Source organism: Lepidochelys olivacea (assembly GCF_965140295.1).
Source record: "Lepidochelys olivacea isolate rLepOli2 genome assembly, chromosome: 18".
Classification (NCBI taxonomy): Eukaryota; Metazoa; Chordata; order Testudines; family Cheloniidae; genus Lepidochelys; species Lepidochelys olivacea.
Window position 1 is genome coordinate 13,436,565 of NC_140428.1, and position 124,915 is coordinate 13,561,479.

A 124,915-nucleotide genomic window follows, 5' to 3' on the forward strand; every position below is an offset into this window, starting at 1 on the left:
ACGTAAAGACGATACCAATGTGAGATTTCTAAAAATAGCTACAGCCCTCGACCCAAGGTTTAACAATCAAAAGTGCCTTCCAAAATCTGAGAGGGATGAAGCATGGAGCACGCTTTCAGAAGTCTTAAAAGAGCAACACTCAGATGCGGAAACTACAGAACCCAAACTACCAAAAAAGAAAATCAACCTTCTTATGGTGGCATCTGACTCACATGATGAAAACGAACATGTGTCGGTCCACTCTGCTTTGGATCGTTATCAAGCAGAACCCATCATCAGCATGGACGCATGTCCTCTGGAATGGTGGTTGAAGATGAATTTTTAGTGCATCAGGCATGTAAATATCTCGCGATGCCAGCTACAACAGTCCCATGCAACCACCTGTTCTCACTTTCAGGTGATGTAAACAAGACGCGGGCAGCATTATCTCCTGCAAATTGTAACCAAATGTGGTTGTCTGAGCGATTGGCTGAAGTAGGACTGAGTGGACTTGTAGGCTCTTAAGTTTTACATTGTTTTATTTTTGAATGCAGTTTTTTTTTGTACATAATTCTACATTTGTAAGTTGATCTTTCGCAATAAAGAGATTGCACCACAGTACCTGTCTGAGGTGAATTGAAAAATACTATTTGTTTTTTACAGGGCAAATATTTGTAATAAAAAATAAATATAAAGTGAGCACTGTACACCTTGTATTCTGTGTTGTAACTGAAATCAATATATTTGAAAATGTAGAAAACATCCAAAACATTTAAATAGATGGTATTCCATGATTGTTTAACGGCGCGATTAATTGTCCGATTAATTTTTTTAATTGCTTGACAGCCCTAATAGGAAGTATGAAAACTTTGATTTTGGAAGGTTATGTTTTCTGGACATACATGTATTCACACATGCACCCCGAGAGAGCATCCATTAGACGGTAATAAGGATGAAGAACCCAAGATGAGGGAGGAGAGCTTTATTCTCACTGGAAAAAATAAAAACTTCAAAGCAACTGACACAAAAGTTTTAAAACTTTGCACAGTGAAAGGTAAGTTGGGTGAAGCAATATTTTTTACTGGACCAACTTCTGTTGGTGAGATAGACAAGTTTTCAAGCTCTGTGTAAGCTCGTAAGCTTGTCTATCTCACCAACAGAAGTTGGTCCAATAAAAGACATCACTTCACCCACCTTGTATCTCTAGTATCTTGGGACCAACACAGCTACAACCACACTGCATACTAAAATGAAAGATGTGAGTTGCCAGAGAAAATTATTCATACAGCTGAAAGGTACATGAAAAACAGGGGACATCAGAGACATAAGCAAGTAAAGGCACTTGTTTAAATTAAAATTTAATGTCAACAATTTAAAGTCTAGTTAACCTCACATTTGCTCAAGAAGCCCTATGGAATTTCATAGCGTTTAAGGCCAGAAGGGGACCATTAGGTCATCTCCTGTATATCACACCCAACTAAATTTCGCTTGGTTACCCCTGCGTTAACTTGGGTTAGACTAAACCATTTCAGCCCTCAGGAGACTGACTGTTGTGTGCTACAGGCTGAGACCAAGAGAGACCGAAGTGCCACCGGTGCTGGAAGCTGGAAATGATTAGGTTGATGATCCTAGCAGGTGACCCATGCTTCACGCTGCAGAAGAAGGTGAAATCCCCCCAAAGTCCCTGCCAATCTGAGCTGGGGGAGAATTCTTTCCCAACCCCAAATTTGGACATGAGGAACAACCCAAAACATATGAGCAAGACATCAGCCACGCATCTAAGAAAGAAGGCTCTCTGTATCATCTCAGAACAGTGGTCCACCCTGTTCTGTTTCCTATCCCAGTTTAGCCACAGCTGGCGATGCTTTAGAGGAAGGTGAAAGGAAATCCCAGAATGCATCCAGGGGAAAGAAATTAACAGAGCATGGTAACTTTTCCACCCTGTAGAGCTCTGTAACAGGGATGGGGCTCTCTATCCAGGACTGTAAGTCGCTTTAAAAACGCTAGTGAGACGATACCATTCTCTAGGTTTCTAAAGTTACTTCTATAGAACCCTGTGGGTTTCATCCCTATTAAGTTCTGTAGGAATGTTCCATAAGGGTATTCCTTTGAGAGACATTCAGATGCCTGGAACTGTGAACCCAAAGAAACTTTAAACTAGCCCACATGTGGTTCTGTTGCTATCTGCTTGGATTGTCAGTTCTTTGGGGCAGGGATGGTCTTTTGTTCTGTGTTTGTATAGCGTCTAGCACAATGAGGGCCTGGGCCACGACCATGGCTCCTTGGCAGTACTGCAACGACACTGATATTTCTCTTACAGACCTGCAGAAAGCAACGTCTGCACATGTACCTTGTTGCACCAGCATCCTCTGTATGTCACCAGTGATGCCTACTCTCCATCTGCTCCAAACCAGGCCTCCAAGCCACTACTCTGTCCTCTGATTCCCTCCTCAAGACTTTTGTGGAACAGCTATTTAAGGATGTGGCTGCACAGGTCAAAGGCAGGTTCCTGGACTACAGGGTGAGGGGATGAGCTTCTGCCCACTGCCATTTACAGGTGGCTCGTGGCAATGTCCTGCAATGTATGAATAATACAATCGTTGAATCGTTAAACACAAACGCTCTGTGCTGCAAGATCACCACCACAAAAACCATTTCTATCATGCCGCCTATGGAAAATTGCCAGCTGATCATGGCCAGGTAGGCGCAAGTAGGAGCTTCTGAAGTTTGTCATCTAATATTAACTGACTCAAAACCACCCAGCTTCCTCCACAACCTGGTTTTGATTCCTGTTTCCCTCCCAACCTCGTTATGATAGTTAACCCACTCATTGCGTTTTGTCTTGAGATTGCAAGCTTTTCAGGAAGAGGCCACCTTTCATTCTGTGTTTGCATGGCTCACGGTGTGATGGGGTCCCAGTCAAGATGACAGCTGGGTGGGAATTTTCTGACAAATTGGGGTGTTTTTTAATTTTCATTGAAAAAACCCCCAAGTTTTCAAAAACCAAAACCATTTGTGAAACAGGACGGGGTTCAATGAACTTCCTGACTTGAAATGATGTTGAGAAAACAAAAGTTTGACATTGTTGAAATGAAAAATTCCAGTTCTCCTGTCTGAAACTGCTTTTTGTTTGGAAATTTCAGCTAATTAGGATGTTAAAAAAAAAAAAAAAAGGTGAAGAAAAGGGTCACAATCAAAATGAGAATGTTTCAATTGACCTGTACATTTTTTGTTTGTTTTTTTTTTTTTTTAGGTTGTGAATATTTTCGAGGCTGGCTTTTCGTCTCCCAAAAGTTTTGAACTCTTGAAAATACGCATGGTGTGGGAAAAGCTCTAGGCGGGACGGGGGCCTCCAGATGGTACCTTAACACAAAGTAACCACCACCATCTCAACAGGAGGGGACAGGTGGTCTGTACAGGGGTAAAATACAAACCATTCTGATGAGGCCCAGGTTAGAGGTGTGAGTCACCTGTTTGCATACACATACTCCATGCGAATTGACCTAGCGCGAGTATAAATAGCAGGGCAGCCGTAGTAGTGCAGCAGAAAATACAGACCCACCGTCTTCAGGGTAGGTTTCCGTTTGGCCCGGATCAGCTGGGCCACCACTGATGCTGCTGCAGCTATGCTGCTGTTGGTCCTGGTGCTGCCTCGATGGGGCAGAGGAGTCATACCCCTAGCTCGTTGTGTAGACGTAGTGGGGGACAGCAGACACCCACAGCTGGCTGGCAGGAAGCATGCCAGGCCCCTCCTCCTTGGATGAGGGAAGAATGCAGGTCTATCGGGAGACAGGGTGGGAGGGGCCAGAGAGAGATTTGGACCTGGCGGATAACGCAAGCCTTCAGCCTTTCTGCCTGGGCTCTGGTTCTAAACAAAGCAGTCCCTTGCCTGAAGACCACCACCACTAAACTTTGCCCTTATGCAGCATCTTCTGCCCAAGCCACTCAAAGCGCTTTACAGCTATTAATGAACCTCACAACCCCACCCTTAGTAGGAAGCTAAGGACTAACCTCATCTGTAAAAAAAAAAAAAAACGGGGTAACCGACCGAGAAAGACTAAACAATTTGCCCAAGGTCACCAAGCAAGTCAATGGCAGAGCTGGGAGTAGAACATAGGAGTCCCGTCTTTTAGGTTTTAAACCACAGGACCCTCCCCTTCCCCTTCCCCGCACCTAGTATATCCAGATACTGAATCTCAGCTGAGCACTCAGACATGAATTACAAACAAAGAGCCCCACAGATCTCTGTGGGAGAGACAGACAAGCCCACCGGACTGGGAACATTCGCTGTTTATTTTGTCTGGCCTTGGTGTTGATGTTAGCAATGGTGGCTGCTGCCGCCTTTGTCTAGACGTTCCCTGTGTGATCGTCTGACAAAAGATGCGAGCAAGCACATTAAATTGCTGGGTGCACATCCAGAGTCGGAGCCTGGCTGGCTGGCTGCTGCCAGACCCACAAGCCCGACTTTGAACTCGGCAGCAGGATACGGCAAGCGGCCACTAACCCGCCAGACCTAAACCTCACGCGAGCTGCCCGCACCGAGGCTGGAGATGAGGGAAGCAGAAATGAGTGTCCCATCCCGATCTAACGTGGATCTGAACCATTGGGGTGGTTCCAACTCCAGAGCCAGACTTTATAAACGTGGGTCTTTTCAATTGGAACCCGAATGAGGCTTTGAACCCAGCGCTCCAAAGAGACAAGATGCTGGCTGAAACTCTAGCATGGAAGACTTTTGTTTGCCCTCTGCCCAGGATCTTGCACTGCCCAAAGGGTACCGGCAGCTTGCTCCAAACCTGACAGATCGAACGAGCAAAACAAGACATTTCCTCACAAAAGGAGCATAGATCGGCCGCTGAGTTTCAGGGTGAGTTGAGGGGTTAAGTCCCTTGGACCCTTTGAAAATCCTACCCATGGGCAATAAGTGAGCGAATGGGAAGACTCCCCTTCCTGGGCTTCCCCCGGCCACAGCCACAACCTGCCTCAAAACCATCACCCAAAGTAACACCCTCCTCCGCACCCACCACCCCAGCAACCCATACCCTCCTCCCCTATTCCCTCCTGCCTGTCAGCACTGGCTTCACCCACAGGTCACTTCGCCCCCCCCCTACCCCCCCAAAGTCCCATCATGTTCCTGGCTCTGCCCTGCTGGCCTCCAGGTGGTGGTGGTCTTGTGCTGGAAAGGGCCACCTCCCCCACCCCAAGGGATGGCAGCAAGGCAAGCCACAGCGGAGACACACTCTCGACTCCTGCCCATCAACAGTTGTGCAGTGGCTGCCATTATTCTTGCCAGGAAGTTAAAGTAGTATGGGCTGGATGAATGGACGATAAGGTGGATAGAAAGCTGGCTAGACTGTCGGGCTCAACGGGTAGTGATCAATGGCTCCATGTCTCGTTGGCAGCCAGTATCAGGTGGAGTACCCCAAGGGTTGGTTCTCAGACCCGTTTTGTTCAATATCTTCATTAATGATCTGGAGGATGGTGTGGATTGCACCCTCAGCAAGTTTGCAGATGACGCTAAACTGGGAGGAGAGGTAGATACGCTGGAGGTTAGGGATAGGATACAGAGGGACCTAGACAAATTCGAGGATTGGGCCAAAAGAAATCTGATGAGGTTCAACAAGGACAAGTGCAGAATCCTGCACTTAGGACAGAAGAATCCCATGCACTGCTACAGACCAAGGACTAAATGGCTAGGCAGCAGTTCTGCAGAAAAGGACCTAGGGTTACAGTGAACGAGAAGCTGGATATGAGTCAGTGTGCCCTTATTGCCAAGAAGGCTAACGGCATTTGGGGCTGTATAAGTAGGAGCATTGCCAGCAGATCGAGGTACGTGATTGTTCCCCTCTATTCGACATGGGTAAGGCCTCATTTGGAGTACTGTGTCCAGTTTTGGGCCCCACACTACAAGAAGGATGTGAAAAAATTGGAAAACATCCAGCAGAGGGCAACAAAAAATCATTAGGGGATTGGAACACATGACTTATGAGGAGAGGGTGAGGGAACTGGGATTGTTTAGTCTGTGGAGGAGAAGAATGAGGGGGGATTTGATAGCTGCTTTCAACTATCTGAAAGGGGGTTCCAAAGAAGATGGATGTAGACTGTTCTCAGTGGTAGTTGATGACAGAACGAGGAGTAATGGTCTCAAATTGCAGTGGGGGAGGTTTAGGTTGGATATTAGGAAAAACTTTCTCACTAGGAGGGTGGTGAAGCACTGGAATGGGTTACCTAGGGAGGTGGTGGAATCTCCTTCCTTTGAGGTTTTTAAGGTCAGGCTTGACAAAGGCCTGGTTGGGATGATTTAGTTGGGGATTGGTCCTGCTTTGAGCAGGGGTTTGGACTAGATGACCTCCTGAGGTCCCTTCCAACCCTGATATTCTATGAAATCTCTAGGAAAGCTCACCCCCTTTCGTGATCATTGAATTTATCCACCTTCCTGAGGGACTTAAGCAGGAGCCATGCTTCCAACCAGCCCCCTAGAAACAAGGCTATGCTCCTGAGCCGACCAGCCCCGGAGCTGCCCTGCTTGCAAGCTGCCCTGTCCCTCTCTTACTGCTGCCCTCTTCAGAGAGGCACACTCTGCTCCATGGGAGCTAATGAGACTCACCTGGGCTGGCTGAGGGGCAAATCGGCGCAGGAGCACTGCACCTCCCTACGGCTGTTAACACTTCTTAGGTCAGTGGAAGCTGGGAACATTACTGGCTTGAAAGTTTTCCACCTTGCAGGAGCCTGGCTGTTCTGCTACGAAGATAATTTGGTTGTGGGGAAGAAGAAGGAAGAGAAAAATCAGAAGAGGAAACACCCTAGGTCAGGAGGCCTTTGTGACAAGAGTACTTATGTCTGTATATATGTAAAGAGTTTATGGATAACAGGCCAGTAGATGGCACTCAAGGATGGGGATCATAATTCCTGGGCGGAGCCGGGTTGAAAAGTTTTAGATGGACCAGTTGTCCATTGAAAAATGCAACTGTCGAAATCAAAACGTTTCCCAGGAAAGTGTCGATTTTGACAAAATTTGGTGGAGACAAAGTCCGAATGATTCTCTCATTTCAGTGATGTTGAATGAATAATTCATTCCAATAACCAAAGCACAACATTGCTTCGATTCACTTTGGCTGTTGTGTGTGCTTATATTTAATATTTGTATTAGAACGACATAGAAGTATTTAGATCGAATGTGTTTAACAACACTGATTGCCATTGAGTGGATCAGGCTCTTAACACAGCCTCTTAACGCCGCTGTAATGGTTTGCGTTTGGACGCAGGCCGAGTTGGGTTGTCACAGTGTTTGGAGATGGTTTCCAAACAAGTTTTACAAGCCCTAGTGTGGACGAGGTCATATGGCCAATAAAAAGTGCAAACAAACTCTGGACCTGAAAAGGAGCTGTGTTTGGAGACAGGCTCCAGAAATCACTGAAGCTTCTTTACAGCTAAAAACCAGTTTCCTGCCCCAAAAGAATTTACAAACAGTACAGGCCTCAAAGCTTTGTCTTCTCTCTTCTAATCTTGCTCAGATCTGCAGAAGAGGCATCTTGTGTTACTGAAAGTAGATCCATAAGGAAATTGACTCAGAGGCTACGGCTTCTCCTCCATAGCCTCAAGCTCAAGTCTCACGTCGCCCTCTAGGGGATATTTGCAGTACCTTTCCCAGGCCTGAAGATGAGCTCTGTGTAAACTCAAAAGCTTGTCTCGGTCTCCAACTGAAGCTGGTCCAATAAAAGATATCACTTCGCCCACCCTGTCTCTCTAATTTGCAGATGGGTGGAAATACTGAATCAGTGCATGCAAATGCAGATCAAAGCCGATCCAAAAGACCAGTTAAGTCAATTGACAGACTCTCACTGACTACAGTAGGCTTTAGATGAAGCTCTTATAATCTGAGAAGGCCTCTGAATATTACAGTTGGATGGGTCTTTGTATACTCCTCCTTGGTGACGTCTGTGTCAGATATTCAGTTCTGAAGTCACAAGTTATTAAGCAGGTGAGCAGAATCCAAAGTTGGAAAGAAAAAGAGAAGCAATAGATTTCTATCCAGGTTGTGCTCTCTGGGCTTCTTGCTGGGGCTGATGAAAGTCTCAGCAGTCCAAATGCAACTGAATGATTTCCTTGCTATGCACAATGCCAAAGGAAAATCGACTCTCCCTCCAATACCTCTGCTGGCTCAGCTCAGGAGCAAGCTTCATAGACTAGTCTGGGAAGCTCAGCCAGTGACTTCTGCATCAAGCCCATAACATCTGTTGGAGCTAGAGCACATCTTTTAGAAAGTCTTGATTTGAAGGCTTCACGTGATGGAGAATCAACCATGCCCATTGCTAAGTTGTTCTCACAGTGAATTACCCTCAGTTAAGAAATGGATTCCTCATTTCTTGTGTGAATTTGTCTAGCCTCAGTTGCCTGCCTTTGGACCTCTGCCGGTTTCAAGAACGGGTCTATTATCAGAAATCTCTTCCCCAAGTAGGCACATGTAGACCATGCTCAAGTCACCTTCTCTGGGATAAACTAAACAGACTGATCTTGGTTAGTCTCTTCCCAGCTTTCCAGACCTGAAATTGTGCTTGCAGCAGGTTTCTGAACTTTTTCCAATTTGTCAACATGCTTTCTGAAGAGTGGATGCTAGAACTGGACGGTTGTCCAGTGATAGGTTAACTGATGCTCCATACAGAAGTAATGCCACCTCCCTACTCCTGCTCAGTTACTCCCCTGCTTCTACATCCAAGGGTCGTATTTGCCCTCTTAGCTACAGCATTGCACTGGGCGCTCATGTAACATTGGTTATCCACCGAGACCCCAAAATCCTTCTCAGAGACATTTCTCTCCAGGATGCAGTCATTTGGAGAAAAGCATAAACAAGAACCAATGGCCAGAAGCCAAAGCCAGATAAAATTCAAATTAGACATTAATGTTTTAACAATGAGGGTGATTAACCATTGGGGGAGTGGTTGAGTCTCCATCAGTTGATGTCTTCAGATCAAGACTTTATGGAAGAGATGCTTTACTCAAACACAAGTCATTGGGCTCAATACAGGGATAACTGGGTGAAATACTGACTGTGAAATACAGGTCAGATGAGATGATCTAACTCTATGAATTCTGGCCTTAATCATAAGGGTGACTATGACAGTCTGTACCCCATCATAGTCCTGTAAAAGGGGTGAACATAAATTTTGTACAAAGTATGACTTGTGCGATATCATTTGCAAGCTCATAATTTGGTGATCATTATTATCCTGGTTACATGCAATGTTGCCACACAGATTTCAAGTTATAGGATTCCTCTATATGATATTACTAGACATGTTCCAAGTCTGGAGGGGAGAAGCCACAAACCAGCTCACCAGAGACAAAAATGTAGCCAACGCCTCAGCCAGATGTCAACAAAATCAAATGGACCATCGCCCAGTTAAGTGGCCTCTCTTTGGCAGGAAAGAGGATGTGGGTGAAGATTTACATCTTGACAAAAACAACTGGGGGTTCCCATCCACATAGACTTTCTGCCTCCTGAACCTCAGCTGGAGATGATTCTCCAAGAACAGAAAGAGCTAAAAACGGAGAGAGGAGATGCTCCTAATGGTTCCTCCTTTCTCTCTTCCCACAGCATCCACGACACCTGAAGAACAAAGGGAACAGCTTTGGACTGGGGGAGGGACCCTGATGGAAACATTCAGCCAGTAAGACTGATGAAACGTGTGGTGAGAGACACCTTGGCTTTGAATTCACTCTAACTTGTTCAGTTAGGCCTTAGTTGCGATTTACTTTTATTTTCTGGTAACCAGTTCTGACTTTTATGCCTCACTACTTGTAACCACTTAAAATCCATCTTTCTGTAGTTGTTAAACTAGTTTTATTGCTTTATCTAGACCAGTGTGCTTGGACTGAAGTGTTTGGGAAGCTCCATTTGAGATAACAGGATTTGTGCACATCATTTTCCAGTAATAAAATGACGGACTTTATATGAGCTTGTGTTGTCCAGGAGAGGGCTGGGCAGTACAAGACACATTTCTGGGGGAAAGTCTGGGACTGGAAATTTGCAGGTGTTACTCTGCAGTGTAATTCAAGGGTGGCTGGCTGTAGCACCCCTGCAGTATAACTGGGAGTGATTTACATGCTGGAGGCTGTGCGAGAGCACATCCAGAGTGGTAGCTCTCATGGTGAAGCAGTGTAAAAGGAACCCTAGCTTGGAGAACTGAGGGAACACAGCTGTTCATCAGTCCAGATTGTACCCTGGGTATGTCACAGTGACCTATTATTCTTTGTTCATAGATGTGTGACCTTACATTTGGCAGCTTTAAAATGGGTTTGTATCAGTAAAGCCATCAGACTAGGCAAGTGACAGAAGCAGCAGATATAAAAACAAAAATACCACAACCAACAACACTCAGTCAAAAAACATGAACAATACTGAATATTACTGTTAACTTGTTATTTGAAGAAAGGAATTTTTCCATGCAATCACAAATACATTTTCCTATTTCTTGGTAGACACGTGTTAGTCTCCGGGTAGCCCTGTTCGATCTCCGTACCTGTTCTCCATTACCTAGTTGTGATGCACTGGGGAATGTAGCCCCTCAGAATTAAATGGCACAAGCTAGTTTTCAAGAAAATAATGTTGATTTATTAGATACACTCAAAAAAGCAACACAGCAAAGTTGGAGATTGTACATGATTTACACACCACCTCCTCCCCACTCTATACTCTTTGACGAATAAAAATAAAGCTTACATCTTACACATCTTCCGTTTCAATTCCATCGCTTTGCCGAAGCGTCACCAGTAACGTTCTAGCAGAGGACCCATCAGCAGTGGAAGTGCACAAACCTGGCTTTCAAACTGGAATCTGGCACGCAGCTTCTCGGCTACAGTGGTGGCAAACGACCCGGCTTTTTGGAACAGTGGCAGCAATCCATGCGCTCCCCAAGAGCGGAGGCAAGGATCGGTTTGGATGGACACTACGGCCGACTGCTACAATTCTACCTGCTCTGATGAACAGGCGAGGGGGGGGGGGGCAGAATAAATACAGCTCTTAATTAAATATCTCTAATCCCATCCTTGGTCACGTTCCAGCAGCTAGTCATGCCTGGTCTCTCAATGAGCGCTGAGCATCACACGTGCCAGGTAACACTCTCCTTTGCTACAGCAGCTGGGTTGCAAACAGGTCCGGCAAGCTAACAGAGTCTGCGCCGAGTGGCCATTCGGAGGTCACTGCCTCGACTGCAGAGGGATGCTGGCGGCTTGTTCACAGCGAGAAGAGCCGCAAGACGAGGGCAGCACTGTGGCAACAGCGGCCATCTTTTATTAGTGGCTTTTAACACCAAGGACAACGGAGTGGGGTGGGAGGGGTTCCCCCTTTTCAAACATTGCCCCCCGCAGCCCTTCCTGACAAGGTGTAACGTATCTGTGAGGACTGCTCCCTGCCCAGTCCAGGGCAAATCACCCGGCTGTGGATCTGAGCCAGCCACCCACGGCGAGTGGAAGAGTGGGGTCCCAAGGGGGATGAAGGAATCAGCTGGGGCCCCATACGGGGAAGCTAACCATTCGACGGGGCACTGTGACTAAGACATAGCAGCAGTCCCTGACGGCTCCTCTTCCCGAGTCACAGGCGCAACTGGACCAGTCACTTGCCCGCGTCTAATCCTGACTGGCGCTTGACCCACGCACGCCAGAGATCTGGAAGTTTCCCGCGCGGAGGGCAGCTGCTAGTACTGCTGAGGGCTTCCCTGAGGTAACCGCACCTGTCCTGCTTTCCAGAGCGAGGGAGTACTTGCACCCCAGGGGCGATGGGCTCCCTGGCCTTCTTCTGCCTCCCACATCCTTCCCCTGAGACGAGCACCTTGGGGCGATCAGCGGGAGGTTTCTCATTGGGGCGGGGCGCTGAGAACCCTGCCGTAGCCAGAGCCCATGGGGAAGGCAGCGACGGACAGACGAACGTAAATAAACGGAGCTGTATCGGGGAAGGCCGGAAAGGTCTTCCAGGCTGTTGCTGGACTCACGGACGCTGTCCCTGGAGCGAGGGCTCTCCAGGAGCTGGGGCTAGCTCCCGGAGATGGACATTTTGGGGGTGGCAAAGAGCGGCTCGTTCAATGGTGGCCAGGATGGCTGCTGCTGACTGAGCTCCTGCTCCAGCCTCTTGAACAGCTTCTTGGAGGCCCTCTTCTGGCGCAGCTGCCGCAGGCAGGTGAGCATGCCGTGATCCAGGGCGGTCTGGAGGGGGGAGGACGAGAGGGACGTGGGTCAAGGCAGCCTCAGCAGGGAATGAGGGGAGCTCGTACCAGCGTCGAGCTCCCTTCCCATCACACCCACAGCACTGCAGTGGAAGGGAATGGCTCATTGGCCACCTGTCCCTGGCAGAAGGGGTGAATCTGGGCTGGGAGGATAGGCCTGGATCAGGATTGTGCTGGGACACACGTCAGAAGGGCCCAGGCAGGGAGCCCATACTCATGCCAATCCAGAGTGGTACCCTCTGGCTGATGCGCTCTGTAGCACTGATTGGCTCTAGAACAGTGGTCCCCAAACCTTTGAGGGTCACACCACCCTTACCCCTGACCGCGCCGCCCCCCAAAGCCAGGGCTGGGAGCGGGGCCGTGGCTGGTGGGGACGGGAAGGGAGAGATGCGGATAGGAGTAAGGAGAGTGAGGCTGGGAGTGGGTTTGGGGGCAGGAGCAGAGCTGCAGCCAGGCTGTGGTGGGGGCCGGCAGTCAGGCCCCTGGCCAGGTGTAGCTCCACTCCTGGCCTTGGGCTCTGGCTGAGGCTGGGACCTGGGCTGTGTGTGGCTGTGGCCGCGGTCGGGAGCCTAACCGGAGCAGAGCTAGGGCTGGGAAGAGGCTGGGTGGTGCTCCCCCCGACCTCCGTGGGGGCTAGCCTGGACCCCGCCGTGCCCCCCCAGACGGTCCTCCAAGCCCCTGCAGGGGGGTGTGCCCCACACTTTGGGGACCTCTGCTCTAGAAGGAGCAGTGCCCAGCACTCCCCAGCCCATCGGGCACATCAGCCCATGGGGGGCTTAGTGAGGGGTACTAATAAGAGGGGGATCCCGCAGGAACCCTGCCCCCGTAGCTGGGTGCTCCCTCTGAATTCAGCTCTCCCCGACCCTCCTACCTCCAGCATGAAGGCTGTGAAGAAGTTGAGCGTGGCCATGCCTAGCAGCAGCAGCTTGAAGTTCATGTCGCCTACGTCTTTCAGCTTCAGCATGGCTTTCACGAAACCCAGCGGGTAAAGAGTTATCCCGATTGTCAGGCCGAAGAGAGCGACGAGGACGAGCAGGAACGGCACTGGGGGGGCAAGAGGAGACATCACGGACCCAGGACACGCAGCTCCCGCCCCCAAAGGGCTGGTTACAGGAGCCAAGTGACCACGGGAACCACCCCCTGCAGAGAGGAGGCCGGCTTGGCTCTTACCGTTAGTGTACAGCGGCTGCCGGAAGGGGTACCCCTTGGACATGGTGACGGCGAGGATCAGGTACTGGAAGGCCGAGATGCAGAACACCACGGTGTTCTCGTAGTTGGGCAGGTTCTGGGGGGCACTCACCGTGCTGTTCAGCGGGACGTACCTGGGTGAGGAGGGGAGGGGCAGGGATCAGGCACGAGCCTCTGAACGCAGGGAGCGGCGCGATCCGGCGGGACCTGCCTGCAACGTGCAGCTGGCTTGGCCTGGAGTGAGTCACTGCCGAAAGCCGCATTTGGTTCCCAGTTGAGGATTAGTGGACAAGAAAGGACATGAGCCATCTGACGGGGGTTAGGAAGGAACTTCCTCTGGGGGCAGGTTGCTGTTCTGGTGCCTGATGCAGATGGTGCTGGCCAGGGAGGAGACAGGATGCTCCCAGCTCTGATTCAGTCTGGGGGATTCCCAACACGGTGCCTTTCACGAGGCCAAAATGAGCTTTTGGGCCTCCCCTTTTAGCTGCTGTAGCCAGTTGCAGACAAGGAACTAGCTGTGCCCCAGGCAGACACTTACCAGCTCTGCGAGACTGTGATGAAGTAACTCATGACTTGAACCGTGATCAGCAGAGCCGCTTGGAGGAAGAGGCTGCCAAGGACAACAATGCTGATCAGTGCCCCTTGGGGGCGCTTTGCGCCCAGCTCCTTGGCAGGTCCGGTCTTGCCCATCAGCACAGCCACGGTCATAGTGATGAGCAGGTCAAAGAAGAGGAACTGGAAGTCACTCAGGTTGGTGTTAATCTGGGTGTGGGCAGGAAAGAAGGAAAAATGGAATATTCCCTCAGGAGCAGACTGGGATGGCTCAGGGGACTGGGCAGTGGGGTACAGAGCCTCATCTCAAGGTCACTGGTTCAAATCCAACAGTGACAGAAAGTCACTAAAGCAGAATCTTGTGAGGAAAGACCCGAATTCAAAATACTGCAACAAATCAGTGGCCGACTAGGACGTTACGGTGGCTGCTATGCTGCAGAGCCCAGCTGCTCAGACTGGCCTGTGTGCTGGAGAGAGAGCTCAGTTATGAAAAGCATAGGCCCTGACTAGATGAGCTAAAGGAGAATCCCAGTTTGCTCTTGGCAGTAAAGGGGGCTATGACACATGGTTGGGCGGTTCCAATTCCAGCGGGCAGTGGTGCATTATGGTCTCTATCATTCTGTCCTTCAAAGTTACAAAGACCAGTTTACAAAGAGGACCCCCCCAGAGCCACAAACTATCCCACGTCACAGGATGCTCCCCAGCCTCTGAGCCCTGCCCCCCCCAGATGCACATGCTTCCCTCTGCCCATTCATCTCAACCACCCCCTACTTTTGCTGAGCCCTGATGCTGCAGCCGAGGCCTGGAGGAGATCGCCTCTGAAGCCCACCCCCTCTCACTGGAGGGGGGGCTCTTGGAGACACTGGCGAGCACGGGAGCTCTGTGTTTTGCCTCCCTTGGGACTCCCAGCTCTGGCAGTATGCTGGCGAAAGGAGCTTGACTAACAGCCTCAGTGATCCGGGGGTCTGGTTATACCCGGAACAGCAATGCTACCTCCCCTCCAGTCAACCAGCGCGCCTCACTCTGGCCCTGTCTGGACACGCCACATCTCTCAGGGCACCAGGAGAGTTCAGTCTCCAGGGCCCGTTTGACTCTTGGCCTCTCTGCCCACACTCCCAAAGCAGCCAGCTCCATCACCTCACTTGCCCTGGCCAGCCAGCTGAGAGACAGCAGCAAGCAAGAGGCCCTTGCAGGATTCAAACCAGGGGGTTTAGAGGTGGGAGGCTCCAGGGTCTCCTTACAGCTTCCCAGAACCATCCAGTCCCCCTTTCTCCTCCAACCCACAAATGATGGTCCCCGAAACACTCACTGTGTAGAGTAGAAGCACGGAGACGAATTGCACCAGGCTGTACAGGGCCATGTACTTAAAAACCCCAAAGGAGGTGACCAGAGAACATCGGCCTTCCCTGAAAGAGAGATCAGAAAGACTTGACGGACCCGCCATTCGTAGACAAGGGGGCCAGGCAGTTCTGTGCAGGAGGAGAGGTATGAATCGACAGGACTTCATTTTGGAGCAGGGAGGAAGACCAGGTTTGTGGGCCAAGCAGCTGCCTCCATGGCTAGTTCAAAAGCCCTATAAGTGACATTGCCCCTAGCTCAGGGGCTAGGAGGAGAGGACAGAGTGAGGGGTAGGGGAGACTCCCTTTGCTCATGAACACAGCTCGGCAGCCAGCCTCGTGGCTAGGACCTCGCGCAGGTCACGGACACTCCCGGCAGGGTGAAGAGGAGAGAGGGCAAGGGTGAAGATATCAGGAAACACTGTTTCGCTAGGAGGGTGGTGAAGCACTGGAGTGGGTTCCCTAGGGAGGTGGTGGAATCTCCATCCTTAGAGGCTTTTAAGGCCTGGCTTGACAAAGCCCCGGCTGGGATGATTTAGTTGGGGCTGATCCTACCTTGAGCAGGGGGTTGGACTAGATACCTCCTGAGGTCTCTTCCAACCCTGGTATTCTAGGATTCTATGATCTGGGAATGGGGAGTCAGAGGCCATGGTCAGGTCACTAAAATACAAGCACTGAGATTCTCAGAATATTGTTAATTAACATTAATTAATCTCCGCGTTCCAGGCCGCACACTGGCAGCCACTACACGCCCTTCCAGCCAATTTGCCAGCCCCTTGCCGTGTTCACATCTCCACCCCACCCCCATATTCCATTCCCCCCCCGCTCCCCGCCATGCGGTTCCAGGCGGACGCAGCCCACCTTATGACCATGGGCACACACTCGATGTTGGCGATTCTGGAGGTGAACGGCGAAGCCACGGAGGCCTCTGCCTCTGAGAGAGAGATCCCCACGTCGGCCGCCTTCAGCGCTCCGCAGTCATTGGCGCCGTCCCCGCACATCCCCACGCAATAGCTGCGGCAAGACACGCACACACGAACAGGATAAGCCGAAGGATTCCCACCTCTTCCCTGCCAGGAAACGGAGCGTCCTGGATCCAGGTCGGAAAGCATGGGGTACGTAGCGTTAAAAGCACTGACGGTACATTGATAAAGGCGCCAAGCCCATGCAAAGCTCTTCATAGCACCGAGCTTCACAAACCCACTGGGAGATGGGCTAGAATGATCATTGGTCCCATTTTAGAGACAGGAAAATGGAGTCACAGAGCTGGGGGGGACCAAGTTGCCCCAGAATCAGTGGCAGAGTCAGGAGTAGAACCCAGGAGTCCGACTCTCTGCCCTGCCCCCATTTAATTACGAAACATTGCTCCCCATAACAATCATTCCATAAAGATTAACTCAAATCCCCTTACAGGAGGGGAGACATTTGCAACCTGGTATAACGTTTAGATTGTAACCTCCTCGGGGCAGGGACCTAGTGCCTCTATTAATAAGGGCAACACACGCTTCCACCTGTCACATGCAGCAACTTCAGCCTGCACTGACTCTGGAAAAAGAGGAGGGCACTCAGCATTTCACAGAATCCACAGATTAAGGCCAGAAAAGACTTTAAGAATCATATAGGATATAGGCTGACCTCCTACATAACCCAGGCCAGAGAATTTCTTGCTATGCACTGTTTTTTGCTAGATGAAAAAGCATCAGAAATGCCGACCACCACATACATACTAGCGGACTGTGATCAAGTCACTTCTTAAATTTCTTTGGACCTATGTAGGTACTAAAAACAAACCTGAAAGAGAAGTTGAAATGCTTATTTTATTTTAAAAAAATCTTCCATCCCCCCACAATAACTCTACTTAAAACTCTTTAGACTCAAGTCAATAAGAGAAGTCAATTCAGCTTTAAGGACAAATGCGCTAATTTCTCAATTACTTAGATTAACTAAATGTATGTCCCTCTGGCTAAAAAAAACCCAAGATCTCCACTTCCAAAACGGCCAAAGCACCATAGCATTTTGGTTCCGAGTCCTCTACGACTTTCCTAAGGGTTTCTTGAATCATGAACTTCTTATCTCTCCCCCGCAATCTGTAGTTAGAAAAATCATTGTTTCCACCTGCCTAGAGAAACCAGAGATGGGTATGGATCAAAAGCCAGGCCCTCAACAAGCTCAGATCTTGGGGAAAACTCCGATTTGAACATCACAGCTCAGACCCCCTCCTCTATAAAAGGGCCAAACCCCTGTGAATTTGGGGAAAAAGATGGATCCAGGTTTTGCAGCATGAAAGTAGGGTAACCCCCAGTTTTTGGGTGGGGGAGGGAAAAGATGGAAATGGATCCGATGGTGTGGTCGGTCAGAAGGTGATTTCACAGTTGCCAATAGCCCATGAGAAAGGAAGTGTACCACTTTGCATTGACAAGACGTCGCTTTGGAAGGAAGTGTTGGGTCTTAAACCGTCCTGTCACCCTCCTCTTCCCCCCAACTTACTTGAGGTCTTGTAAACTGTAAACCAGCTGTGTTTTCTGGTCAGGCAACATGCGAGCGAAAATCGTGGCCTGAATCAGGATCTGAAAGGGAAAGGGCTTCATGGTCAGGTAAGTCATGACATCAGAAGCATGTAAGCAGAGCTACAACCAGTGTGGCTACTCAGTAGAGACTAATGGACCACTGCTTTAAGGCAATGGGACGATGGGAGTGGCTGTGGGACGATGGGCGTGGCTGCTGAGGGCCATTCTCCTCGCTGTTGTGACTCTGGTCCCTGGATTGTTTCCACAGTGGTTAGGTCGGGGCAAGCAATGTGGCCATGCAGTATCCACTGCTGGTTCCCATGGGGACTCGGGAGTGTTTGGTCCAGGAGACGCCTCATAAATGACCAGTTATGACAGGAACCCAAGGAGCTACCCGTGGGAGAGGTTCCTAGCCATGGGTGGTGGTATCCTAGGCTGGGGAAGGCTGTGCCTTCCAAAACAGCTAGGTGTGGCCCCACCCATGCTCCTGACTTGGGCTGCGGCTGTGCCCCCTGCCCTCCTGGTGCTTGGGGGCGCTAGCTGGGTGCAAGGGCTGGTGGCTGCGGTTGGGGGGGCTCTGGCGGGTGCAGGGTCTTGGGCGGAAGGGGTGGGGCCACGGGCTAGCCTCCCTCAGCCGGCAGCTCATGCATCACCCATGCTCCTAGCTGCAATGAAACAGGGCCCTGAAATCCCACAGGGCAGGGGCTGCCTCCTTACACGATCTGTAGGGAGACACACTTATGGCAGTGCGGGAACGCTGCAGCTTGTGCACCTCTGTTCCGCTACTGCCAGGCACGGGCAGAAAACAAGGAGGAGAAGCGTCAAGCACAGACTGGTGGTGGGCAGGAGACCTTCGCCATCCCCACTGCCCTGCAGCTGCAATGCAGGCTTCACCACCAGCAGGCTGTTTCCATGAGACGGCGGGAGAGGGAAGGACTCACCCTGGGTAGCAGGTGGGGGAAGTGTTCACAAACCACAGCGAAGGATTTCCCATTCAGTGCTAAGTGGCAGGGCTGCTGCTCGAGGAAACAGCCATCCTGCTGGTACAGGCCCTGCAGAGCAAACCACACCACCAGCCGCTTAGCTCTTTGTGGACTTCACTTCTTTCCACAGTCTAACCCAGCGTCTGTGATCAGCAGCCAGGGGAGAGATGGCCGAGGGAGATCACCCCTCTCCACACCCAAGCAAGAGCTGGATTTTGATTGAGCTGAGCCACCCCCGTCGGCCCCAAATCAGGGTCACACCCTGATCCACGACCCAGTCCCCAGCTCGCTGAGCCCGCGCAGTGGCTCCTTTGACGTGCCCTGCCCTGGCTGAGGAAGTGCAGGGTAGATCGGATCCCACTGCCTAAAGCAGCCGGAAGTTTGGAGCAGCTGCGCCTGCCGTGCTCCGGCCTGGGCCTGCCTGTTCCGGCGTAAGGGGGTCAGCTACAACTAGGGGATGAGTATGTTCTTGGGGGTGGGGAACCAGCCTGCCTGCAGGAGCAAGATATAGGACACGTGTACAGCTCCCAGCACAATGGGGCCCAGCTCCAGACAGGGGCCTCGGGGCAACACGACACTGCAGATAATAAAGAAGAGGAACGGACGAGGGCAAGTTACTGAGCCCCACTGCAGGGTCCTGGAGTCCTGGTGCTATGGGGCATGTGGCATCCAGCTCTCTGCTCACCACTGAACCAGCTGGATGCCTCACAAGGGGGACGGAAGAGGGCTCTTGCATGGCCCTGTTTGTTCCATAACCCATAGTATTGCATGGGGGGAAGGGATTCACACACAAGGCTGTTGGGTTTTCCCACAGTCCCAGCCGAGACTCACCTGTGGCTGCTCCTGCCCCTGGGGGTCGTCGGAGAGGATGAATTTGAGGGTGGCGGGTTTGTCGTGGCTGGGTGGCGAGGCATTCACGAAAACCACCCGCTCCTTCAGCTCCACCATCCGGCAGCTCTTGGCCACGTTCACCGCAGTCAGCATGTTGTCCCCTGGCAAGGAGAGAGGAATGGGGGAGTTCACACCTCTCAGAACCGTGCTGCATTAGCTGATGGTTTCACAACCAGAACCAGACTTAACACTGCTGATCTTGCCAAGGTTGTTAATAAATAAGGGACTGTGGACACATGAGCCTCCAAGTCCCCCTCCCACTGTGAAGGGGTCTGTTTTGCTAGCTCCATTTTACAGACGACTAAACTAAGGAACAGAGCAACTTGCCCAAGGACAGAGAGTCAGTGGCAGAGCCAAAAATAGAACCAAGGACTCCTGGCTCCCAGTCCTCTGCTCTAACCATTAGACCCCACACTTATAAGAAAGGCTGTTTACTCCTTTGCAGTTGCAATAAGCTTTAAACCCGTGATCTCTTCCTCAGATCTGGCCTCTCCTGTCCCAACCCCAGAAGCAGCTCTGCTGGTTACCTGTCACCATGATGGTGCGGATGTTTGCATTTCTCAGCAGGTGGATCACGGGGGCCGTCTCCGCCTTGAGAACGTTTCTCATCACGAGGAAGCCAAGGAGAGTCATTCCACTCTCTACGGCATCCCTGTCAGGACACAAGATGGCACTTGGCATAAGTGTCGGATGCCAAAACAAGATTAGGGGAGTGAATTAGACTGGCCGTTACTTTAGTATCTGATCCTTTAAAAGCCGTTTAGATCTCCCAATATTCATAGATTCAGATCAGAAGGGACCATTGCGATCATCTAGCCTGACCTCCTATTACACAGGACAGAGACCTTCCAGGAACTGAGTTTTGTTTCAATGCTGACCCTGGAGTGATCCCAAGAAGTGATTTTTATGTTTGCTGACAATTCCAAACAGACAAAAAAATCATTTTGGGTTGAATGAAACATTTGACCATTTTTCAACAGTTTTGATCAGTTTAATAAAATTAAAGAACATTTCTAAATGAAGCCTTGGATAAAAAAAAAACAAAACAAAAAAAACCCCCAAACACATCCATTGTTTGATTATTATTTATGGGTTTTCCTCCCCACCCCAGCTGAAACAACTCAGTGAAACAGACACAAATTTGTGGAACGGTGCAGTGTCACTAAGCAACTTTTTTCTTCGCAGAAAAGAATTATGGTCAAAAACTTTTGCCCAGCTCTAGCTGACTCAGGGAACTTGAAGTGCCCCAAGGCTCGTACAAGGAACGAAAGGAGGAGAGGAAAGTGAGAAGGAAGGAAAACTTCATGCAGGCTCACACACCTAGTCAGCTGCTGAGCTTCTTCAAAGGTTTTGATGGTAGTTAGCGTTTTGTAGGCTAGCCCCAGGACCCGGAAACCATCTGTAGTGTAGTGTCGTAACAACTGGGAGAAATCCAGAGGGACTGCAAAAAAGGGCTGTATCAGTTCAGAAATGCAGACTACGTCCAAGGTCCCAGGGACCACATGCAGAGTGAGTCTGGGAACAATGGCTGATCTAGTGTATATCAGCACTTTCAGGGCTACTGGAAATTCAAGAGGCAACTCATTTCACCTACTGCCCACAGGGTGGCTTGATCTCCTCCCTTTTCCTCCCAAGATAAGGGGCCAGGAAGTTGAAATAGCTGGCAATCAAGGTACATGATCTAGAGAGATTTGGATGGCAGAGATTCTTAGCCTTGCTCAGTGAGTACCTGCTCCTCCCGCCCTCCAAGTCCTAACAGCTGATCTCCTTGCTTGGTCTGCTATAGACAATGGCCTCCAACATCAGGCTGCCATAAACAGAGGTGTCACTATTGTTGCTGCTCATGAAATTTGAACCATTTGCCTCCTCTCTAGGTTGTCTTTGGAGAGCAAAGGGAAATGCTAACGGGTGGTTTCCACTGCCGACTGCCAAGCCCAGCAGGCAGGTCAGACATCCCTAGCTGTGAGATGTGGGTCCCTGCCCTTTACCTGTTTCTTCCTTACAGAGACTGGCCACCATCTCTGGAGCCCCCTTCATGTATGCCTCCGAAGGGGCGTCGCCAGGCAGCTTCACCAGGACGCTCATCCTCTGCAGGGAAGAGGAGAACGGGAACCGACGGAGAATCCCAGCGGATACCTTGTGTTTCTGGGGAGGGAATGGAATCCAGTGACATGCCCTGACAGTGCCGAGCGACACTAAGATTACATGGCACATCAGCCGTGGGTGGCAGGGTTCCAGTCACAAGGTGGCACATACCCACCCGCCAAAAGCACTGCTTGCTCCCGGGGTGGTAGGAATGGCACATCTGAATGGGAGCCGTGGGAGATTTTGTTTTTTGGGGGTGTCAAAAATGCATGTTGGTGAGCTCTGAAACTATTCACGAATTCAGGTTGAATTTGGCTAAACAATTTGGACTGAAAAATGATTATTTTTTAGTGTTAAAATGTTTCATTTCAACTTTTCATTTGGGACCAGTGTTTCAAACTCATATTTGGCCAATTTAAAAAAGCAAAAAAAAAAAAAACCCCCCTCCTGAAAATGACCAAATCAAAATGGAAAACCTGAAAAAAAAATTTTATTTTCACAGAATATCAGGGTTGGAAGGGACCTCAGGAGGTCATCTAGTCCAACCCCCTGTTCAAAGCAGGACCAATCCCCAATTTTTACCCTAGATCTCTAAATGACCCCCTCAAGGATTGAATCACAACCCTGGGTTTAGCAGGCCAATGCTCAAACCACTGAGCTATCCGTCCCTGTCCCGTAACCTTTTGGTCCACTTGAAACAAAAAGGGAAAAATTTCATTCTGAATCGACCCGAGAGGTTTTGGTTGATCTGAAACAAAAGGGTTTTGGAGTTTTCAATTTGATGAAACGTTGAAAGAATTCAGTATGGTTCGAAGTGAGCTGATCCCCCCGGGATTTTTTGCTGAGGTCCCCGAACCAAAACAATACGCTCGGCTCTGGTGCCTCTTCTACGTGAGCTCTTTGGTGTGGCAGAGAAAGGCCTGGACATGAGCCTAGACAATTTCAGACTGCAAGTGGGGCATCGATTTTTAGCAGCGAGGGGGTTAACCCTTGAAACAATTTACCCAGGGTCATGATGGATTCTCCATCACTGGCTATTTTGGAATCAGAAGTGGACGTGTTTTCTAGGAGGTACGTGCTGGGAATTGCTTTGGGGCAGTTCTCCGGCCTGTGTTAGCCAGGGCTCAGACCAGATGATCACAATGGTCCCCTGTGGCCATGAAATCTATGTCACCCCAGCAGCAGGTGCCAGCCTAGTAGTTAAGAGAAACTAAGCTGCTCCCCTCTGAAGTACAGTACAAAACATCCCCTCCCTCCCACTCCAGCCATGGCACTTCCATCCCTGTGCAATCAGGACACCAGGTAAGCAGGGGCTTACCATGCCGTGGGGCTGTTCTTCCAGAGGGGGCGGCCTCATCACTGCTAGGACCTTTGTCCCGAAGAGCTGGACTGCGCGCAGTTTGGCCTCCTCCCACGTGGACTCCTCCAGGGTCTGAAACCAACAAAGTCAGGCACTTTAGAAGATGCCCCTTCTCTGCAAGCCCAGCATCTATTCCCCACCCAACAGCTGAGCTCACAGCACCGAGCCACACAAAACCAATGGGCTCGCTAAACAAAGGCAGCGATTTGCATTTCAGATGCGGCCTCTTAGGATATGTCTACACAGCATTTTGGAGTGAGCCTCCCAGCCAGGGTCAAGGGGCTCGTGCTAGCACTTGAAGCCTTGGTTAGGGGGTGGGCTTCAGAGTCCAAGTTGCGACTTCAAAGCAGTGTCTCTACGGCTGTTTTTCAAACACTAGCACAAGCCCCTTTAATCCGTCGACCCTGTCTGGGAGGCTTGCTCCAGAATGCTGTGTAGACATACCCTTAGCTTTGCTGATGGAGCTGGTGCTTCCCTGGCTTTAACGCACAGACACAGGAGCCAGGACAGTGCTGGATGGAAGAGAGTAACTCCAAAACATGTTGACCTTTTAGATCTACTGATATGATGTTTAAAAAAGAAAAAAAATCCAGCTCTCCCCAGCTGCAGGAGTCGCCTCTCCACAGCTCCTGCCTGCAGCGGAATGCCTGTTTCATTCATTCAGTCACACCTGATCCATGAGGCAGGCAAGTGGGGACAGACTGTGTCTCATCTAACCTCTCTTTGAACATTTCCAGGAATTGTGCTCTGACCACCTCTCCAGGGGTTGGACTTGGGGCCCCGACTTTTTTCACGAATGGGGCCCTGTGAATCTTTGGAATCTTTCCCTAAACTGTAGCCTAAATAACTACATTTTTTAACCTACCAGTCTGTGTGTTGATACTGGACCCAGTGCAGACAAACAATCCTCTTCAGGGCTTTGCTATGGCCTCCCTGAAGTACTTACACAGCACTGTTATTTATACACTGCTGGAGAGGCTTTGAGTAGACTAAATGTGTTGTTGGAAAAACAAAGTGCTGCAATTTAAGTGGCTTTTTCTCGACTTTCCCAACTGAGGGCACCACCTTGCTCAACAATGACAGAGCCTGGCAACATTGTTGGGTGAGACACGAGACTTTCATCGGTGTTATCGGTTCTGTAGCTATTCTAGAGACTACAACTCCCACGATCAATGGTCATAGAATCATAGAATATCAGGGTCGGAAGGGACCTCAGGAGGTCGTCTAGTCCAACCCCCTGCTCAAAGCAAGACCGATCCCCGACTAAATCATCCCAGCCAGGGCTTTGTCAAGCTTTGAGGTTTTAAAAACCTCAAAAGAAGGAGATTCCACCACCTCCCTAGGTAACGCATTCCAGTGTTTCACCACCCTCCTAGAGAAAAAGTTTTTCCTAATATCCAATCTAAACCTCCCCCACTGCAACTTGAGACCATTACTCCTTGTTCTGCCATCTGCTACCACTGAGAACAGTCTAGAGTCATCCTCTTTGGAACCCCCTTTCAGGTACTTGAAAGCAGCTATCAAATCCCCCCTCATTCTTCTCTTCTGAAGACTAAACATCCCCAGTTCCCTCAGCCTCTCCTCATAACTCATGTGTTCCAGTCCCTTAATCATTTTTGTTGCCCTCCGCTGGACTCTTTCCAATTTTTCCACATCCTTCTTGTAGTGTGGGGCCCAAACTGGACACAGTACGCCAGATGAGGCCTCACCAATGTCGAATAGAGGGGAACGATCACGTCCCTCTGAACTAAGTCACATGGTCTGGACACACTCCAGACCTTTCAATGCACAGACAATTCATGTGAGGCAAAGTGCTTTCAGCTACAAACCAAGCTGGTGGCAAACACTTCTTTGCCCCAATGTCTCCATCTCTCCCTTCAGGCCAGTGGATGCCCTGAACAGTTCCCAGGTGAGGTGGGCAGCAAACAAACATGGAGAGCGAGGCCATCCAAGGACCTCTCGCTTTGCTACACAGGAGGCCTGAGATTCAGTGCCAGAGTCCTGCACTTTGAGAGCAAAAGTGGGGGTGAGGGAAAATGCCCTGGAGCCAGTGCATACAGATTACACACAAACACACATCACATTAATAGGTATTATGCTCATGGTATTAATAGTGTGTCTGTGTTGGGTATGAATTATAAGAACATAAGAATGGCCCAACTGGGTCAAACCATCTAGACAAGTGTCCTGTCCTCTGACAGTGACCAATGCCAGGTGCCCCAGAGGGAATGAACAGAACAGGTCATCATCAAGGGATCCATCCCCGCAACCCATTCCCAGCTTCTGGCAAACAGAGACGAGGGACCCCATCCCTGCCCATCCTGCCTAATAGCCATTGATGGACCTATCCTCCATGAATTTATCTAGTTCTTTTTTTAACCCTGTTATGGTCTTGGCCTTCACAACATCCTCTGGCAAGGAGTTCCACAGGTTGACTGCGTTGTGTGAAGAAATACTTCCTTTTGTTTGTTTTAAACCTGCTGCCTATTAATTTCATTTGGTGACCCCTACTTCTTGTGCTATGAGAAGTAGCAAACACACTTCCTTATGAATTATGCTTATTCCTGCTCACTTGTGCTAAGGCGTATACCCCACAATGCCCTGGGACAAGTACAGCTTAGCACTTGGCATAGGCAAATACAGAAACCGTTAAGAGTTAGATGGACGAGCATCATGTACTAACATGCAATATCTGGAACAAAAGTACAATGCGGTGCAAGGAAATAGTGTAAGATGTAGGAACACTTTAGGGCAGAGGTGGGCAAACTACGGCCCGTGGGACTGTCCTGTCCGGCCCCTGAGCTCCTGGCCCAGGTTGCTCGCCCCCAGCCCCTCCCCTGCTGTTCCCCCTCCCACTGCAGCCTCAGCTCACTGCACTGCCGTCGCAACCCTCCGGGCGGGGGGGCTGCGAGCTCCCGGAGCAGCGTAGCTGCAGAGCCCGGCCTGACCCGGCGCTCCGCGCTGTACGGCTGGCTCCAGCCGGGCGGTTCAGCTGTAGCGCCGCCAGCCACTGGTGCTCCAGGCAGCGCAGTAAGGAGGCAAGGAGCGGGGGGGTTGGAGAGAGGGCAGGGGAGTTCGGGGGTGGTGGTCCAGGGGCGGGGATGTGGATAGGGGTTGGGGCGGTCAGAGGGCGGGGAGCAGGGTGGTTGAATGGGGGCAGGGATCCCGGGGGGACAATCAGGAAGGGGGGGGGGTTGGATGGGGTGGTGGGGTCAGTCGAGGAGAAGGGGCGGTTGGATGGGGCAGGGGTCCTGGGGGGGCAGTCAGGAAGGAGAGGGGAGTTGGCTGGGGCGGCGGGGGGCAGTTGGGGCGGGCGGTCCGGGGGCGGTTGGATGGGGCGGCGGGGTTAGTCAAGGAGAAGGGGCGGTTGGATGGGGCAGGGGTCCTGGGGGGGCAGTCAGGAAGGAGAGGGGAGTTGGCTGGGGCGGCGGGGGGCAGTTGGGGCGGGCGGTCCGGGGGTGGTCAGGGGGTGAGAAGCGGGGGGGGGGGGGGGGGGGAAGGCGTTGGATAAGGGGCAGGGACCGAGCCATGCCTGGCTGTTTGGAAAGGCACAGCCTCCCCTAACTGGCCCTCCATACAATTTCAGAAACCAGATGCGGCCCTCAGGCCAAAAAGTTTGCCTGCCCCTGCTTTAGGGAGTATCTTTAAACCCTGTAATGCCTGGCATTTATTATTCAAAATGAGAGATGGGAAGATACAGGGAGGCATCAAACAAAGCTGGTACCAGCTGGCTAGTTCAACATGAAGTTTAAGTGATATGAACAGTGCTGTGTAACTTGTAAACACCCATGCTATAAACGATGGCTAGTTTAAGTGGGCATTTGGGAAGCACCTCTTCTGCATAAGGTGAACTGAACATGAAGCCAGAATTCACTTCCTGGGAAGAACTGGTGATGTATTAACTCTTTCTTTCCTGTACCATATTACTTTGTCTTTGGACAATAACCAAGCTCAGCCAGATTTATTGGGTCTCTTGAACATTATTAATATTGAACCACAAGTGTAGCCAATTAGTTGGTTACACCTTTCAGTGAATAGTTGGCGAGCCAGGCAGGAGCCGTTTGCTAAACCAATTTGGCATGGGGCAATGGGCCATTTGGATTCAGGATAGCAATCTCATAGTGGTTGGATTTTGGGGGCTAGCGGTCCTAACTACACGTGCAGCAGGCTAGCCCGTTTGGGGGGGGGTAAGGAGGGTTTATAATAAGTGTTAAATTGGCACAACACCTTAAATAACCAGTTAAACTAATAAAAGCAAACTATTTTTCTGGGCATAAAGTCATACTTTAAGAATACAGAAAGACTAATTACAAGGCAATCTTTTTCTGGGCTGAATGCCCAGATACAACAAACGTTAAAACAGCAAAATGCCAAAATCCAAGAATTAGCAGTAATGATGGCCAAAAACCATCATAAAAGAGCTCTAGAATCTTTTGTATGAAAACATGTAACTAATTATGGGGCTGGTTCACCCACGCGGGTCACAACCCTGGGATTCTTTCTGTGAAATGAAAAGGAGTACTTGTGGCACCTTAGAGACTAACCAATTTATTTGAGCATAAGCTTTCGTGAGCTACAGCTCACTTCATCGGATGCATACTGTGGAAAGTGTAGAAGATCTTTTTATATACACACAAAGCATGAAAAAATACCTCCTCCCACCCCACTCTCCTGCTGCTAATAGCTTATCTAAAGTGATCGCTCTCCTTACAATGTGTATGATAATCAAGTTGGGCCATTTCCAGCACAAATCCAGGTTTTCTCTCCCCCCCCCCCCCCCACAAACTGGTTTGGGAATACAGACTAACACGGCTGTTACTCTGAAACCTTTTTGTGAAATGAAAGTTAAACAAAGAAGGAAACAAGTCAAAGGACTAAAAGGAGGTTAAAGCTAGAATGAGATCAAAGGAAGAAATTAAAATAGCAAACGGACAATATCAGCAACTGTAATGCAGTTGTACCTTCTTACAGTTTACAAGAAGTGAAGGGAAGACCAGGAGATTGTCAGGTAAGGTACAGCCAACAAGGGGGATAGAAGTTAGGCTGGCAAAGACAGGTTAAAAAGCCTTAAAACTTGTACTAAGTGGCCCAGAAACAGTTAACTGCAGCAAGAAAGAGCATTAGGAGTGCAGGCACAAGCAACAGAGACTTGGGGAACAAATTCAGGTTATGTAGGGATAGTAGCAGTGCTCACTCTCCTCCCAGAGTGGGGATAAAATGCAGGTGTCCTGGCTCCCAGCCCCCTCTCCCCCCGCTCTAACCCACCAGACCCCACTCCCTTCTCAGAGCTGTAACTTTTTATTTGATTTAAAGTGAATGTAGTAAAGTGGTAAGACACCACTGCAGGTTCGGCTCTGGTCACTACAGTTTCAAGCTCAAAAGAACGAAGTCACCTCTGCGACTTGCTTCAGATTATAGTCTCTAGGATCACAAAGATCAAGGATAGTGACCACCACACAGACATTCACAAGTACAAGGTCTAGTCTGTTTTATCAACGTTATTAACGTTACAATTATGCTTATAATTATCCAAGCGTATAGAAATCCTATAAAGACCAATGCACGAGCTACAAATATAATTATACAGGACTCACATCCTTAATGATACTCTTAAACTCTGATGGCTGCCTTGCCCATTGAGCCTCAGTAGAGGGATGGTTCCTGCTGGAGTTTTCCCGTAGGGAACTCATTTTACCCAATCTGGGCACCCTCTTTTTATAACGTGATTCTAACTACACCTCATTAGCATTTACACACACAGTGCACCCTGCGGTGAGAGCAGGGGTTCTCAGACTTTTGTCCTGGTGACCCCTTTCACACAGAAAGCCTCTGAGTGCAACCCCCCTTATTAATGAAAAACACATTTTTATATATTTAACACCAATAAATGCGGGAGGCAAGGCGGGGTTTGGGGTGGAGGCTGCCGGCTCGCGACTCCCCAGGTAATAACCTCGCGACCCCCAGTCCGGGAACCCAATCCAGGGCGTGTGTTAGAAAAATATAACTACTGGGTATCTTGTAAGCAAAAAAAATTACTGATAATTTTTTGCAGTTCCACCCATTGGCACCTCGTTTCCTGTAATCTTGTGGCATCAGGGTCATTCTTTGGTCACTTACTTATGTCAAGCATTTCTTAAACCTATGACTTAGCACGGCGAAGCTGGCATTTTACAGGGCTCAGCCTGTAGGCCTTAAATTTCAGCCCTCCTTACTTAGATACCTAATGCAGACTTCTCCCTTCTAACTACTAATCAATCCTATAGTGCTCTAATCCAACAATTTAAATCTGTTTCACATACAGTGATTATATAGGACACGACGTGTTAGTTAATCCTAACATCGCACAATAAATGAATGATAAAGTGAAGTCACTGGCTACAGAGCTAACCTTCTTTCACTATCATTTTTACATTTGGGTCAGGTTTTTCCTTTATGTCCTTTCTCTGTCCCGCCCCCCCGCACCATTTCTTTTCTTCTCTTGTACTATTCACTCAGCTCAGTTTGCTACGCTTGCTGGTGCTGCACTTTCAAATGCCCTCACAAAGTTAATCAATCTCCACTGGCTTATGCTTCCCTCCCTTCCTATGCTGCTTCTTCCATCTCGGTCCTCCCCCTTTGTTTTAAGGGTTATAGTTATTACAGAAACACCCACTGCACAAAGAGATGGGGGAAACGGAAAAAAAATATCAACAAAGAAATAATCAAAGTACTTCAAATAAAAACTTTACTTTAAATAAGTCCAGCAAGACTAATAGGTTTAACCCTTCAGGAATGCAACAACTAAAGGAACTCCAAACTTTCCTGAAGATATGGTTGCCAAGAAACAAAAATGCTAATTTTAAAAACTAGCCACTAATATATGAAACATGGTGGTTTTTTTTATTTCTATACAGTAGTATTCTTAAGGTAAAAGTAACGTAAAATGCCTTAAGTTAATTAAACTAATACAAAAACGTAAGCAAATAACTTCATAGGGATTTTTATCAATTCTTATAAGTAGTTTTAAATAAAAAGGTAACAAAACAAAGAACCTGCCATATTACGTATTTAATTCTTTTAATGTTTGTTTTCTAAAATACATTGCCTTAACGTTAAGTTCTTAACGACTTAGCTTGCAGAAGTATAAATATAATTTTGACACCACTCGTCTTTAATCGTAAGCTTGTCCTATCTTTTATGCACAGTGCGTGTGCCATACAACTTTTTGATTTTACTTTGTTACAACAAAAATCAAATTTGCACTCGTTATCAAATATATATTAGTGGTCCCACAGTATTTTAACCCAGTGGTTGGGTTATAACCATTTCCTCACAATACCAATTCAATTTTTTGCAAAGCTCTAAAAGGCGACAGTGATTAACATATGTACATATATTTCTGCCCCACTAAACAATTCAATTGCAGACAAAGGTTTCTTTTTTATTATTAATCAAAACTTTTTTGCTCAAAGAAAAAAAATAAAGAAAACTGAAGGGGAGAACCTCAATATTGAGGCAAAAATATTAATAAAACCATAACTTTTTAAAGGCTTTATAAACCTGTTTGTGCCTTTATCACTATTAAAATATAGTTATAGCTAGGTCATAGCTAATTTTTTTTTAAAAAATATACACAGTATGTCTGGTTATACTGCAAAACATGATAGCTAATCAAATAAACCGCAACAGGGTTCCGTCGGTCTCTCTCAAGCATCAGCAAATGTCATAAAAGTTCATTACTCTCAATGTGTTCGAATAAATCTGCATTTAAACTTCACTTTGCTTTAGTTTTTACACTATTTTCTTTTGTGCTCTGTTAACAAAAGTGTTGATTATTAAAGTTTGTGCTTTCAAATATTGGCCGAAAGTTTAAATTGCTACAACAAGCAAATTAACTCTCCAAAGCTTGGGTAAAAAGTCTATTGCTAACTCTCTTCTTAAAACAGAGTGCTTGGGGCAGGAGGAAGAGCAATACATCTTCTCACAGAAGATAGCGAGCATCAGACTGAGCTGTCAAGTACTATATTTATTACGGAAAACTAGTAATGCCCATGTTAAGGAAGTACAAATAAATTATATATAACAAAGGAATAAAAAAAAAGAACCAGGTCATGCTTCTGTCATATGCTGTAGCAAAGCATAACTTGTGTTATAAATGACTTGGTCCCTATTACATGGTAAATAAACTGAGCTCATCTGTGTATAAATTTGGGTTACTGGAAACAAAAGAAATGTGGAGAAATTTATCAAGTTAGCCAACTTAAGCAGTTGAAAGGTGAACCCCACAAACCAGAGACAAGAATATATCAGTGAACAGGGAAGAAACTCCCAGGCGTCCGAAGAAACAGAAAAGATAAAGTGCTTTATAAATTACAGATTGGCCAACTACACTTATAGATTCATAGATATTAAGGTCAGAAGGGACCATTATGATCATCTAGTCCGACCTCCTGCACGACGCAGGCCACAGAATCTCACCCACCCACTCCTGTGAAAAACCTCTCACCTATGTCTGAGCTATTGAAGTCCTCAAATCGTGGTTTAAAGACTTCAAGGAGCAGAGAATCCTCCAGCAAGTGACCCATGCCCCATGCTACAGAGGAAGGCGAAAAACCTCCAGGGCCTCTTCCAATCTGCCCTGGAGGAAAATTCCTTCCCGACCCCAAATATGGCGATCAGCTAAACCCTGAGCATATGGGCAAGATTCACCAGCCAGATACCCAGGAAAGAATTTTCTGTAGTAACTCAGATCCCACCCCATCTAACATCCTATGACAGGCCATTGGGCCTATTTACCATGAATATTTAAAAATCAATTAATTGCCCAAGTCATGTTATCCCATCATACCATCTCCTCCATAAACTTATCGAGGATAACCTTAAAGCCAGATAGGTCTTTTGCCCTCACTGCTTCCCTTGGAAGGCTATTCCAAAACTTCACTCCTCTGATGGTTAGAATTGCCTTAATAATGTTAAGTTCTTAAACCACTTCAACCTACCATCTATGGACGACTGTGTAAGCAACGAACTATAGAACCATTAAAGAGACCACTAGTCCGGGCAGGGCTAACTGTTATTTAAACTGTATATTGTTAAATACAGTGGGTTTATGCATACACCTGTGGTTTTGACTCTCTCTCATTAGAATATAGCTAAATTTGTTTTTTGTTTAAAAGCAAACGTATCATTGTGGGCGGTCTTTGTTAATTAGCATAATAGCGTCTTATCAAGATTGTGCATAAAACTCAATAGCTGGGCAAAAGACTGTTCTACAGTCTGGCATCTTTCAAATAGGAGACTCCAAAAACGAGATGGAATTATTGATTGTATTTCAGGACTATTTGGATCTAAAATGTCTGTTTGGAACAGGGCTGCTATAGAAAATAAAAAAAAGTCATGAACTATTTTGAACATCGGGCAGCTGAAACGGTCTCTAAACCAATCGTTTGCGACACGGAGGACCGAGCTATTATAAACATGGGATGTGCTATATAAGAGGCATAACACTGCTAAACCGGTTAACCAAACAAGAAAAAAAATCTATGAATTAGTCACAAAGGATAGTAAGATAATCAGGAAAAATTGTGTAGGTAAAAAAAACCCAAAAACTAAATGAGTTGCTTGTGGGAGTTATGCATTAACTACCATAAGATTCAAAAGGAAAACCTGCTTAATCTGCCTAAAATTCAGTCCATTTTGATCAATTTCGTGGCCATAGGATTTTAAAAAAATAAATCATAAATGTCATGATTTCAACTCTTTAAAGCTGAAAAGTCACGGTGTTGTGATTGTAGGGGTCCTGGCGCAAAAAGGAGTTGTGGGGGGAGGAGGGGGAGTTGTGGTACTTCTCCTCTTACTCCTGCGCTGCTGCTGGCGACGGCGCTGCCTTCAGAGCCGGGCGGGCCGAGGCGCCGTCAGGCCGAGCCACCGTCAGCAGCAGAGCTGGGCCCTCAGTCAGCAGCCGCCGCCGTCCGGCCACCCAGCTCTGAAGGCAGCAGCGCAGAAGTAAGGGTGGCACGGTCTGGTATTGCCACCCTTACTTCGGCGCTGCTGGCAGGGTGCTACCTTCAGAGCTGGGCACCTGGCCAACAGTGGCCACTCTTCAGCCGCCCAGCTCTGAAGGCGGCAGTGCAGAAGTCAGGGTGGCAATGCTGCGACCCCCTGCAACTCCCTTTTGGGTCAGGACCCCCAGTTTAAGAAAAGCTGGTCTCCCCTCCTGAAATCGATATACTATAGGGTAAAAGCACACAAAAGGACAGATTTCATGGTCTGTGATGCGTTTTTCATGGCCGTGAATTTGGTAGGGCCCTACTTATTAATGATAAGCAATTAGCAAGGTGGTATTGCTCTGTGTAGAACAAAAAACAATTATAAATTGGCAATGCACTAAATTGTGCAGACAAATTCTCTTTTGCACAATTTGTACTTTGGGGTCAGTGACACTGCATCCTAAAACCATATTGCTCAGTGTCTGGTTCTGTGTATATTTCTTTTACGGTATTGTTACAAATACTAGATACTGACACTGAAACATTCGATAACTTGGCTACTGTGCACTCAGTAGGTTACCCAAAAAAAAAAAAAAAAAAAGAGGAATCTACAAGGAACAAATGGATCTACCTCAGCTACCCGTTTCAATGCAAATCTGGAGGGGGGAAAAATCACTGTTTTTCTGTTAAGGAATATCAATACATATGTGATTCTTTTTCACTTTGCATCTTCAGTGTGTGCCCATGCAGGCCTGGACCAGTATAATGAGAAAGCAAAGCTAGCAAGCTTCCCATGGCATGAGACAAGTAGTGGCTAAGAGGCAATCACCCGCAATAAGAGTAACCTAGAACAGGGGTGGGCAAACTTTTTGGCTCAAGGGCCACACTGGGGTTGCGCAACTGTATGGAGGGCCGGGTAGGGAAGGCTGTGCCTCCCCAAACAGCCTGGTCCCCGCCCCCTATCCGCCCCCTCCCACTTCCCGCCCCCTGACTGCCCCCCTCAGAACCCCTGACCCATCTAACCCCGCCGCTCCTTGTCCCCTGACCACTCCCTCCCAGGATTCCCCGCCCCTAACTGCCCCCCAGGACCCCACCCTCTATCCAACCCCCCCTACTCCCTGTCCTGAGTGCCCCAACCCCTATCCACACCCCTCCCCCTAACCGCCCCCCGGACCTCACCCTCATCCAACTCCCCCTGCTCCCTGTTCCCTGACTGCCCCCCCCCCACCTCAGAACCTCTGCCCCATCCAACTGCTCCCTGTCCCCTGACTGCACCTCGGGACCCCCTGTCCCTTGTCCAACCGCCCTGCTCCCTTACCATGCCGGAGCCAGCCACGCCGCCATGCTGCCCGACAGGAGCGGCGGGCCAGAGCGCTGCCGGCGTGGCTGCAGGGGAGGGGCTGGGAGCTCAGGGGCCGGGCAGGATGATCCCGCCCGCCGGATGTGGCCCACAGGCCGTAGTTTGCCCACCTCCGACCTAGAATATGAATAGGCAGCACTGCGTAGTTACTAATTATAATTGTACTCAAAACTTCTGTTTTACTCCTCACATAGGTCGGTACGGTGTCATACAATACTAATGCCCATCCCAAGTTTACAAAATAAATACACAGTTCAAAGTAAGTCCCAGCACCAGGATGAAGTAAAAAATATGTGTGCGCCAGTTTTTAAGTGTATATAGGGATCCCCTAACTTTGCATTTTAAAACCTTATCGGAACACAAAGATACTCCACTTGGTTCAGATGAGCACTGGCATTCTTAAAGCAGCCCAAACCTTGGATAACCTTATCCATACAGGTGACCCGGCGGGACTACTTTCCCGCACTTGGGCAGAAGTTGTGTTGAAGGTTCTGCGTCTACGACAAGGTGTATTCGTTTTAATTGTACTAATACTGCTGCTTATGCAGTTTGCTAAACAGTGTCAATCTGCCATGAAACCTCTTACCGTTGCCTCATATATTAATTTGGCTACGGTATAACCCTGATATAATTATTATGCTGTCAAGTGGGGGACGGTTAGCCAACGCATATGGGTTATACACACATCACATTACGAGGTATTATTTGCAAGGTATTAACATGAGATATATAAGTGTCGGACAATCATGTTAAGTTGGATTATGCTTATTCTTGCTCACTTATGCTAAGACATACATCCCAAGATGGCCTGGGACACGTATACCTAAGCACTTGGTATAGGCAAATACAGAAACGGTCAAGAGTTACACGTCATGTACCAAAAAGTAATAGCTGGAACAAAGGAACAACGCGGCACAAGGAATCATGTAAGATGTAGGAACGCTGTAAGGAGTATCTTCAAGCCCCCTAATGCTTGGAATTCAATATTCAAAGCAAGAGATGAGAAGGCACAGGGAGGCATCAAAGACAAAGCTGGCACCAGCTGGTTAGTTAAACTTTAAGTAACTTGACCAGCACTGTGTAACTTGTAAACAGCCATGCTATGGTGGCAAGTTTAAGGGGAGCACACCTTCTGTGTAAGCTGAACTGACCACACTGTGAGAATTCTCTTTCTTTCCTGTACCACATTGCTTTGTCTTTAGACAATAGATCTGGCTGAGCTTGGTTATTTGGTCTCTTGAACATTCCCCAGTAGAGTCAACTAGTGGCTATCTCTTTCAGTCAATACCTCAACAGCAGCCTCTCTGCAGCAGAAATGGGCTTCCCAAGGTGTGTCTTCTGGTCTCTCTTGGCTAGAGGGATGAAGGCTGCGATGCAGAGCCTGTGAAGTTGGGTGAGGTGGAAAGAGGAAGCAAATTGGGGGAGGAGGGGGGGAGGGCCCTAAGGCTCGGCGGGATACAGAAGGCCAGCCGCTATCTCACCACTTCTGCAAACCACCCAAAGACGCAAGCCAATACACACTCCCCTGAAAGCTTCCAAACTTCCCCCTGCACTCCCAAAATCAGTCCAAAGCCTTTTGGCTCACACCCTGATTCCTCTCCCTCTTACCCAGCCGGTGGATTCCACCATCTTGAGGTCCATGGGGTCTCCTATGGGCTGCTCCATCAGCAGAGACACACCGTGGCAGGTGGCCAGCGAGTACAGCAAGGGGCCATCGGCCAAGCAGCGGGGCTCGTGGGTGATGGGCAGGAAGCAGTTATTCTCCACGGGAACGACGCCCCAGACATCCAGGCCTTCCTCTGTGAGGGTCCCTGTCTGCAGCAAGGGGGAGAAGACAATTTGATCAGCCCACAAGCTGGCAGGCTGTCAAGCCAGCTGCAGCCCCGGTGCACGAGCCCAGGGACTCACCTTATCAAAGCAGAGCAGGCGGATTTTCCCGCAGAGGTTGATCCGGGGAGGGCTGATGCAGAAGATGCCATGTTTCTTCAGCCTGTTCTGGGCGTAGATTGTGCCCACGGTCATCGCAGCAGGGAGAGCCGGGGGCACGATGACTGTGATGAGATCCAGCGCACGGATAATTATTTGCCGGAGAGGAACCTGTCCAGGAGCGACAGCCAGGAACGGGGGGTGGGAGAGGAGAGAGAACACGAGAGCTCAGCTTAAATTGGGTGTAGGATCTTCGGGAGTGGGGGTTCTGCAGGACACACTAGCCCACAGTGCAGCACCCAGATCCGTGGGTCACCTGAGCAGCATCGGGAGCAGATGCACCATGGAGCACAAATGCCCACAATACCCTGCACGGGTGTATTTAATAAAGCTAAACCAGCTTTTCACCAGCAGCCTTCACCTGGGTTTGAGAGCTCCTGGGATTTCCCAGATCTTTCCTTATCAGAGACACACACAAGCTTGCCATGCCCCTGACAACTCCAGACAGAGCAGAAAGGAAAAACAACTTAGAATGTGATCCAGGTTTTCAGACGCCACAGCTCCCTTTTTGGAGAGCATGATTTGCCCCAGCACTTTCGCAAGCATATGGATTGAGATCATAGAATGCAATGAGATCATAGAATAATCAGGGTTGGAAGGGATCTCAGGAGGTCATCTAGTCCAACCCCCTGCTCAAAGCAGGACCAACACCAGCTAAAACATTCCAGCCAGGGCTTTGTCAAGCCCCCTAATGATGATCAAATACCTGATGATTTGCACCTAGGCATTTCTGCAGGTCCCCCACCTGCAGTCTGTAAATTTAACATCTTGCCTCTGCTTCCTTCCTCAACAAAGACAAGCTGTGTCTGCCATTAGCCCTGCAGGGCCCAGGAAAGTTGAACTGGGGGGTTTATTCTGTGTCAGCCAACTCATCTGCAGGCTGTTTGTTACTAGGAAGGATGAGAGAGCCAGAAGGAACCCAGAGCAGATCCCGGGTGGAGTCTGCAGTGCTGGCTGTTAGAGAAAACTGGAGGCAGAGCAATGCCTAGGGTTTCTCCCATGCCAGCATCTGTAACAGAGCCAAACTTGTCTGGACCATTCCTGATCTAAGCCCTGGATCCAAATCAAAGGAGGGGCACAAAAGGGAGAGGGCTGGGAGGAGAGAAGTTTCCCCATCACTGGCAACTTACCTGGTTTTTAATCAAAATCACAGTGCTGTATGTGGTGCCGATAAGAGCTGCAAGAGAGAGAAGGGACGGCTGTAAAGTGGATTCATCAGTTAATAAGACACTCAGCACCAGACGACTGCTGCTTGCAAGGCCGCCTGCTTTCAGACGTACCCAGAACTGCAAGGAAGAGGACAAACTTCACCGCATCCCTGTAGAACCTGAAGCTCACAGGCTTGGGGTAGAGGATAGAGCTGATCAGGTCCCCTTTGGCTGTACAGAACCCTGCGGGAGAGAGGAGGCAAGGAAAAGAGATGCTTATGGGACTTGGAAACTCACATTGTGAATTGTGGCCATTAAAAGCCATAGATCTTTGGGAGAACTGAAGAAGCCGCCCTGTGATTCCCTTTGACATAACAGCTCATCTCAGAGCAGAGAGGCTCTTCCAACACAGCTGAAACACTGAATTCAAAAGCAGGGTTTCTGTCCACACCCAACACGATCAGCTCAGAGCTCCTGACTGTGGGGATGTAGCATCTCTCAACCCTTGCTCACGAGCCTGGCTGCAACAACACTGACAGGCCGTAACCACGATTCTTCTGCTGTGCGAAGGGGATCCCCTAAGCGCTTGTGCGCATGGGGTGCATGCATGCCCGTCCGTCTGTCCAGGTTAGTTGGTTTTTCACTTGCCCTGAAAGAAAGGAGAGAAGACTTTCCTTCCCCTTTCTGCAGAGCTCAGTGTTCTCCAGCTGTACTCGCCCTGGGGGCAGGGAATCCCCAAAAGCACAGGTGGGAATCCGAGTCTCCAAGGCTGTAGGCGCGGGCCAGTGAAACATGTTGTGAAAATGCTGCCCGGTTGGTGCTCTGAGTCACGAGAGAGCAGGGTCAGTGTCCACGTTACACTCCACATGCTCTCCCTGCAGAGCGGGAGGGTCCCAAGGAGGGCACGGCAGAGAACGCTAGGGGGTAACAGGCTAACTACAGAGAACGAGAAGTAGCCAGCAGCCTAGGAATGTTACAGGTTTCAGCAGGAGAACGGCTCTGCCATGGTGCCAGGCTAGCCAAGGAGACAATACACTTTAATTTGGCTTCTAAGAACATTCTGTTCAATGGACCAGAGCTAAACCAACAGCGAAGTCGCTAGTACAAGTGTATCTGGACAGAAGGAGAATTGTTATCTGGCCAGAATAAAACAGAACCAGCCCCATGTGTCAAATCCAGGGAGCAATGATACTTGAACATAAGAACGGTCAAATTGGGTTAGACCAATGGTCCATCTACCCCTATACCCTGTCTTCCAACAGTGGCCAGTGCCAGGTGCCCCAGAGGGAATGAACAGAACAGAGAATCATCAAGGGATCCATCCCCCGTCATCCACTCCTAACTTCTGGCAAACAGAGGCTAGAGACACCATCCCTGCCTATCTTGGCTAATTGCCATTAATGGACCTAACCTCCAAGAACTTATCTAGTTCTTTTTTGAACCCTGTTGTAGTCTTGGCCTTGGGCACGGTACAGATGGGAACTAAGGACCGGGGGGATCTGGGTTTGCTCCCCAATGCAGCTACCTGTGCGTGTCACCACAGCCAGGACCTCCTTGCCCACATAGGATTTGGCTTGGAGAACCTGAGTCCCGCAGAATAGCGTGTGCCGTTTGTGCTCCTCGGGAGAATAGATCATGTTGGCAGCTTGGGGTCCGCTGGGTAAAGGTGTCTTCATCACTGGGACACTCTCCCCTACAGGAGAAAATCAGCTGGAGAGTGAGGTTATGGATAGACAGATTCGTACAAACATGCCTTCATATTCAGCCAGTGTTTGAGTTCTCGCTGCGCAGGAGTGGGGCTGGGGGAGAACAAGGGCAGGTTGGGAATCCTTCAGGATCCACCATCCATGCTCTTAGTTTCCCCAACACACTCTTCAAAAGCCCCCTTGCTGGACAGATCCACCCTTCAGCCACAGAGGGCTGCGTGTTCTGATCTGGGCTCCATTCCTGTAATATCTGAGCAGCTCACAATCTTTTACAAGTAGATTTATCCTCCCAGTGCCCCTGTGCGGCAGGGCAGGGCTGTCATCCTCATTGCACAGACCAGGAACTGAGACACTGATTTTTAGGTGCCGAAAGATGCCGACAGGTGCATAGTGGGATCTTCAAGAACACCTGGGTGTCAAACGCCCATTGAAATCAAGCACTGAAATCAATGGGAGCTGGGCACAAACGAGGCGCCTATCTGCATCTTTGTGTGCCTAAATACCTGTAAAATTCTGGCCTTAAGTGACTTGCTCAAGGTCATGCAGGAAGTCAGTAGCAGAGCAAGGAATTGACCACAGATCTCCCCAGTCCCAGACTATTGCCCTAACCCCGGGACCAAGTCGCCTTGTGTTCCAATAGATGGCCAGAAGGGGTCACTGAAGAGCTTCCCCCTCTCATTCCAAAAGAGGCTTAGGGTACGTCTACACGGCACTCAGAGGTGTGAGCGTAGCCCGTGTAGACTTGCCTGAACTAGCTTTGCTCTAGCTGGCTCCAATAAGAATAGCAGCGAAGCCATGGCAGCATGGGCTGGACAAACCTGCCCAGGCCCCGGGTATACACTCGAGTCACTAGCCTGCCCTTCTGCTGCTTCACTGCTATTAGTTGAGTGGTGACGCTCACAGCCCATCCTGCTGGCGTCAGGGAACACAGGCTCGGGCAGACAGCTGAGCTCCGATTCCTTGTGTGCACTGCTAATGGCAGGAGGGGGACAGTCAGGTCTGGGTAAGCAGAGATCTCTGCATCCCACAACATACCTCTCTCGCGCTCCCGCCCCTGCTCACCTGTCAGCATGCTCTCGTTGACCATGCACTCGCCGGTTAGCAGCGCAGCGTCGCAAGGGATGACGAACCCGTCGGAGGGGAGACTGATGCAGTCGCCTGGCACCAGGTCCAGAGAGCTCACCACCGCCTCCTCTGCAAAGGCAGGCAAGCCACAGCGTACTCAGACTCCTCCCACTGTAACAAGCAGGCACGTGGTGCTTGGTACCGGCAGATCTCGCAGCGGCTTCCAAAAGGTGTTAAATAGCACTGCCCCCGGTTTACAGAGCGGGGACCCAGAAGCCCAGGGAAGGGGCTCCCCCAAGATCACGCAGCAGGTCAGCAGCAGAGCAGGGAACAGAACCCAGGGCCTTAGACTGGGACCAAGGAAACGCAACACAGGCCACGTATCATGAGCAAATATCGCCGCAGCAACAGTACACTTTGGGTGTATGTGGGTGGGTGTGTCTTGTACCTTCCTCCTCTGCTCATTGCGGGACAGCCTGGCAATACCACTCCCGGCACACACCACGGGGATAAGCCCTCCTAGATTCGGTCCTCCAACTCTTCCCTGCGGTGCTTTAAAGCAGTGACTCTCAACCTTTCCAGCGTACTGTACCCCTTGCAGGAGGCTGATTTGTCTTGCGTACCCCCAAGTTTCACCTCACTTAAAAAGAACTTGCTGACAAAATCAGACCTAATACTGAACAATTGCGGACTCTCTCATTTTTACCATATAATTATAAATTAAATCAGCTGGAATATAAATACTGTATACATACAGCAGTATAAACAAGTCACTGTCTGTAGGAAATTTTAGTCTATACTGACTTTGCTAATGCTTTTCATGCAGCCTATTGTAAAACTAGGCAAATATCTAGATGAGTTCACGTACCCCTGGAATACCTCTGCGTACCCCCAGGTTGAAAGCCACTGCCTTAAAGCAATGGATCAGCCTCCATTTAATCATTAAGGCATTAAAGTCCATATCCCCACTAAAGAACTTATGCAAATCGCTCTGCCTCGGATCAAGGCTGAAATTGGAGCTAACTGGTTCATAATCACCACTTTAAAGGCTTAAAAGGATGTGCCGTGGTGCATTTAATATCTGTGCTCTGAGTGGCTGCTCAATTATTTTATATCATGGTAGCCTTGCACTGATAGGCACACACAGCAGGAGATGCCATCCCGCGGCGGGTAGGTAGCGAAACTAAATCCCCGCCAGCCACCGTAAGAGAGAGAACCTTCCAAAGATTAGATACAAAAAGACAAGTCAGCAGGGGCTGGCGGGAATCAGTTCTTTAAGTCTCATGTAATTTTTAACCTTTTAACTTTAATCTTGTGATCACAGGGCGTGAGACCCCAGGCAAACAGCTGCTTAGCAAAAGTTAAAAAAAGAAGCCAGCCTTTTATCTGCCGAGAAAATTTAATTTGAACTAATAAGGCGGCTTACTGGAGTTCAGTGGAGAGGCAGTTGTAAGAAATTCTGCCTAATGGAGCATGATTAAGCTGCTCAGCTGGGCTGGTTTACAAGAAAACTCGTACGCAACATTTCTTAAACAGCAGGTACGTTTTTCACGTTAGAAAGGGACAGAGCAACGACCTGCCTAGGTTCCAAGTTTAGATGTTGTGTTAGAGGTTTTACAAAGCCGAGTGCAGCCTGCCTTAGTGGCTAGAGTACTGTACTGGGACTCAGGGGACCTGGCTTCCATTCCTGGCTTTGTCTCTAGCTTGCTGGGTGACCTTGGGCAACTCACTGCACTGCCCCATCCTCAGTTTCCCCATCTGTAAAACAGGAATCATGATCCTGGCCTCCTTTGTAGAGCATTTGAGATCTACTGATGGAAAAGCACTCGATACTACATAATAATAACCATCCCGAGTGCCTCACAACAGCACCTAGCTTGCTAGAATGAAAAGCATTTCAAAAGCTGGATTTTCCTTTCACTCGTTATATGGTGTTACTTTCTGCCATTCGCTTCCTTTTGGACAATGAAGATAAACGCGTATGTTCCCCTTCTCCTTGCCAAGGGCATTTCCATGCGCACTACAGACATACAAGCCCTTATCTTGCAGACCTGTGCATGGCTTTCCTCACATGAATGGAGCTGCTCGGGTGGGTGGAGCCTCCTTACACGTTCACAATCTTGGGGCCATTGGAAGGAAAAGTTAAAATCCCAAATGCTGTTTTCATTGGAATGCTGAAGCTCTCTAATCAAAGTGCTTTACAAAATACCACCATCCCCATTTTACACATGGGGAAACTGAGGCACAAAACCAGCAGGTGAGTGGCAGAGCAGGGAATAGAGCCCAGGTCTCCTGAGTCCCAGTCCTGTACTCTAGCCACCAGACCACACTGCCTTCATAATCACAGGGGAGCAAATTGTGTGTTCTATCTGATTTAAATCTAACAGCGTCCTTACACACGGCACTCTTTCACAATGCCTTAACCCTCACCAAGCCTGGCAGTTTACACGCGAGATTTCATTACGTCAGCAGCTCAGGGGGAGTGCAAGGCCTGACGGGGGGGAGGGGGAGAGAGTTCACAGCCATGCAGCCAGCACAAGGCTGGTGCACCACTTGAATCCTATTTCAAAGGCTTCAGTGAGACTGGAGTGGCACATGGACCTTGTGCATGGGTGAATTTCATCTTATGAGCAAGGATCTTAATACTTCAACCATCCCCACTGAAGTTACTGGAAGTGCTCATAGGAGCAAGCATACATGCCCGATAGCATTTGCAGGATCAGGGCCTAAGAGCGTAGCCTTTTCGTTTTGCAACAAGCGACGCATCCAGTCCAGGCTACCCTCACCATCTCAACCGACCCAGCTGCTCAGAGCGAGGAGGATGGCACCACAGACACGGTGTGATCTTCCCCCTTGTAGCTCTGCCAACAAAGGCCCATTTACCTCAGCGCTGATGGTGCAGAAGCTCATGGCATCTGCCTGCCTTTCATGCGGCAGTGGAGAATTACAACCTACTGCTGCTGCTCACCTCCAGCGGCTCGGTGGACTCTCACGCTGATGGCCATCTTCACCATGTTCCGCAGCGTTATGCTTTGCTGCAAGAAATCAAAGAGAACTATCCGCTAGCAGGGCAGGGAGGGCTTTACACCCGCACTTCGCAGGGGCTAGTCCAGAACGGAAATGGCACCACGTGACGGCGGCAGAAAACCCCCCCCCCCCCGGATTCATAGACGTTAAGGCCAGGAGGGACAATCTAGTCCTCCACCGGCCCCGTGATGCCTGCACCAAGCCCATAACTTCTGGTTGTACTAGAGCGAATCTTTCAGTGCTGATTTCCAGACTTCACTGCTGGAGAATCCACCAGATCTGGCTCTGTCCTGTACCATCTTCGTCTCGTTCCTTCATCTCTCCTCTTCCTTCTTCATCCCCCTGCCCCATCCCCTTTCCCTTTTATGCAATAAAGGCATTTCCAGTATAGAGCAGCGATGCACTGCGCCCAGGAGGATACAAACCCCAGAAGTGCCCTTGGGTTGCTAGAGCTGGTTGTTTCCAGGCAGTGCCGCAGGGACAAGAGCCAGGGGATGCAATAGGCTGTCACACGCTTTAAATGCACTTGTGCTATGACTGAAAAAGTGAGAGCTTGATTTGGCTGTGTGCTGATAATTGCTGCTCCATCCCACCCTTCGCCAGTCTTCCTGGCTAGGAAAAGACTATTGGAAAAAGGCTTGCAACTGTACAAGGAATGCAAACAAACCACCCCCTTGCAAGCAGCGCACATGCGGCAGAATGCCGGCCTGCAGGAAGAATGGGGACAAAATGGAAGGAATACTTCTCAAGAGCTCTTAGCCCCACATAAAATAAAATTGGCCCCAAGCCAGTAATTTTTGCAGCCACGGTGGTCAGGGATACAACCCTATGCTCTGGGTGTCCCTGGCCTCTAATTGCCAGAAGCTGGGAGTGGATGACATGGGATGGATCACTCGATTGTCTGTCCTGTTCATTCCCTCTGAAGCACCTGGTATTGTTTCACGGTTAGAAGACAGGATACTGGGCTAGATGGACCACTGGTCTGACCCAGTCTGGCTGCTCTTCTGTTCCATGGGTGCAGAGCGGGAGTTGCTCAGCATCCCCGGAGTAACCCTGCAATGCAGAGGGGACAGGAGAACGCAGCCATTTGTCCCTCCCCTCCCAAGAGGCCGGACACCCACCTTTCTAGTCTCGTAGAGAGACAGCCCTATGGATACTGCAGAGATGATGAATATGCAGGCAGCGTAGTAGTAGTAATTGTCACAGAGCCACAAAATGATGCTGAAAACCTGGAAGACGTAGAAGGGATTCAACACCTGGAAAAAGAGAAAAAGCAGGGGGCCTTTAGGGCAATCAGCATACAAAGAAACTCTCAGACTCAGTACGTGGCAGCTGGTTGAAAGACAGGGAGATTAGGGTGCTATTGGCCGTGCTGGGAAAGCTGGTGGACAGAGCACATCACGGCCCTGGGTTCTTCACCCGCTGGTGCAGAGCACAGGGCTCCACATCCTGAGGAGCGCAAGTAAACTCCCGCAAGCTACTGATGGGCGTGCCCCGTCTGAGCTAGGAGATGCTACAGCGCTTGTCCGCGGCAGGTACTACAGCCTGCCCGCCATTAACCGTAACCTGCTGTGGCCTGGCTGCCCCGCCTCTCACGTCTCACCCACACCCATCAAGTCTGGCTGACTGGCATCTGCTAAAACGGTTGTCATCCTGCTGTTGGTGAGTCAATATCCCCACCCCTTCAGAGTTAGGAAAGGGACTTCCCCAGTCCTCCAAGAAAACAGCAAAGACCTGACCTGGCAATGCATTACAAACCAAGAGGGGGATGCGAGGAGAGAGAAACCACCACGCAGTTCACCCCATCCACACCAGCCCAGCCACTGAGTGGAGATATGGGAAGAGCAGTGGGTGTTTTTCAAAGGTCTCTTCTGAAAATCCACATTATGGGTCACTGTATTAGAGATGGGGCAGGTGCTGAGCTGGGTTCGCAGACAGTGAAACGCAAACCACGGAACATCTGTTAGTCGGCCTGCTCCTGGAGGAACCATGGACCAAGGGAGATCTTGCCAGGGCTCCCGACTGGGTCATGTCCATGTGCCCAACACGGAAGGACATAGGAAGAAGAATGCATTACAGTAGCACCTAGAGGCCCCAACTGAGATCCGGACTCCATCGTGTAGGTGCTGGACAAACGCACAGCAAGGAAGTTTGTAAGCGCTTTGGGGCAGGGACTAACTAGACAAGACAGACACAGGAAGCAACTAGCCCAACGTCAACCCATAGATCAGTGGCACAGCTGGGAATAGAACCCAGGACTTGCAACCTCTGGTCCAGAGCCCTAGCCACTAGGCCCCTGCACTAGTACCTATTTAGCAGGGTTTTTCCCTAACAAGGGGCTTCACAGAGGGCCCCATCTTGTCCCGCCAGGCCTGGCTAACAAGGAGTCTATTTCTGCCAGGTCTGAGGAGGGGAAAGCTGCTCTTTCCCTTCTGCGAAAGGCAACAGCCACATTACACGTTGTAGCTTTGTACCTCATGCACCAGCAGCTGGAGGTAGGATTTGACCGGCACATCGATCAGGTTTGGCCCATAGACCTTTCTCCTGTGCAGAACAGAACAGAAGCCAGAGGTTTTAGGTGAAGACTCGGAATTTCAAACTTTCCTGTTAAGCGAGCTACACATTGCCCAGATCTCACCCCCGGCTCGCAGTGCCAATTTAAAGTGGAGCACAGGGTAGCCAGCCTACCGCCGTTAGGGAAGTCTCTAAGCCAGCTAGCAGTGCACACAGATCCCGCCTGAGGTTTACTATAACCCCGGCCCCCCACCCCTTCCTACGGTTGTTAAACGCATGAGCGCATCTAGTTGGTTAAGTAGTCATAAGTTCTTTGGGCATGAGAAGAGAATCTGACCTCTCTGGGGAGCACCCAGCACAATGGGGCCCTGAACCATCATAATACATAGCGCCAGGAAATAAGTCAGGCAGCTGTAAAGATGGATGCCAAGTGGTGGCTGGGCAAAGGGGCACTCAGAGAGGTCATTAGCCCTTTGACCTCTAGGGGGAGGGCGCCACTCTCAAGGTAGGTTAGGATACAAATGAAATTAACACTGATCTCCACATAATAGCTAGGGAATCCTTATTTACATCACCCAAGTTATTGCATAATTAAAAAAAAACCCAACCCTGATGTTAAAGCTGACTGAACATTTTAGACGTCTACCCGCTCTGCTCCGGACACACGTCTGTATCTACAGTCGGTCATCAGGGCCTGTACTCTGCAGTCAAACAGCCACATCCCCTAATTCGTTATAACCGCCATGCTCCCCACCCAAGCTTTGTTGCTGCTCGTTAACAACAGGTACCGAGGTGGCAGGTAGCAAGCTCTTTGGGGCAAGAAGCGAGGCTTTTCTATTGACAGCGGAAGTGCCTGGGCACATTCTGGGGGGGCCGTACAGGGAACAATAAAGCTGCTAATCAGAGCTGGATCCTGCGCTCATTTAAGTCAACGAGAAAGCCCCCGTTACCGTTAACGGTGCAGGATCAGGGTCTACCTGGGACCGTGTCCACAAAGCTGGGATAGCAGGAGCCGCAGCTCAGAACGGCGCCGCCTCGCCAGAAAACCACTGCCCAGAGCCCACCTGCTAGTTCTCGCAGGTGCCATCAGTCACCCGAAAGCCGATCTGCGGGGCAAGTAGCTGCGCCAGGCAGTGATCTCTTCAGTCACACAAGCTCATGGGGTCGTGCCTGGTTTGCTACTGGAGGGGAAGCCTCTGAAGCTAGCGCTGGTGATTCAGAAGGTGGTGGACAGAGGATAGAGTCAGGCCCCAGCAGGGCATTTGGGGACATTGTCCTGCTGGAGGTGAAATCTTTCGGAGAAGACCTGAGAGGGGCCGTGAACACTTGTCCACGGGACTTTGCATAAACCTGGGCCCTTGTGTGATCATATTCCGATTTCCCTTGCACTACACTGACACCTGAGTGGGCTTTCTGAGCTGATCAGCCAGGTTCCAAATTCACGTGCTTTGCATTTGACTATAGGAAGGCCAAAGCAAGCCAGAACGCACAAGGCACAGACTGTTGGCATGGAGGGATTAAAATCCTGCACTGATCTGAGACAGCTCTGCTCCCCCTCCCATAGGTTAACTACACACCAAGCTTTTTATGCTTCCTTGCCCAAACCAGCTTTGCCACTCCCTGAAACAGTCCGATCTGCAGCCACACCCATCCCCAATCATTAACAAAGCCATAGTCTACTTACCTGGTGCTGTGGTCTTGATGGTTGAGGCCTGACCGGGAGAGATGGATGTCTGCACAGGTCCAGCCGTCATCTAAGACGCTGAAAAATACATGCACCAAAAAGAAGAAACCTGGATTTACACACGTCCAATAATAGCCAAATCCAGGTGAGGGTACGTGGATAGAAGTGAAGGCGACCAGAACTCAGGGACACATGGATATTATCTCAAATATCCTGCATTATGAGGGGAAGTAAACCACGTAAACCTGACTCTTAGTTTTATTAACCATTCAAACAATACTATGCTGATGCCATCACATACCAATCAGTTATGCAGAGATGGCTGTCACGGTTAGCCTCCTACAATGAAATCTACAGTATTACACAAACTGGGGAGAGTCCAGAGGAGAGCAACAAAACTGATTGGAAGGTTCAGAAAACCCATCCTCTGAGAGAAGTCTAAAAACCTGGGCAGGTTTAGCTTTGGGAAAAGTTGACTGAGGGGGGACCTGAGAACAGTCTTCAAATACGTCCAGGGCTGTTACAAAGAAGATGGCGACCAATTGTTCTCCGTGTCCACTGAAGGTAGGACAAGAAGCAAAGGGCTTCATCGGCAGCCAAAGAGACTTAGGTTAGAAAGTGGGGAAAACTTGTCAACTCTAAGGGTAGTTAAGCTCTTGAAGAGGCTTTCAAGGGAGGCTGCAGAATCCCCATCAAGGGAGGTTTCCCATCAAGGGAGGTTTTAAAGAACAGGTTAGACAAACACTTGTCAGGGATGGTCTAAATATACTTGGTCCTGGCTTGGGGGGTGGGGCAGGACTAGACAGCCGCTCGGGGTCCCTTTCAACCCTACATTTCTACGTTATAGACCTATGCAGCACACGCACGTGCCAGGATTCCGACTGAGTTTCAACATTCGTCAGTACCTGCAGATCTCAACAGTACAATAACTGAAATAAAACATTTTCAGATCAATTGGTCTGACAGAGCAGACGGACAGGTAAATAAAGCTGAATTAAAGCTATAAATGCTAAACGCTAACACAAGTGCATCAGGGGCTTGGTCCTGCTTTGAGCAGGGGGTGGGACTAGATGACCTCCTGAGGTCCCTTCCAACCCTGAGATTCTATGATTAAGGTTACAAGGTCAAGCCATAGGAAACCAGGACATTGTTCACCGGTGGGAGTAGACAGCTCACACTCTGGCCTAAGGCAGCTCTGGCAACATTAATGCTGGCACTGGGCACTTGCTGCATATTTTATTGTACATATTTGCAGAGCGGAAAACATTCATTCAACACAGGAAAAAGGAGTTTTAAAAGAGGCCACCCAAACCAACACTACAGATGTGCCGTGTAACCAGATGAAAAGCTCTTCTGAAGAATCATTACCCTGAAGAAGTTGTGAACCCCCAACTCAATCTTTGTGTTGCATTAACGGAAGCTTTATGCATTTAATCTGCAAAGTGGTGGGTGTGTGGCTTTTTGTTTTTTAAACAGATATCGGAGGACTGCTACCAGAATTTCCAAGCTGTTGAATCAAGAGGCATATGCTCAGCTAGATGCACAAGAATGCATCTTTCTTAGTGCGCACCTACTAATTAAAAGGACTGGTCTACCTTGCATGCTCCACGGACATTTTCAAATGGCTGCAACTGTGCTAAATTGCAGACAGTCCGCTGTCCCTGCCCCCAAACCAAGCAAGGACACTAACCCAAAAAGAACTATGGCTATGCGATGTTCCAAATATTTTTGAAGTTCTGATCACTAAAGTTTGACTTTTGATCAAATTTAAGAATTTTTTTCTGAAACATTCACCTTTGGGGCTGATACTTTTCATGCTCAGATTCTGCTTGAAGATATTTATATGCTTTGCACAAAGGAGGTCAGAATCACTACCCCATTTTACATATGGGGCAACTGAGGCACAAATAAGTGATTTGCCCAAGGTCGCCCAGCAGGCCAGTGGCAGAGGAAGGAATAGAATCCAGGACTCCTTGGTCTCAGTCTAGTGATCTCTTTGCTGGGCTACGCTACCTTTCTCTGGACTATTTTCCATTCTTAACTACAGAAGGTGCAATCAAGAACCTATAACAATAAAACCTAAGTACAATCACAATCAATGACACCGAGATTCTATTATGGTAAGAAAATAAACCAGAACCCAGCATTCACACAGAAACACTGCTAACAGACCTGCTTGGCTGTTCACAAAAATCTGTCTAGCAAAACTAAATGGTTTAATTTTTCTCTGATCATTTTAGCCAGATTAAGAAATTTATTTTTTTAAAAACACCCCTTGGCTCCGGATTTTCATCTCATCGTCAGGAGGTATCACGAGAAACCTCAAATCACAAGGCCGAAGGGGTGATCGGTGTGTCGTCACAACCGATTTGTGGGCACAACAGCCTCTATAGAAGCCCTACCTATGTGAGCTTGGGAAAAATGTATTCTGAAAGTTCACACCATGAAAAGTTCCGATAGGGGATCAGTCAGAAAGCCTCCCAGGAGAGGTGGAGCAATGTGCTTTTCTGTGCCCAGATCCAGAGCTCTCACCCCCTGGCCTCAGGAGTAACACCAGAGACTTATTTCACAGTCCGATGGCTTCAAACTGTCATGGTTTGGACTTCAAACAAACCAAAGTACAGCTTAAAGATTTTTAAGGCCATAAGGAACTATTCGATCAGCTAGTCTGACCTCCTGCACAACACAGGCCCGCCGAGTTTTTGGTGTCACTGTCCGGATCAGAACTCCACTTTGAGTTCAATATACATGACACAAAGGGGGAAAAAAAAGCTTTGAGTCAACAAGAATTATCCTTTCACGTGTATTTCCTCTCCACACTCCAGCTCGGAGCCTCAACATTTCAGATGGCAGCCTGAACGCTCTACAGATTTGCAGGCTAGTTCTGGGGGCTGGCCCAGGATGAATCCCCATCCTCCAGATCAGGGTTTCCTGTTTCATAAGCACACAGCATTGCAGAGCTGCATGCAAGAAGCCACTTCATTGTGCTGGCCTATTAAATCACTTTCTTTCTGCCTAGGCGTGGTTCTGGTAGGGTTGGCTTCTTCTTAGGCTTGGCTTCATCTATGCAGTAGCATAACCACTTTAGACCTCAATCCAGGATCAGGACCCCATGGAAACAGATAGGAGGGAAAATACCATCCTTTCTTCTCCAGGGAGATTACAATCTAGAGTCAAGGTGATTTCATGCAATCACCATTAGACAAAACCAAATCATCCCTCTCCTCTGAACCCTCTGCCACTAAACAGATGGACCTAGGTAAGGGCAGCGGCACCCACAAGCCATTTGCTAAGGGGGAATCTACACTAGGAAAAGTGTCTTCTGTTATTAAGAGTCACCAGCCTCCGTCGTCTTACAACTGGACTTGGTACCATCTGGCTGCCAGGGCAGACACGCGGGGTGGGGTGCACTAGCCATTTCTAGGTCTCTGGGACACTTTCTGCAATGGACAGTGAAGAAAACTTGATCCTAATGGTACTTGCTGCTAAACCATTTTCCACCTTGGTCCATGAGACCTGCTCTTAACGCCCACTGTCAACACCAGGTTATTTGCCCAGTGCAGGCCACACTTAAGGCATCACCAAACCAGGTGAGGAGATGGAGCAGATGCTCAATATGGGGATATGAACACAAGTCATTTTAGCCCCATCCAAAAGCACACAAACTGATGTGATCTCACCTCACACATGGCACTGAATCTGCTCCCATTAGCTGGCTTAGCCGGATGGAGACACAACAACATCTGAACCAGGTTTCCTCAAGCTGGGTCAAAACAGAGTTTGAATCCAGTCTGGCCAACCGGGTTCTCAGCCCAGGGTAGATGGGGGAAAGAGAGGCACCTCCAACTGGCTCATCTTTGTAAATTGTGAATATGTGGCTGCGACAAGGAGGGTCCAGGCACCCCCAAGAGAGAACAGGAGAACAGGACCCCCCAGCCCCGCCAAATAAGCAATTAAATCAACAGGGTTATTGTACCCTACATATGTGTTGAATAAGAGAACTGTGCTCAGAAACTTCAACTCCATCTCACAGCAGAGGTGAGTGGATCAGACAGCAAGAGGCACCACCCAAGTCAGGTGTTTACATGAAACCAGCTTCAAATAACCATCTGTCGCTCAGCCCAGATAAAGACAACGGTGGACCATTAAAGTTAATGGAAAACCATTGAGACAACAGAGACAAGGTGGGTGGGTTAATACCTTGGTTGGATCAACTTTCGCTGGTAAGAGACACAAGCTTTCCTCTCTTTCACCAACAGAAGCTGGTCCAATCAAAGATATTAACTCACCCACCTTATCTCTCTAACATCCCGGAACCACAACAACACTGCATACATTGAGACACCTGAGAAATTTCCCCCACAACTGAAAAACCATGAGTCACCATGGGCGGGGGGAGGGAGGGGGGGAGAAGAACCCTTTTAAAGCAGGTTTGTGTCTGAGCTTTGGTATCCTGAAGCTGTCTATGAAACACTGGAAACCCCCTAAAGCTAGGGGGTACACTGGGAAACCATTCAAAAGCAACAGGTAACTTGTATTAGGCCTGGTCTACACTAAAATAAGGTCAGTTTAACTACGGCCGTCAGAGGTGTGAAAAATCCACCCCCCGAGCAGTGTTGTTAAACTGACCTAAAGTCGCCGTGTGGACACTACTTGGTCGAAGGAAGAATTCTTCCATTGACCTAGCAACTGCTTCTCAGGGAGGTGGATTAACCACAGCGATGGGATGGATTAGTGTCCACACTGACACACTACAGCAGTGCAGCTGGGCCACTACAGAGTTTTAAGCGTAGACAAGCCCTGAGAAAAGGGATTTTATCTCACGCAAAAGTGTAAAGCCTGAGGGTGTCTCTGTGTTTATTTACTGTGTCACTTGAATGGGTTGGGTCTCTCGCACAATTTCATCTCTGAATCGGTGGCTTTTCTATTCAATAAACCTTTTGTTTATTTTCACCCCACGCAGGTCTCTAGTGGGCAAACCACACGGATGTGGGGCCCAAAGTCAACTGGTGTCTGGGGGCCTGGTTTCACACCTTTGAGGGTGACGCACCGGAGGGGAAAGTCAGCGTCTGTTGGTTAAGACCTCGGGGAGGACAGATTTGGGGAGACTCTGGACGGGAAGGACTGCTGGTGTCACCCTGCAAAGACTGGTGGATGCCAGGGTGAGACCTTGTGCTTATAGGCCAGCTACTGGCATCAGGGCTTTGAACCAAAGTTGCACAGCATAAAAGCCCCTGAAGTTACAGGGCAGGCGGTGACAGAACCCCTGACTGGTCCGGGCGATCACCAAAACGTCACAATGGAGGACAGTTTCTAGAGCAGGCAGCTCTCTGATTCGCCCAGCCAAGAGACAAGGAGGACAGGCTTGTGGTGAAGACATGTGCCTATCAGAAGATCCAGGTTCAGTTCCTGGCTCTGGCCTCAGGCAAGTCACTTAGTCACTGTGCTCAGCTCCCCAGCTCCCGTTTGTGCATCCCACTCTACCCTCCTGTATCTGCCTGTCTATTTGGGCTCCGATTCAGGACAACATTTGAGGCATGTGTTGAACTTTAGGCATGCGCTTAGATCAGTGGAGGGCAACTTGCGGCCCGCATGCGGCCCATCAGGGTAATCTGACTGCGGGCTGCGAGACATTTTGCTGATGTTGACCATCGGAGGCTCAGCCCCTCGCAGCTCCCAGTGGCCGCGGTTCTCTGTTCCTGGCCAATGGAGCTGCGGCCTGTACGTCTCTGCAGCCAGCCGCTTCCTGCAGCTCCCATTAGCTGGGAACGACGAACCGTGGCCAAGCCTCCAATGGTCAACATCAGCAAAATGTCTCGTGGCCTGCAATCAGATTAATCTGATGGGCCGCACGCGGCCCGCAGCTTGCCCACCACTAGCTAAGATGCTGTCCTGACTGGGGATGTTTTCCAGAATCAGGGCTTCAGCCTGTAAGTTCCTTGCGGGTGGGGCAGGTCGGTCTTCACTGCAGAGCTAACTTGGGCTTTTTTCAGTTGTTGCCCCCAACCTCTCTCCCGTGCACACACAAAACCCTCTCACCTGAGTTTGGTGGTGCTTTCGTTCCAGGCTAGCTGGCCTGGCTTGGGGTGTGAGTTAGAAATCAAAAGCCATTTCCATGTGGGCAGGTAGCCTGCTCGCTTTGCAGTGACAATGTCGGCTGCATCCCTCGATCGCTGACAGTCCTCCAGTACCTTCCCACCATTCCCCGGGTGCCCACAAGGACAGACAAGTTCTCTCACAATTCATTGGGAAAGGATTGTAGAGAGGCTCAGCTCACTACAGCTAAAAGCACCATGGCCACAATGTGCCCCCAGTAAAACATGCATGAACGTAACACCTGTGAGGACGGGCAGGGCTTTGCCATCTGGCTGCTCACACCCAAGCGAGGCCAACCCGGGGTGCTCACCCGAGTTAACTCCGCAGTGAAGACAGACCTGGGGTGTCTCTACAGCACCAGCACAATGGGCCCCGATCTCTGCTGGGGTCTCTGGATACTACTATTGTGCAAATAAAGTTACTGAGGGTCACAGGCAAGAAGAGTGCAGAAGAACATTCAGTAGAGCACGGAGGGGGAAAGTTCTTCCAGCTGAGAGGATGGCTGCCATACCTGACCTTGCAGTACGCCTGCCGTCTTTCAATCCAGATGTAGCGCGACCCTTCAAAGAGATAGTAGCGCACGACGTTTTTCTAAACACAGAGAGAAACACGTGACGGAGAGTCCCCAGCTCCCAGCACGGCTCAGCCCCCTCTAGGACAAGACCCAACAGGAAGCAGAAGGAAGGACGTTACCTCCTCCTTCCTTTGAAGCCGGACGGTGTCTCTGCTGTCGTCTTCGTCCAACACTCCAATGGCAACACTGGTTCTCCCATCGTCTGCTCTGGCCCCAGGATGATGCTCGAGGCTTCTCGGGAAGAAGAGTGCAATGTCAAAAAGCCCTGCTCCTGAATAAAGGCCCCATCTCTAGGTGCTACTCTGAGCACAGAGCTTCAATATGCAAGGGCTTTGGGAACCCTGGGGAACTCCAGGAGCCTGAATTGCAACTACACGCAAGCCCATCTTGCAGTGCCTCTTATACCAGCGATGCATGCAGGCAATCCATGAGATGGGGAGTTAATCTGGTTCTGACTCCACTAAGAAATAAACAGTTGAACAACAGTTGTAATCTAAAATAAAACCAAGGTCTTTTCCGGTTATCCATGATCTGTAGCCAGGGTAGGCAACCTATGGCCCGCGTGCCGAAGGCGGCATGCGAGCTGATTTTCAGTGGCACTCACGCTGCCCGGGTCCCGGTCACCGGTCCGGTGGGCTCTGCATTTTCATCTAATTTTAAATGAAGCTTCTTAAACATTTTAAAAACCATATTTACTTTACATACAACAATAGTTTAGTTATATATTATAGACTTCTAGAAAGAGACCTTCTAAAAACGTTAAAATGTGTCACTGGTACGCAAAACCTTAAATTAGAGTGAATAAATGAAGACTGGCACACCACTGCTGAAAGGGTGCCGACCCCTGGTCTATAGGGTTTTCCCAGAGCAATTCCTGCACAGGTGAGACCTTGCTAGCTGTTATAAAGTGCTCTGGGGATGCAGAACCCTCTGCAGGTGTAAAGCGTGGTTCTTCTCTGAAAAATGACTATGAAGAAATGGCAGCGTCTCATGCAGCCAATCTGCGCCCTGTGCATATTCAGGATCACATCTGCCTGCTTTAGTAACTAGAAACATATTCTGGTGCTTTTCACTCCTGTTAGCCCCGCAGGATCCAACATTATGTCACCCAGGTAATCTAGTGATTAAAGTGGAACCATCAACTTAATCACACTTCTGTCTGAAAGGGTTTTGTTTTGATTTTTAAAACCTACCATTGTTATTTATTACACCCAAGATCACTAGAACTGAAAGATCAGAGGGGAGAAAACACTATTTTACGAGTTTGTTTGCACAGTGTTACCCATTTCTTTTGTTTGTTTGGGTCTTTCACACAGCAACAAGGGAGAGAGAAGAAAAAAAGCAGGAAAATGTGATTGTAAAACACCACTTGTCAGATGGATTCAGGGGCTGCTATAATATCTGAAGCTATTTTTGTACAGCACCTTGCACAATGGAGTTCTGGTCCGTGACTGGGTGCTTGCTATGACAATAAAATAAAACAATCCAATTTTTCAGAGCTGGTTGGCTTTCAAAGAGATGGTGACTTTTGGACTCCACAGGTATTGGAGTAATAATCAATCGTATATTCAGTGGATTTAACTGCGTTTCAGTGGCATGGTGGGTTTGTTCATACCCCAAATGCAAATCAGCGCTCTGGGTGCATGAAATGGAACAAAAGCTGCATAGCTGCAAGGGGTTCAGTTTTGCACACCTCCATTCACGTCCATTTCATTGTGTTTCAGACCACAGTGGAACACACAGCAAGCCCCTCAGGGATCATTCACTCTCTTGGCAAAATCACAATGGGATCATTTGAGCACTGACCCAAACACTCAGGAAGGAGTGAATCCACAAGTCCCACTTACCTGCCCTCGCCGAGCTGTTCAGTTTGCACCTGGGTAACGAAGCACTGCCCAAACTGGTCCTGGAACATACAATTTCAAAACAAGTGCTTGAGGAAGGCTGGCCCCGGGTTTAGGGTGCTTGCAGGGGAACAATAAGTCCAGGGCTCAAGTCATTGCTCTGCCACGTAATCTCTGTGACACCTTGGGCAAGTCACTCAGTCGCTCTGTGCCTCAGTTTTCCCCCTACCTTTTCATGCTGTGGGAGCTCTGCTTCCACGCTTTGCACAGTCTCTGGTTACTGGCTGATAACATGTCTCACAGTGGCACCTGCAGCTCCCACGGAGATCAGGACCCTACCACACTAGGCCCTGGATGAGAGCTTCTGCCCTGAAGAATTTAGAAACTGAATTAGGCAAGGCAGAGGGTGGGAGGAAAGGCGCCAAATTACAGATGGTCACACAGGGAAACTGTGGCAGAGCCAGGAATTGAACCCAGGTGTCTCGACTCCCAATCCAGTGTCTTCACCACCAGATCCTCCCTCCCTCTCCACAGTTACTCACGGTGACTATGAGCCAATCGGCTTGCCGCAGACGACACGGCCTGCACTTTGCTCGGACCTCCAGGCTTGGTTTCCAGCGGAAGACGATCAACAGGATTCCTGCCGTCAGCACGGAGAACACGTAGCAAAGGATTATCCGCCATGTTCTGCTTTGGTAGCCGCTAGCCTCCTGGGAAGAGAGCACAGGCAGGAGAGGTCAGAGCTCAGTCCAGACCAAGTCACTGCTCTCCAGGGTAGAGAGCAAGAGGCGGTGGCAGCAGCAACGGGCAGCGGCCGACCTTAGAACCTGCCAGTCCAGGCGCGTCTGACTTGAAGATCTCACTGGGTTCCAAGAGCCACCTAAAGGAGTTGCTAATGGGCCCCGCCACCCAGGCCAAGTCCACACAACGGCCTCATTTGACATGGGTAACGTTGATCATAGAATCATAGAATATCAGGGTTGGAAGGGACCCCAGAAGGTCATCTAGTCCAACCCCCTGCTCGAAGCAGGACCAATTCCCAGTTAAATCATCCCAGTCAGGGCTTTGTCAAGCCTGACCTTAAAAACCTCTAAGGAAGGAGATTCTACCACCTCCCTAGGTAACGCATTCCAGTGTTTCACCACCCTCTTAGTGAAAAAGTTTTTCCTAATATCCAATCTAAACCTCCCCCACTGCAACTTGAGACCATTACTCCTCGTTCTGTCATCTGCTACCATTGAGAACAGTCTAGAGCCACCCCCTTTCAGGTAGTTGAAAGTAGCTATCAAATCCCCCCTCATTCTTCTCTTCTGCAGGCTAAACAATCCCAGCTCCCTCAGACTCTCCTCATAACTCATGTGTTCCAGTCCCCTAATCATTTTTGTTGCCCTTCGCTGGACTCTCTCCAATTTATCCACATCCTTCTTGAAGTGTGGGGCCCAAAACTGGACACAGTACTCCAGATGAGGCCTCACCAATGTCGAATAGAGGGGGACGATCACGTCCCTCGATCTGCTCGCTATGCCCCTACTTATACATCCCAAAATGCCATTGGCCTTCTTGGCAACAAGGGCACACTGCTGACTCATATCCAGCTTCTCGTCCACTGTCACCCCTAGGTCCTTTTCCGCAGAACTGCTGCCTAGCCATTCGGTCCCTAGTCTGTAGCTGTGCATTGGGTTCTTCCGTCCTAAGTGCAGGACCCTTATAAGATCCCCGGGTCTTGCTGCTTAGAGTTTATGGTAAAAAACCCACATCCAATGTACTCTCAATTCTACCCATTTACCCTGTGATGGGGGATTTGCACAGGTTCCAAGGCCAGGAGGACCATTCTGATCCTCTAACCCAGTGGCTCTCAACCCGTGGCCCAATCAGCACATGGCTGTGGCCCAAGTGACGTCCTCAGGGCCATACAGGTCGTCTTGGATGTGGCCCACAATGGTAAATAGGTTGCGAACCACTGCTCTAGCCTGACCTCCAGTGCAACCTGGGCCAGAGAACTTCAGCCGGTGATTCCTGCATCAGCCCCATAACCAGCTGATCTAGAGCAGATCTTTTAGCAAGAGTCCACTTTTCATTTAAAGATTCGAAGTGATGGAGATCCACCATCAAATCTTCCTTCCTACCTTTTGCTCCAGTTATATATCTATAGGAGAGAGGTCAATTGCTCTAGCAATGGCAGGGTAGAGACGAGACACACTAGGCCAGTGGACTTTGAAATAGAAATATATTAATTATTATCTGATTGTCTTCCCTCATAGCACGTAGAAACCCCAGTCATGGACCAGAACCCCACTGTGCTCGGCACTGCACCAACACAGAGCAAACAGACTGCCCCTACTCCAAAGGGCTGACAGTTTAAGTAGAAGACAAGAGACAATAGCTAGATACAGCTCAACCAACAGGGGAGTAAAAGGAAAGAACGCGACAATATTGGTCAGCATGACAGACCGTGGGCTCTGCCCACCAGCCGCCTAACTGATGGCTTTTGCACAGGCATCACAGCAAAGGAGAGATTTACCGGTGGCCTGGGAGGAGGAGGTCACTTCGCCCATGTTTATGGGGAGCAGCTTCTGAGCCTGAGGGGCAGCCTAGGACAAACCACGTAGGTAACGGTCTGAAAAGTCAACCAGTGGGCGATGGAGGCTGGCACCGTGTGCGGCTCAGAGGTGTGCTCACGCCATCATTGGTGGGATATTGTTTCTCTTAAAAAACCGTCATCATCATCATCAAAAAAAAAGGAATGCAAAGCATACAGCCCCTCCTGATAAAAGCCTTAAGTCACTAAACTTCCTGGCACTGGTGGATTGAAAACAGGGTTAACCAGAGCAAAGCTGCTTTGGTGGGAAACAAAGATATCCCAGAACCAAGTTTTGGAAACCATTGGCCAGATCCAGTATCTACTGAAGAGAAGCGGAGGCTTGCCATGGACGTCAATGAGCATGAGATCAGGCCTCACGTCCGCTCAGCTAATAGGCTGTTCAAGTGTTGCTGGTGAGGACCCAAGACAACAGTGGAGCGTGGCTGACCACGTGCCCCGACGGCACGGTTCCACAGGGCACGGCGGGAAGAGGTTGGATACATCAAGTCGATCGCGTTGATGATGCAGCGCCGGCAGAGTGGCCCGAGATAGAGGCACCAGCAGAACCGCCCACCAGCAATCAGGTGTCTCCTTTCACAACGTCACACGCAGTCCTTTACTGAACACCCTGCGTGGCATAACGCAGCGGAAAATATTAATGCCTCCATGCCTGAAACCAGCTCCCTCGAAGAGCTGTACCCCTAGCCCTACAGAGAACCCATGGCTGGCCATCCGCTTGCAAATACCCCCTCTCATTTTTGACCTTGCAAATAACCATTGACAGATATTTTCATGATCCGTTCTGAAAATTTCCTTGCATTTCCCCACCCAAAATCCTCCTACGTACCATGCAGGATTTACCAGGGCCCTGCAGGAGCGTCCCGTAGACAGGGGGCTGGTTTCCCAGCAACTTGCTGCTATCTGTGAATGCAAACAGAGGAACACCATGTTACTTGATGGGTTGGTGGTACTTCCCCATTTTCCCAGAATCGGAAAAAGCTCCAGCACACGGAGATGCACGGTGGGTCCCGACAGCTGCATTTGGGATCCTGCTAATGGCTCAGAGCAGCGATTCTCAGCCTGCGCCTCCAGAGCCAGCCACGTGAGTGGGCTTGGGAAGCACACGGGTCTGACGGAGGGGAATGGTGACCAAAGGGGGCTCCCAATGGAGGCTGGTAACATGCGAGGCAGACAGCAGTCACGGCAACCAGGGAACAGCTGTGCCAAATAGTTTACAGCCCACAAATGGGTAGAACTGCTCGCTTTGAAGACTGTTTTCACTATCCAATTGGTCGTCTTAGGGTATGTCTACACCACAACTGGAAAGGGGATTGTAGCACATGTCGATCTAGCTAGCATGAGTACCAACAGCAGCGAAGCCATGACAGCACGGGCTGAACAAGCTCAGCTGGGACCCTGGGTACGTATGCTGAAGTCAGTGCTAATGCTCTTGTTAATAGAGCCAGGAAGATTAAAGCTAGCTGGGTATGACCCTACATGCTGCAATCCCGACTGACTTACTGTAGACACACCCGGTACCGTTTCTGCAATTTGATTGGAGCACCCCAGCTCCAGCACCAGTGCATATATTAACAAACGTGGAACAAGCAAGAAACTTCAGATAAATCACTGGACTTCTTAAAAAAAAAAAAAAAAAGGAAATGAATAAAATCTTGTTTTAAAACCAACCCGAAACCCACCAAAAACCAAAAAAAACCAAAACCACCACCCTACTCCAAGCAGTTTTCACCCTGAAAAGGGAGAAGTGCCAGAGATTACCCAGTCCACTATTACTGTTGAATTTACATAAGAGGTGCTCAGATACTGCGGTGCTGGGCAGCACTACAAACTCCCAAGACAGAGACATGAAAATCGAACCCCCCGACGAATCATAAAGAATCAGCCCTGGGATGTAAGAGAACATCCAGGAATCCTTCGTCGTGCCTTTGGGTCAGCTCTCCTCATGAGCGATACCAACACCCGACCCTGACTAGCAACCCAGCATCGGGGCACCGGGGCTTTATTCACCAAGGCTGCAAGGCCATGTACCCCTGCGTCGGGCAGGAAGGTGATCTAATGTCTATGTGGAAAAGGTAGCAAGAGATGCTGGCCAGGCTCCTGGCCTTGCCGAGACCTGCCCAAAGGGGTGTTTCACTTCAAAGCCAGCTCTCTTCCACTCCCACGGCTGCCTCAGCTTTGCCATCAGCAAGTTTCCTTCATTGCAAAGCGTCCCATTCCCAGCCCTTCCCTTGTTTCGGTTGTTCACAGCAGCAGGTGGTATTAAACAAGGACTTTTCACAGAGACAAATACACGCAACGGCACTGAAAGCAAACACAATGACGACAAAGCTTTTAAAACATTTTAAATCAAGGATGGATGTTTTCCTAGTACAAACAGAAATTAAGCTCTCTGGCCCGAGTTCAACAGGAGGTAAGGCTATGATCACAGAGATCTCGTCTGGCTTTAGAAACGACATATAAAACCAGCCATTAGCACGAGGCGGACAACGGCATTAAAACCTAGTGCAACAGCCAAGTAATCATTAATGTTTCCCTGGCACCTGCCAGGCAAGGATCTTCAAAGAGCTTCTCAGCTACCAGGGAATTAAACTCGGCCCTTGTGGGGCAGGGATGGTGATGATTATGGGGGCCGGCAGTGGGATTCATTCAGCAGAAGCGAGACTCCAGTCTCCGGCCACAAACCCAGCTACCAGAAAAAGTTTTTCATCCAAAACATTTTTTGACCAAAAAGGGGTGGAAATACCCCTTTCAAATTTTGGTTGAAGTTTTCAGTTTGCTTTTCAAACAAAAAAGAAAACTTTGTTCCCTGCTCCCTCCTGATTTTCTGAAATGCCTCAGTTTCTCCATCTGTAGAAACTTTCCTGCCTCAGGGTGCATCTGGGGAATGACTGTGTATGGGCACTAGAGGTTAATAGTGTTGTGTGAGAGAGAGACGGAACATTCATACACAATATGCAGCTGCATTTTATATAGTATCTTCCATGCAAACTGTATCACTAAACACTTTATACAGTTACACAGTCACAAAGAGGAGAGAGAGGGTGTCAAAAGATGTGGAGCGTAGCAGGGGAATGAAACGATTTGGAGCCTCGCTGGAGGCAGAGATGGCAGGAGATGCAGTGGAGAAAGCTCTTGCGATGAAAGCGCTGAGAACGTGAGGGTAAAGAGGTGGAGGATGGTTCATAGAGGCCTTTTTTTTTTTTTTTTTTAAAAGGCCATCTTGACTTGAACCCAGAAATGAATGGGAAGCCAGTGCTGTTTGCATGGAGTTGATGAGCCAACCCCAGCGCAGAAGAGCAGAGGTGTGGACATAACGAGCGAGCGACGGCAGGTCTGCACTACAAATTCACAGAGGTAGGGCATCCGGTGAAGACGCTCTAAGCCGACGGGAGAGAGCTCTCCTGTCTGCTTAATAACTCCACCTCGGCGAGAGGCGGTGAGTGTGTCCCCGAGAAACGCTCTCCTGTTGACGTAGCGCTGTCTGCACCAGAGGTGAGGTCGGTCTAATGACATTGCTCAGGTGTGTGGATTTTTCACACCCCGCAGTGACGTAGTGGAGACCAGCAGTTCTCAACCAGGGCTTTGCAGGCTGGTTTCAGGGGGCAGCAGGGCCCTGTGCCTGAAGTGTGGAGCCCCGAGCCCTGGTGCCTCCAGGAGCTAAAGCCAGGAGCAGAGCCATGGGGAGCCCCGACACCTCCCAAGGGGCTGAAGTCCCGAGCCCTGGCACTCCCCCCTAGTCTAAAGCCCTGAGCCCCAGTGGCCCCTGTGGGGCTGAAGCCAGGAGCGGAACTGCAGGGAGCTATGGGGCTCCCCCTGCGTCTAAAGTCCTGAGCCCTGATGCCTCTGTGGGGCTGAAGCTCCGAGCTCTCCAACTGCCCTGAGCCCCCGTCACCTCATGGCTGAAGCCCCAGCCTCTTGCCTGGTGGCTGAAGCCCTGAGCCCTGCAGGGCTAAAGCCCCGTGGGCCCCCCCACCCCACACACTCGGTGGCTGAAACCAGGAGCCCCAACCCCCCCACTGAGCCCTGGAGTTTTTAATAGTATGTTGGGGGGGTTCTTGGAAAGAAAAAGAGTTGAGATCCCCTGGTGTAGACCAAGCTTGAGTGAGAATATTGCCTCCCCCTGTAGTTAGAGACAGCCCTGGGCAAGCAGAATAGCTGCAAAGCATACAGAGAAAGGGTGCAGCAGAAGAGAAACCCTGGCTTAGAAGTTGGTGGTTTCAGCTAACTAGAGCTGTTTGGAAAATGCTCTGTATTCATGCACGAATCTCCTTGGAAATTTTTCATGGAAGTTTTTCAGTTTCTCAACAAAACCAGACTTGCGTGAGCACGTGTGTATCTATGTGTGTTTCCCCTTTTCCTTTTCCTCTCCCCTTTCCTCCCATCACGGAAGGCCTAAGAGACTTGCCCAAGGTCCCCCAGGAAGTCAGTGGCACAGCAGGATTGGGAACTCAGGAGCTGGATCCCAGCTCTGATGAGAACAAGATGCCTCGCTAAGAGCATTTCCGCCTAACTACGTAACACTGTAAAGCAGTGTCTACAACGCTGTCGTGCTTTCCGGCTCCTGTGACTCAGTGACAGACGAGCATGGCATACAAGCCAACACTGTCAGACCACAAGGATTCAACAGCCGTATCCGGCCTCAAGACGGCACAGTAATGGATTCCGTGTCCTCAGAATGGCATGAAATCTTTGCACTTGTTCTCTCCTTGTTTACAGCTGCACCAGATCTTCACAGCTCAGCCCAGACTTTCTGAACGAGGCCGACATGCATTCCGGACCCAAAGGCATGAAGACACAGCAGCCGTTAATAGACTGGTGTCCTCCTGATGCAATCATCCTATTCCTCCCACTCCTTCCCACTGCCTCTTTCACTTAAAAACGAGGAAATCCAGCATGCTATCTTTACAGCTCCTAGAGCAGGGGTGGGCAAACTTTTTGGCCCAAGGGCCACATCGGGGTTGCAAAACTGTATGGAGGGCCGGGTAGGGAAGGCTGTGCCTCCCCAAACAGCCTGGCCCCTGCCCCCGACTGCCCCCCTCAGAATCCCTGACCCATCCAACCCCCCAGCTCCTTGTCCCCCGATTGCCCCCTCCTGAGACCCCCACTCCTAACTGCCTCCGGGACCCCACCCTGCTCCCTGTCCCAACCCCATCCACACTCCTTTGCCCCCCCCCCCAAACCCCCGACTCATCCAAACCCCCTGCTCCTTGTTCTCTGACCGCACCCTCCCAGGACCCCCTGCTCTTAACCACCCCCTGCCCCGGAACCTAAACCCCATTCAACCTCCCCCATTCCCTGTCCCCTGACTGCCCCCTGGGACCGCCTGTCCAACACTCCCACCCCCTTACCATGCCGGAGCCAGCCACGCCGCTGCGCTGCCTGGCAGGAGCAGCAGGCCAGAGAGCTGGCAGTGCAGCGAGCGGAGACAGCAGGGGAGGGGCCGGGGGCAAGCCTCCCTGGCCAGGAGCTCAGGGGCTGGGCACGACGGTCCCGCAGGCCGGATGTGGCCTGTGGGCCATAGTTTGCCCACCTCTGTCCTAGAGCAACAGCTTTCAGTGGGTAACTAGCATGAGAAAGAACGTAGAACCGTCCAGCTACCCTTTTCCAGCACGGCTGTGGGGCTTTTACAAGGCCCTTTGGGCCTGGAAAGCTGTGGATAGAGTTACCACCCAAGATCATGAATTTCAACACACGGAGCTAGCGCGAGGACAGTGCTGCGTAACGGCCAGTATGCAGGGACGCCAGGCTAAAGCCACGTCTACACTACAGAGCCCGTGCTGGCAGAGCCCCTAGTTTAGACGCAGCGTGTGCCAACAGGAGGAGTTTTTCTGTCAGTGTAGGCACATTACCTTCCCAGATGACATTAGCTAAACCGACCGAAGCACTCTTCTGTCAGCAGAGCTGTGTCTACACTGGGGTTTTGATGGCAGAGCTGTATTAGCTAGAAGAGTGTGAGTGTGTGGTTTTTTTGCTGCTTAGACCAGGCTTTAGGCAGCAGCTGTGTCAGAGCTGGTGCAGGCAAGCAAAGCTGCTACATATTCCAGCGCAGATTTCCCCTGCTTGAAATGGGACTAAACTAGGGCTCTACTCTGACTAGAGCAGGGGTTTGCATTGGTGCAGCTATAGTGGAGGCTGGCCGCTGCTGGCCATAACCTAGGCAAATCCCCAGGGTAACTAGGGCATGCTGGTTTGTCCCTTTAAGTGTGGGAATGTAGGACAGCTCCCAGGGAGGAGGCTAAGTAAAACAAGACGGGGTTTGATCGAGAGGGCTATGTACAAAGGGACAAGGAGCCCAGGTGATGGACAGACAGCACCAGATAGCTGGAATGGCAGCAGCCACTGATCGATCTCAGACAGAGGTTGGATTTGGTGTCCTCAGACTCCTGAAGTGTCAAGTGCAGTAACCCAATCCAGCTGCGAGCCACAGAGCGATGCTGGTCCAGTGGCTCCGTCAGGGAAGGGGCAGCCGTGACCTGTTCTCCACTGAACACGCTGATGGCTTTCAAACCCATCCCACCCATACCAGTGGACATTTGCAAAAAGCGAGCCATCAGTGTGCTCCCTGAAGATACACCTGCTGCTGGCTGTTTGCTCATTGTGTTCACACAAACCCAGACAGCATCGGCAGCTGCGAGGGGAAAAGGGTGTTTCAAGGGAGAGGATGTCCCGTTGTATTTTTGAAGTGGAAACCATCTCCCAAATAGGTCCCATATTTATACTGTGTGCATGTCCGTGTGCCCCTCTCCCTTCTCTTTGCATGAACAGCGCAATGCAGCTCTTACTCTGTTCATTTGGTGTTTAGCAAGCTGAGCAGTTTGGGGGGGAGATTTCCCACCTCGCCTGGCTTTAAGACCCATCTTTTAATGAAGCAGGTGGGGGAGGCCGCGAGGCAGCAGCCTTGAACTCTAGCTTCCTTGTTTAGCTACACAGCATGGCCCTCAGAGTGGCACTTTCCCCTTTTGTATCCAGGACAGACGAATACACCTTGAAGATAGAATGAAAGTTGGGTGATGGCGACCTGGTCAATTTCACTCTTCAATATGAGGTTGCGGATTCTCAGCAGGCTCAGAAAGACAGAAGGGAAAGACAAAAGCATCCTTGAGCGTACACAGGTGCAAAATCTCATTTGTTGTATTGCACTTGGGTCTTTGGCGCATTAAAAGATTGAGACCCAGTTTGAGGGGAAGGCTGATAAAACTGAAAGGGAACTAAAGGGCCAGACTCTGATAGATAGAATCGTACCTTGCTCCGAAAGCAGCCCCCTTGATTTCAGGTGAACTATTCGGGGAGGATAGGGCTATTCAGCATGAGAAAGGAGATCAGAAAATGGCCCTAAGGGCATGTCTACCCTGCAGCTGGGCGCCAGCCTCCCAGCCCAGGTAGACAGACTCACACTGGCTCAGGTTTAGGGCTTAACATGGCAGCACCAAGATAAGGACAGTTCAGCATCTCAAAGATGACAAGGGGATCTGAGTCATGCAGCCCACATCCTTGTCAGTGGCGGCCATGCAGCTAAATCCACTGGTCAGCTTTGGTAACAGACACAGATCTTCCCAGGGAGAGGGTGTTCTGTTGAATAGTTGAAGTGGAACCATCTCACCAATAGGTCCCACATTTATACTGTGTGTGCGTCCCTGGGCCCTTCTCTCTGCATGAACAGCAAAGGGGTGTCACAGCCAATTGCCACCAGGCCTCACAGATCCCATTGCGAGAAAGTCTGTTCTAAGGGAGCTTACAACTGAAGGCTTGTCTACACTTACATTTTACAGCGCTCCAACTTGCTGGCTATGGGGTGTGACAAAAATCACCCCCCTGAGCCCAGCAAGTCTGAGCGCTTTAAAGTGCTATTGAGGACAGGCTCTGAGCACTTGGCGCTATTCCCCTCGTGAAGGTGGATTACCAGGATTGCCCTCTCCCAGCGCTTGTGCGCGACGACACTCGCACTTCAAAGCGCTGCCGTGGGAGCGCTTTGAAGATTTGAGTGTAGACGTAGTCTGGTTAAAATTCAGAGGGGCAGTTGCTATGAATCTGACAACAGAACTCAGCTCCCATTTACGCACCACAACAGGTGGCTAGATTTTCTGAAGAGCCCAGGGCGCTGGGTGCACATTAGGTGCTGGGCATGCTTGAAGATCCAGCCCCTCAGTTGTGGGTGCTGAGCACTTGGAAATCCGGCCCTGAGCTCTTTGATAAGATCTGGCCTCCCAAGGGGAAGCTAGCTGGTCGCTTTCTCCACTCACCCAACCTGGTTCGGTTTGTTCCGCATTCCTGTTTGACTACAAACATTTCCTACTGGCTATGTCACCAATTCACAGGGAACAAGTCTGAGCAACCATTTCATCAAAAAGTCAAACCTCACAGGCAGGACTCCAGAAAGTTTGTGAAAAGCACGGGAGAGAGCTGGGTTAACTGCATGCTCCAGATCTATTAGTTATCAACCAAACGCCATGGAACGAGTGGGTCTGCGATACGTACATTTTGGGCAGGTCAGCTATGCATATAAGTTGCGTGAACACAAGGTTGAAACCATCTGTCTTGGATGGTTTAGACAACAAATCCTGCATCTTGTCAGGGGCTTAGACTGGATGACCCTTGAGGTCCCTTCTAACCCTTTGGTCCTATGATTGTATTCTGAATCTATTTAAAATTTAAAAAGGAGGGGGGAGAAAAGAGAAAGGGATTGTTTTAAACACAAGCCTTCCCTAGCTGCCTTTGCAACCCAAATATTGCAGCTAAAGCATGTGAAATTGCAAATGAAATTAACTAGAAACTGACCACCCAAAGGAATGTGGAAGTGATAAATTTGCTTCTGTACCTCTCCACATAAACAGGAAGGAGAACATTAGCATTTTAAAACGTCTTTTCCTTTTAAAAAGACGGTGTTGGCAAGATAAGGAGCTTTGTTTCAGTATCCGACCGGGTCCCTTTCGGCCTTCCGTTTCAACAGACCTGAGAAATCCAGGCCTCAAAAGCCCACAGCGAGATGCTTTTTATGTGGCTGCATCTCTAGAGTAACAGTGCTTCAAGCCACGGCTATCTGCTAACCCTGCACACCTGCATTTTTATCTCCCCCTCACACCAGCTGCCTTCCAATAAGCGCATTCTAGAGAGGACTTCCTGGCTGCTTACCTGTTTCAAAGCAGGTGGTGATTCCCCCTTTCCCAAGGTATTTCCTGTTCTCTTGCAGAGAAATCACAGCCTTGCCTTACATGGACACTGCTGTAGGGCAGGTAACATTCGGGGCGGGGTGGGGAGGAGGAATGGGGGCAGGCAGTAACAATTCTCCGCCTCAGAGGCCTGCACTACCAGTATGAAACAAAGCAACCACACCTACTGCCCAAACACAGCCCAAGGGGGGGAGGGAATTCTCACCCCCTTCCACGTCATCAATTTTTTCCCGCATCCTTGCAAGTCCTTTGTGTGTTCACAGAGCCACGTAACAGCGGCTGTGGATAATAATCTAATAACAAGGACTTCTTTGTTAGCCACAGCCAGGGGAGCACAGAACAATGGCGAGTGATTGATAGCCTGCCTAATGACAGCCTTGGCAAGGAGAAGGGGCAGGGAGGCCCAGGGCTCTTTGATTTCAAAGGTGTGAAGCCCGCAGGGAAGCTGCGAAGTGCCCCCTCCATTGCGCTGTCAGCTGTGGATGAGCAGCACCAATACCCTACCTAGGCACGGATTTCAGGATAGAAATCCAGGAGAGACGCTTGTTGGGTTTTCACTCTCGGAATCAGAGACTGAGCGCATCTCGCTGCCAAAGTGGGATCGTTCACTACAATGTGACTGCCTAGAAAGGAGCGCGGCAGAAAGTCAGAGTGGATTGCAAGCTACATATGAGTAAACAGCGAAACACTGTTGCAAAAAAGGAAACATTTGGGATGTATTAGCAGGAGCATAGACACTGATTTCCCCATTACCCAGGGGGGTGCTCGACCCCACCCCCGTCCCAGGCCCCACCCCCACTTCACCCCTTTCAAGCCCCCACCTCTTCCCATCCCTGCTCCACCCCCTCCCCGCCTCTTTCCACCCCCTCCCGCTCCTCCCTCGCAGGCTGTGAAACAGCTGTTTGCGGCAGACTGGAGGCGCTGGGAGGGAGGGGGAGGAGTGATCAGTAGGGCCACAGGGGGAGGAGAGGCACTGGTGGGGGTACAGAAGCGGGGAGCTTGGCTGCTGGTGGGTGCTAAGCACCCCCTAATTTTTCTTCCATGGGTGCTCTACCACCCACAGAGTCGGCACCTATGAGCAGGAGCGTTGTAAGCAAGGCTAGGACAAGATGCAACAGGCTTAAATTGCAGCAAGGGCGGTTTAGGTCGGACATTAGGAAAAACTTCCTACCTGTCAGGGTGGTGAAGCACTGGAATAAATTGCCTAGGGAGGTTGTGGAATCTCCATCATTGGAGATTTTTAAGAGCAGGTCAGACAAACACCTGCCAGGGATGGTAGAATACTTAGTCCTGTCATGAGTGCAGGGGACTGGACAAGAAGACCTCTCAAAGACCCTTCCAGTCCTACGATTCTATGAATACAGGGAAAATGCATTAAAAACCCTGTCTTTATTAAGTGACTAACTGCCCTAAGCATCAGATTCCCTCTTGAACTAGTTCTTCCTGATAGCGTGCAGGAGTGACCACGCCTTGTGACCTCTGTGTGGGCTTGCTTTTCTGCAGTTATAAGGATATTCTTTCTGCAAAACAGGTTTCCTGAGTAGAGCTGGTTTTGTCACCTGTAGAACCAATGCACAGACCTGAGCTGGTAGCAGAAGTAGGCTGTTATCCGCTATGTGGGCCCACTGCTAGGGAGAGATGGATCACACGCCATGCAAATTGTTACATGTGCAAGGTCGCCAGTGTCCAATCTGTGGGCCCTGCTTTGTGCACACTTCTAGGGATGAGTCAGTAGGGCAAATTCCCAGTGGCTGGCACCAAACCCAGGAAGCATTTGCAGGGGCTGGCCCCACGGTTTGTATCCACTGACACTTGATTTTGCACTTCCCTAGGAGAGGCGGCTGCTGCTGTAGCTGGGAACAAATCTGGGTGCACTCTGGTCACTTAGTACAGTGAAATGCAAGTATCCCAAGCGGTCAAATGACAGCATCGCTTTTACAAAGACTCCGCTGGAGAGAATAAATCCATTCAAGATCATGAGATGCTCAGATTCTATGGCAATGGAGGCTGCATGGGACCTAAAATAGATTTTACAGACAGGGACATTAAGACACAGAGAGGGAAGGGACGGTCACAGCTGGGAACAGAATCCAGATCTCCCCAGTCCCAGTACCAGGCTCTAAACACAAGATTAGCCTTTGGCTCTGGCATCCCCTTCCTCCATATGTGGGTGTTCCAGATAAATGGGTTTTAAAGCACCCTAATTTAAAATAAGAGTCACCCCCCCCCCTTTTTTTTAAGACATTAACTCTCAAGCTCCCTCTCCTCTCCCAATCCATGCCAGATGATCTTCGCTCAGCGGGAAGTCCTTCGGGCAGCACCAGTACCTGAGATTGCACCTGCTGCCATGTGACCACCTAGAGTTTTAAGTATCCCAAGGGGAACGACTCTGTTTCCATTTGTTGCTGGAGAAGATGGCGAGAGCCAGGGGTAGGCAGGAGATGCGAGATGCACCCAGCGCTTGCTTTTTGAGAGAGAATGTAAAGGGCTGGGCTTGCTATCAGCAGCCCTCGTTTGTGGGAGGCCACACAAAACGCAGCATTGTCGGGATGACTGAAGGACCAGCGGCACCCCAGCACAAAGGGAACACAGGGTACAAGAGCGACCGGGATGAATCAAGCGCAAATTTCAGCTGGAGGGTGTGCAGCCACCCCCGGAGGTTAGAAACGCTCGTTGTTCTAGAAGTTAGGCCTGGTCAGGTTGTTTATGAAGCAAGCATTCTCGGGTGTCCCCAGTTCGGTAGCCCCATGTCCTGTGTGCAGAGAGAGAGGTGGAAAATCAGGGTGCAGTGGGAATGGGGGGAGAAGGGGAGAGATCCATGAATGCATGAGAGAGATCAGGCTCTCCTCCAGGGGCACATTCACACGCAGAGGCCTTAGCATAGCTGGAAGGCCTCTGTTTCTGAGTCAAAGGAACAAGGAGGAAAGGGGGCTGTGGGATTACAGCACCAGACCTGGAGTGGGGAGGGATGCAAGATCCGGTTTCAGGTCCTGTCTCTGCCACTGAGTTCCCGTGTGACCTCCGGCAAGACACTGAGGGCCAAATTTTTGAAGATACGGAGGCACCTAATGCCCATGGAAATCAATGGGAATTAGGCACCTAAATACCTTTAAAAATCTGGCCCCTACGCTCCCCGTGAGTTGGCTTCACCTCTAAAATGGGATAATAAAACTCCCATCTCACACAGGGGGCGGTGAAAGAATAAACTTCATAGCTGGCGAGGCGCTCAGACACTCATGTGGGGCCTGTAATTTCCAGCAGTACTTCGGGGGGTGGTGGGGGGGGTTGGGGGAAGAGTTATTCCTCTACCAACAGGAGTGTCAATTTCAGCTTTGTTCCTAGCTCTTCCTAGCTACATTTGTACGCCTTGTCTGGAATCATAGTATGGGAACATCTGACAGACACGGCTGTTTACTTCCCAGGTGGGGCTAGTGAACAGATCTTTGCGCTAGCAGGAAGTTCATAAAACCCAAACACTCACTCGTTTTAAAGCCTAACCAAGGCAGGAGCAGAGATAAAAAGCAATTCAGTTATTTCAGCACATTCCCTTCTCCTTATCAGGTAAGCAACAGTCCAAAGAGGACAACTGGGGCTGATACAGGCCACCCAGCAAATGTTTAACTCTCCCTTTCTCTGTTTGTCTGACTTAACATGGAATTTAGTGTTCCTGTCCTCCGTGGGTGGAGGGATAAACTGACCGCCACTGACAATCGTTTGGGGATAGTAATGGTGCAATCTGCCCAGCGCAAGGGGCAGCATGCAGCTGGACGGACCCAGGAGCAAGGCCCAAATTGTGACTCTTGGTCACAGGACTGTCAGCTCTTTGGGGCAGGCAGCGTTTTGTTCTGTGCTCGTACAGTGCCTAGCACAACGGGGGCCTGCCCTATGGCTAGTGCTCCTAGGCCCCACTGCAATACAAATAATCATTTGGTGTCTGCTTTCCACTTGCTCTGGAGTGGGGGATACTAAGCCATGTCCCTCCTTTCCCCCCGCACTGCTCACGTCCCACTCCACAACAGCTCTGCTGCAGGGACTGCAATGTGGAGTAGGCGGAGCGAAGGCTTTACCCACTCATTGCTCCACTTTCCCTATCCACTTCGTAACCCCCAGCGTGGGCATCCTGCATGGAGAGCAAAGAGATTCTTTCGCCCCCCTCCCATTCCTTTTTGTGGGTCACATAGCACAAGCCCTCTGATTACAAACAAGTCCTTCCAACCTAGTTGTTGAGGTTCAGCAGAGACTTTAAACCAAGGTCTCTCCCTTCCCACAAGTGGAAGTTAAAGGGCCAGAGAAGCCAAAATTCCCCGTCTGTTTCAGCAGAAGGGTGCCCTCTACTGGGTAGCTTGGTCTATGAAGAAAGCCCACACCGTGTATTACTCAATGAGCTCCCTATGTTGCGGCCGCTCCTGAGATAATGACGGTGGGGAATTTCTGTAAGAATCCCCTAGTGCAGACAAGGCTTAAAACACCACCTTAGCCACGCTGGTTAGTTCCGCCTTACTGCGCAGACACGACTTTAAACCCTGTCCCTGAACGGCGCCAAAGCCTTGGGCAGAATAAGAAAGCAAAGGGACTTGGGTGCCTAATTCCCCTACATCCCTTTGGAAATCCCAGCTGTCCTGGCCCTGGTTCAGCCCCCAACTCTACCAATAAAATGACCACACTGTCTCACCCAATCGTCGTGCAGATCCTTACAATAAAGGACAGCATGTCGGTCTTGAGACTAGGCCCCGTGATGCCTCCAGACTTGGTGTAGTTGCACTGCCAGCCTCGTGCCACTGGATTAGAAAGGATCAGAGCATCACCCGCTACGCTGCTACTCGTTATAGCTGCAGGAGCTTAACTCTACTGAGCCAGGCTCATCCAGACTCACACCGGCTGGAGCACTTTTGGCTTTATTACTGCTTGCACTTGGATGGCTCTTTAGATAACCTCGTCACCAACCAGGGTTAGGCCTGGCGTGAGAGAAAAACTCCCCTCAAGTTAATTAGTGCATGAGACACGTGTGAAAGGTTTAACTCTGCAAGTTCTGGACTCCGGATTCCTGGGCAGGGGGCACTTCAAAGCAGACGGCCCAATGCTAGGCAAAGGGAAGTGTTGAATTAACACCACCAGAACCTAGAGCCCTCCACCTAGATCAACACGCCCAAACCTCTGGCTGTGGGCCTCAGTTAGGTACAGGCTAGACAAGGAGACTCGTGTCAGTTGATCACAGCAAAGGCTCATAGGCAACGATGGGAAGCAGCGGCGTGGCCAGGGTCCGATTCCACTTCGCCAAGGATTCCGAAGGCTCCAGAGGCACTTTGCGGGAAGCTCCCCGACAGATGTTTCACAAGCAAATGAGCCTCAGACAAGGATCACCGAGGATAATTAGATCCTTTGGAAGGAATAACCGGTTAGGCGTCACTTGGACCCGGACCCAAGGAAACGCACATCTACCAGCCCCAAGAATAACTGCGGACGGAGCTGGCAGTTTAACAGAAGCAGCTGCTGTTACTTAGGGATGTTTCACAAACATCCCACAGTATTGCGGGAAACCCTAGGCAGCTATGTACGCATGTGACCCTCTGCCTGTAACTTACTTCCCTTTTGCTCTCGCATTAAGGACTGAGCAGGAGAACGTATGGAGCGCGGCCGAGAAACCGTTCTGCCTTGGTCAATGCTGGAAACTCGGGACACTGCAAAGCTGGGCTTTTTTTTTTTTTTAAAAAAAAAGCCTTCCTTAAAAATAAATCGGGGTCATTTTGTTTGCTGATCTCCCGGTTTCCACGTAGCACAGCCTGCAAAACAGCTGCCACAGAGGGGAGCGTGACTGCAGGGCCGCACAGGGTGCTGGGTCCGGAGAATCCACTTCCGGGCAGCTTAGTTCTCGGGCTTCTTTCTTGTTCTTCCACGACATGCCCAAAGGCGGGCTGGGGCTAAGACAGGCCGGGGCTAAGGCAGGCCGAGTCCCGCCTGAGGGCAGGGGCTCCGGTCGTGCGCAGCCCACGTAGCGCACCTGGGCGCAGGGCAGCCGGATGGGTCAAGTGGCAGCTGGATGGGTCAGGCACAGGGGAGGTGTTTAGCGGGAAGGGGGGGGGGCGCGCGATTGCCCATTAGAGGAGGGGCAATAAGCAGGGCTGGCACGCAAGAGTGAGTTCGGGCCATGTTTAAGGTGGGACCTGCAGTGTCACTGGGGAAGGGAAGTCCCAACAGAGCATGCCCACGGCCCCGCTTCTCACACTCCTAGGGCTGGGCTCGGCCCTGGGGCTCTCCAAGGGCAATGGAGCACCGGCCTCGAGAAAGGGCTGCCTCTTCTCATAGGCAGAGCGGGGACAGAGAACGCCTGCGTGGTTAAAGCCCCAGGGCTGCAAATCAAGAGATCTGGGCTCTGTTCCCAGCTCTAAACACAAGCTTGCTGCCTGATCTTTCATGACACCGAGGCACAGAGAGATATCCCTATTTCACAGAAGTGGGGAGGGTAATAATTGCCTTGGGGGTGGGAGGCTTTAATTCTTGCATGTTTGCAAAGTGCTTGGAGATCCTCAGATGCAGGAAGGGCCGTTCAAAACAGAAGTACTGGGTTAGGTGGCACAGCAAGACAGGGGGCTGGTGGCACGGCCTTAAAGACCATTTCTCTCCTGCTGGGCAAGTCAGATAATGTCGTCTATTTGCAAGATCCAAACCCCGAGATGCTGCTCTGTCATGTCAGCTCACAGCTGGAACATGGCCTGGTTTTAACCAGCTACATACACTGTGGGAGAAAGGGAGGAATATCTTAACCAGCTAAAAGTAAAGGGGAAGTTTAGGTACCACCCAGAATGCAGTAACCAGAGATGCAATTCAGCCAGTTCTTGAGAGGAGAGGGCTATGGGATCTCAGACAAACACAAGTGGTTGGGACCTTGTCTGTGCATTATCCCACAGATGGGTCCTACAGCAGAGCGCACCAGCCCTGCACTGAGCCACTGGCTCTGTACTGATTCAGAGGTAAGAGCGCCCCCTTCTGAATCAACACCACCGTTACCTGCAGGGCAGGCCTGAACGTTACCCTCCCACTCCGCAACAGATCTGGGGGCTACTGCACAGGCTCAAGGCCAGGACCCATGTGTATTTCATTCCTTTGTGCTCCAGAATCTCACCTCTCACCCTTATGGCGAGAAGAAAACCTGGAAAACACGAACCAAGCAGATCTGATGCAAGAATTTGCAGAGAGCCTGAAACAACAGCGGCAAGAGGCACGTCCTGCCCCGTGCGTCTCCACAATCGGCTTCATTGTTCCAGTGGAACGTGGCCGTCTTGGTTCCAGAGTGAGAGCATTGGCCAAACCCAAGCGAGGGCTTTGGCTATTAGGACAAAGACCCTGACTTGGGGTGGGGGAAAATGAATTCACAGCACCGTTAACCAGATGATCTGCTGAGCTTTGTAGCAGTTCAAGCTTTTCCCAGGCCATTAGGCTTCACTCTTAGATACAGAAAGCTACAGCACTTGAGCCGGAGGTCAAAATTAACCACACTGTTTATTTTGGAAAGAACACAAGGACAACGACGATACGTGAGCAGTTTCCTTTCATCCCCGTGGCCCAGCTACACCCATGCATCTGCTGCTGAAAGAAGACACCTGCCGGTCTTGTCGTACGTCACACAGCCATCTGCTCAAACAGAAGGACGTCAAGACCAGGACTGTGATCCTGCATCTGAGCCATGCAGGAACCAGTCACTTCCTCCCTCTAAAACAGACGACTCAATGGCCTTGTCTACACTAGGGAAAGTGAGGGGGTTTGCACCATGATTGGTCTCATGCTGTAGAATCTTAGTGTAAACAGGGCAAGTTGGAGTTATTCCTCAGTTTGGCTGGTTGAGCTGAAACCTAGGCTCCCCCTCGGTTTCACCAGCTAAAACAAGATCTTTCCCATTTCCATTAGAATGGTACAGTATGTTCTAGCTATGTAAGGGAGAAGGCACCCATCACCATAGGATATGGGTGCCTTGGTCTTTAATACATTTGTTCTCACACCAACCCAGTGAGGCAAGGCACAGTTATCCCCACTGCACAGATGGGGAACTGAGCCACAAAGAGACTAAGTGACTTGCCCAAGGTCACCGAGAGAGTTTGTGGCAGATCAGGGACTCAAATTGAGGTCTCCCAAATTCTACCCTAACCGCTGGACCAGGGGCTAGAGATTGTGCTGTAGAAACACATGATCCCTACTGCAGATGTTCTGAGTAACAAGCAGGCACACAAGAAGAGGACCAAGCTCTACTCCAGGCTACAGCCAAGATTTCCAAGACTAAGAATTCTGGATCGCAAGTTTAGACACTGTGAAGGAGGCCTGGATTTTCAGAACATGCTGATCCCTGCTTGCACCCCAAAGCACCCTGTATCCACACCCTACACACCATTGTGATAGTCTTCATACAAAACATACCTTGTGAGGTCTCATTTGAAAACTACCACCACCCTGGTCAATGAGATCACGGTGAAATACATAGGTAGCAACATTATATGTGAAGTTATAAATTCCCCCAGTAGGATGTTACTTGTCTAAAACCAGGCAGCCCTGTCTAGGCAAAGTTGTTAAACATGCCCAGCCTGAACAAAGGAATGAGTGTTTACGTCAGTTTATACCTATGTAGAGAACAGGGCCATTACCATCACGGCAGCAGGAGGGCGGGGGGGGGGGGCCGGGGGAGATGGCAGGAAACCAAAGAATTTGCATTTCAGCAAACACAGGTGGGGGAAGAGAGCAGGGAGCCTTCTTTCCTACCAGACTCCGTGTCGCCCCTCTCACGGCTTGAATGAATTTGACCATGGGGGCATCTTTCAGAAAAACCCATTTCAAAGAATCAACGGCCTATAAAAGAAAGAGGCAGAGAACGCCAAGTTCTCTCTTTTACCTAAGAAGCCAAAGGAACCAGCATCTTTGGGCCTTTGGAAGAGATCCCGACCAAGGAGGGATTCACACCATCTTGCAGGAAGACCGTGGGTGAGACAAGCCATCTTGGACAAAGCACTGAACCAAAGCTTGTTAGACTGAAGTTTTAGATGTGTGATTTCACTTTTATTTGCCGGTAACCATTTCTAACGTGCTCTCTTATCCGTGAACTCAAAGTCCGATCTTCTTTTGTTAATAATGTCATGTTAACAAGTGAATGTCAGCTCCAGCTGGTGTGACAATCTCCTTAAAGTTTTGTCTCCTTAAAGGAATAAATGGATGTTCTTAGCCCGCTGAACTAAAGCGGGGGGCTGGGGGTGTTGGGGTCACCGGCTAAGGCTGGTAAAGATAATATGTCTGTGATAAGTGCTGTCAGGCAGTTGGATTCAGCACAGAGGAGTCAGAGCTGTACCGCTTACAGAACATGAAGTGAACGCTGGCTGTTAGCTATTGGCCCCTCTTGAGTTAGAAATGGCACAAATTTAGATTTATCTAATGTGTCGTGGATTTTACCCACGTCATAAAAGCCATCACACCGTTTGGCATCACTAGCGCCCACAGGATGGGCCCGGCAGCTGAGCACTGAGATGCACTGGTCAAGCACCACCTGGGAAGTTTATACAGGACCTGTCATTAGTAACACCCTGTGAAATTAAGGGTGGCCCCTTTAAATCTGAATTTTCTTATGCTGATCACGGAGGCATTGATAATATATGGTAAATGACCTCTGGATCAGCGAGCCCTTTCGCTTCTGTTGCACTGGAAACATTCACTCCGTTTTACATAAAAGTACATAAAACAGGGTTCCTGCCCAAAGCGGAGCTGCTCCCCAGGGTCAGACTGAATGCACCATTCTGCAAAAACTCCTACCTGGCGGTCATGAACCTCAGTCAGAATTTCCTCTTTGCAAGAAGAATCAAAACCAATAATGAATGTAAAGTTCCCTTTAGAGAAGTTCCATGTGCGGCATAGTAAACAGCTGGTCCCTACCAGTGCTATCAGCTCCTCTCATTCCCAGGAGCAGCAAATTCATCCCAATCACTTGCAAGGCACATTCATTTACTCACCAGAGTCTCGACTGGATTAATGTAATTGTGGGGAACTTTCAGGATCTCGCCAGTACGTAGCAGTTTATTCACTCAAAGTGCATTTGACTGGCTCATTTAGAACAACAGAAAGACAAATCCACGCTTACCGTGTCCCTTTCTTATAACAATATTAATGCACATAGTCTATTACCATACAGGCATCTATGCAAATCATTTACCTTCTCACATCACTGTTCTGATGTGCCCTGCGGAAACTAAGAACTGAAACCCATTATGAAGTCGAGAAGTAGTACGTTACAAGATTTCAGTTCTGCCAAAGTCAGTTGGTATAGGGAGTGGGGCGGCGGGCGGAACCCAAGAATAACCCTGACCAGCTGTTTACTATGCCGCACATGGAACTTCTCTAAAGGGAACTTTACATTCATTATTGGTTTTGATTCCTCTTGCAAAGAGGAAATTCTGACTGAGGTTCATGACCGCCAGGTAGGAGTTTTTGCAGAATGGTGCATTCAGTCTGACCCTGGGGAGCGGCTCCGCTTTGGGCAGGAACCCTGTTTTATGTACTTTTATGTAAAACGGAGTGAATGTTTCCAGTGCAACAGAAGCGAAAGGGCTCGCTGATCCAGAGGTCATTTACCATATATTATCAATGCCTCCGTGATCAGCATAAGAAAATTCAGATTTAAAGGGGGCACCCTTAATTTCACAGGGTAAATTCTCTGGCCTATGTTATGCAGGAAGTCAGACTAGAAGATCATAATGAACCGCTCAGGCCTGGGGGAGGCGGGGGAAATCTATGAAACTGACATGATTTGTTTCCAGGCTGTTACCTCAGTGCATTTGACAGAACTTTACCATCAGTTTCGCTGCTTCCTGTCTACTCAGGCCACCATCCCAAGAGCCTTATGCAGGTGCTTCACTTCGGGCAGTGAGAGGTCCGGTGTTCAAGTCTTTGCGGGATCAGGACCTTAGCTCTCTCTTTGGAGAGCATGTTTAAAAAGTTCCAGGACTCGCTATTTATAGGAGGGCTCTGTCAGATACTGGAATTTTTAAAAAACCCAGTGGGGGGAAAAAAAAAGAAAGTTGGCAGTGGCCCTTTAAAACAGAAAGCAGCAAACAAATCTGGTTTTCTTCAGCATTCCTAAAGCCCGCAGCTGCAGTGTATTCACCTGGGTAAGCCCTGTCCACACTAGGTAGGTTCTGCCCAGTATGATTCGATCAGGACAGTTGGTAGTTGAACCATCAAACCCCTCCGAGCAAGGATGCGGTTATATAGTTCTGAGCGCTGATACTGGTACAGCTTATGCCAGTTTGGGAGACTGGCATAAAACCAGGGCTATACTGGGAAGGCTTTGCCAGGACAGCTATACTGTATCGCCAGCAAAAGTGTGTTCAGTACACCTGGCACACTTAACTGTAGACTAAGCTGTACATGCATTAGAAGCCACCTTCCTGGATCATTTCTAGCTAGACTGCCCGCTGTCATGGGGGCTGGGGGGGGCGGGGGGGCAGCCTACCTATGACAGGCTCCACTAAGGAGAATGAGCCAACCCAGATCCCCCCGTGACTACTTGCCTACATAGCTGGGTGACAGTTAATTAGGTAACGAGCGTCTGGGCCTAATAAAGGCTTAGCAGGGCTCAGGCTGGAAGGCGGATGCTGCTCCCAGTGGCATCTCCCTGGAGAGCGAGTCTCACAGGCAGAGGAACAGGCCCAGAACACAGTGCAGCCAGGCAAGGCACTAGAGAGCCCAGGAGAATGAACTGGGTGTGGGATGTCCTGGCTCAGCAAAGAGTGGCGCACTGTCTGGGCAAGACTGGCATCCGGCCGAACGCACAGAGGCCCAAGCTCCAGGCAGGGAATTCGGCGTGAGAGGGCTCCAGGGCTAGTGAGGGGAGATCAGACTGATCAAACCACTGGCAGAGAACTCCTGATGGGGTAGCTGATGGAAGCTTCTGTTTGTTTTCCTGTTGCCCTTTTTGGTTAAATAAACAACACCTTCCAAAGAGGGTGCTCTTTACTACTCGAAAGGCCTGCTTGGACTTGTTTATACCCTGGGTGAGGGGAAACTGAGGTAGTGGCTCACCGGCAGTGCTGCGCCTGATCACAAACGGTGCGCTGGGGGTCACCTCCATGCTATTAGACCCCCTTTTTTTAAAGAGTAAGTGCTAAGCCGCCCAGCGAGGGTCCCCACACCTCTCAACTCCAGGACTCAGCTGCCACCTCCCCTTTTGCTCTCAGGAGCAATTTACAACTCGAGAAGAGAGACTCCAGAGTGGTAGATCCTTATCAACTGAAGACTAGCGGCAGAATGCTCTCTAGATCCCTGGCGGGCTCCTTTCCCTCCAGGGGCTGCGAACGCACAGTCAAACACAGCTAAAAATACATCAAGACTTCCCTAATGTCAGTCTGGTGCCTAAGCGACTTCGACAGCAGCCCCAAGGACAATGGGTGATTGTAAAGGGGATAGGGAGCCTCTAAGCCATAAGCTGGACAACCCCTGGTCTAAGACACGCAAGGGATGGGACAAGACAGTACCTGGGAAATAAGTTTGCTGATCAGAGGCGTGTTGGAGACTCAGTGCAGCCCAAGGGACCTGAATGTTCCCTGCTCCCCAGTTTGGCAAGGGAGGGCTGTTGAGTGGAACAGCCCCAGAAACACAAACCACCAAACAGGTGCGTGCCATCTCCGTGACCTCGGTAACGCTGTGGCGTGAGTCCTCCTGCTCCCACAAACGGCTACCCCCCAAAGCAGCCTGCTCCCCTGAGAGGGACCGTGTCATGGGGCAGGTCCAAACTGCCCATCTTAAGAAAGCTTTGGGGGTGGGAAGAGACAAATAGATCATTCAAAGAGCAGACTGCCAGAGCCCCAGGGGTGGAGGCAGGTGTGTGTGAATGAAACCGATTCTCCTCTTTGGCGGGGACAGATACAGCTTGTTCCCAACGGCTCACAACTGTTTGCACATCAAACAACCCCAAACCAAGCCAGCCAAGGCCCCAGTAAGTGGGGCAGGATGGGCTGGGAGGAGAGAATCAGAACGGACTCACATAGCTTGGAGGTTATTCATCTCCCCGCCCCCACGCTCACAGTAGGCGGTTACCCCACTTTCTCCACACTGCCTCCCACCGCTCCCCAGAAGCATCCCACCAGCTGCGCCCCAAGATCCGTCTGGCTCCAGCATCCCTGTCAATCCCAGCAGCAGCGTCCCCAGCTTTGCAGAGCCCAGGCTTTGGGGGCGTGCGATGCCCGTAGCGCCCTGCTCCGGAATAGCAGCGCGAGAGGGATGCACAGAACAGCCCCCCCCGGGGCGCCGGCTCTTACCCTAGCTGGGGCCAACGCAACTTCCTTCCCCTGCGGCTCAGCTCCCCCCCCGCAGCAAGAGCAGGGCTGCAGCCCGCTCGGGAAAGCGCCCTGCCCGCAGCCGCCCCGCCTGGCCGCGGGGGCTCCTGTGCACGGCCCGGAGCTTGCAGCCACACCCGAGCCCCCGCTCACCTTCGCTCATGGCGGCCCCGGCTGCGCGCATCAGCAGCACCCGGCGCCCCCCGGGAGCCGAACCCGCGCGCGCCGCCCCGGCCCCTCTGCTTCGGAGACACAAAGGAGCCGCAGCTGGCGGGTCAGCGGGGCGGGGCTCGGCCGCGCAGGGGCGGCTGGGAGTTGTAGTTTCTCTCTGCCCGGGCGTCCTCTCGGGTCAGGGTCCTGTCTTTACCCAGGACGCCAGGTCAGCTGCCACGACGCCCCCAGATCATGACCCGCAGAGGGTCTCCCGGTCCCGGCACCGATTCTGAGCCCTGGTAAGAGCCCGCCTGCGGCAGGACTGAGCTGGGAGGGCGCCCCAGGGTATTAGACACACTCCAGCGCCCCCGGTTTACAGATGAGAAACTGAGGCACAAGCAGAGGACTGGGCTTGCCCACGGTTACGCAGGGGGTAACCCACTTCTGTGGCAGAGGCAAAGTCCACTCCTGACTTCCCCTCCTTTGCTTTAGCTGCCCAACTACTGACACACACTATCTAGAGCTCTGTGTGTCCATCCATCTATACTTCATATGTACAGTTATGGAACACACTCTCTCTCTCTCTTCTGTGATCCGCCCAATTAGTCCCCTTGACGCTGACCATGCCACTCTTGGGGGCCAGGTAGGTCATTATCTAGTCCATTCTACTCAGCCAGTGCAGGATGGTTCTGTTCACTGTTTGCCTAGTGTGCCATGAAGCCTGGTTTTAAATGACTTACTGAGGCTTCCACCATCTCCCCTTGGAGACTATTCCTCATGTGAACTGACCTTCTCAGTGGGGCAATTAATCCTAATTATACTCTCACAGGCACTATAAACAATTCCTCTCCCTCCCTGGGATTTTATTTCTCATCTGCTAGTTATATCTGCTAGTAGGGGGTGGCTCATTGCTAGTGTTTACCATATTATCCTCAAAGCTCATGCTTCAGGGTTGAAACTGGCCACCTCCGGGGGTCAGGAAGGGCACTCCCCCCAAGTATTCTGTTATTTTTTAAAATCTTCCTCTGAAGCATCAGTGATGGCCATGACTTTAAATGGGACATTGGATGGCATGGGGCAGGGCTATGAGGTGGCACCCAGCATTTTCTTCCTCCGGTGCTTGGCTGGTTCTTGCTCAGGCGTTCAGGATCTCATCAGTCATCATAGGTGGGGTCAGGAAGGAATTTCCCCCAGTGACCTTGGCAATTTTTCACCTTCCTCTGCAGCCTGTGGATCCAGGTCACTTGCTAGGATTACCTGGGTGTATCTTACATAATTCTTTCCCCATCATTACAGGGGACTTGGTGCACCTTGGTCCCCACTATTCTCAGCCTGTGGCACAAAACAGTCTAGTTTCAGTGTGGGGTGGGGTGGGTGGCCTGTGATACACAGGAGGTCAGCACAGATGATCTAGTGCTCCCTTTGGGCCTTAAACTTTATGACTCTACAGTTTCCCTTTGTTGTTTAAACCAAGCTATGCCTCGTTGACTTTTAAGCTTTCCAACTGAGCATCGGCTTGGCCAGGTAAGCTGAAACAAAGACTCAGCATTCACTTGTCTCTTTCCCATGCCTCCATAAATAGGGCCCTACCAAATTCACGGCCATAAAAAATGCATCACAGACTGTGAAATCTGGTCTTTTGTGTGCTTTTGCCCTAAACAGAGTTGACAGGGGAGACCAACATTTCTCAAATTGGAGATCCGGACCCAAAAGGGACTTGCGGGGGGCGTGTGTGTGTGTGTGTGTGTGGGGGGTGTTGCAAGGTTATTTTAGGGGGGTTGCGGTATTGCCACCCTTGCTTCTGTGCTGCCGCAGCCTGCGAAGCTGGGTGGCTGGACGGTGGCAGCTGCTGGCCGAGGGCCCAGCTGTGCAGGCAGCAGCATAGAAATAAGGGTGGCAACATCACACCAGGCCACCCTTCCTCTGCGCTGCTGCTAGCGGCAGCTCGGCCTTCAGAGCTGGGCTCCCGGCCAGCAGCCGCCGCTCTCCAGCTGCCCAGCTGTGAAGGCAGCACTGCCACCAGCAGCCGCGCAGAAGTAAGGGCAGCAGCACCGTAAACCCCCCCCCCGGTACAATTACCTTGCACACCCCCAACCCCTTTTTGGGGTCAGGATCCCTACAATTACAACACTGTGAGATTTCAGATTTAAATAGCTGTAATGATGAAATTTAAAATTTTTTAAATCCTACAACTGTGAAATTGACCAAAATGGCCTATGAATTTTAGAGCCCGACCCATAAATAAGAAGATGAGATGAGTACCCTTATCATAAATGCTGGATTGTTGTAGCCATTTGGAACTGGAGCTAACCAGTAAGCAGCACCCTCCCTGATCTGAAAAGAAGCCATAGCAGCTGAAGAAGGATGTTAACCCACACTCCAGGCAAATTCCAGCTCTCGTAATTACATGGTAAAGACCTGAGGTTCCCTGCACTTTCAGCTACATACAGTGTTCTCCACAAGAGTTGAGGATGGAGAGTAAATTGTTGCTACCTTCTTTACTGCAGAGGTGGCTGCATTTCAGCAACAGGTAAAGCCACCCTAGTGATGGACACAGCAGCCAGCCCTTGTACTGTATTTGGGATGCTTTTGACATGAAGAGCTCAAAAAATGTAAATCTTTAATTTTGTATAGGCCATGGACTTCAATCCTCAACTAGTAGAAACTGATTAAAACAGACATTCCCCTAAAATATGCCAACCGGTACATTCCCTTTCCTTCCCATTAAAACAAAATTCTGCATGGCCGGGATTTATTTATTCTTAGGTGAAGAGACAGTCTTAAGAAATCATCAAAACTTTGTTTCACAGAGGAAACCTTCTACACGAATAATGCTGATGGTGCACCACAAACTTTATTCTCATTCTTTCCTTGTCTTCTACAGAGTTTCTTTCACTCAATATATGATTTTGCCTCTGGCATCATAAAGATAAGTAGCAAATTGATTTAAGCTGTCAGCAGATAAAATTCACCAGAATTCAAGAGGAGATTATTCATTTGACTCAGGAACAATATGAGATGAAGATATGAACATAGACTCAGACACTCCTTTGCCTCTTAGCAATAGGGAGCATGGAGAGTACATTTTTTATAAGGTAACAAATTATTCATATGGAAACTAAATTCTTCCCATAGATGGAAGAGATTGTCAGATTTTGCAGAAGGGAAGATGTAATAGAATACAGACATATCAATAAGTTAAAGGGGACATGTGCCTGCAGTTAGCTGAAAGCCATTAAAATATTTGCACATGGAATCTTGTGGATCTGTATCCAATTAGGATGTTAACTGGTGCTGATGGCTTTCAGGAACTATTAACCACAGGTCAGCTGCAACTAAGTGAAATATGTAGCACACGGGGCACTCAATGAGACTGAAAAGGAAGCAAATTGAAAATTGATTTAACCACAATCCATAGCCAACCTATGGAACTCATTGCCACAAGTTCTGAGAGCACCCCAGAGTTCTAAGTACTCAAAAAAGGAGCAGATAGTTATATGAATAAGAACACGCAGGGTTCCATTAAATAGAAGTATGCTTCAGGAGGGATGTAACTCCTCGTGCTTCAGAGCAGACCAGTAACTAACAGGGGAATAAATAACATTCCACTATGGGTAGCTTATTCCACAGTTTTGCATTACAGGGTTTCTTGCACTCGGAAGCATCTGATGCGGACAACTTCTTAGCATGTACGCAATGTATGCAGTGCCTGACCAGGATTCATCCCTGAATTTGTTGTGCTGGTTGGATCATTAAGTTCTCGGGCTGGGAGACCACTGGTCTGAGGCAGCATAGCACTTGCCTAGGTAGTTACAGTTTCATTGACAGGCAAGGTTCTTCCCATAAAACCTCCCAAATTTTCAGGCTGATGATTCCCACATCACATGTAATTTCTACCCACACACCTTCCTTGAAAGCTTCTCCCATACCTTTAACCTCAGCGATGGCTATATTTGAATGAACGTTATTAGATGAATTATCGTCTTCGGGTTACTACTTTGCTGTGGTGCCAACGTGGAAACAGATGACCTCCCCATATCCAGAATCTTAGAGTGAAGCCTGAGGTGTAGCACTCCCATAACCTGCACACACCAGAGGTCAACCAATTTCAGACTTCAGCTGGACTTTACAAATTCATCCAGGAGGCACAGGGGAGAGAGAGAAGTTGGTTCAATTATATTAATATAGTAGGAGCTCTTATTTGTTCTTTACAGTATTTATTGTACATGCATATCTCTGGAAAACATGAGTCCCTGCTGGAACCCTCTTTCTAAATCATATATAAATTACCTTCAGCTACAGTATGTGCGTTTTACGTCTATGATTAAGAAACAGCATTATGCGCTGACTGCCTTCTCTTTGTAAGTTGACATCATTTTCTTGATTTCGGCAATTGCTTTTCCAGGGTTCAGTCCCTACAAAGACAAAGTGTAACAGTTAGCAGACAGAGAAATTAACACTACACTTAATAGAGTTTCCTTTACATCAACGTGGGTTAGTGTTGTAAGCTCACAGCCACGCCAGCCCCACTGAGGCAAGCTGGCAGAGTGTGGGCTGCAAAATCCACGCCTTCTCATTTTGAAAAATAAAAGTAGAGTCCACCTGCTCCCATGGCAAGCCCCAGTATGGTGTCTCCTTTTGGTTGTTCGCATGATATGGTGCACAGGGGAGCCACTCAGTTATGATCTACCCCAGACAAGACAGGCAATATCCTGGATGTCTCTGCATACCATAACGTGAGATGATGCAAAGTCACTGCACTCCCAATTCCAACTTTTCAGGGAAGGAGTGGAGCAATGTCTGGGGGTGGGGGGAGGAGAGGAGAGGAAGAGGCAAGCCAGGTGGGTTGAGTGGGGACATATCCAGCAGGTAGCTGCCTCTCTGCAACGGTGCCCAATTCTGACCGATAAAATCTCCAAAAAAGGCCCTCGTTCAAATGTTTGCAGCCCCTTCCTGGGCCACAATATATATTTGTTAGCACCAGCCCATGTCATTTTAAGAAACAAAATGATTTGTTATCTTTTGGTCTGAATACAGCAAGACCTAACAAGCACCCACTCAAGGGACTGACAACAAACCTAATGGCTCAGAGAGATAAGATCTCTTGATTAAGTTGGAGCAGCGTTGTACTCAATACATTTGGAGGTATTTTCACATGGGCTCCGAAGGCAGGAGCTTGCCTAATCAAGATGGTCTCCTGTGTAAGTTTCACTGGAGTCAAGATACAAAACCTAATGTTTTATTTAAAACTAGGAGAAAAGAAAGAACCGCATCTTAAATGGAACCTGAGGTATAGAAAGCAAAAGCACTTCAGGCTACAACACAAAAATGATTCTAGCACACCATCGTGCTTCTGGTTGTTCAGTTTTCCAAAGGATGTTGTTGTTGTTGTATTGTAGAGCCACCATTCATGCCGTGAAAGGACTTTATATAATCCTGTAGTGCTGCCTAACTAAATGAGTATGCTTAATCTCAACATAAAAGGGCAAAATCACAAGCACCCTGCCAGACCGCTAATCATGGAGAATTCAGATATGACCAAGGGAAGACCCAGGGTTACAGTGTCTAGGTTGAAACATGGTGATTATTAACTAATAAGTCAGATACCGGTAAGAAACGCAAAACCCATGATTAGCTGCTTCATTATAATGCTCACACAATTGTCTCTCTCTCACCTGTGCACACGCACACAGGATCTTCTGTTAGTATAGATGAACAGTGACTTCAAGGGAACTACATCAGTTCACATCAACTGATGATCTAGCTCCAAATGTAACTAGTTACCTACATTCTGTAGAAGTCAGCAATAAATGTAACCTGGAATCACAATTTAATACGCACAGAAGCACTGAGTTTTAGTGATCAGCACTTGTAGAGATGGATGATCCCTGAGAATCTTACTTCCAAGAGTTATGTAGTCCTGGAGCAGGCATTTGCCTCCTGCCTACTAGGTAGTGGGCTTTCAGTTGTAAATCTGATTAGAAGCAATTTCTTTGCTGTTTTCAAAAAGCTATAGGGAAGAATTTCACACCTTTCCAGATGCAACCCACGTAGAGTTAAAGACTACTACTATTTGCAGGAGAGCTAGACCCCTTCAAACTTGATTATCTGCCATGACAACTCACTAGGTCACTGCATGATGGAGATTTTACTTTCTGCACAGATTTGATTTGAAAAATTCATTCCCATGGTTCTGAATGTAGTGATCTGCACATTATTAACAAGCAAACTGGGAGCTACCTAAACTGGCCCTGGTAACAGGCTCCCACTGCATTACAATTCCCAGACATAGCTGAAGCCCACTTTAGCGTCTTCACACACTCACACACTATATAGCACTTCAATGATACCCTGAATGGCAGGAATATGAACAGATACTTATTTAGAGGATAAACGTACTGCTCTTGATGGTCTAACACCAATATTTAGAACCATGATAGACTTCCCTCGCCTACCACAACTCAGTGAAGGCACTGCAGTCATTACCTGCACCTCCCACTGCTATTATAGCCCTAATCTCTGAAGCAGAGATTACTAATAGTGCCTAATTGAGTTGAAGTGCATGGCAAATATCCCCTAAGAAGGCAGCTTTCAAGACTTTCTGGAGTCTTGCATCCGGTAGCTCACGAAAGCTCATGCTCAAATAAATTGGTTAGTCTCTTAGGTGCCACTAGTACTCCTTTTCTTGGAGCTCATAAGACTCTTTCCTGGATTTTTTTCTTAGGGTGGGTGGGAGATAATGAGGCCCCTTGCTAAGGGGGTGCATATGTTCCTAGGAAAAAATCCCAGCATTTCACAAACATGTTAGTCAAGAGACTTTCTTGCTCGCACCCCAGTCATTGGGCCCACAGACTGAGTGCAAGTACCCCTGCACCTATGACCCCCACTGGTGAGGGAGAAGAGATGTCACAATTGCTTGTAATACAAACAATGAGCTTCAGTCACCGTTCCATTCCATGAAAGGTTTCACTTATTGCTATACAAGTGCAGCAGCTGATTGTTCACACACAAGAACATACAGCACATTTCAGAGGGCAAGTTTAAAGTTTTGTTCAGCCTGATGCGCTCTCATTCCTCAACCTGATCGTCTAACAACCTACATGGGACTCTACTCACCTGCTCCCACCGCACATCATCTTTGCAAACATCCTAGCAGTGAGATCAGGCAGGGAGGGTGTGACCTTACCCAGGGCACAATCTGACCCGGTGATCAGCTGTATCCCCTCAGTTCTCCAACCTGGGATGCTTTTTACACTGCTTTGTTGTGAGAGCTACCACTCCTGATTTGATCACACACAGCCTCCGGCATGTAAGTTACTCCCTGTTATACTGTGAAGGGTGCTATGGCCAGCCACCTTTGAATTACACAGCAGAGCAACACCAGCGAATTCCCAGTCCCGGACTTTCCCCCAAGAAATGAACACCTTGTACTGCCCAGCCCTCTACTGGGCAACACAAGCTCATATAAAGTCTGTCATGTTATTAATAGAAAATGAGATGCACAGATCTTGTTATCCTAAATGGAGCTTCCCAAACACTTCAATCCAAACACCCCGGTCTAGATCAGTGGTTTGTGACGCATGACCAGAAAGGGTTAAACATCCCGCAGGATAAATGATACAAATCCAACTCTTAAAGACACATTAGTAGATAACTTTTGTGTTTGTGTGTGTTTACATATATATTGGTAGAGGTTAACAATGTAATCAAACAGTCCCTGGCTATGCTGTATTGTGAATTCAGAGATCAAAAGGACATCTTAACATTTAAATGAACTGTAAACATAGGATATCCTATATTCATCTCTCCTTGAAATGTATAGCAAATCATCTGTGAATGGTGGAAAAACAGGCAATTGCCTTATGTTAATCTGTGTAGATAATTACCAGTGATGCTTAGGAAATGGATCTACTTCAAAAGTCTCCATAATTGCCTGTTGTTCACTGAAGGACTCCGAGCTGTTACAAGAAGGCCTGAAACTATATAGAGATGTTATGGGTCCCAATCCTTTTATTATATCTCAGATTCTGCTTGAGACTTCATGCAAGGGAAGCTTAAGCCACAAGGCTGAGATTCCTGACTGGACCACCCTGAATATATATCGGAATATAAGCTATGAACTAATTCTGAAAGAGCTCTTTGCAACTACAAAGCTCCCATCTCTGCTATGAATCTGAATCTCAAGAATTGTACTCATGTCTGTATGTATACTGATCTTTTAACCAATATACTCTTATTTTTTAATAAATTTTAGTTTAGTTAATAAGAACTGGCTGAAAGCATCTATTTGGGTAAGATCTGGAATATTCATTAACCTGGGAGGTAATGTGTCTGATCCTTTGGGATTGGTAGAATTTTTTATATGATGAATAAGATTTTCAGTAATCATCATATTTGACTTGGGTGTCTGGGCGGAGGCCTGAGGCTGGGTTGCTTTAAGGGAACAGTGTTGTTGGCTTCTGGGTAACCAGTGAGGTATTGTAGAAGCTGTTGTGTGCTGGCTTGGTAAATCTAAGTATTGGAATATCCACCAGCTTCAGGGATTGTCTGCCCCATTCTTTACTGTTCACCCTAATTGAGCGACCTCAGCTGGCTCCCCTGGGACTCCAGTCACAGTGGTTCTCAACCAGGAGTATGTGTACTCCTGGGTGCATACAGAGGTCTTCCAGGGGGTATGTTGTTAGGATATAGATATTCAGGTCTGTCTGTAAAGGCCTACACTCTAAGAATTTAGGTGTATTCTTATCACTTGGCTAGTTATAGAGGTATAAAAGAAAGAATCAAAATCACTGTCTGCCAGTGTAAGGGCCTTCTCTTACTGTGACAGTCTGAGGCCCTGTGCTTAGGCTAAGGCCTTTGGCTAAGCAACAGAGGCAGCCATAAGCTGGGAAGTGAACAGTCACGTCCTCACATTCCAAACTAGTCACATTGAAATAAAGTGCTATTGGGCTGTTAGGAATACAATCCTGTCCTGATAGTGCATATCACCTCCAGAGAAAGGGAAGTGCCTAGAAAATGTAAAAGGAAACTTAGTTTGATAGCATCCTGTCTGGCAAGAACTCACTTATCAATAGCTGGGATGTGAAATCCTCACTTCTGTATTGTTTTGTCATTATAGTTCCCACTTTGCTATTGTTTGTCTGTATAATCTGTCTGGTTCTGTGCCCTGGTCTACACTAGGACTTTAGGTCGAATTTAGCAGCGTTAAATCGATGTAAACCTGCACCCGTCCACACAATGAAGCCCTTTATTTCGACTTAAAGGGCTCTTAAAATCGATTTCCTTACTCCACCCCGACAAGTGGATTAGCGCTTAAATCGACGTTGCCGGCTCGAATTTGGGGTACTGTGGACACAATTCGATGGTATTGGCCTCCGGGAGCTATCCCAGAGTGCTCCATTATGACCGCTCTGGACAGCACTCTCAACTCAGATGCACTGGCCAGGTAGACAGGAAAAGAACCGCGAACTTTTGAATCTCATTTCCTGTTTGGCCAGCGTGGCAAGCTGCAGGTGACCATGCAGAGCTCATCAGCACAGGTGACCATGATGGAGTCCCAGAATCGCAAAAGAGCTCCAGCATGGACCGAACGGGAGGTACGGGATCTGATCGCTGTATGGGGAGAGGAATCCGTGCTATCAGAACTCCGTTCCAGTTTTCGAAATGCCAAAACCTTTGTGAAAATCTCCCAGGGCATGAAGGACAGAGGCCATAACAGGGACCCAAAGCAGTGCCGCGTGAAACTGAAGGAGCTGAGGCAAGCCTACCAGAAAACCAGAGAGGCGAACAGCCGCTCTGGGTCAGAGCCCCAAACATGCCGCTTCTATGATGAGCTGCATGCCATTTTAGGGGGTTCAGCCACCACTACCCCAGCCGTGTTGTTTGACTCCTTCAATGGAGATGGAGGCAATACGGAAGCAGGTTTTGGGGACGAAGAAGATGATGATGATGAGGAGGTTGTAGATAGCTCACAGCAAGCAAGCGGAGAAACCGGTTTTCCCGACAGCCAGGAACTGTTTCTCACCCTAGACCTGGAGCCAGTACCCCCCGAACCCACCCAAGGCTGCCTCCTGGACCCAGCAGGCGGAGAAGGGACCTCTGGTGAGTGTACTTTTTAAAATGCTATACATGGTTTAAAAGCAAGCATGTGAAAGGATTACTTCGCCCTGGCATTTGCGGTTCTCCTAGATGTAGTCCTAAAGCCTTTGCAAAAGGTTTCTGGGGAGGGCAGCCTTATTTCGTCCTTCATAGTAGGACACTTTACCACTGCAGGCCAGTAACACGTACTCGGGAATCACTGTAGAACAAAGCATTGCAGTGTATGTTTGCTGGCATTCAACCAAAATCCGTTCTTTATCTCTCTGTGTTATCCTCAGGAGAGTGAGATATAATTCATGGTCACCTGGTTGAAATAGAGTGCTTTTCTTCAGGGGACACTCAGAGGAGCCCATTCCTGCTGGGCTGTTTGCCTGTGGCTAAACAGAAATGTTCCCCGCTGTTAGCCACAGGGAGGGGGGAAGGTTGAGGGGGTAGTCACGCGGTGGGAGGAGGCAAAATGCGACCTTGTAACGAAAGCACATGTGCTATGTATGTAATGTTAACAGCAAGGTTTACCCTGAAAGAGTGTAGCCACTGTTTTATAAAATGTGTCTTTTTAAATACCGCTGTCCCTTTTTTTTCCTCCACCAGCTGCATGTGTTTCAATGATCACAGGATCTTCTCCTTCCCAGAGGCTAGTGAAGCTTAGAAAGAAAAAAAAACGCACTCGCGCTGAAATGTTCTCCGAGCTCATGCTGTCCTCCCACACTGACAGAGCACAGACGAATGCATGGAGGCAAATAATGTCAGAGTGCAGGAAAGCACAAAATGACCGGGAGGAGAGGTGGCGGGCTGAAGAGAGTAAGTGGCGGGCTGAAGAGAGGGCTGAAGCTCAAATGTGGCGGCAGCGTGATGAGAGGAGGCAGGATTCAATGCTGAGGCTGCTGCAGGACCAAACCAGTATGCTCCAGTGTATGGTTGAGCTGCAGCAAAGGCAGCTGGAGCACAGACTGCCACTGCTGCCCCTCTGTAACCAACCGCCCTCCTCCCCAAGTTCCATAGCCTCCACACCCAGACGCCCAAGAACGCGGTGGGGGGGCCTCCGGCCAACCAGCCACTCCACCACAGAGGATTGCCCAAAAAAAAGAAGGCTGTCATTCAATAAATTTTAAAGTTGTAAACTTTTAAAGTGCTGTGCTTAAAGTGCTGTGTGGCATTTTCCTTCCCTCCTCCACCACCCCTCCTGGGCTACCTTGGTAGTCATCCCCCTATCTGTGTGATGAATGAATAACGAATGCATGACTGTGAAGCAGCAATGACTTTATTGCCTCTGCAAGCAATGATTAAAGGGAGGAGGGGAGGGTGGTTAGCTTACAGGGAAGTAGAGTGAACCAAGGGGCGGGGGGTTTCATCAAGGAGAAACAAACAGAACTTTCACACCGTAGCCTGGCCAGTCATGAAACTGGTTTTCAAAGCTTCTCTGATGCGTACCGCGCCCTCCTGTGCTCTTCTAACCGCCCTGGTGTCTGGCTGCGCGTAACCAGCAGCTAGGCGATTTGCCTCAACCTCCCACCCCGCCATAAATGTCTCCCCCTTACTCTCACAGATATTGTGGAGCACACAGCAAGCAGTAATAACAGTGGGAATATTGGTTTTGCTGAGGTCTAAGCGAGTCAGTAAACTGCGCCAGCGTGCCTTTAAACGTCCAAATGCACATTCTACCACCATTCTGCACTTGCTCAGCCTGTAGTTGAACAGCTCCTGACTACTGTCCAGGCTGCCTGTGTACGGCTTCATGAGCCATGGCATTAAGGGGTAGGCTGGGTCCCCAAGGATACATATAGGCATTTCAACATCCCCAACAGTTATTTTCTGGTCTGGGAATAAAGTCCCTTCCTGCAGCTTTTGAAACAGACCAGAGTTCCTGAAGATGCGAGCATCATGCACCTTTCCCGGCCATCCCACGTTGATGTTGGTGAAACGTCCCTTGTGATCCACCAGAGCTTGCAGCACTATCGAAAAGTACCCCTTGCGGTTTATGTACTCGGCAGCTTGGTGCTCCGGTGCCAAGATAGGGATATGGGTTCCGTCTATAGCCCCACCACAGTTAGGGAATCCCATTGCAGCAAAGCCATCCACTATGACCTGCACATTTTCCTTGATATCAGCAGATCTTTGATTGCGTGAGCTACTTGCATCACAGCAGCCCCCACAGTAGATTTGCCCACTCCAAATTGATTCCCAACTGACCGGTAGCTGTCTGGCGTTGCAAGCTTCCACAGGGCTATCGCCACTCGCTTCTCAACTGTGAGGGCTGCTCTCATCTTGGTATTCATGCGCCTCAGGGCAGGGGAAAGCAAGTCACAAAGTTCCATGAAAGTGCCCTTACGCATGCGAAAGTTTCGCAGCCACTGGGAATCGTCCCAGACCTGCAACACTATGCGGTCCCACCAGTCTGTGCTTGTTTCCCGAGCCCAGAATCGGCGTTCCACAGCATGAACCTGCCCCATTAGCACCATGATGCATGCATTGGCAGGGCCCATGCTTCCAGAGAAATCTGTGTCCATGTCCTGATCACTCACGGGACCGCGCTGACGTCGACTCCTCGCCCGGTATCGCGTTGCCATGTTCTGGTGCTGCATATACTGCTGGATAATGCGTGTGGTGGTTAATGTGCTCCTAATTGCCAACATGAGCTGAGCGGCCTCCATGCTTGCCTTGGTATGGCGTCCGCACAGAAAATAGGCGCGAAATGATTGTCTGCCCTTGCTTTCACGGGGGGAGGGAGGGAGGGAACGGGGGCCTGACGATATGTACCCAGAACCACCCGCGACAATGTTTTAGCCCCATCAGGCATTGGGATCTGAACCCAGAATTCCAATGGGCAGCGGAGACTGCGGGAACTGTGGGATAGCTACCCACAGTGCAACGCTCCGGAAGTCGACGCTTGCCTCGGTACTGTGGAAGCGCTCCGCCGAGTAAATGCACTTAATGCACTTAGAGCATTTTCTGTGGGGACACACACTCGAATATATAAAACCGATTTCTAAAAAACCGACTTCTATAAATTCGACCTAATTTCGTAGTGTAGACATACCCTGTGATTGTTTCTGTCTGCTGTATAATTAATTTTGCTGGGTGTAAACTAATTAAGGTGGTGGGATATAATTGGTTACATAATCATGTTACAATATGTTAGGATTGGTTAGTTAAATTTCAGGAAAATGATTGGTTAAGGTATAGCTAAGCAGAACTCAAGTTTTACTATATAGTCTGCAGTCAATCAGGAAGTGGGTGGTTGGGTGGGTGGAAGGGGGGAAAATTGGAATCATGTTTTGCTAAGGGCAGGAATGGGAACAGAGACACAGGTGGAAGGCTCTGTGGTGTCAGAACTGGGAAGGAGGATACTAAGGAAGGAAACAGAAATCATGCTTGCTGGAAGTTCAACCCAATAAACATCGAATTGTTTGCACCTTTGGACTTCGGGTATTGTTGCTCTCTGTTCATGTGAGAAGGACCAGGGAAGTAAGTGGGTGAAGGAATAAGCCCCCTAACATATGTCAATTAATTTAGATCAGTGTTTCTCAACCTGGAGGTCACAGGACAGGTTTTTTGGGGGGAGGGGGGAGGTGTCGCAAATGCAGGGCCTACATTAGGGGTGCCAAGCAGGGCTACTGCCTGGGGCTCCACAAAGCTAAGATACACGCTTGAGCCCCAAGGAGAGGGCTCGAGCTTGAGACTCCTGAAAGGAGGAACAGTAGTTTGGAAAGGTTGAGAACCACCGGTCTAGATAAAACAATAAGACAAGTTTATTAACAGTAGAAAGAAGGTAATGACTGAGGCTATATATACACTATGCAGTGTTTAGCGACACAGCTGTGCTGTTAAAAGACGTGCAGCCTAGCCACTGCTTGTCGGCAGCTCTCCTGCTGAGAGAAACTTCCACCTTAAACGAGTGGCATTAGCATTTTACAAAGCGCTGTTCACACCGGCACTTCTTGTCAACAAAACTTCTGTCTTTCGGGGGCGGGAGTGTTTTTTTTTTTTTAAACATCTCTGAATGACAAAAGTGGTGTCTTTCACTTGCCTGTGTAGACAAAGCCTGAATCTTTCAGCCAAGATCCCTCCCCCAGTCCGAAGCTGTTTAATTTGTTCTTCAGGTGTTATGGAAACCGTGGGTAGAAAGGAGGAACAGATAATTTGGGGCATCTCCTATCTCTTTTTAGAACTCTTTCTCCTCTTTGAGGATCATCTCCAGCTGAGGTTCAGGAGACAAAGTCTGTGTGGACAGAACCCCCAGCTGTTTCTTTTTGTCAAGATGTAGATTTTTGCCCACATCCTCTTTCCTGCCAAAGGGTGGCCACTTAATCAGGTGATAGTCCATTTGATCTTGCTGACATCTGGCTGAGGTGTCGGCTAAACTTGTGTCTCTGGGGAACTGGTTTGACTCTTCCCCAGACTTGGAACATTGCTGTGTTAATATCATACAGCAGAATCCTATAACTTTATATACATCACCACCACATATTTTACCAGAACAATAATGATCAGTAAATTATGAGTTTTCAAATGATACCTCACAAGGCATACTTTGTACGAAATTTATCATAGTGTTGAAAAAGGGGTGAACATAGGGGTACATGCTGTCAGAGGGATACGTACCTTGGGGCAAGTCTGTGTGCAGTTCATGATGGTATGACAGCGGTAGAGGGAAAATGGGTCCTCAAGCTGTGCCAGACGTTCTTCTGTGTAGTCATCTCTGGAGTCAATCATCCAGCGATATGCCTGAAAAGCAGAGCGTTACTGGGCATGCTGTATCCTTCCATACTTGGAAAAAAGCATTTGATTAAAGATACATATCAAAAGCATGATTTAACTTAAGGCTTTCAGTGCAGAGTCTAAATCACTTCCTTTAATATGCTGCAAAAATCCAACTACTTCTTTAAAATCTTGGGTGCAATTGTTATTGGAAGTAATTAGTTAAAATATCTGGAAATTGTTGCAATAGCTAATGTGATCTTTCATCAATGGAACAGTGATTAATTTGCTTCCTCTGCCAGTGCAATATGCTCAGTGCATTAGCATGACAGGTAAGATGAAGATGAAAACTACTAAGTAGTTTTCATCTTCAAGGCACTTTAGAAAGTGTTATTTGCTCAGAACACCCATGTGAGGTAAGCGAGTATTACTATCATTTTAACATCACAGGCAAGGAAACTGAGGGAGAAAAATTAGAGAAAATATCATAGTCACAGAGAGAGAGTCTCAGAGCTGGAATTTGAACTCAGGAATTCCTGGCTTTCTATCTTGCGCTCAGTCTCTCTCTCTCTACAATGTATTATATTCAGTACTGACCCACTGATCTTTTGGAACAAGCCAGGAAGTGGGTTTAATACCCTTCTTTGGAATGAGGAAAAAAAAAAGGGGATCTCTAAAGGACAGTAAAGAACATGACCCAGTTAGTCTATGTGCATCATCCAGAAGAGCAAGCCAGCCTCTGGTAAGCAGTGGAAAAACAAGATACCTTCTATTTGTGCCTTACTGCTCTTCAGGCTGTTAGATAATGAAAAACGCTCATTACCTAACCCTTAAGTAGTATCACAAGGCCTTTCATAACATCTGTATCATGCCCCATCCACACTGTTCACAACAAGCAGGGCTTCGAGTGAATAACCAACACTAACTGGGGATGAATTACACAGGATTAGAGACAGGTGCATCCCCGTGTGGGGCTACTGACTTTTCAAAATTTATTTTCATAAAATATCAAGGTTGGAAGGGTCATCTAGTCCAACCCCCTGCTCAAAGCAGGACTGATCCCCGACTAAATCATCCCAGCCAGGGCTTTGTCAAGCCTGACCTTAAAAACTTCTAGGGAAGGAGATTCCACCACCTCCCTAGGTAACGCATTCCAGTGTTTCACCACCCTCCTAGTGAAAAAGTTTTTCCTAATATCCAACCTAAATCTCCCCCACTGCAACTTGAGACCATTACTCCTTGTTCTGTCATTTGCTACCACTGAGAACAGTCTAGAGCCATCCTCTTTGGAACCCCCTTTCAGGTAGTTGAAAGCAGCTATCAAATCCCCCCTCATTCTTCTCTTCCGTAGACTAAACATCCCCAGTTGCCTCAGCCTCTCCTCATAAGTCATGTGTTCCAGTTCCCTAATCATTTTTGTTGCCCTCTGCTGGACTCTTTCCAATGTTTCCACATCCTTCTTGTAGCACGGGGCCCAAAACTGGACACAGTACTCCAGATGAGGCCTCACCAGTGTCAAATAGAGGGGAACGATCACGTCCCTCAATCTGCTGGCAATGCCCCTACTTATACAGCCCAAAATGCCATTGGCCTTCTTGGCAACAAGGGCACACTGCTGACTCATACCCAGCTTCTCGTCCACTGTCACCCCTAGGTCCTTTTCTGCAGAACTGCTGCCAAGCCATTCGGTCCCTAGTCTGTAGTGGTGCATTGGGTTCTTCCGTCCTAAGTGCAGGACTATGTACTTGTCCTTGTTGAACCTCATCAGATTTCTTTTGGCCCAATCCTCCAATTTGTCTAGGTCCCTCTGTATCCTATCCCTACCCTCCAGCGTATCCACCACTCCTCCCAGTTTACTGTCAAATATATTTTATAGTGTTTTAATATATTTAAGGTTATTTACTAAATCCCCTTGCTCTTGAGCTCTGAGTAAACAAGACCCCCTTAAAAGGATTTACAGTGCCACATTGCACATTTCCACTGGCTTCAGAAAAAAGGGGAAGTGCCAGAAAGTAACTCAACAACCCTGTTTTATCAAACACCATCATGCCGCCCTGCCCCCGCCCCGCCCCTCCCCCACGACACAGCAGTTACCTTCTTCTTACCTGCATAAGCACTGCAGGGCCCAGGTATTTGTCTCCGTTCCACCAGTAACTGGGGCAGCTGGTACTGCAGCAGGCACACAGAATGCACTCATAGAGTCCGTCCTGAATACAAACGGGAGAAAGGAGAGCCAGCAATGCACGACATTATCTATGAAACAATTCTTCTGAAAGGTGATCTTCACAGACATGTGCTTCCCTGGCCACCCTCTTCCCCCTTGTGACTTCCTACTTCCATATGTTCCCATGCGAAGTGTGGCAAAGGACCAGTTTCTGCACTTGCAGAGAGATTACTGTCAGTTGGTGCTTCGAAACAGGAAGCCAGGGATCCTTTACTTCTGGCTGTATTGTAATAAGATTCTTTGTGGAGGGAGGGGGCAATGAAAATAGTGGGGGAGTAGGAGAAGTGGAAGAGAAAACAATGCTTACATTCCAACAGCTTGTTTCAAGCAGGCCACACTGGGCTTGTAAGGAAAAGCATGGAAGCATCAAGAGCTGATCATAGCTCAAGTCAACATTCCCAGGAGGAGAAGGAAATAGTGAAGGCTACCAAAAGAGGAGGGCAAAACCACTAAAGAACAGAAGTGGTATTTTACCATGTGTTTTGAACAGATCCACAAATACAACTTAGGGCAGTCATACCATCCCTGCTCTCCCAGCCACAGCATGAAGCCACTTCTATATACAAAACACTGGAGTTGTGTTTTTCCTTTAACTATTTGCTGGAGCATCACAGGATCCGGCACATTATATGAAAACAGATAATTATCGTATCCTGACTCTTCAGAGTTCCATTTATTAGGGACACTGAGAGAAAAAAAAAAGAAAAAAAGGAGATGTACTATACAGTACGGCACTGGACCTCTAGGCCAGTGTGGACACAACGCCTGTAGCTAGGAACACAATAGTCCATTATTTCACAGTAGAACTCCCAAGCGTAGACTATGGATGAACACAAGTCAGGAAGCGTCCTCTGATAAGTAAGAAAAAATAAAAGTAATAGGGTCATTTTTGTAAGAGGGTCCTCTATGTCCTTCCCCCCACCTCAAGTTAAAGGTTGTTGCTTGATCTGATTTAAACTTAATTTCTGAGTATTGCTTCTTGGGGATACACTCTAACTGGGCTCCCCTTTTAAAGAATGAACCCTATTTGCACAGGACTGCAATTCTGAAGGTTTTGAATTAAAAATACAAGAATAAATTTATCAGCGAAGAGGAGCAATAAAATAAGTCTACAGGAGAAGAGATGGGTTGTACTGCAGTGAAATCCTTCCAAATGTAGGAAGTATCAAACTCATTTTCAATACTTCAACTATATTTTCCTAAAAAATTGAAGCTTAAGTTTCAAGAAGCTAATCAGAGTTTGTGGCAAAAGTGCTGTATGACTGGAGAAAAGGATTCAATGTATTTTTGGAAGACTTAAAAGGACAAAGTCAAACTGAAATTAGCTTCTTTCTCAAAACTTTTAGCAGTTAGTAGTAATACCCGAGATTACAAGAAATAAAAGATTTGAGAAAAATGTTTTGTTTTTTCAGTTTACTTTGTGCATTTGACACCACATCGTGCCTGGTCAGTTTTGCTTTGTGTAGGTTTTCATAAAGCAAGATAAGAATTTTTTTTAGAAAAAAACAGCAAAACCCGAAACATTGGTAGTATCAGACTCCAGCACTATATAGCAACTGAAAAGACTTTTAATTCATTTTTTTTAAACTGATGAGATTTCAAATGGATGTCACTTTATAAAAGGAAAGCTGACAGGACTTTTAATTTAATCATCCCATATACAGATAGCACCATGGCATCTTTTCCATACCCTAATCCAGACTTTCAGACCTTTGGATGGGAAATTCTGGGGTTTTTGTTAAACAACGTACAGTAAAAGCTTTTTTATCTGGCATGCTGGGGGAATGGGGGGTGCCGGTAAGTGAAAAATTCCAGTTAACTAAGAGGGAGGGAGTTTGGGGCGTGGGAGGGGATGCAGGACATGGGCTCCGGGAGGGAGTTTGGGTGGCGGCTCGGGACAAGTGCACAGTAGGGGCTTTGGGGTGCTGGATCTGGGGGCGCTTACTTTGGGTGGCTCTCCACAAGTGGCGAACTGTCCCTGCTGCTCTTAAGTGGAGGCGCGGCAGGCGGCTCTGCATGCTGCCCCTGCCCCGTGCTGAACGCTGGCTCTCCAGCTCCCATTGACCAGGAACTGCATCCCCTCCCACACACCAAACCCCTCGTGGCTGCTCCTTCGCCTAGGAGCAGCAGGAACATGTCACTGCTTCTGGGGAGCTCCAGGTAGGGAGGCTGCCAGCCCCGCGCCAACTGGACTATAAACTGGACTTTTTATGAAGATTAGAAACACCGGTTTAGAGAGCTTTCCAGTTGGTACAAGGCTGGATAAACACACCTTTTTCTGTACTGGTATTTTATGGTACCACTGACATTTTTAGCAGTCATATGATGGCTTCATATGTCAGAAACACTGGAAATTTTCAGATATTCCTTTAGAAATGATATCCTGTTATTTCTCACATGTTTTTAAACAATTTCTTAGGGTTGTTTTGTTTGTTTGTTTTTTAAAAAAGGAATATTTGCAGTTCAAACTAAGCCCTCTTTCACTTCTTTGGACAACCTAGCCCATCTGCTCCTCCTTGATACTGCAGTGATATTGCAAATGCAACACCATGGTACTGGCCATAGCAACAGACCAATGTCCCTAGCACAAAATTATAACTTGATAGCAGGATCTTTCCAGACAGGCTGGGGTGTGAAGAGAAAAAAACCTGTATTTTTCCACCAACTGTAGCAAAAGGGGAAACCTACAGAAAGTTACTGGCAATGTAAAATGTTTTCTCTCGAAATGTTTTCTTTTTTCCTTCAAGACTTTTCCAGTGGGCAAATCTCTTTAAAGGCCCTCCCATCTTCAATCCTAGCTGTCAACAGTGTAAAGCCCCCAAAGGGCTTACTTACCTGGGAAAACAACAGTGTGTTAAAACATGACCAACAAAGACTCATGGTACCTTATACAATATTAACTGTGGCTTAACACCATGGCTATGTCCACAATGCCAAAAACATGTGTTTTCACACTGAGCTAGCTAACGTGCATTAGCTATTTCCCTGTAAAATCCTAGTGGAAACAAGGCACTGTTGTTTTTACCATGATGTAGTCAGCTGAGGTCTAACTTGGATAGGGGGTATAGAGTTGACCACACCAAGCTACGTCAAGGTAATACCTACAAAGCCTAGTCTCACCTCGCTGTAAAATCACAGAGATCTAATGCATGTTATCTTGATATAAAAAAAGCAAAAACAAAAACCACAAAAACATTTTTCTTTGGCAGCGAAGACAAAACCTCAGTGCAGACAGCTGATCTGATGTTTAAGTCCGTGTCTACACTGCTTGTTTTCCCATCACGTTAGACTACAACCCATAGGAGTTGTGGTAACTAACACTATGTAGTTAGTTTCCCCATGCAAACAAACCCACAGAATCCACATTCCAGCCAATCAATTCCCACCACATAAGGGAATCTCTGAAAGGATTCTAGCAGGGATGTGAAATGATTGCACCTTCCACTCTGCACCTACCTCTAAGGAACAGCCCTGACTTACGTACGACGACAGACTTGTTAAAATATCTAACCTAATTCTTATATGGATGAAATTAAAGCACCGGGGTGGGGGGGAATAAAACATGAGTATTAACCAGTTTCTGACGATCTTCTATAGACTGCAGATACTGTTCTTTGCCCTGATTCGATTCATCCCTCTTCTTCAGGTAAGGCTCAATGGTTTTGTACTGAGCATAGAAGTTACTCATGTCCTGAGTTTAAACAAAAAGACAAAAATTATTTTATTAACTATTTACTATGATTTGTACTAGCAAGAGATCAGACATTCTGTACGCACATTCAGGCAAAATAAGTGTTGCATTTGCCCCTTTAACTTCCCACTTCCTATTTAACAGTAACAGGTGTAACCACTGGCTATGAAGCTACAGGAATAAGGAATCAGTTACTCAGCTCTCTCTGCCCCAGCTCTCATTGTTCTGTCACAAAATTTTTTAGAAAGACATTATATAAAGGTACGAATTTTAGAATGATCTCTCAGCAGCGTGCTGCTCTATCCCTGAAAACCACGGTATAGCCTGAAACACTGTCATCCGTGGTCCCACAAATCACAACAGAGGCAGAAACTCACCGGAACGAGATCCTTTACCACATACATATGGGGGAGAGGGTAGATTTTGGAGACCTTGCTAAGGTTGGTGTCAATTCTTTTGGTACAGGCCAGGGTGTTCCCACCATTGATGTTCATAGCGCAGGAGCCACAAATGCCTGAGAAGGAGAGAAGAGACAATGGAGCATCGGACTTGTATCCTTTCACCCTCTTGGTGGGGCCTTCTTGCCCCAAACTACCCCTTTCCCCCAGCCATTATGCCATCTTAAAAGCTAGTGTAGTTGTCACTCTTCTACCAGAAGAAAGATCAGAATTCTCTTGGGATCTCATTCAAAGCCACTCTTGTGCCAGCCAGAAGTGTCACTGTTTAACAATGAAACAGGCTCCATCAGACTTCCATCAAGAGATGACTACGTTGCGTCTGTAGCAGAAGCTGGCAAATTCAGGGTTGACAAAGGTAAGGTAATGCACATTGGAACGAGTAATATGAACTACACCTACACATTACCAAGCTGTAGCCATGCAGGAAATAGATTTGGGTGTAACTGTGGACAGCTCCCTGGAAGTTTCTGTGCAATCTGGAGCAGTGTTCAAAAAACACACGCAAGCAAAACATATTTGAGGCTCTACAAAGAATGGAAACTATTAAGATTATAGTATCTTTATATAAAATCCATCACACCCCCGCAGCTGGAATACTGTGTTCAGATCTGGTCACTCCATCCCTAAAGGGATGTAGCAAAAACAGAAGGGGGCCTAACACAGGTGACCCAAAAACCAAAGAAGACTGAAGGCACAGTGAACTTCGATACAGGGGAAGATTAAAACAAATTGGGATGGCATAGCTTAGAAAAGAGACATGACAGAAGATTATAAAATAATGAATGGTATACAGAAGGTATATTGGACGCTGCTATTTATCTTTCCACAATTGAAGAACAACGGGAAAGCCAGCGAAACTGAAAAGCAACCATTTTAAGCCTAACAAAAGGAAACACTTTTTTGCACTGGTAATAGATTCTGTGGAACCTGTCCCAAATATCACCGAGACGAAGAGATTTAGTGTTCCAAAGGGGGATTCACTTTTTATACGGACACAAAAATTTTAAGGGGCATAAAGCCCAGGTTTAGGGGATAAGCCAAACAGTAACTAACAGGTTAAGGAGCTTCCTTTGTTTATTCTATTATGCGGATTCTTGAACTGTTCTCAGAAGCATGTGATACTGGCCACTTTTAGACAGGGTACTGGACTAGCTGGACCACTAGCTGGATCTGGTGTGGAATTCCTGCACCCTCTTACAGCCCAGCAAGCTATCAATAGGGACTGGAGAGCAAAACAATGTCTGTGGCAGAAGAGGACATATATTAGGTCAGCCCAACACGATATGGGACTGTTAAACTTTTAAAGAACAATATTCAAAGCAACTACTTCCAAATGCATAGGGAACTGAACTGAGAGTAAGCACCACCTCTTAGGTATTTGTTTCCTCAACACCAGATTCTGAAAGAAACTGCACAGTGTGAAATTCCTCGTTGTGATATCCAGAGTCAATACTGGGCAACAACATTTAAAACCAGATGTCTTTTAGACAGTTCTGGGGAAAAGATTGTAGTACTTGAGACTAAACAGAAATCTATTCCCCTTCCATTTGTTTCTGGTTTTTATTTCCAACCTTGTATAATTAGTTAAAAATGAGAACTCTGCCCCTTTCAACCCATCTTTCTGTCCCATGCCAGCACAGCACAACTGTTCCCAGGTCAGCACACTGACGTTACCAACAGAATTATGGTCTCACCCTGGGACTGAGCAAGAGAAGCTAGGCTGGATAACAGAGAAGCTACAAAATCAACATGGTACTCATTAAATGGATAAAAAATTGGCTAGCTGATAGATCTCAAAAAGTAATTGTGAATGGGAAATTGCCATCAACTGGGAGTGTTTCTAGAGGGTCCCACAGGAGACTGGCTCTTGGCCCAACACTATTCAATATTTTTATCAAAGCCCAGGAAGAAAAAGAGAACTGATAAAGTTTGTAGACTACACAAAGATTGGTGGAATGGTAAATAATGACAAGATAGGTAAATGATACCGAGCGATCTGCATCACTTAGTAAGCTTGGCGCAAGAGAACAGCATGTGTGTTTCAAGACAGTCAAATCAAAGACCTAAGAACGAAGAGCCTAGGCCACATTTAAAGGATAAAGGGCTACTCTGGGAAGCAGGGACTTTGAAAAAGACTAGGGGTCATGATGTATAATCAGCTGCACATGATACTTACATAGAATCATAGGGTTAGAAGGGACCTCATCTCCTAGTGCGACACTGTGACTAAAAGGGCTAACGTAATCCTTGGCTGTATAAACAGGAGAATATTAACTACAAGTAGAGAGGTTATATTACCCCTGTATTTTACACTCAGGTGACTGCTACCGGAATACTCTGTCCAGTGCTGGTGTCCACATTTCAAGAAGAACATTGGAAAAATTGGAGAGGGTTCAGAGAAGAGCTGAAAAAATGACTGAAAGATTGGGAAAAAAGCCTTACAGTGAGACTCAAAGACTTCTACCTACTTAATTTATCAAAGAGAATAGACTAAGGGATGACTTGATTAAGGTGTATAATTACTTACATGGGGAACAGAAATTTGATATTAGAGGGATGGCTCTTCAATCTAGCAGACAAAGGTAATGGATGGAAGTTGAAGCTAGACAATTCGGACTAGAAATAATCTGCAAATATGGAACAGCGAGGGCAACTAGCCACTGGAACCATTTACCAAGGATTATGGTGGATTTTCCATCACTGGACATTTTAAAAGCAGGATTGGATGTTTTTCTAAAAGATCTGCTCTAATTCTAACAGGAATTAATTCAGGGAAGCGTGTGTTCTATAAGAGGTCAGGCTAGATGAACACAGTGGTCCCTTCTGGACTTATAGTATATGAAATATTTGCAAAACCAGAAACAATTCTTGGCCAATTACCCTCCTGCATTCTAGCACACACAAAGGAACACAACAGAAGTGGCTTTTAAAATCATCAAGGTTGATTTTCCCCCGACGCTAATTATTTAACCTGGTCAAGAGTGAAAAATCCTTCAAACATTCGCAGCAAACAAAACAAAACTCAGGAGCAATAATTTTGACTGATGTACTGAGATTGAAACAAAGTTATTTGATAACTTTCCTCTATGAATGAGCCTAGCACTTGAACCTGACAGATGTCAAGTGCCCTGTACTTAATAGCAACAGAGGCAGTATAGTATATGAAGGTAGGGTGACCAGATGTCCCGATTTTTGGGTATTTTTCTTATATAGGCTCCTATTACCCCCACCTTCGTCCCGATTTTTCACACTTGCTGTCTGGTCACCCTAAACTAAGGTCTATCCTGAGTTGTTCTTCTGGACATAGGATATCCACTCTCATCATCCACTTTTGTCTAGATGAGTATCTTCTCAGAACCCAGTGTGTCAAATGATCCACAACATAACTGATTTTATAATTAATTATAAAAAGAGCACCTCACCTTCCCTACATGATCTGCGGAAGGTCAGAGTGGAGTCCATCTCATTTTTTATCTTGATCAGCGCATCAAGTACCATAGGCCCACACCTATAATGGAAACCAGTCACTTTAATAAACCTGCATATTCCCCACAGCCCAGCTATTTCCTTTCCACTCTTTTCACACATTAGATTCTGGAAACAAAGTTATTTGTCTGACCTTGTTTGCAACAACTCCCTCTTTGCTCCTGATGAAATTCTGAAGAGATTCATTTCCTTATTTGAGGAGCAGTATCTGCACCCCCCAGTTATCAGCCTATATGTCTGTTGTTACAGAACACAGATCCTACAAAAACTGGATTTTTTATTCTTCACATTTCTATTAGGAAGTGCCTATCAAATATACTAAGGATAAAAATTCTAAATACAATAGCTTGCCCATTTAAACCAATCCCAAGTGACAAAATATATATCACCCAATCAAATAAAACACAGATACTACCCCATGTGCTTTAATACACCCCCTCACCAAAATTCCTGGGGGGGTACGAAGCCACCAAAAAACCAGATGAGCTTCGCACTGTGCCCCAAAGATCAATAACTCTGGCTGGGTTGGACAGTGGGGAGGCTTTCATTGTAAATGACCTTGCTACAGGCTCCTCCCCTTTAAATCAATTATGAGTTTATTATTATGAGTTTCAGTGTCCTCATTAAGCATAAATGAGGCGATAATACATAAGGAAAGCTAGGTCTCAAAATCATTCAAGTATGTAATAAATAGGTTTATGTAATAGGTAAGAAACAAAATTCCACCCAGAAACTAGTCAGAAACCAATGCTGGCTACAGAGTAGCAACAGAGTCAGCTCTCTCCGCAAGATTTTTTTTTAATAAGCATGTGGCTATGTTCTGCATTAGTTTAGAATTTCAGAATAGACTTAAATGGACCCCAAGTAGTGTGCAATGGATCCTGAGGAAACAGAGGCACAGGTGTTTGTACGAAGGTTCCTTCCTACATCCCAGAGAAAAGGCTGCACACTTCTTGCTAACTGCAGAGGGAAAAACTGTTCTTGGCCACAGCTACCACTTGAGCATCTCTAATACAACCCCAAGCTGCAAACCCAAGTGATAAATGGCAGGCACACATGCTCACTTTGAGAGGAGCTGATGTAACCTCCATAATTTCTGCTGGATCCTTCTCTTGATATACCAGCATGAGCTGTACATGCAGCATGGTTCCACTTTGGAATATACATGGAAACTTTATCATGTATTCCAAAACATGTTAAAACCTTGGATGTGTTTGCGTTTCTAGTATGGCTTGGGGACATTTGAGGGTCTCATGTACATTCTGAAATTGAACTATCCTTTTAATCATCTTGAGAGACACCTGTGTTGGACTTCTCTGGACACAGTTCTACTTATCACGTTCTGGCCCTGTGTTACCATCAGGCTAAAGGAATTGTACTACATGGTTGTACCTTTACTTCCTTTACCTGGTGACAACATTATCTGGTCCCATCTACACTGGCAAAATCAAGCTTGTTATAACATGATTGAGACACGTCTGTGCGGTAACTGATCATCCTAACATAGCTTGAATGATCATGTAAAACTAATACAGCTGCTATGACCTTTAATTAACAGCTACAGAGTGACTAAATTAAACCCACGTCTAGAGTCTCAAAGGATTTACACCACTCCAAAGCTGACAGAGGAAAAGGCATCTCTGTGGAGCAGCACTCTGGGGTCAGCATCCATATAATTTGACATGCATACTCACTTATTCAGATCAATTTCATAGGTCTGCATGTGCGGCTTGTCCCCAGGCTTGTCCGGATCCCATCTGTAGATGGCAAACGTCTTGATACGTGGGGCTACGGCCTGAACAGCGGGTGCTGCTGCAGCTGCTGTCTGTGCTCCACGGCAGGCCTATGCTCAAACAATGACAACACAGCCCCTTAGATTTCCTTTGAGTATTTTTCTAGACAACACATGTTGGGTTGGGAAGAGATTTATTTTGCTGCCTAGCGATTAAAGCAAGATTTCTGTAGTCAGGAGCCCAGGATCGACCACTGACTTACTGTGTTGCCTTCAACAGGCGTCCACCTCAGCATTTTCATTTTCTAATTAAACAGACAGAGATAATACTTACCCCTTACCCACATACCTGCTACAGTTTCCAACACTGCTAACATCAGAGGAGAATTACAGATCCAATTTTGGGTAGCGTAACCACCACATATAACGTCTACAGGGCGTAGCCTATCTAGATGTCCATTACTTACTCATATATTTTTGGCATAAATCGGTAGAGAGCACCATGACCAACCTAGAGGACTTTAAAAATGATTCACGTGCCTCTCAAAAACCTCATGTTTAGCCAAACAGAACAGCTGTCACCAAAGTCACCGACGTGTCCCTGGTGGCCCCAAATCTACCCAGCCTCGCAGCGCCCGCCCCTATTTCACAGAGAGAGAAACTGAGGCACTGAAAGGGGAAATGATTTGCCCAAGATCAGACGTTAAGTCAGTGACGATGACGGGGGAGCCCCCAACCCACTCCCAGGGGGCGATGAGGGGGGGCCTGGCAGAGGCGCGATGGGGGCAGGAGACCCAGGCAGGGCACCCAGGAGACTCTTCACTCCTGGATTCCCTCCGCCCCCTTTCCCCTCACAGCCCCCTGGCAGCTCCCCACCTCCCCCCCTCTAGGCCCAGCCCCCGACCCGCTCCCTGACGTATCCGCCCGCCGGGCCCCCCTCACCTGCCGCGCGGCCGCCCACAGGGTCACCGCGGGCACGCGGCGCTTCAAGGAGACGCCGACTACGGCCGCCGCCATCTTGGGCGTGGACACCCACCGCGAAACGGGCCGCCACAATCCCACAGGCCACCGCGACGGAACAGGAAAGGACGCTGCTTTCCCTAAAGACCACAGAGCCGAGACTAGGCGGCCATACTGGGAGTGGCTAAGTAGGGAGACAATGGAAGGGCCTATGGGGAGGGGCTGAACCGCTGAGGAGCGATGGAGCCAATGGGAAGCCACATTGGGAGCGCGAGAGGGCAGAGAGAGCCAATGGGAGGCCACATTGGGAGAGGCCGCCGGCAGATGGAGCCAATGGGAAGCCAGATTGGGAGTGGCCCCGTGCAGATAGAGCCACTGGGAGGCCATATTGGGAGAGGCTCAGGAGATAGCGCCAACAGGCGGCCATATTGGGAGTGGCGGGTGACTGGTTGATGATTATGCGGTTGGCTGATTCAGAAGAAGGTCTGATGAAGTTGGTGGAGAAGACTATGAATGGCAGAATAGGGTCTAGAATTGAATGTGGCCCAGGCAAAAACTCCGGTGGTTTGCAAGGATCCTGGGAAAACACGAAAGATCACAGTGATCAACATGGCGGTTCAGCAATGAGAAATTATTGCTGCTTAGGGCACATCACGGTGGACGATGGAAGATCGGGATCCTGAAGCCAGCATCGGACTAGCAAGAGCGAAAGAGACATTCTGGAAGCATAAACGTCTGATGAGATGGTACATAAATCTGAATCAGACTCTTAAAAATGTACATTTGGTCTGTGTTAAATTACAGCTGTGAAACAAGGACTTTCAAACAGTCGATAATACAGACGGCACAAGCGGTCGTGCTATAGAAGAATTCTGAAAATACCCTGGGTAGACCAAGTAATCAACTAAAAAGTATTGGACATGACTGGAAAACTGCAAATGCTAGTCAGAGATTTGATGAAAAGAAAAATTTGATTTGCAGGGCACATTTTAAGAGGTTCAGTGCATAATACATGTCTACGGGCACAAGAAGGGAAAGTTGATGGCAGAAGAACACAAGGCAGAAGAAGATCTTGGAGGAGCAATGTGCTATCCTGGGTGGATTAAAAAGGATTGTTCATCCACAAAGATTAGCAGAGGATCATTCAGAATGGTCTGTCATGGTTGCAAACCACCAGTAATGGAGATGCCACATAACAAGAAGAAGACTGGGAGTGGCTGAGGAGAGATGGAGCCATTGAGAAGCCAACTTGGGAGTGGCTCTGGAGAGTGCTGGAGGCAGACCCTGGAGCATCCATGCCTCACAATATAAGGACACATTGGTGACTTGCTAGGAGCCCACCAACTGCTCCTACTTGGCGTAAAATGAAGGAGATTCCACCTGCCTTTAGTACAGTGGTATGGCACCAAGGGCATGGGGCTGTGACAGGATCCTTTGAGTCTCATCTTCAGACACTGTTAACACACTGGGAAAATGATGGCATCTTTAATCAGTGATGGCAGCAGGGACTGTGCAGTTATCACCAGGGACAGATCTCAGTTTCGGGATGTCACCTTTGAGATACAAATAACCACGACATCCGGGACAATCCTGAGGCCATAAAATCAGATAGCTGGTCTGACAATGTGCACTGAGCACCCATACAGATTTCTGGGGACAGATACTTCAAAAAGGGGATGATCTAGGGAAAGCGTGGACAGGTAGCAACCCTATCTCAGGCCCTACTCTTCCCAAAGTGCAGTCCTTCTACCAGGAGGTAAAGCAGAACCTCCTTTTACTACAGTAGCATTGGGGCTTCTAGGCCTCCCACCGCTAGAGCGTAAAAGGTCACAAGTACATGAGAAAGTCTGACATTCCGTCCCTTGGAGGTCAGCGGTGACATGTGGTGGCGATTGGACATCTAACATAGTGAATGCCAGTGAAAATGAGGTAGGATCAGAGTCTAAAACAGGGAAAGAACAACTCAAATATTACTTAGACAAGTTAGATGTCTTCAGATCACCAGGGCCTGATGAAATGCATCCTAGACTACTCAAGGAGCTGATTGAGGAGATACCTGAGCCATTAGCAATTATCTTTGAAAAGTCATGGAAGATGGGAGATATTCCAGAAGACTGGGAAAGGGCTCCAGGATGAAGACTGTGGGTGAGAACTTCACTTCTCTGGCACAATGGAACTATCTACAATAAGGGTAAAGCCCATCTGTGTGGGAGACAGAACTTTCTTCGGGGCTGGTCCAAGATTAGAATAAAATCCCCCCAGGAACTAAAAACCATCACCTTCCCCACTCCATGTGCCAGAGGCATGTCTTTGACCTGCCTTCTCTAACTTAAATATTTAGCAACATTAAAAAATAATCCAAAACAAGACACTCCTCTGTACACACATCTCCCCCTGGGGAGAGAAAGAGAGAACAAACGTGACAGATGTCAGACAGATTACTTAATGCCCTGCTGGAAGGTGCTCAAATGCCACGGTGTTGAGTGTGGTATAAGAACCTATATAGAATATAACAGAAAAGATAAGATTAGGACACTATGGGGTTGTTTTAATACTTTAAAGGAGATTTGCACTGGAAAAAACTTTCAACAACGTCAGATTTAAACTTCGATGTGTTTTGTGTTTTGGATGTTTTCTATAATTTTGCTTGGCACCTGTTGCTGAGGCTAAATTCTGTTCACATGCTCATAAGGGCATGTTCTCCCCCCCATTGCATCTAGTCCACATAGTGGAGCAGCAACATCATAGTACTGAATTTAAGAACGTAAGAACATAAGAATGGCCCTACTGGGTCAGACCAAAGGTCCATCTAGCCCAGTATCCTGTCTTCAGAGAGGGCCAATGCCAGGTGCCCCCGAGGGAATGAACAGAACAGGGAATCATCAAGTGACCCATCCCCTGTCATCCATTCCCAGTTTCTGGCAAACAGAGGCTAGGGACACCTTTCCTGCCCATCAGTCATTTCTGCAGCCATCAAGCTGAGATGTGCTAAATACTGATGGATTCTGACTCTGCTGCATGATCAAGCAGAGGGAGACGCTGGGATGAGATGGAGAAAGTTGCCATTGATACACACCTGCTGTGTCAGGGTGCTGTTAGCATCTATAAAATGAGCCTTACTACAACAGCTACCATCTAATAGTCAAAAGAGAGAGGTAGAACTCACTCAGCCCGTAGTTGCTAAAAAGCTGGCGTAGACCCCAAAGTGGGTTTTTCTCATGTGTTTCTTTGCTTATAACTCGGCACACTGCAGGCTTGCCTGCACTGTAGAAAGAATCATTGCTAACAACAGGTGTCAGCACAGAGGACGCTGCTGAACCTGTGCATGACAGTAGAACCTCAGAGGTATGAGACCAGGATTACGAACTGACCAGTCAAACACACACCTCATTTGGAACCGGAAGTATGCAATCAGGCAGCAGCAGAGACCAAAAAACAAAACAAAACAAAACAAAAGGCAAATACAGTAAGGTACTGCATTAAACATAAACTACTAAAATAATAACAGGGAATATTTTAAAAAAGATTTGACAAGGTAAGGAAACTGTTTCTGTGCTTGTTTCATTTGAATTAAGCTGATTAAAAGCAGCATTCTTCTTCTGCATAGTAAAGTTTCAAAACTGTATTAAGTCAATGTTCAGTTGTAAACTTTAGAAAGAACACCCATAACGTTTTGAACAGAGTTACGAACATTTCAGCACAACCTCCATTCCCGAGGTGTTTGTAACTCTGAGGTTCTACTGTACATGGTTTTAACAATGCTGAATATCTGCCTACACTGAGCAGTCTGATCAGCTGCACTCTTTGCTGACACCTGTTGGTAGCACAGGGTATTTTTGGTAGGATAGATGGTATTTAAGGGTATGTCTGCACTACGGAATAAGGTCGAATTTATAGAAGTCGTTTTTTTAGAAATCGGTTTTATATATTCGAGTGTGTGTGTCCCCACAGAAAATGCTCTAAGTGCATTAACTCGGTGGAGCGCTTCCACAGTACTGAGGCTAGAGTCGACTTCCGGACCGTTGCACTGTGGGTAGCTATCCCACAGTTCCCGCAGTCTCCGCTGCCCATTGGAATTCTGGGTTGAGATCCCAATGCCTGATGGGGCTAAAACATTGTCGCGGGTGGTTCTGGGTGCATATCGTCAGGCCCCCGTTCCCTCCCTCCCTCCGTGAAAGCAAGGGCAGACAATCATTTCGCGCCTTTTTTCCTGAGTTACCTGTGCAGACGCCATACCACGGCAAGCATGGAGCCCGCTCAGGTAACCGTCACCCTATGTCTCCTGGATGCTGGCAGACGCGGTACGGCTTTGCTGCACAGTAGCAGCAACCCATTGCCTTCTGGCAGCAGATGGTGCAATACGACTGGTAGTCGTCCTCGTCATGTCCGAGGTGCTCCTGGCCACGTCGGCTGGGAGCGCCTGGGCAGACATGGGTGCAGGGACTAAATTTGGAGTGACTTGACCAGGTCATTCTCTTTAGTCCTGCAGTCAGTCCTATTGAACCGTCTTATGGTGAGCGGGCAGGCGATACGGACTGCTAGCAGTCGTACTGTACCATCTTCTGCCAGGCAGGCAAGAGATGAGGATTGCTAGCAGTCGTATTGTACCATCTTCTGCCAGGCAGGCAAGAGATGAAGATGGCTAGCAGTCGTACTGTACCATCTTCTGCCGAGCAGCCATGAGATGTGGATGGCATGCAGTCCTTCTGCACCGTCTGCTGCCAGCCAAAGATGTAAAAGATAGATGGAGTGGGTCAGAACAAGAAATAGACCAGATTTGTTTTGTACTCATTTGCCTCCTCCCCTGTCTAGGGGACTCATTCCTCTAGATCACACTGCAGTCACTCACAGAGAAGGTGCAGCGAGGTAAATCTAGCCATGTATCAATCAGAGGCCAGGCTAACCTCCTTGTTCCAATAAGAACGATAACTTAGGTGCACCATTTCTTATTGGAACCCTCCGTGCAGTCCTGCCTGAAATACTCCTTGATGTACAGGCACCCCCTTTGTTGATTTTAGCTCCCTGAAACCAACCCTGTAAGCCATGTCGTCAGTCGCCCCTCCCTCCGTCAGAGCAACGGCAGACAATCGTTCCGCGCCTTTTTTCTCTGCGGACGCCATACCAAGGCAAGCATGGAGGCCGCTCAGCTCATTTTGGCAATTAGGAGCACATTAAACACCACACGCATTATCCAGCAGTATATGCAGCACCAGAACCTGGCAAAGCGATACCGGGCGAGGAGGCGACGTCAGCGCGGTCATGTGAGTGATCAGGACATGGACACAGATTTCTCTGGAAGCATGGGCCCTGCCAATGCATGCATCCTGGTGCTAATGGGGCAGGTTCATGCTGTGGAACGCCGATTCTGGGCTCGGGAAACAAGCACAGACTGGTGGGACCGCATAGTGTTGCAGGTCTGGGACGATTCCCAGTGGCTGCGAAACTTTCGCATGCATAAGGGCACTTTCATGGAACTTTGTGACTTGCTTTCCCCTGCCCTGAGGCGCATGAATACCAAGATGAGAGCAGTCCTCACAGTTGAGAAGCGAGTGGCGATAGCCCTGTGGAAGCTTGCAACGCCAGACAGCTACCCGTCAGTTGGGAATCAATTTGGAGTGGGCAAATCTACTGTGGGGGCTGCTGTGATGCAAGTAGCCCACGCAATCAAAGATCTGCTGATATCAAGGGTAGTGACCCTGGGAAATGTGCAGGTCATAGTGGATGGCTTTGCTGCAATGGGATTCCCTAACTGTGGTGGGGCTATAGACGGAACGCATATCCCTATCTTGGCACCGGAGCACCAAGCTGCCGAGTACATAAACCGCAAGGGGTACTTTTCGATAGTGCTGCAAGCTCTGGTGGATCACAAGGGACGTTTCACCAACATCAACGTGGGATGGCCGGGAAAGGTGCATGATGCTCGCATCTTCAGGAACTCTGGTCTGTTTCAAAAGCTGCAGGAAGGGACTTTATTCCCAGACCAGAAAATAACTGTTGGGGATGTTGAAATGCCTATATGTATCCTTGGGGACCCAGCCTACCCCTTAATGCCATGGCTCATGAAGCTGTACACAGGCAGCCTGGACAGTAGTCAGGAGCTGTTCAACTACAGGCTGAGCAAGTGCAGAATGGTGGTAGAATGTGCATTTGGACGTTTAAAGGCGCGCTGGCGCAGTTTACTGACTCGCTTAGACCTCAGCAAAACCAATATTCCCACTGTTATTACTGCTTGCTGTGTGCTCCACAATATCTGTGAGAGTAAGGGGGAGACGTTTATGGCGGGGTGGGAGGTTGAGGCAAATCGCCTGGCTGCTGGTTACGCGCAGCCAGACACCAGGGCGGTTAGAAGAGCACAGGAGGGCGCGGTACGCATCAGAGAAGCTTTGAAAACCAGTTTCATGACTGGCCAGGCTACGGTGTGAAAGTTCTGTTTGTTTCTCCTTGATGAAACCCCCTGCCCCTTGGTTCACTCTACTTCCCTGTAAGCTAACCACCCGCCCCTCCTCCCTTCAATCACCGCTTGCAGAGGCAATAAAGTCATTGTTGCTTCACATTCATGCATTCTTTATTCATTCATAACACAAATAGGGGGATGACTACCAAGGTAGCCCAGGAGGGGTGGTGGAGGAGGGAAGGAAAATGCCACACAGCACTTTAAGCACAGCACTTTAAAAGTTTACAACTTTAAAATTTATTGAATGACAGCCTTCTTTTTTTTGGGCAATCCTCTGTGGTGGAGTGGCTGGTTGGCCGGAGGCCCCCCAAGGCGTTCTTGGGCGTCTGGGTGTGGAGGCTATGGAACTTGGGGAGGAGGGCGGTTGGTTACAGAGGGGCAGCAGTGGCAGTCTGTGCTCCAGCTGCCTTTGCTGCAGCTCAACCATACACTGGAGCATACTGGTTTGGTCCTGCAGCAGCCTCAGCATTGAATCCTGCCTCCTCTCATCACGCTGCCACCACATTTGAGCTTCAGCCCTCTCTTCAGCCCGCCACTTACTCTCTTCAGCCCGCCACCTCTCCTCCCGGTCATTTTGTGCTTTCCTGCACTCTGACATTATTTGCCTCCACACATTCGTCTGTGCTCTGTCAGTGTGGGAGGACAGCATGAGCTCGGAGAACATTTCATCGCGAGTGTGTTTTTTTTTCTTTCTAAGCTTCACTAGCCTCTGGGAAGGAGAAGATCCTGTGATCATTGAAACACATGCAGCTGGTGGAGAAAAAAAAAGGGACAGCGGTATTTAAAAAGACACATTTTATAAAACAGTGGCTACACTCTTTCAGGGTAAACCTTGCTGTTAACATTACACACATAGCACATGTGCTTTCGTTACAAGGTCGCATTTTGCCTCCTCCCACCGCGTGACTACCCCCTCAACCTTCCCCCCTCCCTGTGGCTAACAGCGGGGAACATTTCTGTTTAGCCACAGGCAAATAGCCCAGCAGGAATGGGCTCCTCTGAGTGTCCCCTGAAGAAAAGCACTCTATTTCAACCAGGTGACCATGAATTATATCTCACTCTCCTGAGGATAACACAGAGAGATAAAGAACGGATGTTGTTTGAATGCCAGCAAATATACACTGCAATGCTTTGTTCTACAGTGATTCCCGAGTATGTGTTACTGGCCTGCAGTGGTAAAGTGTCCTACCATGAAGGACGCAATAAGGCTGCCCTCCCCGGAAACCTTTTGCAAAGGCTTTAGGACTACATCTAGGAGAACCGCAAATGCCAGGGCAAAGTAATCCTTTCACATGCTTGCTTTTAAACCATGTATAGTATTTTAAAAGGTACACTCACCAGAGGTCCCTTCTCTGCCTGCTGGGTCCAGGAGGCAGCCTTGGGTGGGTTCGGGGGGTACTGGCTCTAGATCTAGGGTGAGAAACAGTTCCTGGCTGCCGGGAAAACCGGTTTCTCTGCTTGCTTGCTGTGAGCTATCTACAACCTCATCATCATCATCTTCTTCATCCCCAAAACCTGCTTCCGTATTGCCTCCATCTCCATTGAAGGAGTCAAACAACACGGCTGGGGTAGTGGTGGCTGAACCCCCTAAAATGGCATGCAGCTCATCATAGAAGCGGCATGTTTGGGGCTCTGACCCAGAGCGGCTGTTCGCCTCTCTGGTTTTCTGGTAGGCTTGCCTCAGCTCCTTCAGTTTCACGCGGCACTGCTTCGGGTCCCTGTTATGGCCTCTGTCCTTCATGCCCTGGGAGATTTTCACAAAGGTTTTGGCATTTCGAAAACTGGAACGGAGTTCTGATAGCACGGATTCCTCTCCCCAAACAGCAATCAGATCCCGTACCTCCCGTTCGGTCCATGCTGGAGCTCTTTTGCGATTCTGGGACTCCATCATGGTCACCTGTGCTGATGAGCTCTGCATGGTCACCTGCAGCTTGCCACGCTGGCCAAACAGGAAATGAGATTCAAAAGTTCGCAGTTCTTTTCCTGTCTACCTGGCCAGTGCATCTGAGTTGAGAGTGCTGTCCAGAGCGGTCATAATGGAGCACTCTGGGATAGCTCCCGGAGGCCAATACCATCGAATTGTGTCCACAGTACCCCAAATTCGAGCCGGCAACGTCGATTTAAGCGCTAATCCACTTGTCAGGGGTGGAGTAAGGAAATCGATTTTAAGAGCCCTTTAAGTCGAAATAAAGGGCTTCATTGTGTGGACGGGTGCAGGTTTACATCGATTTAACGCTGCTAAATTCGACCTAAAGTCCTAGTGTAGACCAGGGCTAAGACTACCAGATTAAAACCTCAATGGGTGAATTACTTTGTTGTTTGGCTGCTGAGCAAGCTGACCCTCTCCTGCAGCTTGCAAGTCAGTCTTTGTCAGCGATTGTCCTCCCGTCACTTCAAACACATACCTACAGGAGCAGATTCCTGCCCTCCGTGTTGGGAGGTGTAGCGGGGAGGGGAATGGCCTTTTAAACCCTTATGACATCTTCAAGCAATTAATTTCTATCCTGACCTGTAGCAACCCTTGCTATTCTTGTCCTGGGCCCCTCACAGTGCTGCAGCTGCAGCTCACTCCTGACCTGAGCACCCCTTGCTATTTCAGCCTGGGCCTCTCATCATGCTCAATCATTGCCAAATCATGCTCAATTGTGCCAAAATGTGTGGTTGTGTTAGGAGCTGGGCAGATGTCCACTGCAGACTCAGATGAAACCACGTGACTCATTTTCACTGATGAGCTGATCTAAAACGGAACTGAAGTCACTGGAGCTGAATGCCTCTGCTTTAACCATTGAGCAACCTAATGACCAGACAAAGGGCTCTTAGATGTTGAAAAGAACTTTCTCTGTTCTGCAGTTATCTTTAAAACCAGTTGTTACATTCGGTAAAAGTCACCTTTTCTCTAGAGATTAGAATAGCTTTGTCAAGTATTAAAGATCTTATCCTGCATTATTAAAGGCAATGGGAGTTATGTCATTGATTTCAATGGGAGAAGAATTGGGCCATTAGCTTGCTTTTGGTCTGGGTCCCTTTCAGTGCCTGGACTCCCCTAGGCTGGGCAAGGCCAGTTTTTATAGCATCGTTCCTCCCTGATCCCTTCACTGTCAGATCAGCAACTATGCAAGAAATACCTTTTTCTTTTCTATTGACCATTTGCAGAATTGAAGACTAGTAATGGCAGGCCCGGATCACCTGGTACCATTTTCTGCTCTGTTACCTGGGTGCAATTGCATCAGCGTAACTGAAAGCAGCGTTTGGCCCTATGGGCCCAATCCAAAGCCCATGAAATCAAGGTGGGGGGAACATTCAATGGGTTTCAGTGGGCACTGGCTCAGGTCCTATATTCCCAACTGTGACCCGGGTGGCAATTGCCATTACAGCTTTGCAAAGGCATCAGGGAGAATTGCTCGGGCACAAAATCTTCTGGTCTGCTTTTCACAGTGATCTTAATGAAAACTGATGCTCTTTAAAAATAATAAACCCAAATGGCTGGAATGCTGACAGTTGAGTTAATATCTGTAACATCAAAGCAATGTTCATTGTAAAGATTACGGGCGAGAAAACAGCAAATTAAATATTCTGTTAAATTTTACATGCCTGAATTGGTTAGTATGGAAATTCCTGCAAGAGGTTTCTTACTTTAGTTACAGGAAAGAAACACTGTTTAAGGCATTCAGTATCTTCAGCTATGTTAGCCAGGTTATAATTCTTGGTTACTTCTGACCCACTCTCTTGCACATCAGGTTTTCCTTAAGACCATTTCCATATTAGAATTTTAGATCTGTTTATTAAAGCATCAGCAAACTCCTGTCTTTTTAAGCTATGCTGACTGACACCAGCTGAGGATCTAGCCCTATGTTGATTTACACCAAGCAAAGACCTGGCCCCACGACTTTGCCTAGCTTCTTAATATTTCACTTTCCAACTTGGAGAAGCTGTGGCTACATTAACACTTAAACGGTGCATCTTCTGGGGGTGACAGAATTTCCCCATCCTTAGAGGTGCTGAATTTGAGCGTTCTCCCTTTTAAGTGGCAGACAGAATTCAGGGCATTATTGCAGGCCCAGTGGACAGGTGTGTTAGAAGCTGTCCCACTGGTAAAAGGATATGGTGGGAGAGGTCACAAGACAGCAGATGAGGGAGACCTGCTGCTCTGTGCTGTGCATAGCTCTGGCATTTCAGGCACTTTTCCCTTTTCAAGCAGGATCCTGTTTCCCTCGTCCCAAAGACGCATCCCATTCCACAGCTGTGCCCCAACTCCAGCCCTCGACTTCAAACCCTTTGACCTGCCTGCAGATTACAGAACTCCATTCCCCCTGCTAACATACCCACTCCCAAGCCAGGGTCGCTGGTAACCCAAGGTGCCCTTTGCATAACAGAGAGGTGACCAGGAGCTGGCATGCCCTGTTTCCTTCAGGGCAGAGAAAGCAATGCCAAGGGGCCATGGGGCTCTGTCCTGTGTGTTGACAGCCGTTACTTTTAGAACCTCTTCCACAATATTTGTCCTTAATACATCACCACCACCACCCCCCCCCGCCCCGGGGTTGCTAAAAGTCTGCTAGGCTAATTGATCTAGGTCATGATAGGCATCAGGGCTGCCTCATCTCTTGCCTTCTTCATCTTGGCCTTGTTGAAATGATCAGTTATTGATCCCATGTGAGTCACAGGAAACAGAGAAGAGGAGGCAGTCCCTGCCCTGAGGAGCCTACAATCTAAACTGCAGAGACCATGCAGCTCAGATGCAGAATGAGCACTAGGAAGCAACCGGAAGGTCTAACTAAATTGATCTCAAAGCAGTACAGGCACTTATGGCCTGGTGTTCAAAGATGCAGAGCATTTGTAGTCACATTGACTTACCTTGGAGCTAGGGTTGCTCATTAGCTGTGAGAATTAGGCCAGTATTGTCACTAGTTATCATGCTACGGAACACGCCTCGTCTGGCAGGAGAACAGATGGGGCAGGATAGGTCTCACAAGGCCAGAGTAGAGACTGCAGATCCACTGTTGGATATTCAATGGACCTTTCGTTATGACAGATGTGAGCTGGTCCCCTGCAATGCTGCCTTCACTCCAGCGCTGGCTTACGGAGGGTCACCAGCGTGAGGATCGTTTGAGGGGAGTCACTGATTTTGTTCATGCTAACGAAACTCCTGGTTTTCCCTCCCACCATGATCTTCTGTTGCTCTGGTTGCTCATCAGCTGTGGCTCACCTCCATTCTCACCCCTCCCATCTCCTGATTTAGGGCCTGACGCTGAGACAGGCAGGTGATTCACAATGCCCATTGACTTCAGGGGGACGGGCAGATGGCTTAGCACTTCTTCCACCATTTTCTTTCTTGCCACTGCTCCCTACCCTCAGACTTTTGCTGCCAAGGGAGCCTCTGGGGCAGGGCACCATGTGGGATGGCACAGTTCACATGGCCCTAGCTCTGCTCCCCTCATGACTGGCTACATCGGAATTCCCATGGGCTCATCAGACCCTATAAAGCTCTGGTGGGGACACATTAAATCACTGTCCCTCTGCTATAATCCTGGGCAGTCTTATCTAATTCATTCCCATTGGTTCAGTAACCTGATTGAGTGTCACACAGTCCATTGTCTTTTCTGATTCATTCATCTCTAGGCACCTGGGGTAACAATGACGTGGATGAAGCTGGAGGTGCCGGGGTGCATACAGGCGCTGGTTCTGAGTAAGGGTGGCTTTGTGGCCACGGCCTGAGACGGGGATGCCGTAGAGCTGACTTCGGTTCCTGACTCCACCACTCTTCCTTGGGCAAGTCATTTAATCTCCGAGATTCACTTCCCATCTGTAAAATGAGGAGAATAAGCCCTTGGTTAGGGGTGAGTTAAATCTTGTTGCAACTGGTGGGAGTAACAGCCGCCCTTCATTTGGGATAAACGTAAGAGACAATTAAGCGCCTTGTAGAACAATAGGAACCTCCACCCAAAACACAGAAACAATGAAAGCCTCTTGGGAACCTCGGCTTTGTGGGTGAAGGAGTTTCGGGAGAGCTTTGTGCCTTTCTGTGTGCGAGAGAAGCAGGAGACACAGCTAGAACAAGCCCTGGGAACATGCCACTGAGGACAGCCTAGAAAGAGAGCTTTTGGGTTAAATGCTGGCTATAAAGTGGCTTAGTATTGTGAGCAAAGAAACTATCACCTACTGTTTGAGTCCTCCTGTGTTCAGGGAAACAGGGCTTTGGATGTTCTTTGTAAATAAACAGGAACGCATCAAAGAAATACCTGACTCCCTCATCCATTTTTCCCTCCTAAGCAAAACACCACACTAGCCCTTGAATTTTGGCTAACCTCTTGGGTAAAAGAGAGGTAACATGTCCTTTCTTCCATCTTCTGTCTGTCTTTCAGGGCAGGGACTGTCTTTTACTATGGGCACAAACAGTGCCTAGCATATTGAGGCCCCCCAATTTTGGATGGGGGCCCCTAGGTGCTGCTGTGATACAAATAAATAATCATTCCTCACACTGGTGCAACACCGCAGAAGAAAATGGACTTACTCCTGCTTTACACCGCTGAGGAAAGGAGGAGAGAATCAGGGCTGGGGTGTCATATGCCCACTGTAGCTTACAAGCAGAACGGAGAAGTCCTTTGGCATGCTCAGTGCAAACTCCGCGTTGGAGAACAATGCCAAGACTTGAACTTATAGAAAGAATCCTTTTGATTTCTCTGCTCAGAGATGACACCGAAGAGCGTCAAAAGACTCAGGAGTTTATTTGGCTGAGAGAAGTCTTAGCAGCTGATCTTCCTCTGCATTCATTGCTGGTGGAAAATCTAATAATCGGGGTGTTAAAAATGTCGATGTATATGTTACTGCCGCTTGTTACTAAACACAGTGGAAATTTGACCTGGGCTCATTAAGTGGATGTCCTCATCTAATCAGCATGGCCACTGCCTCACAAGTCAGCTATTTCTCCTGTTTGCTTTGGCCGAAGACCTCCGAAAACATTCCACACAAATTGAGGAGCATAATTAGACCCTTCATTTGGGAGAGAAAGAATGTCTGACTAAAGCTTCCTTCAGCTGTGGATTCCATCTTCCAGGACAGGTGGACGAGGGTCAACAGGCATGCCTGACCTGGACCTCCCGCTAGCGGGGTGACGGCACAGCCCCATTTGGAGCAAGAGGGCATGCACCCCCTTGCTTGCGTTGCATTTCACATAGTTGGAGGCACTTCAGCTGCTGCAAGTTCTGAACACTTTAGCAGGATGGTAACCCTATCTGGCATCACAACAAAGACAGGCAGGTTTGGAGCTCACCAGTTATGTGGTCTATCTTTCTCTAGCCTCCACTCTCCATTCCTCCAGCGGGCAGATTCCCAGAACAGACAGCGATGTCATCCGTTGGCCCTCCCTGGCAGCCGGCTGACTGGCCTGTCCTTACTGGGAGTCTCACCCCCTACAAGCCATTTAGTATCTTTTGAGCCACTTGAGACTAAATTTAATCTTGGGCCAGGGTGGCGGTGGTATTAGCATCAGCGGTGACACTGTCTTAGTGAATGCTCCGGCTTTATGGGGGCTGCAGCCGTCTCCTGTCACACAGCACCTTGTTCCGGCTCTTTTTCTAACCTGATCTCCTTGCTGGAGGGTTTGGGCTCAGTCCAGACGGCTGAGAATGCTTTGCACATGCAAATAGTGCCCTTCACTTGAGCCTCTCAAGGCACTTCTCCACGTTGGTGAGTGCTAGCCTCCTGGCTGGGGAAACTGAGGCCCAGCTTGCTTTGCTCAAAGTTACAGAGGGAATCAATGGCAGAATAGGGCATAGAACTGGGCCAGCAGTAACTTAGGCACCCTCTGCTTTCATGATTTGGGCCCCTTGCCTGGGGATTCTGGCGTCAGAGAGAGCTGGATGCCAACGTGAAAGCAAAGGACTTTAGTGAAGCTGTTGGTCTACCGGAGATCAAATTCCCTTCTAGTTCCACAGGGGGGCAGCTTCTTTCTATGATGCCAGGGAACCTCACAGCATCTCCAGCCCCAACTCAGATTATTTCTGCGTAGGGAACAATCTGCCCCCAACAAATTAATGCTGTAAAAATCTTCCATAGGAACACAGCTAAAAGCCATCAATTTAACTTCCTCCTATCAAGCAAGCAACTCAAGGATCACCAGTTTGATTGGTTGGAGGCCTAGTCCAATTCCAGTTGCTGTCTCTGGCGGGTAAGCCATGTGTCATTGTAACTGCCCCCTTGCATTGCCTCCAGCAATTGTGCTAAAAAGAGGACTGGTTCCTGGTTTCCGTGGCTAGTAGGAGAATCTCCTGCTCAGGGTTAGTATGTAATTGGCAATACTGGGGCTTGTTCCTGAAATATGTCAAGCCACTAAAAACATGGGGAGTTGGGGGCACTCAGCCCTTCACAGGATTAGGTCCATTCTGCCTTCTATCCATGGATCTCAAAGCACATCACAACCACTGTCGAGGCAAGCCTCACTACACCCCCTAGGTGTGCCTTATTTCCAAATGGGGAAACTGAGGCACAGAGCAGGGAAGGCACTTGTCTGGGGTCTCATGGTGTGTAAGAAATGGTATACAACTAGCTGCTTGGGTCTGACTGAGGCATCAGCTTGCATGTTGCTGATGGGAGGGGGCCCTACCTACACTGGACGATCAAATGCATGCCAAAGACATTGTGGCTACAGCAGCTAATTTACACTCCATATAATAGATGGGAAGGATTTGGTTCTGTGTGGTTGGCTTTCACAATATCCCCACAGGCAGACCTATAACGCTGTCTCCTGTCTACATTCTAATCCCCAAACAATCTCCCAATGACTGGGATTTCAGCGGGGAGGGGAACAGGGAGTAGCTGTCTGACTCTTTTCATGGCGCTTCTACCCTTTCATCCTTTGCTGTCCTCTTGTTCTGGCTCTCCAGAGCACTAGCCTGGAACGGGGTGAGCAGCCTCTTGTTAAAAAAGAGGTCTTTTCTGGGCCTTTGCCCCCGTTGAAGGAACCCTGCGTCATCTAATAGTCTGTGTTGCTTTCTATAGTATTGTGTGTGGTCATTGCTTGTCTCGCTCTTCCACTGGCCATTCTGCTGCCTTGACTGGCATGTAACTGAAGCCTGCCCATAGACTGGAGGAGGGCGTGCGCTCATCTCCAGCTTTATTTTTTGTGCTGCAGGTTGCTGAACTCACAAAATATTAGAAGTGATAATGTTTGCCTTTGGACACTGGGATCCTCAGAGGACGTAGGTCTGATTTTGGGCACTGTGCTAGAGAAATCAGTCGATAAGTCAATTTGCATGTGTTATGCATCCTCTCTTATAGAGTCCAGATTCTTCACGACGCATCATTTACTCCAGTGAGAAGTGCTGCCAGATCAGAAAGGTAGAGTTTTCTACCCACTTTGGATCAACGTGGATGACTGCCCGAGATGCAAGGCAGTGGAAAATAAATCTGCATTTTAGACACGTTAGAATGGACTCAAACCTACAGAAATGCTGGTTGAAGAGATGGACGGAGCAGGGAGAGAAAATGAAGAGTTTTCATAGTGAAATCTAACCTCATAGAAAAGTAACATTTCAAGCACGAAAAGGCGTTATTTAACGTACAATAGAAGATACTCTCAGAATATCCCAGGGCTGCATTTCGCACTCCCCCGCCCAATACACAGTGAAACTTGCACACAGGAGCATCACCATTAGGCACTCCTCTCTTTTAAGCAACAATGTAAAGTGTCATCAAGGTTTCCAGAGCAGTTTTATTTCTCCTTCATTTATATGCCCATCTCTACTAAGCAACCAATTTTTGATGGTCTATTGCATGGTCACATGAGGCTAGGTTCAGAGCTGGGCAAAAAAAGCCCAGTAAACTGTA

The 124,915-nt window shown here is 48.6% G+C and overlaps 3 protein-coding genes across 4 annotated transcripts; all 3 read right to left on the reverse strand.

Moving 5' to 3' along the window:
• Positions 1-10,571: 10,571 nt before the first annotated feature.
• ATP13A2 (ATPase cation transporting 13A2) lies at positions 10,572-81,388 on the reverse strand. Of its 2 annotated transcripts, none has more exons than XM_084651666.1 (29): positions 81,293-81,388; positions 59,498-59,571; positions 56,612-56,779; positions 56,073-56,131; positions 54,345-54,456; positions 54,163-54,242; positions 47,556-47,633; positions 45,832-45,901; positions 44,479-44,613; positions 43,299-43,365; positions 40,328-40,459; positions 39,085-39,252; positions 37,692-37,802; positions 37,542-37,588; positions 36,334-36,522; positions 36,034-36,240; positions 23,056-23,169; positions 21,641-21,797; positions 20,973-21,093; positions 20,180-20,304; positions 19,593-19,753; positions 18,720-18,830; positions 17,759-17,838; positions 16,133-16,285; positions 15,244-15,340; positions 13,921-14,144; positions 13,365-13,516; positions 13,066-13,238; positions 10,572-12,174 (listed from the first exon to the last, which is right to left on the reverse strand). In XM_084651666.1, the coding sequence occupies exons 1-29, from the start codon at positions 81,321-81,323 to the stop codon at positions 12,004-12,006; spliced, it is 3,567 nt and encodes a 1,188-aa protein (XP_084507792.1). In that variant the 5' UTR covers positions 81,324-81,388; the 3' UTR covers positions 10,572-12,003. The 2 variants fall into 2 exon arrangements, with proteins under 2 accessions (XP_084507792.1, XP_084507793.1); XM_084651667.1 differs by lacking the exon at positions 81,293-81,388 and adding an exon at positions 67,801-67,827.
• Positions 81,389-84,127: 2,739 nt separating this feature from the next.
• Positions 84,128-108,780, reverse strand: SDHB (succinate dehydrogenase complex iron sulfur subunit B). Its single transcript, XM_084651480.1, has 8 exons — positions 108,622-108,780; positions 107,642-107,790; positions 105,884-105,969; positions 102,381-102,517; positions 101,887-102,003; positions 98,194-98,295; positions 95,993-96,115; positions 84,128-85,707 (listed from the first exon to the last, which is right to left on the reverse strand). Exons 1-8 carry the CDS (start codon positions 108,694-108,696, stop codon positions 85,630-85,632), a joined length of 867 nt encoding a protein of 288 aa, XP_084507606.1. The 5' UTR covers positions 108,697-108,780; the 3' UTR covers positions 84,128-85,629.
• Positions 108,781-115,201: 6,421 nt separating this feature from the next.
• Positions 115,202-117,186, reverse strand: LOC311532959 (uncharacterized protein). Its single transcript, XM_084651987.1, has 2 exons — positions 116,432-117,186; positions 115,202-115,843 (listed from the first exon to the last, which is right to left on the reverse strand). Exons 1-2 carry the CDS (start codon positions 117,009-117,011, stop codon positions 115,308-115,310), a joined length of 1,116 nt encoding a protein of 371 aa, XP_084508113.1. The 5' UTR covers positions 117,012-117,186; the 3' UTR covers positions 115,202-115,307.
• Positions 117,187-124,915: the final 7,729 nt, after the last annotated feature.

Excerpts from the sequence above, each read along its gene's own strand:
- ATP13A2 (XM_084651666.1), bottom strand. The coding sequence starts at position 81,323 with ATGCGCGCAGCCGGGGCCGCCATGAGCGAAG. Across the intron at positions 37,803-39,084 it reads GGCTGTGGTGACACGCACAG|GGTTCTGTACAGCCAAAGGG; the intron begins GTAGCTGCATTG and ends TCTCTCCCGCAG. Across the intron at positions 16,286-17,758 it reads TACAGTTTACAAGACCTCAA|CTATTGCGTGGGGATGTGCG; the intron begins GTAAGTTGGGGG and ends GTCTTGCCGCAG.
- LOC311532959 (XM_084651987.1), bottom strand. The coding sequence starts at position 117,011 with ATGCAGAGCTCATCAGCACAGGTGACCATGATGGAGTCCCAGAATCGC. Across the intron at positions 115,844-116,431 it reads AGGCAGAGAAGGGACCTCTG|CTGCATGTGTTTCAATGATC; the intron begins GTGAGTGTACCT and ends TTTCTCCACCAG.
- SDHB (XM_084651480.1), bottom strand. The coding sequence starts at position 108,696 with ATGGCGGCGGCCGTAGTCGGCGTCTCCTTGAAGCGCCGCGTGCCCGCG. Across the intron at positions 107,791-108,621 it reads TGTGGGCGGCCGCGCGGCAG|GCCTGCCGTGGAGCACAGAC; the intron begins GTGAGGGGGGCC and ends GTTTGAGCATAG. Across the intron at positions 102,004-102,380 it reads TGGTAAAGGATCTCGTTCCG|GACATGAGTAACTTCTATGC; the intron begins GTGAGTTTCTGC and ends GTTTAAACTCAG.